The 141,582-nt window shown below is 36.8% G+C and overlaps 5 protein-coding genes and 1 long non-coding RNA gene across 6 annotated transcripts; 2 read left to right on the forward strand and 4 right to left on the reverse strand.

Moving 5' to 3' along the window:
• The first annotated feature begins 6,720 nt into the window (after window positions 1-6,720).
• Window positions 6,721-39,853, forward strand: LOC116162869. The gene is made up of 2 exons (XM_031476613.1): window positions 6,721-7,000; window positions 33,974-39,853. Exons 1-2 carry the CDS (start codon window positions 6,854-6,856, stop codon window positions 39,353-39,355), a joined length of 5,529 nt encoding a protein of 1,842 aa, XP_031332473.1. The 5' UTR covers window positions 6,721-6,853; the 3' UTR covers window positions 39,356-39,853.
• Window positions 39,854-45,854: 6,001 nt separating this feature from the next.
• Window positions 45,855-56,032, reverse strand: LOC116163427 (alanine--glyoxylate aminotransferase 2-like). Its single transcript, XM_031477335.1, has 7 exons — window positions 55,830-56,032; window positions 55,655-55,773; window positions 48,057-48,291; window positions 47,246-47,339; window positions 46,757-47,191; window positions 46,455-46,699; window positions 45,855-46,288 (listed from the first exon to the last, which is right to left on the reverse strand). The coding sequence occupies exons 1-7, from the start codon at window positions 55,880-55,882 to the stop codon at window positions 46,045-46,047; spliced, it is 1,425 nt and encodes a 474-aa protein (XP_031333195.1). The 5' UTR covers window positions 55,883-56,032; the 3' UTR covers window positions 45,855-46,044.
• A 10,919-nt stretch (window positions 56,033-66,951) lies between these two features.
• Window positions 66,952-70,122, reverse strand: LOC116165122 (kinesin-like protein subito). The gene is made up of 4 exons (XM_031479420.1): window positions 69,793-70,122; window positions 69,466-69,745; window positions 69,179-69,416; window positions 66,952-68,512 (listed from the first exon to the last, which is right to left on the reverse strand). The coding sequence occupies exons 1-4, from the start codon at window positions 69,955-69,957 to the stop codon at window positions 67,048-67,050; spliced, it is 2,148 nt and encodes a 715-aa protein (XP_031335280.1). The 5' UTR covers window positions 69,958-70,122; the 3' UTR covers window positions 66,952-67,047.
• Window positions 70,123-75,110: 4,988 nt separating this feature from the next.
• Window positions 75,111-86,775, forward strand: LOC116163934 (esterase FE4-like). Its single transcript, XM_031478062.1, has 10 exons — window positions 75,111-75,119; window positions 78,424-78,549; window positions 78,601-78,760; window positions 78,811-78,996; window positions 81,429-81,619; window positions 81,806-81,974; window positions 82,025-82,203; window positions 82,256-82,406; window positions 82,461-82,593; window positions 86,471-86,775. The coding sequence occupies exons 1-10, from the start codon at window positions 75,111-75,113 to the stop codon at window positions 86,619-86,621; spliced, it is 1,455 nt and encodes a 484-aa protein (XP_031333922.1). The 3' UTR covers window positions 86,622-86,775.
• A 10,008-nt stretch (window positions 86,776-96,783) lies between these two features.
• Window positions 96,784-107,621, reverse strand: LOC116162672 (electron transfer flavoprotein subunit alpha, mitochondrial-like). Its single transcript, XM_031476334.1, has 3 exons — window positions 107,032-107,621; window positions 99,136-99,288; window positions 96,784-97,576 (listed from the first exon to the last, which is right to left on the reverse strand). The coding sequence occupies exons 1-3, from the start codon at window positions 107,567-107,569 to the stop codon at window positions 97,071-97,073; spliced, it is 1,197 nt and encodes a 398-aa protein (XP_031332194.1). The 5' UTR covers window positions 107,570-107,621; the 3' UTR covers window positions 96,784-97,070.
• LOC116162673 lies at window positions 103,011-103,479 on the reverse strand. Its single transcript, XR_004143579.1, has 2 exons — window positions 103,177-103,479; window positions 103,011-103,126 (listed from the first exon to the last, which is right to left on the reverse strand). It is a non-coding gene; the product is annotated as an uncharacterized LOC116162673 (long non-coding RNA).
• Window positions 107,622-141,582: the final 33,961 nt, after the last annotated feature.

A 141,582-nucleotide genomic window follows, 5' to 3' on the forward strand; every position in this document is an offset into this window, starting at 1 on the left:
AGTTAAAAAATCACTATACCTACCACAGCCACAAGCCCAACGCACATCGAATGAAGCTAGAATATCTAAAAAAAACGTTTAGGAGTTTAAAAATGGTCGGTTTTATTTTTTATTTCGACTACCCACCGTATCTCCCCGAGCAAAAAATCCCACCTTTTCCAGGGAACACTTTCACTACCCTCCCCAAAGGCCATTTACTTCACCCCTTTTACCCTCTACCCCCAAGGGTCATTCCCTTAAACATTTTAAATGACAAGTGGTATCGCGTAGTAGTACAAAGATAAGACCTCGAGTATAGGTATAAACCATTTTGGAAGTAAATAAATTAATTTTCACTATCACAAGATTGTCACAGAGGTAGGTAACGTACAGCAAATTAAATTCTTTCTTTCCCATAGCAACAAATAAGTGATATTTTCGTTTGTTTTTGTTTTTTATCTGACCAAATTATAAGATAGGTTGATTAAATAAATTAAATAGGTATCTCTCCAACGCGATTAGCCACAAATACTGTGCAGGAAACGGTCCAGAATTGCCCGTTGAATGAGTTGAATTGCAACTCCACTCGTTTCTTGATCCTAATGTTCAAACGACTACCCATGGGCGGCTCCTTGAAGCTCCAATAGTTAACAGCCTCACAGGAGTACTATCGTTTTAGCCATGAGAAATTGCACATGAACATATCTTCCATCTTGTAGCCGCAAGAAACCACGGAAAACGTTGACTTACCCAGTGGCGTAGCTATCGGGGTAGTAGGGGTTGCAATTGCTACCCGGCGCCAAGTACCGAAAGGCGCCGCGGTTAGTCTCGTTTATTGGTTTATTTATTATATTACTTACATTTACATCGCGGTTGGGATTAATCAGAGTAGCAAAAATTCAACAAAAATAATCTTACAAGATTTAAATTTAATTATCTAACTGTGATACAGTAAACCTGTAAGCTTATGTATAAAAGAAAGACCTTTATTTAACATAAAGGCCTATTGTATCTCGAAACTTGACAATATCACATTTCAACTAAATATGAAGTCATAAGAGGTGCACGTGCAAGGATGCGATGCGAAGCATTGAACGTTATCATTATTGCCCTGCACCTGCATGTGTATGCGTACTCAAATAAATTGCTAAAATCTTTATTTTTTATTTTTGGAGAAAGGCGCATTAATTGTTTTGCTACCCGGCGCATCGTACTCTAGCGACGCCACTGGACTTACCCTGTACTTACCGTTGGCAACTCTGGGAACAAACTATGAACAGAGCCGCCTCCTTTCAGGTCGAAACGAGATGGACGTTTCGCGACACTGTTGAATTTGTATAGCAGTCGGCTCGATATGGATGGCACGAATGGTCTCCTACGTTGTGCAATCGGTGCTTGTACCAAAGAGTATTATTATAGTTACTCTTTGCTTGTACCTACGTGTGGGACGAATTAAATAAAAGACAGAATGCGTAAGAAATGACAAGAACAAATATAGTATATTAAGTATGGAGAAAGGTAAGGGATTTTTACCGTTCGAAGACAATTGTTTGGAGGAGGAGCGAAGCGACGACTCCAATTATTGTCTGAGAACGGTAACCCTTAACGTTCGACGTGCTTATAACATTTTTTGCGCGATCGAAATTAAAATTATCCAACCAATATAAATATGCACTAAGAAATGAACGAGCAGAATAAATCGAAATGATCAAAGTGGTATGGTGTACATCACTAGGCAACCAGTTTAAATGTCAAAATTGAAATTAATAATTCCATAAAAATGTGCATGTGTCTGATGTAGTTTACTAGCTTTGCACATCCTTTATGACTTTATGAGCGTCTTGCTATAGGAAACAACAGCACAAATTGTACGATTAATGTACCTAACAATAATTAAAGATTAAATGTAATGTAAGACTGTTGATTTTTTAAAAGGCGTCGGTAAGTATTTTTGCTGTTCTGTTTTTAGATCGGTAAGTAATTTTGGCGTCGTCGTAATCATAGCAACTGGTAAATTCTACGTACTGTCATGGAAACACCCATGGTAAATAGTCAGAAATGACCGATCGCGCAAAAAATATATTACGCACACAACAAGGCCATTCCAGGGATGCGTACAATACTATATTTATTCCAGGTTTGGTCATATAGTATTCTATTCTTACACTATGGTTTGGTCTATGGTCCAGGGAATAGAGGGTTTATTTGCAAAATAAGAAGTACCTAGTTCCAATTTCTTTGGCATGTCATAGACAGTCATCTGGTGGTTAAGAATCTAAGTTTTCGACCTCCCACCTCTTGTGCTTCCCCCGTACCACCCCCAAAACCACTGAAATTTGGTTGGTTTCTTGGTTTTTCAATCATATCTTTTTAATGGTTCACTTTAGGAAAAAATTAAATTATATTATATGTTATCAGAAATTTTAGACCATAAAATTCTATACAACTTTGATATACACTATTTTTTTGTGAAATGTTTATTAAAAAAGATATAGGGCTTCAAATTTGCTTATATGTTTTTAAGAATTCTGGGGTTTCTATGTGGATATTTTAACCAAATTGTCTACTTTATATCTATAATTATTTAAGAGTTTTATGAGAAAATATCTTGAATTTATCGTGGTATAAATCCCCCTACCCTGCACCCTTACCAAAGGGGATGCATAATCATTCAACTTTCAACCCTTGCTAGTAGGGATATTTGAATCACTGTATGAGATTGTAGCGCTTTCTAATATACGTTTGAAATAAAAAGAATTGTCTCACTTCAGTTCAGGTTCATCCCATCCTATAAGGAACGAATATTTCAACCCCCTTGTGGCCATTGATAAGTTAGTCAGGTTAGGTCGCTTAGGTTACATATATTTTCTTATTTCTAATCCTTTCGTTCTAGTTTATCCACTCCCTACTGAAATGAGTGGTTTAATCTGCTGTTGATAGCTCGATCACACTTAGATAATGACATTTCCGAATACAAATTTCAAATAAACAAGTTGGAAAATACTGAATGCGTCGAACTGTGGCTTAACTAGTTCGGAACTAGTTAAGCCACCTTACAGTTATAGGTATGTACTTAAAAAAACTTTGCGACCGACCGAACAGCCAACGTGAATATACGAGGGTTGTCCAGAAAGTAGCAGACGTTTTGAAATAAAAAAAACTTAAACTTGTAAAGAAAATCTATTATTGTATACACTTGGAGGCTATTTATCAACACAAGCGCTATTCAAATTGAGGCACTTATCATAGCGTGGCCCAAGTGTTTTGATTCCAAGTTTTATAAATCCGCCGGCTGCACCCTGCACTGGGTAACGCTGATATGAAGTTCGGCGTCCCTATCGAACCGCTGCGTTGCGAGCCAGGTCTTCATCGCTGGGAAGAGGTGGAAGTTTTGTTGTTCGACGACAACGCCCGCCCGTACACAGTCAACCGTACTAAACATCTCTTGGATGATTTTGGATGGGAGAAAGGATCACTCTCCATACAGCTCGGATCTCGCGCCAAGCGACTTTCACCTCTTCCCACCGATAAAGACCTCGCTCGCAACACAGCACATGGATAGTGATGCCGACCTTCAAGCCGGCGATAACCAGTGGTTAAAGTCTCAGGCGGCGGATTTGTAAAAGTTGGAATCAAAACACTTGCGCCACGCTATGATAAGTGCCTCAATTTGAATGGCGCTTGTGTTGATAAATAGCCCAAGAGTGTAGCCCTCAAATGTATACAATATAATTAAAACGTCTGCTACTTTCTGGACAACCCTCGTATACGCGCTACTTTTTTTCAAAAAGGCGCTAAAAACATTTACTTACACCTTCATGTTCATATAAAATAATGATTTGTAAATTATGTTCGAAAGCGATATAATATTAGATAGTTGAACAATCTCTACTATAGGGGGTTGAAATAATCATCCCTTTTTGTAGGGGATGGAATCGGTTAAAATGTAGTAAGCCCACTTTTCTTATTTGATAATTGTATTTGAAAGCTCCATAACAGTGATTCACATTCAAATACCTACTACGACCAAGGAGTTGAAGAGCTATCGTTCCCTTTGATAGGGGCGCAGGGTACGGAAATCAATAGCACCATACTTTATATAATCGAGGTATCTTTTCATAAGAATCTTATGATTATAGAGATAACATACAATTAAGTTAAAATATGTACATACATAGCAATTTCCGATCTTCAAAATGAAGACAACTTTGAAGATCTGTATCTTTTGAAATAAAAATTTACGAAAAAGAAGTATATACCTAACAAATTTGTGTAAAATTTCTGATAATAACATTTTTTTGTAAAGTGAACCTATAAAAAGATATGATTGAAAAACTAAACAACCAACCGAATTTCTTTGTTTATAACTTTTAGGGGTGGTACGGGGGAAGCACACGGGATGGGAAGTCGAAAACTTGGATTCTTAACCATCGGATATTCCTCCATGACATGCAAAACAAGTATAAATTGTGCACAACTCTTGTGCAAATAACGCGCATTTTTTTTACCGAAATAGCTTTTGTTTTGACATCACCAATGGATATTATATTTCTTGCAGACGTCTCAATCACCCTTTGTGAGTACCCTCTTCCGACAATCCGTTCTTGAGGGTGTATTCTTAAGGGAATATATCCTATCACGATAAGAGGTCGAGGAGGAGGGCTGTGGTTGGTAGTAATGAATTCCTTTCGTTGAGACCTTTCATTAGAGTACCATGAAGGATAAAACTAGTTCCACTCCTCCCCCCTCTTTCCACCTCCTCACCGTACTTTGATAAGAGGACAAAAAGAAGGGCAGTAGTTGGTAGAAAATGGTACCTTTCGTTGAGGCCTACAATGAGAGATAAAATTAATGTTCAACAAGTTTAGGAATATCATCTATTTCAAAACGAAAATTGGACGTCATTGGTTATGCTATTTAATGAAAATATTATTCTCTTGTCTACATCATGTTGTCCCTATCTATACTAAAGCATTGTCCAAAATAATCTACCTACTCAACTTCACCGTCATCTGCTCCTCCAAAAATAGCTGCTAATAAATTTTGCTTCATTATTCTACGCGAAACCAAAAGAACTGGGACCGGAACCGAAAATAATTCTACATATAAGTAGAATGAACGTGGAACCAATATTTCATACGGGTTCAGGGAATAGAACCGGTACCGAAACTGGAACCGAATACATTTAATTTATACACCCATCGCTTGGAACCAGAACCGTTATTGAACACGTTATGATAACCGGAACCGATACCGGTACCCTCGCCGGTACCATTATTATTTGTGCCAAAGAACCCGGTATTTTTCGGTTCTTTCTCCCTCTCCCTCTCGCTCACTCTCTCTCTCACTTCCTCTCCCTCCCCCCTCTCTCTTTCTCTCTCTATTATATTGTTCCTCTAAAATTTGGTTCTGGTAGTCGTTGTGTTCTAAAGATTTTTCTCAGAAAAATTATGTGTTATGTGTAACCGGTGTAACACATAAATCAGCATATCTCCCAACCGAGCTCCCAACTAATCAGTGTACGTCAAGATATTTGAGACGACTAACGCCGGGGTAAAGATCTAAAAATCGACTATCGAGGTAACCTCCAAACGGTATGTTTTGCTAGTAAACATTTTATGGCACAAACCACCACCTAATCTCAAGATTTGTACTAATCAAAGTGTGCAAAGTTGGCAGAACATCTAAAAATCGGGATAAAACGGTATATTTTTCTGGCGAACACGGCACAAACACAAACATAGCACTAACCAATCCACTTAGTGCCAATAAAAGTGTGCGCAGAATATGTACAAATTGGGGTAGGTATATAATTTCCAAACGGTATCTTTCGCTTACAAACGTTTTCACTCTTGGAGAACAGACCCCTACGACCCCACAGGCGGCAACGCCCTCTTTTAGTTTGCAAACGGAAGCATAGACTATAGAGAAAGCCGAACTCTGGAATTGATACTAAAAGTAAAAGATCATTTAGATAACGATAAGTATACTTTTGGAACACAATGGCGGGATTAAAAGATCAGGGCATAAGCAATGGTCTATGAATGATCAAATATAACTTCACTACCTACTAGGTGAAAATGATCTTAAAAAAGAGAGGCCGCATTATGTACTACTTTACGTACCTACCTATAAAAATCGAATATGTTCGTAAATGCAATGCCAGTACACGTCCTTGAACCCTTTCAATAATAATTTATGCACTTTATACAAAAGTTAAACTGATCTATCTATTTTAATTTTTAGCTTCAAATACTTACACTTAGTACCTAATTATTAGTTATTCTTTGCTCATATGTAAAATAAATAAATACTAAAATGCAAGTATCCATCCAACAAAACGAAATAGGTACCTATGGAGGGCCAAGTGGTTATAACACCTAATTAATGATAATAATAATACATGTTACTCATTTCTCTTGAAATTCAAACGTTTGGAAGACGATTTTTTTAAATATATCGTTGAATAAAGTCTTTATTCAATGAATATACCTCGGAATATACCTATACGGCCCTATACCTATCTATTTCTTTGCACAATAATTGGTTTTCAATTCGTGATACATACTACAATTTATAAATATCGCCGCTAAATTTAACTGCACTATTCACTGAATCAGACATTCGATAATAACATTACGATATCATTTAGCAAAAAAAAAACGTAGCGAGAAAACAACAACATATTCAAAATTTCCCGCTGAATGCAGTTTCAGTTTATCCAGTAGTGGGCAAGCTTTTGTTTAGTTCGGCAGTATCGGTAAGCGGCAAACGTAAGCTAAACGAGTGCAATGCAGTCTATCAAATGTAACGTCGGTCGTACTGAACTGCAAATATTTTTATTGTTATGACGAAAATAATTAACTAAAACAACATGTATCATAAACCGAGAATGTGTAGGACTTGTTTGCAAATGTCTAGAGGTGATTTTAAGTTTGTGAATCTTGACTGTGTGGATCCACTTTGGGAGTCCAATTCACCTAACCTTAAAGACCAACTAATATACGTTATTCCTGAAATGGTGAGTTAAAACAATAAAAATTAGATTGCATTAATGCATAAGCGTATCCATGAATTAATTCTTAACTTGTGTATTATTTGTGTAACGTTTGTTTTGTAGGGTTTTCGATACCGGGCTTGCTTTTTACTATGATGCCTCCTTTCGTGTGAAGCTTTACATTACAGTGTTCCTTTTAAAGGTTTTGGCTGTATTTTCTAGTATATCACTTTACGCTATTAGACCAGCTTTCGAGTGATTTTCTGTACGAAGCTGCTTGTGTCACAAGGCTTTAATTTGTGCGAAAGATTCAACTATCTAGGTATACCACTAGCAACATGTCAATAATTGGTTTGCTACATTTTGCATGTTCTTCATTTTTATTTTACCATGTTTCATTACTAGTGTATACAATCAAAAATTGGTTGTATTCAATTGATATGTTTTCTATTGCATTGCCATTGGCATTTGATATGTTGCATTTCATTGTTAATATTATCACATTGTAGGCAGGTATCAGAGATGGTATTGTTTTCAATATACTTATTCGCGATATATTTAACATAGTTGTCAACTGATAACAGCATTTTTTGCACTGATTGTACTTGGGGTAGAGTCGCATTAGGTCAAAAAAGGAACATTTTTGCTAACTGAAATATTAATAGTCATTTTTCGATTTAAACAATAACAAAATTTGTTAAATAGCTGCCGGAAGAAATTATTTGACAATATCCATACGTGGCGTTAATCAAATTTGTTACAATAGCATAGAAAACGCTAATCTGTTGTAAGAGTAAACAAGTCTAAATCATGTAATGGCGGATGGTTCGAGCAGTTCACTGCATGATATTTTTAGAACGTTACTTGACCTAGCTAGAACATTACTAATATCATTGAAATGATGGAAAAGCGATTTAAAGTAACTATATTTTGGAGAATTAACGTATCTACTCGATGGGTTCATTGTGTGAGGATTGTTCTATTTTGTGTCGTTGAACGGGGGCGGACGGCGTATTCTATCGTCAATAACGAAGCAAATACCTTAGTCGGCCATGTTGTTATACAAACATACAACACCGCGTTTTAACATTGCCTTTGTCCATGAAGTATTTTGATCATATCTACTCTATCATATAGTTTCGAATCATTTATTTTTATATTTACGTGAACTTTTTTTCATTTTCAACATAATTTCCGTGTACCAAACGATACCCGATTTAAAAATAATACCACCATCTTTTCTATAGTGTCAATACCAAATACTCATTTTGTTGTAATTTAATGTTTTGCTTTCGAAATTGAGAGTGTATTTGAACGACCCGACTCGTTGGTCTATATTTGAATGCGTTGTAGTTGCGTAATCCAAGACACCAAAATTGGTCATCTTATTTCAGATCTATATATTTTTACTTTCGGGCAAATCAAAAGTGATTCCTGCAAGGGCGTTGTACCCGAACAAAGATAAGTCTGCGCATCTAGTTGCCTACCTAATCACCTCATTGAAGTAAATTATTGTGAACATTTCCTATTTGAATCAATATTCTTTGTAACATAAAATGAACATAATTTAAGTTGCTCTTTTTGTTACTCATTTAGCAATAATTTTCGTATTGTTGCTCATGTTGCCTATGGGAATTTGTTATTCTCAGAAACTTTATAATACATCTGATTAATTTGTAATTATCTCTTGTACTAATGACACCGATTCAATATAAACACATTATACCTATTCTATTTGTCAGTGTGCATTACCTCCTCATTAACTGCTTATTTATTTTACCTATGAATTATACTGGAAACTACATTAATGTCATAAACTATTATTGTGTAATCTAACATAAATACGAACGGTAACGAACTTTCTATCACAAACGGTAGGTGAGGTATTTTCATACTTTTTGTGCTATCCGCCCTCGTTTTTCTTATTTTGTTTATCAAGTTTCCATCCGTTCGTACCGTAATTTTACCCGTTTAATAGAGTATGGACGATCGCAATCACAAAATATGCGTCCTTGAATTTTTAATTCATTTCTAATCGTACAAACGCAAATTCTCATCCTCAAATTTGGTTGCTTAAATGACGTAATGCAAGTCGAGTTCCAAAGCAATAATTATTTTAACATTTTTAGTTCAAAGAGCACCTACTTCTTCTTTTCAAATTAATTGAAGGAGTTGCCCTCTGTACTTCGATGCATTATGCGTATAGATATGAGTGAGTTGGCCTTGACCTTAATTAATATCTACGATGGCAGGATTTCTGCCAGTGCACTGGCGGTAAACGTGAATATATGAAAAATCGGCAATTGCGAATGACCACTATGTCTTCTTATCACGCTTTGTGCAGGTTTGCGTGGACATTATTTCTTCGAGAGCTTACGGTAGATCAGTTTAATAGCCTAAGTAGTTGATTCCATTACAGGACATTTAAAATTGGGCGCCATACTGCGTTTCGGTCGGAACACCTATTAGAAACTATCAGGTAATATCGCGGGTTTCTTTCGCTGTCTTTTGTCTAGCTAGCCAATTGGACTTTTTGCTCTTTTCCAATAAATATTAATAGATCTGGTCATCTGTGTTAAGGAATGTTCACATCTCAGTTTAATTCAGAACCTGCGCTATTGCTAAATATGAGCTATTTTATCGTATGTAATAAATACCGTTTGGATCTTCGAGGGTTAGATATCTAAGCCTCATAGAAAACTTTTCCGTCGGTCTGACCGTCCCGAGGCCTTAACTTATTCCTACAGGTTTTAAAGTATGTACGTAGTTAGTTCGTTCTTTTTGTAGTTGGTAGCATATAGCATAATCCTGGCAACTCCCGGCAAAGGCCAAAATACCACCGAATTTTTTTTAGGAAAAGACTATAGAGCTTGTTTGTGGAAAGATTTTGTGTAAATTTTAGCCATAGATGCTTCTATATTATATGGCCAAACATATCGCATACGTGAAAATCAAGTACGAATTCTAATTTTCTAATTTATGGAGATATTTCTGTAAAAAGATAGCACGCGTGTTGAAACTCAAAAACAGACATGTGCAGCGCCAACGTTCTTATTTATCAGGAAGTCTCATTTTGGACACTTTCATAGGGTAGGTATCTACCGTAATTGTTAGTCCTATAAAAAAAGTAATGCGTATAGGCGTCATCTGCGCCATGTGCTCTTTTTGCGGCAAAGTTAAAATCGAGGTTAAAATGGTAAATTCAAAATTTGATAATTTTCTCTTAAGAGATACGGGGGAAATTAAAAAAATTGTATAATGACTATATTTTCTTAGTTAAAAGAGATATAGAAAAATGTTTTATACAAAAGTTTCTTTATAATGGTTTTTGAATAATCTGCCGTCAAAATAAATATACGGGGCCTGGTAAAAGTGTTATCCAACCTAATCTAATTTTTTCTATGGAACACCTCGAGGAACACCTTGTATATTTTAATCTAAAAAATAGCATTAAATACTCCTTTCAAGAACCAGGGACGACATTTAAAAAGATTCAAATGATTTAGAAAAATGGAAAATGTTCAAAAACACTAAAAAGAATTTAAAAAAATCAAAAAACGGTTAAATAATTTTAAAAAAATACAAAATAAGTGTTTTTAAATTTTTAAAAAAATTTTAACATTTTTGACTTTGTTTGCACTGTTAGTGTATATTGCATATTTTTCAATTAAACTATATTAGTGTTGCATTAAAAAAAAGGTTAGGTCCGATAACTTTTTATCAGACTTACTTATTTTGAAAACGTCCAATTATTCAAAAATGATTTAAAAAAAACTTGTGTAATAAACATTTTTCTGGATCTCTTTAAGTAACTAAGAAAATATAGGATCATTCTGAAATAGCCAATTTTTTTATTTTCCCCCTCGGAAACGAGCGAATATTTTCAAATTTTGATTTTACCATTTTAAGTTGTCACCCAAAAACACCCATAACGCCTATATTACTTATTTTGATAGCACCAACAGATTGGGAAATTTCGAAAATGGAGCACCCTGTACATGGTTTTTTTTAACTTTTCCAGATGTTTTTCATATCGAGAATGATTTATTACCATACCGTGTGTTATACTGATGGTTTACATTCAGACGATTGAACATATCTAAATTGATGGTACCTATATCAAAAACCAAAAAATAAAATGACTTGCAGAGGTGATTTAAGGTAACTTGAAAATATTACGAATGGCTCTCTTTTGTAATTTAAAAACAGGAGCTGAAATTATGCCATATCGATTCAAAAAATACATCATTTTTACAACACACCTCAACGGATTAATTTTATCCGACCAGATCAGCATAGCTTATAAAACAAATTTTTGAATCGGCATTAGTTCTACTTTTATTCGAGGTTCATATATACAAAATTGCATTTAAATATCTGAACAAATAAAAAATTTGAAATTGCGCATGCGCAAAATAAATTTTTTGATTCGGAATTAGTTTTACTTTTATTCGAGGTGCGCCTAAATACAAAATTTCATGCTATTCGGTTCATAACGAATATGTTAAAAAAAATCGGATTGCGCATGCGTAAAACAAATTTTTTGATCGCCATCAGTTTTACTTTTATTGGAGGTGTCTACATACAAAATTCATTTAAATATCTGAACAAAAAAAAAGTCTACGTAACCGAAATAGCGACCTTCCTTATATCCTGAAGAACATGTGTATCAATTTTCAAACCGATCGGGCGTTTCTACACAACGTTATCGTGCACACGGACAGACAGACAGCAATATAATAGGTTATGCGAAATTATCACGCTGCTCGTTCGGGATCGGGTAGTCCGATGTTTCCCGATATGTTAAGCATGAATAATGATTACGTACGTGTAATTACGTCACTTATTCAATTATTCAATTGTAAGTCTATGCTATTTAAGTCTAACTTACTTGTTGTATTTTGTATTTGTCCATAATTGGTTTATACACTGTTGGGCAATAAAGTTATTATTATTAGGATTATCCCACAAATTTTAAAGAGCACACGGACAGATGCGTATTGTCGAGACCTTCCATATCATCTTTGTGAGTACCCTCTTCCGACACTTTTTGCGAGATATCCGGATAGAAGTTGTGACTCTATGTCCACCAGGCCTTGAATGTTCCCTTTGAGAGTAGGGCTGCGAGATACTAACATTTACTATTGATTATTTATAATAAAAAATTATCGATACTATCAATTATCGATATTGCTAATGATGGGCTGATGTTGACAATACCCATCGATTGCCACCATTACGGAAAACAAACCAGTTAATAAATTGACATTTTTACCCAATATGCATCGCCATCATTGGCTTACTAAGTACAAACCTAGAGGTACACGTTGTGAGGGGCAAGACACTCCTAAAAATGGCTACACTCGAGGTTACACTTATAAGTAATTCAAAAAACAATCCTCGAAAAAAATCCAACAAAAGATTTTTCTTGAATTTTTGATTAATTTAGAATAGGAAAATATAAAATACTTCCTTATATCTCAAGAACAGATTGTCGGAGAATGGTACTCACAAAGGGCGATTGGGACGTCTGGAAGGAAAATATCTATTGGTGGTGTCAAAACTTTACGAGCGAATATCTCGAAAACGCTTTGCCGAAGAAAAGTACCCACAAAGGCAAAATGAATTGTCTGGACGAGACGTATCTATTGGTAAGGCCCCCCCCCCCCCTATTAATCATCTAACTAGAAAGTAAACATCGATAAATACAGCATGCTACTACCTTATAAGTTACAATAATTTTTTTAAATTTTGGAATTTAAAATTTTTTTGGATCATTTTTTTTAAATATCGTCCCTTCCCTAGTGTGTTATATTTTTGAAAAGAGAATATAATATACTATTTTTTTAAATTAAAATATAAAGGGCGTTCCATTTAAAAAATGACGCTAGGTACGATAAGTTTTTTACTTGGCCCCCTTATACTCATTTTGAAAATTGCAGATTATTCAGTAATAAATATTTTTTTGTATTTAGTTCAAATAAAAAAAGTCCAACGAAATTTCCTGATTTCGTTTTTTATTTTTTTTCTGTTGTTATTTGAACAGATACAAAAAATTAAAAACTCTTTTTCATTGTCGTTTTTTGAGCTCTACAAGACACCGTTGAGAGATTTTCAATACAACGTTTCGTTTTGAAGAAATCATCTTAAACTTTATTTTTTATATGACCCGTAAGAAAAAGTATATACTGTATTGAGTAGCATTTTTTTGTTACGAATGCGATGTCCGGCACAAAAAAAGAAAAGTTGACAAATCTGTTGATTTCAACAGGATGGTGTACCCGCGCACAACATCCTAATCGTGATTCTTGTGACAATACCTATCGAGCAAATTTCCTAGAGAGTTTTCCCTAATTTAGCCATCGTACTATCTTCTATGGCTTCCGAGATCACCAAGATAGCCAGATGGACACAGTGTATAGTATCTCCAGTATTCTAATTGTGTAACCTACAAAATTGTTTTTTTCTACAACTGTCAAAAAAACCTGCCATTTTCCGACGAATTTCGAAACGCGATGTACTAGATTTTTAAACGGTTAATTAATAAGTAAGTCTTCGCTTCGCTTCGCACATTTGACTCATATTTTAACTCGGCTTCGCCTCGTCAAAATACCTTCAGTCTCAATGCGCGAAATTGAACTTCGCGCTCTTGTTATATAAATAACTATTTTTACAACTGTCAAAAAATCCTGTCTTTTTCTGACGAATTTCGAAACACAAAGTACTAGATTTTTAAGGGTTAATTAATAAGTAACGTTGCTCTTGACAACGTGCGCGAAACCGTCAACAGTGAAAAAAAGTATTTCGCGCACGTGACAAAGTTGAATTTAAACAGCAAATTTAATGAACAATCGGTTCAGTTGTAGAAAAAATATTGTATATAACGCTAGCGCGAAGTTATTTCGCGCATTTGACTGATATTTTAACTCGGCTTAGCCTCGTCAAAATACCTTCAGTCTCAATGCGCGAAATTGATCTTCGCGCTCTTGTTATATAAACAACTATTTTCTACTATGAGCATATTAATCGTTTAGGAGGTCTTTTTAAGTGCACCTTATTTTCGTTTAAATTTTTACAACTTTTTATCGGGAGAAAATAATGTGTGCTGATGTGTTTTTTCTGTTACATGGAATGTATGTAAATTTTCTCTGGCTACCAGAACATAATAGATGAAGAGGTTTTTCTACGCTCAAGAGAAATGTTCTAAGCTTATGTCAGGAGAATGGCAAATGTCAAGAGGTGTTTCTACTCCTAATACATTCATTGACGATCTATTAGAACCAGAGACTTGTTATAGCAAGTCGCTGATTAGAACAATGTTGTAAATAATAATCTCTGGAACAACGATAGAAAGGAAGTCGCTACTTTGGTTTGCACGGAAAACTAATTTTCTTTTTCTGCAGTAATTTTTAACTAAAGATAGGAAATGGCTTGCGTGATACACAAATTATTTTGAGTACGAAGTATCTGATGATGGTATTCTACTGAGGAGAAATGGTAGGTTTCGATGTATCCATCGGTAATGCTTATCGAATACTCGTCCAGTACCCAACCTTCTGATTCTGCCTGTTTTGCGACTTTCGTAAAGTGTTGACAAAAGGTTGTTATATTGCTAGTCAGATTTAGTACAAAACAGTTACATTTATGTATGTATTATGGTAGGCTCGATGGTAGGTATTACATTACAATAAATTATAAGAATTTAAACAAGAACATATGTGTTGAATCAGTCAAATAGTGACACACTTTGATTCTATTTCGTAATTAAAATAATGAAATTTGTCTTGGGTTCGATTAAAATTTTACTTGGTCAAGTCTAGTTTCATCTCAAGATTATCTCTGATTCTATTCGGCATTTACTTTGAAAGTTTGAAGACGTTACTCAGAAATTAAATGAATGGAAAGTTCTTTGGAAGTGACTGACACAGACAGAAAATGACTAACTTACACGTATCAAATTTCTTGCCGACCAATTCATAGTTACGTTCGAAAATTCAAACCTGCATAAAATAACAAACAAGTAAATATTCATTATATTGTGTTTGTTTTTAGTAATTGTAGAATTGCAGATGGTTCTAGAAAAGTCGAAATCTACCGTCAACTGAAGGCCGCATACCTTCGATCGGACGACGTGGGTTTGAACCCCGCCCAGGTACTTACCTACCCGTTTCTCGAAAGGTGTACAAAAACTGTCGCATTCGGGTAGCTAACGATATATCGAATTTTATGTTTTGAAACAATTAGTTATAAAACATTCGAGATCCTTCGTCGTTTACAATGTTTTAGTCTAAGTAGTGGTACATTGAAGTTGATATGATTAAATTGGCATGGCGTCATTCCCCGATTATTACAACGTTGCGATAATATTAAACCAAAAAAACTATCTATATTTTTTAAATAATACGAATTTGTTGTTTTTGGTAATGGATGTTGGCAAGAAGCGGAAAATTTGCACATTTGTTGGTGTCACGGGAAAACAATAGGTATACAAAATGAAACAGACCTATTACTGGTCTATACTTTTACTAGTAAAATGAAAGACTTTTACGTTGATTTTTAATTACTTGTGGTCCAAAATCAATATTGCACTGCACAACTAGGACGCCATTGCCGTATTAACCAACCAAGCATGCGTGTTACTATTTTTGAGGAGCAACTGTAGTTTTTTATTTTCATGCACGCAATTTTATTTTCATAGTTTAAATAGAAGTTTTGGTATTATTCATAACCAAAAATCGTTAAACATTTGTATATTTGCAGACTGTACTGTCTATTAATATTCGCCGTAGCGATTCGGTCAAAATTAAGATGTGCCAAATGGTAAAGGAAATATATTCAATGTATAAACTAAACAATAAAACTATAGAGAAATTATCCGTATACATAGAACAGAAATAATTTTATTGACACCATACACAACATCAAGGTCAACAAGTACGAATGTTGTAATTCCGTTTCATGGCTTTATGCTCAACTACTTACGGCGTTCGTGTAACGTGGCTAAGTGGGTGACTCATCATTTCTAATGCCAGCATATGTGAAATTCAAAAGTTATATAGGCATTGAATGTTTGTCTTTTTTTAAATTAGATTTGTGCTTCTTAGGGAATGTTTTTGGTTATCTTCGGAATATTGGTTATAATAAACAAAAATAGCGTTTCACGATTGCTATTTCTATCATAGCCGCTACGCATGCGAAAATAAAATTCAGGCTTCGGTCATAGTTGCTGTACCACCCTATCGATTTTGGAGGCAATAGCGAACTATACGATGTCATTTACAAAATATGTTGTTGCAATTATGTTAACAAGTTTCTTTTTTAAGATACATTTTTTGTAAATGAAATTAACTGTGTCGTTTCTATGTACTGCCATCACGATAATGGTGTCTGCTTTGTAATCGATGAAGGATCAACAACTGTGCACGGCGAGCTTTCCTTTATTCGATTTACAACGCTCAGCAATACAATTTTGGGGAATCTTGATGATTGCTTTTAGTTAGTTATGATCTGGATGTGTTATTTTTACATTGATTTTGAACGCCTCGGAACCATATCTCGAACCATATTGACCAGGAATGTTTGGCTTTTCAATTATATACCTACAACTGTTTTAAATATCAAATAGGTAATGTGTATTATGTAATATTTTAAAACGGTAAAGAATTCCAAAATAGTTTAACTGTGGATATGTTAGGCATGTTTATATATTATGTGGCTTCCAGTAAAACTCGGTTTAGGACAGTTGCGCTATCGAATTGCATGAAAGGGGGGAGGGGCAAAGCGGCCGTGTTACTGAACGCTTTAGACATATTTGGAACAGAACAAATTTTACAAAAATAGGTTACCTACTCTTCAACTAAATTTGTGTACGAGTATCGGCGAATATTAGATATTTTATACCATACACTTCTTCCACAGATTTATTTTGCATCGCATTCTTTGCGTTATTCGATTTGGTAAGTGGGATTACTAAAATATAATATGGCATAGTGTAAATTTAACACTGTGATATCGGTAAAAATATGTATTACATCGTAGATATTTCGTTTCATACTTCTTTTATTCCTGTATGCTTATGTGTTAATTGTTTTTATTATTCGTACAATTAAATGGCATAAAATGTTTTGTTTGATTGGCAATCTGACAGGTAAAGTAATACAATTTTTACATTCCTTATGCAATGTGTTGCAATTGCGGAATAGTGCTGTAATTTTAAATTAACTTCATCGTTTACCCAAAACCGTATTCCGTATTGTTAAATGTTTCGAAAGATTGATTGATTGATGAAAACTGTAATGGTAAGGATGCGTGATGGTTCTCCAGTTGTTCTGGAAGATCTGGATATCCGTTATCGTTCCGGGTGGCAAAATGAGAATTGCAAATTAATCAGCATACAAACGGTAAGTATTTTTGCAAAAATTTTAAATGGATACCCAAAAAGGCACTAATAAAATCAAGAAAAGGGAAAATGCTCCCATACTTTCTGTGTAAAACTGGGGGAGGAAGGTAAGGGTAATGGTTGAGTAACCACATCTTTTTTCGGTTCTATGTATGCCATTTTTTCGTTCTGTTACTGCTATAATTCAAAAATTTTGCGCTCATTAAATAAATCCGTTACTTTTTTTTTTAAATGGTGACGAAGACATAACCAAACGGCCCTTTTGGGGCAGTTTTATAAAAATTTAAAAAATGAATTTTGTAGCCACTTTGTCCTACCGTTTGCCGTTTCTACGGCTATCAGATCTTTATCTTAAGAGATATTGCCTTAGTTTTTTGCTATTTAGTTACCTATGGTGTCGAGGCTTGCACCAAGGAACGAAGTTTTTCTGCGATATGAAGCTTTTGTCGTTTATTGTACTTATTATATACGCTTGTTGCATCCTTGCTCAGTTTTAGCACTGATTTTGGATCAGAGAGACTTAAAATTTTGATCCAAACCCCAACTTGATTGAGGAAATTGTTAAATTAAATGTGATAGATCTGCAAAGCATTGACTCTGTTGTAAGCCGTGCTTATTATTTATTATCTGCACTTGTTTAAAAAAAAAGGATTGCGCATGCGCAGACCCAAATTTATTGTTTGGATAGATTTTTTTGAAATTTCAAGGGAAAATGCAAAGCAAATTGACATCACGTGCCAAAAAATCGATGTGCAGAACATAGGTAACTCTTACTTGTGAACCATCTTTTCTGAAATGTTAACCGACTTGCGTTACAAAATGGATTGCGCACGCGTAGATCCAATTTTCTTATTTAGGGACGGAAAAAAACGCACATCAAAAAATAGACTGTGAATCCGTGCCGACTAAAAGGCATAATAAAATTTTTACGCATGCGCAGATTACATTGGATGTCAGGGGAAGGGGCTTTCTTATAAAAGCCAATTATTAAGAAGTGTAGGTATGGGTCACCCACGTGGAGCACATATAGTTAGCTTCCTGGCTTTTGATGAAATGTCGACGTCATAAATCATTTAAAGTAACATTTAAAGAAGAATTTTTTCTCTATTAATTGGTTCAAATTCGTAGCTCACCATTGGAATCTCCGTAACGGTCAGAGATATATTGCAGATTAAATGGGGGCAACGTTATGACTAAAAAAACTATTGAAAAATCTTTGAAAATAACTGATATACCACTGAAAAAATAAAATGCTAAATTTAATTTTCTAGCTTAAACTTTTTTTTTCGGAGAGTTTGAATCTGTTAGAATTTTTACGGAATTAGAGGACAAAAACGAAATTCATTTGAATGCATCGCCATCATAGCTATGTTGATTAAGGTCGATCTAATTACCCGTGGATTATTCTTCTAAATTTATGTGAAAGTATAGAGCCTGATACTTCATTATTTTTCGTTTGTTGTTCTCTATTGTCATTCCGTAAAAGCGAGTTTTATGGAAATTCTGATAACAGATTCAGACCTACAAAACTACAGTTAAAAAACTCAAATATTTATGTGAGCGAAACGATTACTTTGATTCTGTTAACTTTCTTTCGCGCTGGGAGTTACTCCCATACATCCCCAGAAACTGTCTGAAAAATCTTGCAAGTACAAGGCATAAAGAATATTAGGCTGTCAAGAACGTTTTTTTTATATCCACCCTTTGCACCGTGATGTCATACAACTGTTTTTCAAATAGCAACGGATAATTTTTAAGAAATTATTCCAAATAGTCTAGGCGATAGAGGCAGTAAAATTGGCAAACTGGACATTTTGAGGTGGAATATGTTCAGTTAGGTGTCAGAAACAACATATTAAAAATCCCAGACCCTGTGCTAAAGGCTCCAGCCACCCCACCACCCCCCAAAAACAGTGTTTTTGGCTGATATCTCGCGATCTATGAGGTCTATATGAATTATTTTTCGTGAAATTTCATACAAGGTAGATACTCAGAAGTTAGCCTAGGTGTACCTCTTAGTCTAGGAAATTCATAAAATGTATCACTTTCAAAACTAGTTGTACAAATAACTATTTTACGTGAATAAATGGTACATAGAAATACTTTGTTTTACAATGAATAGTTCCTCACACATGAAAGTTGAAGGTGAAAGGTGACTTGACGCCAATTATTCTTCAGTTACCTACCTCGTATGAAACTGCACGAAGAGCATTTTCAGCTAAACATATTTCTTCTAGCCCTGAAGGTCGCGATGTATTTGCAAAAAACCGCAAAAAAAACACGAAAATTGGTGATTTTCTCTTCCTTTTATTAATTTCCTAGGCCAAGAGGTACACCTAGGCTAACTTCTGAGTATCTACCTTGTAAGAAATTTCATGAGGAGCATTTTCAGCTAAAAATATTTCATCTAGCCCTAAAGGTCGCGATATATTTGCAAGAAACCGCAAAAAACACGAAAATTGATGATTTTCGGCTCCTTTTATGAATTTCCTAGGCTAAGAGGTACACCTAGGCTAACTTTTCAGTATCTACCTTGTATGAAATTTCACAAGAAATATTTTCAGCAAAAAATATTTCATCTAGACCTCATAGATCGCGAGATATCATCCAAAAAAGGCGAAAACACGGTTTCTGGGGAGTGGTGGGGTGGCTGGAGCCTTTAGCACAGGGTCTGGGGGGTGGGATTTTTAATATGTTGTTTCTGACACCTAACTGAACGTATTCCACCATTTTTTTCTTTTCCACCCCAAAATGTCCAGTTAGATGTCTTTATCGCCTAGACTAAAAGACTAATTTAGGGCATTTTCCAACGAAGTTGAGTGCGCTATTGCAGCCACTTTCTCTGTCCGTCCGTCTGCCCGAGGCCTTAAGTCTCGCCTTAAGTACTCCTACAGTTTTCAAGATATTAAGTTCGTTCTTTTTGCATTCGGTAGCGTATATCTCTAGCACCTGAGCCAAGGATAATCTTGACAATTAAACTGCGCAATGTCAACTTCCTTGTATTTTGTTGAAATTTTAACCACAGATACATCTGGTGAAAGCAAATATATCGCATATTGTAAACATCAGATTAATGCGCAATATCAACTGTTATTTATCGTGATATCTTTTGGAAATTGTAATCACAGATGCTTCTGTTAAAGGCAAACATAACTGATATTGCAAAAATTAGATGTGCGCATGCGCAGTCAGTGCCAACTTCTTTATTTATCAAGATACTTCTTTGAAATTTTAAACATAGATGCTCCTAGTAAAGAAAAACATCACATGTAGTAAAAATCGAAAACTACAAATGTCATTAGGAAAAGCAAACTCGCACATAGTAAAAATCAAATCCACGCATGCGCAGACTGCAAACTGCCAACTTTTTTGTTTATGGAGATATATCTTTGAAAGTGTGAGAGGTCGAGGAGGAGGGCTATGGTTTGTAGAAATTAATTCCTTTCGTTGTGACCTTTCACTAGAGTACCATGGAGGATGAAACTAGTTACACTCCCCTCCCCCCTCCCGTCCACTCCGTACTTTGATCAGACAAGAAAGAAGGGCAGTAGTTGGTAGAAAACGGCTCCTTTCGTTGAGATCTTTAATTAGAATACAATGAGAGATAAAATTAATTTATAACCCACCCTCGCCCCCTCAGGCCCTGTTGCTCACTGATCTCCAAACAGCAAGCGATACGCCCGCCAAAATTTCTGCTATTTGGCCCATTAAGTTCATCGGGCAACATAATTTTTGAAATAAACTTATTTTACAACATTTCATTTAAACAGCGCATAATTGGCGCCTAATTACACTGATTTTTAAAAATGTCTAAAAACACTATTGGTAGACTTCTTTAATTTTTATTTGACATTCAAATTTTAGCGCAAAGTTGTGCTTTTTCAAAATTGAGCTCAGCGAAATTTTTACATTGTAGTTTTATCTCCGTTCTTGATGCACAAACGTGTTGGTCAACATATACTTCCAAACCATCACCAAAATGCATGAAATTTATTTGTTAGACATTGAGGTAATATGATTTGACATTTTCCCAACAAATTTGATGCGCAATAACATCGCTAATGGCAATGGCACCTTTTAAGAAAAACATACGTGCCTAGAACCGAAGGCTCTACGATATTTTGTTTTTGAGATCGATCTCGACTGATTTATAAAAGACTCCCGAATGATAAATGCGCTAATAAATATGAAAAAGAATTGATATATCAAAATGGTTAAACACGATCGAAGTTTCTTGGGAAAGTAAGCTGAAATGTAAAAACCGTTACCCAATATTTCTACTAATCTCCTTGTGGAGACTTCCAAATTCTGATCTCGTCGAAATGTGGTATGCACATATCTGAGTGTTTTTCAACATGAAAATAAAGAATTCAAAAGTAGTTTTGAAAATTCGAGAATGGTGGTACAAAAGAATGGTGATTATTTGATCTTCGCGACTTGATCATCAGAATTTTGACAACAAAAATGTCTAGTCTCTGCGTCCAACCAGATTGCATCCAATACGTGAATTTTATACATTTCAATACCATAACGTCTACTACCCTACTTTCCCGTCTACCAGTTGATACTCTAAATATAGCAAAATATTGTTGACTTAAAGACCAAATACTAAGATTATCTCGATGTCCATACATTTCCACATTAAAGCAAAATACAACATTTAGTTTTGCAAACATAACTCAAAATTAAGTCAGAAGCTGTTGGGGTAGATGGTATTTCTTTAAAAATGTTAAAATTAGTTCTGCCCGAGGTTCTGCCACTGTATAGATAATGTGGTAGATATAATGAATGACTCTCTAAACTTTGGAACCGTTCATATTTAGAACTGTATTCACTTCTACCTCCAGTACCGAGTCCAGTACAATCAGGATTTAGAAGAAAATATAGCACACAAACAGCACTCCTTAAAGTCACTAATGGCATTCACAGTGCAGCGGACCATTCATTATTAACATTCCTCATTCTTCTAGACCAGAGTAAGGCGTTTGATCTTGTTGATCATAAACTGTTATGTGCACAGCTAAAATACATCGGCTTTCGGTTTTGATCATGGCGCATTGAGGTGGATGCACAGTTACCTTGAAAATCGATCTCAAGCCGTTTGTATAAATAACTCATGATCACAAGTATGCAATCTTAATAAGGGAGTACCTCAGGGCAGTATATTAGGACCTATCCTATTTTCGACTCGCGAAAAAATTAATTATAAAGATTCTGTTTTCACGAGTTTTTAGTCTAAGTAGCCATGGACTATGATAAAAGAAAAACATAGTCCGTGACTACTTAGACTAAAAACTCGTGAAAACAGAATCTTTATAATTAATTTTTTCGCATACAACTACAAGAAGAGGTAGAATAATCGTTTCACATGATTTAGATGCAGAAGTTATATCTCTATGACTACGTTTATCTCGTGGTTTCCATCGGATGGAACCTCCATCCGATTGAGTAAAGTCAAACCTCATTTCAAGCTGAAGCGTTTTTGTCGCTGAACAATTTAAAGGATTAGACAAAGGTAGCAGCAGCCGCTTTCTTTTTTAAGTTCACGATTATACAAAGACAGACGATAATAACCTCACAATTCAAAGTAAATAATACGAACATAGGCACAGCTGATTTACTAATTCGTTTCAATCGTGTTTATGTCGTCAACATGTGGCACTTGCATCCACTTCAGTCAATTGAAGCCGACAAAAGTAGAGGATCGAGTTGTCTCGGCGCATCCGATCGAGAACTCAAGCGAACTGGTTTATATCTCGTACAATTCAAGTGGATGTATTCAATCGGATGCAGTCTCGATCCGATGGAAGCGCCGAGATAAACGTAGTCTATAACTTTTATTTGAAGTATTTTTGCGTAAAATAATTAGGAAACGTTTGCACAAAGAAAAAGTAATTTCCCATGTTAAACGCCTATGTTTTTCGATTTACACCCTGTACAATAGGCAATAGGAAGGTAAGTTTTTTGGTGTCAAATATGTGTTTGTCGAAAAGATGTTAAAAACGTTATGTGCATCGATTTCGCATTTGTTGTTACTATGTGGATATTGTGTTCACGATGAATACAGTAGAATCTTGATAATCCGACACATATGGGACCGTGCAACCGTCGGATTAGCAAATAATCCGGATTATCGAGAAATAGAGAAAAAACGGCAATTTTACAATGAATATATGGGCATAAGTAAATGCTTACAAATTATACAAAGAAATACAAACTATACACAAATACCTACATGATTTAACACACTAGGGAAAATAATCATTTTTGTTTCTTGACTAGATGCATTTTATCAAAAATGACATCTTGTAGTCGTCCCAGAGACGCCGGATTACCGAACGAACGGCCAGATTATCAAGATTGCACATATGACGTTCTATACAGGCTGTCGGACCACCTTCCCTTTATTCACCGTGATTCTGTCATAAGATGTCATACATTTTATATCACTTTCATTACGAATAAAAACGGTATTTAATTGACATTTGAAAAGTAGTTTTCCGATATGCACTCGGCACGAATGGGTGGCACTAGAAATGTTCGTTTCAATAGTGGAATCAAGCTTACATACTGCACTCTAGCTACATAGATCCTTACAAAGAACGTATTTCAAAAAACTGCAACTTTCTATGAAATCTCGAACGCAGTAATGCAAACACAAGTTTGATGTTCATGTTGATATAGTTTGGCACAGATATTATGGTAATCTGGCTGGGTACTTCAAGTTGGTATAAGGATGCGATAGGATCATCAAGTTGATTATGGGATTGTATTAATCCGGCTCTTTTAAATTCCCATATCTAATAGGTACTCACTTTCTTCATAAAAAGGTGATTGTGATTGAACACGCGTTTGCTAACTTCATGTGTAATTATGGCTTGTTTCATTCTTAGCAAGTTACTTGCCTTTATATGGAGACCATTAGACCAACAAAATAAAATGATATTGAATTTTGGTTGTTCATGTACGCGGTATTTTCGAGTAAGAAACAATGTTAGCAGCATGGCACACTTTGTTGTTTAATGTAGCAACAATCTTCTTTCTTTATATATAAAAACTCGTATAAAAATGAACTCCAATTTCTTCTGGTCACGCAATAAAAGTTTCCCGATTTCATTCAAGTTTTCTAATACTTGGTAGAATCTTCTTACGGAAAAAACAACTAAGGAAATTGCGCAGAAAATTGGAAAATTGCAGAAAACTTGAAGATGATTTAAACTGCGCGCGTTTGACAATTGGCAATTCGCGCACCGGAATTGATAACGGCCGAATCGGTCAGCATCTATCTATCCATTATCCATGAAAAATAAATATAATTCATTTCTTACAGCAATTCCATTCGATTGGAATGTTCTCCCAGTTTTCAGTTGCTTCAGTGAATTTTTTAAGACGTGTTTGTTCAAAAACTAAACAAAGATCGCAATTAGTTCAACTGAAACACGCCATTTAAAATAAGGTCCCTGGGCGACTTGATGACATTCAAATCCGTTGATTCCGTTACTAACGAAGATGATGTTGTCAACTATCCAAAGGAATTTTTAAAGAATTACTGGGATTACCACTATACAATCCGCAATTAAAAGATGGATCGGTATTCATTATACGAGTATGTTGCGGAAAATACACGAGCCACGTCTTAGTAATGGCACTCGACATGCGGTGAAGAAATTAATGAACTTCATCGAAGTCATAATTTCGTTCGAATAAGAAGTACAAAAGTGAAGACCTTTTGATTCCACGCATCGGTATGATTCCGAACGACAAGCCACTCGACTTTCAACGTTTACAATTTCCATTGCGATTTGCATTTGGCAATGTCGATAATTAAATAATAAGGGCAGTCGCAGTCTTTGTGAGGTCAATTTGGAACATCCATGTTTTACACATTTTTGAAATCATTTTTTTAATTATTTATTCCAAATCGAATTAAATATTCTAGCTAAGACAGGACAACGTCTGTCGGGTCAACTAGTAAATAAATAAAACTTACTAACGGTACAATTTTCCGTAATAATTTGCTCAAAATATTTATTATTTGGCAAAGAATAAGGCAAGTTTTAAATTTTTGTATTTTTGACACTTTAGAATTATAAATATATAGTTTTTTTACTGGAAGCTCTGCAGCTGATCAAAAGTTTCGAGTAGTACAGTACAGACTTCGCAACAAGTCGTTAACCTCAGAATAATACGTCACATTTTAAATTAAGTAAGTAGGAAATGCTCGATGTCACTCTCACTAGTAGCTTTTAGAGCAGTGGAGTTTTATACCCACAGGTACCTCAAATCCTTTGTTAGTATTGGAAATAGTTACCGTCATTTTTTCGATTTTGTGTATTGTTAACGAATTTCTTTTTTTCCCATAGCACACACAGCCTTCATGTCTTTCATCAGAACGTGACCATAGTTGTTTTATCTTTATGGTTTATTTTTAGAACTTTTAAAGAATGACAACGTGGAAGATCTGCTTAAAAGACGAAGATTGATTTTTTAAGATGTCATTCGATAGTCATTTTTCTCAGAAATGGAAACGGAAAACTGATTTCTCCCGTCTCCACCCCCAATATCGATCTTTGTTTTCTCCATAGAAATGGTTAATTATTTATAATATTTACAATCTCTGCACTTTTATTTTTTGTACTTATTGTATGTACTTACTTAATATTGTATTCTTCACATTTTTGTATGGTGTTTATATTGTTTGGCAAGTGCATTAAAATTAATTTATTAATGTATTGTGTTGAGTGTTGGTTAATTTCAATGTCTGTTGTATAAGTTCGTATTACTATGAAGTCAATGAAAGTTGGTGTAAGCCCAGCACTACAAAAAATGTGCATTTTTATCTATTTGTACATTGATAAATGGCGACGAGACTACTTAAAAATTTAAGAGAAGTGCTACTTAAATTACATTTAAATTAAACAAATTTCGCTCGCTTTAAAAAAAAGATGTGCTTGCGAAATATTAGTTCCCAATTTTTTGGAAACTTGACACTTTGTAAGGAAAGTAAATAGAAATAAATTATATTTATGATCATTGAGCAGTCGGTTGCACAAACATCTTTGTTTTGAATACCTTTCACATTACCAAACCGTTGTGTGAAGGTAATTCTTCACTCAACGCTCAAACGAAGTATAACTAAGCTCACTGTGCAGCAAATGCTTTAATACTCGGATCAAAAATAATCTCGTGTTATCACCGGATTTAGTTTTTTGTGCAAAAGTATCATGGTGTCCCAAATTCGAGGGTGACCATTGAGATGTCGGAAACCGTAAGAGATACGAAGTCGGTTAAATGAGGCCAAGTTCCGCTTTTTTAGGGCCGAATCGATGGCTAGTTAAAAAACAAGTTAAAAAGTAATCGTAAACGATTTACAAAAAGCGCATTTCCACTTGCATTCATTTCCCATTTGTAAGATGCAACTTCTGTTAAAATCGTAAAAATCCGGCCACAAATATGAAAGATAGCGTTGCGCATGTGCTATCCATTTTTGGCGTGCTACTTCAATTTCTGTTTATAAGAAGAATTTCATTTCAATGCTTTTCTAAATAAGAAAGTTGGAACTGCGCATGCGCAAATCTAAATTTTGAAACTAACGATAGATTTTCCTTTATTCCAAGCACCTATGTATCAAATTTCATTTAAATGCTTTCATAAGTAAAGAAGTTGGCACTGCGCAGCGCATGCGCAAACCAAACTTTGAAACTGGCGTTAGATTTTCCTTTATTCCAAGTATCTATACATATGTATCAAATTTCGTTTAAATCCTTCCATAAATAAAAAAGTTGGCACAGCGCATGCGCAAATCTAAATTTTGAAACTAACGTTAGATTTTCCTTTGTTTTAAGCGCCTATGTATCAAATTTCATTTAAATGCTTGCATAAACAAAAAAAAGTTGGCACTGCGCATGCGGAAAACCAAATTTTGAAACTGCCGTTAGATTTTCCTTTATTCCAAGCGCCTATGCATAAAATTTCGTTTAAAACTGACGTTTGATTTTCCTTTATTCCAAGTGCCCATATGTATCAAATTTCATTCAAATACTTTTATAAATAAAAAAGTTTGCAATTCGGTTTATAACTAACGGACAGAGCTGTCACAAATCGTTTAAAAAACGATTTAAATCAAAGATGCATTTCATTTTAACAAATGATTTCAATCAAAGATACTTTTGTCAATAAGAAAGTATTTAGATAATAAATCATTTTGAGATTTAAATATTTTTTGTGATTTAAATCTTTTTAGAAAGTATTTAAGATACTTTCAATGTATTTAATTCATTCAAAAAGGTTTAAATCTAATTTTGTTAATTTAAATCATGTAATGATGTAATGATTTAAATCTTTTCCGATGATTTAATCGTTTTGTGACAAAAGGTTTGTAAAGGATTTAAATTTAATAAAACTGATTGGTCTGATGATCTTGCTCGAAACCTTCAACATCATTCATCAATATACCTACCATTTCTACCGTATTTTATTGTTATTATTTATTAAATTAAAATAGGTATGTACCTATTTTTTTGCGAAAGCAATTTTAAAAAACCAAGACATCTTCAATCTCAGTATACTCGATTTTGTAATAAATACATATAAACGTCTACCGAAATCAAACCCGGGTTAATTAGCTTAGTCAGGTTGAAAAATCAAGAGATTTTGTTAGTATGTATTAATTAAATCGTCTGTAAAAGATTTAAATCACTCGGAAACGATTTAAATCTTTTCGAAAGTATTTAAATCTTTTTAAAAGATTTAAATCATATTTTTCAGTTCAAAATCAAAGATAGTTTTCATGAAGATTTAAATCTTATTAAAAGTGACAGCTCTGCTAACGGAGATGTCAAAGCGATCGGACATTTCTAAACAAAGTTATCGTTCACACGAACAGATAGAGAGACAGACAGACAAAGGAACAGACGGACAGACCAACAGACAGACGACAGACAGCAATACAAAATTTTAAACGATCTCCAGGATCGTTAATAAACGGCAAAAGTGTAAAATTATGGAACATGAAAAAAACGGTGTTTGGTTTTTTTACAATAACTTTTTTAGTAATAAACGCAGAAAAAATTCCTTCCTTGGTGCAAGCCTTGCCACCGCAACGAAGCAAATAGCGAACTAGTCGCGTTTCAACGAACGAGCGGGCGGACGGACAAAGTGGCCACAATAGGGCATTTTTTTGTGGAAATACTTTAAAAATAGTATACAGGGTGGTGACTTGCGTAACGCATCATAGGGATTTCAATGTAAAATTCATAATATGCGATTATTGGCTCCCCAAATTATTTTAGAGCAAAAATGTATTAAAGTTTTTTGTAGAAAAACATTTTTTACGCCAATCAACCGTATTAGTTTTCCATTTTTTTATATAAAGACGGAAAATTGGAAAAATAAAACCCGCATCTTTTTCAATCATCTGCGATGCCATGGAATTTTCTAAAACAAAAAGATATCCAGCGATTAATTAGCAGCAGTTCGAAATGGATTTTATGATCGATTTGGTTACTGTATTGCAGTTAATGGTGACTTATTGGAACATTTATTGTTAATTGTTATATTAGGAAACCGTTTTTAGTAATTTGGTCTTTCTTTATGTTGAATTCGCTGTTCTAAATATAATTCTTTTTGATAGAATTTGATTTGTTTTATAGCAGTCATTCCATGGCATGACGGATATTGGGGTAGTTTTTGTTTTAGAAAATTCCATGTGCTCCACAGATTATTGAAAAAGATAGGGGTTTTATTTTTCCAATTTTCGGTCTTTATTATGCAAAATATTGAAAACTAATACGGTTGATTGACATAAAAAATTTTTTTTTCTACAAAAAACCTTAATACATCTTTGCTCTAATATAATTTGGGGAGCCAAAAATGGCATGTTATGAATTTTACACTGAAATCCCTATGATGCGTGACGCAAGTCACCACCCTGTATGTACCACGATAGAGAAGTCTATTATTGCCTTCGCACCTTACATCCCTCGGCGCAAGCGCCTCGAGAATCTTGGTGCTCAGGTAATAATACTGGACTTCTCTACCTTAATATATAATGTACCTACTAATTTTCTCCTCCCATGCTTTAATTGATATATTAAACATTTGCTACCTGTACGTTAATTGAGTCATTTCGATACAAATTGTTCACGAGTTTACGACCAACAGAAATGCAGCATCACGGGAACACGACGCATAATTTATGAAAATCAAAGATACCATAACAATTACAGACAGATCTAAAATTTATTTGGTTTGACAAATGACAACTGCTGGGTATAGCGAATTCGTGGTTCGTTTTCGTATGAATTAATCATACGATTCCAATCTGCGGTCATTCTTGAATAAATTTGACAGTGACACTCCGCGCTTTGAGGTTGGTAACTTCACTACTTGCACACAATAAAAATCTCAAATTTTGAAGCCATCGTAGCACCTCTTTATAGATAAGCATGTAGTCGTATAAAAACTAGTGTATGAAATTCGTCATTAAATGCTCATTGTATAATATACTATTTTTATCCTCTTAACTTATTTGTAAAAATCCAATATAGCGTCTATAAGGAATAACAAGGTAGTAGCGTGTAGCTTTGGACAACAAACCTCTGTGAATGGCACCTATAACTGAAGCTTTTTACAGGGATCTAGTTTCATGATAATTTCTTATTTACTTCAGTATAAACGGTTACATTTGCTGTTATTTTTATTCTTATTTTTATTTTTATTCTTTATGAGCATAAACTGGCCTTTATCGTGGTATGGAAATTCTAGAAGGTGCTAACCGGAAGCGGCAATTTCCAACCCTTTGAGGCAGGAATAATACAGATGAAATTTGACATGTTCAGTTTTTCGATGATATCTCAGTTATTTTCAAGGATCTTTTACTCACCCTGTACAGAACAAAGTGTCGGAGGCTCGGTCAGAGGAAGATACTTACAAAGGGAAATTGGTTGATCTGGACCACCACACGCATCATCTACGATATCTCGAGAACTGAGTGTACTCGCAAAAGGGAAATTGCGTGATCTGTGCCATTGGCCTTAGTTGGTGTGCTCAAAACTTCAAATGCTAATTTATCTCGAGAACGGGGCACATTCTTTTGCGATGCACACAAAGAAAAAATGGTTGATCTGGTTGAGACGCATCAGTTGAGAGATTCAAAATGTCATCTTCTGATATCTCGAAAACTAGTGGGAAAAAGGGTACTTTCAAAGGGGAAACTGTTCATCTGGACTAGACACATCAGTAGGTAGAATTCAAACGTTAAATGCGAATATCTCGAGAATGCAATGTCGGAAAAAGAGACATATTAAGGAAGAGGGGAGGTATGTACGTACTGACAAAGGGCAAGTGGAACTTCTGCACAAGACATATGTCTCGGTGTAATCAAAACGAATATGTCAGAAGAGGGCACTTAGAAAGAGAAAATGGCACATCTGGCAAAGACAGGTCGTCTCACAAAATGTCACCTCGACTGCATTTTCCAAATCGACCCACTATTTGTGGTAGAGTGCGGTTTGCAACACATTGTTACACTGTGATTTTTTGTGTAAATGTGGCTTTATTGTTAACGGTAGCGTTTAATCACTAAGCAAGTGACAAAGTTTTCATTTGTTTTCAAAAATCTCTTCAAGGAGTCACAAAAAAATTAAACAAGTTAAAAAGTAATCGTAATTTACAAAAAGCGCATTTCGACTTGCTGAACTTCACATTTATAAAATGCAACTGTTAAAATCGTAAAAATCCGGCCACAAATATGAAAGATGGCGTTGCACATGTGCAATCCATTTTTGACGTGCTACTTCAATTTCTGTTTATAAGAAGAATTTCATTTCAATGCGTTTCTAAATAGGAAAGTACTGCGCATGCGCAAACCTAAATTTTGAAACTAACGTTAGATTTTCCCTTGTTCCATTTAAGTTTTATTAGTTTTATAAATAAAAAAGTTTGCAATTCGGTTTATAAATGGTCGAGATGCGAAAAAGGCACTGTCAATTTTGAATCGATTCGACTCAACTTTTGGCATTGCGTATTATATGGCTAAAGCTATGCAATACAATAACTTTTTAGCGCATTTTTTAAAAATTAAAAAAATGTGCTATTGTTTGCGTTTTGTCCGTCCGGACCCACTTCTGCCGTTTCGAACTACTAGGGGAATGGTCCTAGAGTCCTGCAATTTTTTATACTATACTATTATACTATACTATACCTTGAAGGTGTGCCAGACGGCCATCAAATTTCGCTGTCTAAAAGGCCCCCCCCCCCACGAATTATTTACTGAGATGCTATTTTTGAAAGTAAAACGTGCATAACTTTTACATACGACAACCATTTGGTCTCAGATTTTGTATACGCTTGCCTTTAGTGGTGCCAAGTTAAACTTTAGAAGGGGGGGGGGGAGTAAACACATGGTCTACCCTTCATGGTATTCAAATAAAAGGTCTTATAGAAATAAATTGGTTTGTACAAACTATAACTTTCCCGTGCGCCTCTTTTCCGAGATCAGTAAGCGACGGGCCCGAAGGGGGAGGGGGGGGGGGGTTAAAAATTAATTTGATCTCTCATTGTATTCTAATTGAAGGTCTCAACGAAAGTAACCGCTATCTTCTATCTTCTTTCTGTCCTCTTATCAAAGTAGGTACCTCAAGACCAGATTGTCTGAAGAGGGTACTCACAAAGGGCGATTGAGACGTCTGCAAGAAATATAACCATTGGTGATGTCAAAACAAAAGCTATTTCGGTAAAAAGAAATGCACTTTATCTGCACACGAGTTGTGCACAATTAATACTTTCTTCCTTCCAAGCGTGATATCGTTTGATTTATATTTATATTTTTCAAATTTTGTGCCGTTTTATATTTTTCCTGTGTGTGTCGATCTTCAAACACAGCGCCATCTACTACCTTCTTATATTGAATGCAGTTTAGTAGGCAAACAACGCATGGAGTAAAAACCAAACCAAACTTTCCTATTTATGGTTCAATTTCTTTGTAATTTTAACCCAAAATGTTTCTAGTAACGGTACACATATCAGCTACATATTGCAAACACCAGGTGTGCGCATGCGCAGGTCATGCTAACTTGTACAGATATTTTTTTGAAATTTTAACCACAAATGCTAGTCAATGCCAACATATCGCATAATGTAAAAATCGGACGTGCGCATGCGCAAACTGCGCAATGCCATCGTTTTTATTTACGGAGACATTTTTTTTTTAATTTTAACCTTGGAAGCTTCTAGCAAATAAAAACATAGCGCATATAGTTATGGCCTTTTGGAAAGTACTGATAAATGCATGGAAAATGCGCTGAACTTAATTGCCTTAGGGCAAAACCGTACTTTATTTTTTGCATTGTATTCAGGTATTCTTCATTTCTACGTGCCAGGATCAATAAGCCTTTTCACCATACACCTGCGAGTTTTTTGGCAATTTAGGTTTTAGCTCGGTGCGTAAAGTAAGCCTTCAGTTCAGGTATTAGTCAGAGCCTTTATAGTTTTGTATTGTTGTCCGTCCGTGTCCGTGAAAACGAATTGCAATAACTTTTTAAAAGTGGCCGATTGTGTTGAAATTTGGTGTGCGGATACATTCGGTAGGTCGCTATTGATTTTCAGGAAGCTGGCTCAACAGGAACAAAAGTTATACGACTTTGAGTGAATCAGGAATAAGAACAACTGTGGGCTAGAAATCAACATATTTCATTCCCTAGGTCATGTATCGAGTTCAGACTTTCGCTATGACTCTTAGATTTGTAACAATTCAATATAACACTTCTCTGTGGTCTATGTGTTACTATGTGATAAGATTAAGAGCAAAATGTACCCAAAGTTATTCTTTTCACATAAATTTGGAGCTTTCAAACACATCTTGATGCCGAAAGACTAAATTACATGCACATTTGATAACCGCGTATGTTTGATTCAAAGATATTAAATTCTTTTTCTGGGGCCACATGTATGTTTATCAAAACCGAGATCAAAACGTTTCAAAATCGTTATTCCTGCACCGACATCATTGGGAAAAGAATCAAGAGCCACAAATCAATGCCCAAGACATGAATTTGATGCATTTTTGTTGACTATATGTATTTTACAAGCTTCAAATAAATGGTTGTTAAAAAAGTGGTGGTCGAGTTGAGGATCCGTCAATATTTCCTTGTATCTGTTTATTAATTTTACCCTTGTTGTTACATATCGAAAATATCGCATTCAAGTCATCATCTTGATATCAACATATAAAGTAACCCCACTAATACTACCCAACTTTGATGTGCAAGAAGTACATCATAATAGCACGAACTGTATAAATACAACAAAAGAACAACTTCTATAAGACATGTACCTACACGTTTCCAATTCTCCTTGCCAAAGATTACTAAATATATTTATAAGGTTTTTCTGCTAAAGTATGCACCCCCTAAGAAATCACAGACTTAATCTTATTTTGATGTCTTACATTTCATCTTTTTATGTGGGAGAGGGGGCACCTCATTAATAAAGTTAAATGAAGCATGAGGTATAAAGTGCCCTAAATGTATTGTTCGTAATATGGAATAAATTCATTTGTAGAGATACATATTTATATACATTTTTGTTTACTGTTTCAGAAACTGGACACAACAGAAGCGTACATATGTACATCATGTTTTATCGCTCTCCGGACTGCTTACGAATTCAAGAGGATGTGTCAAGTCACGGAGCAAAAATTTCAAAGTTACAATTACAAATATCGGCGACCTTTTGGAGTTGGTCCAGGCAGTCCACAATTTCATGTATCACTTAGTGAAAATGGATCGACTACTCCTAATTTTCGTTGTCAAAATTTGAATTATCTCCAATCGGACACCAGCATTGATATTACCGAACATCATCTGTATGACGCCTCGAAGGTTCTACCACGTAAGCAACTGGCGTATTTAAATAATGTAACGCAAAAACTTCCTGAAATTGATGTGGAAGTAGTTGTGAATCAAACAAACAGTGAGAAACAAACAAATGCTGAAAAGAAGACGAGTTTAGAAAGACAAACAAGTGTGGAGAAACAGACCACCAAGGATTCCACAGACAGTAAAACAAACAGCGAATCCAAAGACAAGATACTTGCATCAGATAAGAAAGACGACAAAGCTGGCTTGAAAGAGGGAGCTGTGGTGAAAAGTGAAAAAAAGGATACAATAATTGAAAAACAAGAAGAAAATATTGCAATCAAAGATATCCCAAAAGAGGAAAAGTTGAATTCTAAACAAGAGAAGAATGAGAGTGCTCTTCCCCAAGACATAAAACTTGATCCAAAATCGGGAAATATTACTTTTCCAAACTTACCAGGAATCGAAATTGTTCCAAGAAAACTGGATTCGACGGCAATTAGAAAAAAATATAATATTGGAAGCCAAATATCAATTTTAAAAACCCCTAAATACGTTTCGGCCATAGAGACAGTTGTTAAAAGAGCTTGCGAAGAAATAAGCTATCTTAAAACGAACAATATTCTCCCAGAGGCACTAAATTGTTCGGTCCATTTGGAATATTTATCTTCGGCTGTTACAATGAACAATACTTCAGACAAACAAACAATTTATGAAATGAAAGCCATAGCCAATTTATATTATTCTGAGTCTGCTAATGAGATATTAACTTGCAAATCCTGTGACAAATTTTTCTCCACCACTTATTGGTTGAAAGTGCACGAGGAGGAGCATGAAAATGATGTCGATAAACAGTTTATGTGTGATAGATGTCCCGCCACTTTTATAGACGATGAGAGTTTGCAAGATCATATTAAACAACATTACGCCGAAAAGGAAGCTGTAAACTCAGTCCAGTCTGAAACATCAACTGATACAATCAGTAAAATAGCAGTTCCTTTGTTAGGCAATGATCAAATTTCTTTGACGCCAATTCCAAAAGAGAAGAGGATAGTTAAAGGAAATGTCGACCAAACTGAAAAGAATGAACTGTCACATTCTGCTAAAGTAGATACTTTTGAAGTTGAGAGCTGTGGGAAAATTGAATTAAGTAACGCTAAAGAGAACAACCAAGTGGATTCGCCTTCACCATTACCTAGTCCGGACCGTAGTTCTCCATTTGATGAGAAAGAAGAACTTCCTGTTGAAGAGGAGAAGAAGATTAAAGCTGAACTCGAACAACTGTCTACCAGCATTAGCAAATCTGAAAGCGAAGACTTAGAAACGTCGTTAGCTAAGATAAAACGAAGAAATAGAGTGAAACTGCTGAAACGTCAGTTCAAATCTCTATTCAAGAAGAAAATATGTCACTTAAACTATTTTCGATGTTTTATTTGTCTCAAACTGTTCAAAACAAAGTTTGTTTTAAATCAACATTGCAAATATGTTCACATTCCTAACACTTTAGATTCAAACTATTGGTCAAATGTTATAAAGGCTCAAAAGGCTAGTAGAAGTACCTCTGAAGATGTTAAGGAAGAAGTGGACAATGTTACTAATGATAACAGTCAAGTTGTTATACCGGAAACAAATCTCACACATGTCCGTACTGCCAAAAGCAATTTGAAGGTTACATATGCTTGTAATATTTGTGATAAACGTGTTGCAGAAAAACGATTTCTGGAATTGCATATGTACGTGCATACTCCCACTTTCGTATGCATGGATCCAAATATAGCTTATAACAAACACGGTGACGTCTTTAAATGTTACTTGTGTGAAAAGGCCTTCCCCAAAGAAAGATATTTGAAGCTGCATAATCTACAGGTTCATCTATCAAAAACAATAATCTGTAAAATTTGCAACCGCGAGTTTAAAAGCGATTTTTGGTATAGTCAACATAAGTGCGTAATACCAACTGAAGCACCTGAACCGGAGCCGCCTGTTGAAGATGAAAACAACCAATTTCCATGTACTGTTTGTAACAGAAAGTTTGCTCGCTTAAGGTTTATGAAATCCCATCGCCACCGGATGCATAAAGATGTAAATGAAGATGGAACTCCAAAAACAAAACGAGAAATATCTGCAAAAGCTAGTAACGTCTATGGTGATTCAGATGATAACGAAGATTCGAACTATGAAAGTGAAAACGAATTTGACACCACCGAAACTGAAACGAAAGAATCTGATAAATCGCTTCAAGGTGGAAGTTCTGTCGGTTTAGGTGATCGTACATTGAATCTCAACGAGTTGGGCTCGCGAAGAAGTTTGTCACGAGGAGTTCCCAAAATACAATGCGACTTTTGTGGTGATTACATAGAAGAGACGGTGTATGATAAGCATATCTTTGAACACAATAAATTACGTCTCGATAGAAGCCTGTCGAAAAGAAAATCTCTCGACTCTAGTTTTATCAGTACCCCTGAAAAGAAGCAGGAATTTATGAAATGCCCTGTCTGTTCGAAACCTTTCAAGAGAAAATATAATCTAAATGTTCACATATCAAAATATCACGAAGGAGTAGAAACCTTGGATGTTTCTGAATTGAACGAAACTGTAGAAGATGAGGAAAAGTATCTAAGCGACAGCGAAAATAGTCAAAAGGAACCTCCGGAAATTGTATACGGTCAGATTTCTTTAATAGACGGTATTGAGATATACGAATGTTGCGAACGCACCTTTAGATTAAAAGCGCATTTCTATCGTCATTTTAAAATTAAACACCCTAATTGTACCTTTAAACCTATTTATATTGACCAAAACCCCCTAATAGACACTAAAAGCATTCTTGAACCAATAATAACTATCGACGAAGGAACTGACAAAGAACTGAATGACAAATGTATTAACCTATCGGAAGCGGCAGAACAAAACTTGCATATCACAGAGGAAGATCATCTATTCAAAGATGATTGTACAAATGACCTCGCGCAAAAGGAGATGCGCAAAAGAGGTCGCCGTAGGAAGATAAATGCGCTAGCTGAGAACATTGCAGATGATGAAGAAACTGGTAACATAAATGAGTTTATGCCAATAGGTGAAGAGAGACCGTCTAAACGACAAAGGGTACAGCAAATTATAGCCGATGACAAATCTGTCAGAACTGCTACCTCGGATGAAAGTGAAGATATGGAAGCAACAGCACATCATCTTCGACAGCTAGACTTGCTACCAGTTGTAAGTAAAAACGCGTTTGGCAGATATGAGTGTCATATTTGTGAAAGGCGGTTTAAACAAAAATGCCAATTAAGAGATCACTTCAATGTCCACACTGGCGATAAACCGTACAAATGTGACTTTTGTAATCCGGTTCGTGGTTTCACTCAAACCTCTTCCTTATATGTACACATCAGGAGGGTTCATGCAGTTGTAATGAAGAACTGTATATGGGAGGTATACTCAAAGAATGGATCTTGTATAATATGTTCAGAAATATTCGACAAGCATTCACACATGTTCCAGCACTTGAAAGATCATTACTTAAAAAAAGAGTTTGAGTGTCAAGAATGCCATAAAAACTTCCACATGAGTTGTCATTATAAAGTGCACAACATTAATCCCGAAGATATGCAGCATCTTTTGGCAGACAACAGCTCAGAATTGGAAGAGGACGAGGAATCCGAACTCGAACAGGATTCGACCGTAGAAACACTAATGCTTCCAATAATTGATGACGAAAAAGTAGAATCCGATTCAGATTCTTCCAGTTTTGTGGTAGGTGGATGTGATGAAACTAAACCGTCAAAATGCACCAAGTGCAGTAAAGCCTTCCCCAATAAAGAACAGTTGAGATTTCACAAGAAAAGCTTAGCACATATACAGCAAATTGAAGCGATACGAAGTAAAGTAAGTGAAAACTCAACTGATGAAATGGAAGAGGATTCTTTAAAGACTGATAGTGAAGCGATGGCAGATATCGAAAATGGAGTAAAGGCAATCATTAAGAAGATTCGTACTTTCAAAAAACATCGTTGTAATCTCTGTGGTGCTTCATTTGGCAAAAGGATTCACCTTAAAAAGCATAAAAGGAAACACAAAATGCGAAGAGCTTATATGAAAGTGCACGAAGATAGTATCACTACGGACGTAGATGAAAATCCGAGCAATATTGAAATGCAAGACACTTCTAGTAACACAAATACACTGGATTCCAATGAAACTGAAAAAGTTCTCGAGATTACACCTTCTAGTTCAAATCCAATTGAAATGCAGGTACCAGCAGACACTGAAATAATTTCAATAACTACTACAAAATCCCTCGAAACAACTGCAGCATCACATCCACGTTGTGCCGGCGACGTTGATGATTTACCGCAATTATCAGATAAGAAGCAAGATGGTGAGTCTGCAACTGATGAATTTGGTTCGTTTGATGTCATTCTCAAAATTGCAGAAAGCACCTCCGAGTTAAATAAACAATTTTTATTTAAGCACACAAGTACTACTAACAAAGGTATTAATTTTGATGTACCCAATTCTACACTTAATTTACATGAAGATTTATCTTCACGAAATACTATTATTGAGTTACCTGACAGTACTATCACCTACATAAATCCTAACCAAAGTGATATTAGTTTGCTAACAACCGATCATCCTTTGACAGAGGAATGTAAAGACGACATGTCCGACTTGGATATTACCATTGAAGTTTCAAAATGTACTGAACTGCCACTTGGCCTAGACAACAAAGAACTGAAAAAGTCTTGCAGTCTTAATATTGACGATTTATTAGAAGATGAACTTTCCTCAACTAACATTGATAATAAGAACTTTTACTCAAGTTTAACTAACGATTTAGTAATATTACCCATTTCCGAAAATGTTCTCGCTAATACAAGCAAACCGATGGAATTAAGTAGTCCCCTGAACGATCTTAGTTTTCATATTGTTGAATCCCCGACAGAAGAGACGCGAAGTGCTCTAACACTCTTTGATTTAAAAACTTCAGACAGTGTACCCAAAGAACAGTGCAACCTACAAACTTCTATCTCGCAATTAGAAATACACGAAGTTGATAGTACCTTTATTATACAACCCCCTGCAAGTACAGTATCTGATAAATGTTTTGACTTAGGTGAATAATTAATGATCTGCAGTTAATTAAACTAAGAATAGTTAGTAGAATGTTATAATTCCGATATAAGTATGGTTTCGGAATGGCGCCATTTTTGCAAAAGAAAACTGTAAAATTTTTAATATAAATAATCTTAATATTCTAAGGTAGCAAATAATAGTATTGTCTTTAGGTAGATGTGCAATTAATATTAGTACTGATCACAAGTTTGCTTTCAAAAGCTTTTACTGATATAATTTGGTACCTACCTGTATTTTACTACGATTAGTACTTTTATTAAGTAATATTAATTGGAATCACTGTCACAGTTGTAATTATTAGGTATAAAACGCAAAGATCTATTTATCGTGATGTTATATTTTTCGTTTTATACTCTATGCTAAGTTGGTGTGGTGTCTAGTTGTAAATGACATCAATTCTGTGGAATGCATTAAATATATTTCACTGATTTTGTATTGATTATTATTATTATTACCATTTGCGTTATAGTAAATGTTGCAAAGCAGGCTAGTTGATTATTTGAAATTTTTATGAAGTATGTTGCACAATAATTATTTCATGTAGATATGTTGGTCATGTGTTTATAAAAAAGTATTCACAATAAAAACTAATGCCATTTATACATTGCCCTGCTGGGATTCATTGCATATCTCCACAGATTAATTTTGTTTATGGAGTTTTATTTGAAAAATTTATTGGATTTTTGAAAATTCAGACCTTGTCATGTTAACATTGTTACAGTTTCTCTGGTAAGTACAAGAAAATGTACCTGTACAGGTCTCTTGCTACTTATCCGAAATTTTACCACAATCACGTTCATCTGATAAAAGGCTGATTATTGGTTACATTGTTATAAAAAACTGGACCCAAGAAACCGTATATTGCTGATACGTGTAACAATTTACTAAAGAAATTGAATTAAACGGGGAATCGCATTTAATGCTAATCAACAGATTGTTCGATACATCCAAAAAATTTAAAAAACTAAATTTTTCAATTCCTGTATTCTTGACACTATTCCACAAGCAGTTAAAAAATAGAAACTAATTTGCACAATTTCTTTTGTTGAGGAAAGTGCAATAATTTATTTTAATTGGATTGCAAATTCCGGTCCCATAGGAGTGGTGCCAAGAATTGTATGTGGACAATGAAGCATAATGTACGTAAACTATGAATAAGCAGGACCAAGGATGATGAAATGCCTACTATAAGTAAAAAGTTTAGTTAACGTTTATTTAAAAAAAAACCTATTGGATCGATTTTGTTTAAATTGTCATTTATTTATGTGTAAGCAAAGAATACTTAATAATGTGTAAGTATACGTTCGAAAAAACACCTGAAGTGACTAAACTGTATACTTCGATAGTAGTAGTTCTATGTAAACTTGTGTTACATCGTATTTGTCGATCCAGTTGTTTATTATTATTCTGATGGCTTTCCTTTGCAAAGAAAAGACTTCCTTTAGATGATTCCATATGCTGTGTGTCTGTGGTAATGGCATATATGAGATTGAAACGGCCCAAAATAAGCACATATGTAGTCACATGTAACGCAACAAGAATAGTACATTATATATCAAGGTAGAGAAGTACAGTATTATTGCCTGAGCACCAAGATTACATCTCGAGGCGCTTGCGCCGAGGGGTGTAAGGTGCAAAGGCAAGTAATAGACTTCTCTACCGTGGTATATATACTATTTTTTTCACTACTAGCACTTGAAATCCTCTAAATTAACATATTATATTGATAAGAGAGTTAACCTTAAACCATATAGTACATGGACTGCTAATCTAATTGTAACGAAAATATGGTCAAGGACATCGCCTGGGTATGTGAGTTTCAGGGTAAACGAGTCTGTCCGAAGTTGTCCGATTAGATACGATTTGATACTGTCAACCTATAAATTCACAAACGTCAATTAATTAATCGCCTAGATAAGGCAAAAAATGCAAACCTATTCTTATTTGTGGACGTATAGAAGATAATCAAGAGTATTTAAAGCTTCCTGTACTACGCGGTTACCATAGAAGCTACTCTTTACGCGATCCGAGTGGTTTTCATACGACTTTAGTTTACCCTGAGATTCACATACCCACGACTACAGTGCCCTCTATCCGTGACCACCCATTTTGTATTGAAAGCATAGGGATAATAGCAGTCCATGTACTATATGGTCTAAGGTTGTACTATATGGTCTAAGGAGTTAACGGTTGGACAGAATTGTTTGTTTCTTAATTTAACATGTCAATCAAGTACGTGGAAGTACAAGTCAAACAGGCCGTATTTTGTTCTGTCATTGAGATATTTTCAAAGAGTAATTTCGTTCGAATTTTTTCAAAATGTGATAATTTTAGGTAAGTATGTAATTTCTCTGGAAATGGCGGATGGTGGCAATTATTCATTTTAGAGAACTTGTCTAAACGTTTATTGAGCGAAATTTCGGGTTGTGTTTTCTAAAAGTGACAGCGTGACAGTTCTCATTATTGACTACTAGTTAATAATGGCCACATTATTAACCACTTTGAACAAATGCCGAGAAAGCCTACTTTACAAGTGGAAAAAAGGTTAATAATCATGTCATCAGACGCTAGTAGTGAAAAATAGTACATTATATATCAAGGTAGAGAAGTACAGTATTATTGCCTGAGCACCAAGATTACATCTCGAGGCGCTTGCGCCGAAGGGTGTAAGGTGCGAAGGCAATAATAGACTTCTCTACCGTGGTATATATACTATTTTTTTCACTACTAGCACTTGAAGTCCTCTAAATTAACATATTATATTGATAAGAAGGTGAACGGTTGGACAGAATTTTGTTTATTAATTTAACATGTCAATCAAGTGTGTAGAAGTTCAAGTCAAACAGGCCGTATTTTGTTCTGTCATTGAGATATTTTCAAAGAGTAATTTCGTTCGAATTTTTTCAAAATGTGATAATTTTAGGTATGTAATTTCTCTGGAAATGGCGGATGGTGGCAATTATTCATTTTAGAGAACTTGTCCAAACGTTTATTGAGCGTTCTCTTGAGTTCTCATTATTGACTACTAGTTAATATGTCCTCATTATTAACCACTTTGAACAAATGCCGAGAAAGCCTACTTTACAAGTGGAAAAAAGGTTAATAATCATGTCATCAGACGCTAGTAGTGAAAAAAATTGTTTTGCAAAGAGATGTACATAAATCGTTGACCTGATTGATCCCATCTTTTAGAGCTGGGTCGACAATACTAAAAATGTAATCAACATTTTTAACTGTAGGTATCGTCATTTCTAATGTCCTCTCTTTATTCAAGCTCGAGAAGTTACACTCAAAAGTATTCTCTGGCTAACGTTTGAATGGACAGATGATGTTTGATTCAATTTTGCCTTTGTTGAGGATCATAGTATTTTCAGTGTGTAAGTACATATAAAATATACTGATGAACACTGTTATCAATGATAGGTAAATCGTTACGTATATTCTGAACAGTAGCAGTCCTAACACCGATCCCTGTGGTAGTGTACCTAGGCTTAATTAGTTGACTGTAATTTAATATTTTTTCATTAAAATGCCTGTGTAAGATCGCAGAATTAAGCAATCATGTATTGAGGATAGGGTTATTTAAAAAGAGCATAAATGCACTAGGTACAAGGAAAGAGTTGACAGAGTGAACTTAAGATCCAATTTATTTATTCAATAGGTAGATATTGCTTGCAAGTAAATACGTATTAAGCAGGCCTTCCACGTGCATTCATTTCATCGAACTTTGAATGAACGCCATGCCTTAGAACTTGGAACAGAATGTTGAAACACCACTTTCACGTTCGCACATGGTTCGTACAAACTGCGCACAAATACAGGCGCGGAATGATTAGTTTTGATTTACTTTTCAAACCCTAAGGATGTCGAACAGAAGAAAGAAACCTGAAGATGAGATTATTCGAAACACTTTCTTTTTCTGTGTACAAAAAAATTAAGGTAGGTTTTATAACAAAAAAACGGAGAAAAAAAAATGTTAAAAGTTCAAAAACTAAAATATTTTTTTTCGGCAAAACTACATTAATTCCAAATAGGAATTACATATTAAGCATATGTTGCCTTGTGACATTAAAATAAAATCTAAAATCAATAGACAAACGAGCAAAAATTAAAAAAAGAGATAGCACGCGTGCAGAGAAAGTTACTGAATTGTAGAAGCTTTTCTTACAAATCGAGTACACAAAAAAGATGCAAACGAGACGCGAATTTCACATATTTTTCCGTTTTAATATATGTACGTACGTAGGTACATTGGCAATTTTCCGAGATAAGGGATTTTGTGCAAATTTTGGATATGTATATTAGGCATACTGAAACGAAAAATAAGGAGCCAGATTTTTGAAAAAAAATTTTGGAGCGCCGCAGCGCCATCGAACTTTTTTTTCAAATAGCAACCTAAAATTTTTTTAAGTTATTCGAAAGACCTTATTTTTCTGTGTACAACCTATAAAAATTGTGCCAGGTTTGATTACAAAAAAAAACTGAAAAAAAATGTCAAAGTTAAAAAACTAAAATATTTTTTTTCGGCAAGACTAAATTAATTTTAATTAGGAATTACAATTATTAATGATATGTTGCCTGTGACATGAAATAAAATCTAACATCAATAGACAAACATGAGCAAAATGAAAAAAAAAGATACGCCACGCGGTCCACCTCCATCTCCATCCAAGTACTAACCGCGCCCTACTCGGACGAAAACTGGTGTTTTCGACGTGGTGCCACAGCTTACTACTAGTAAGCTGTGGTGGTGCTATGGCTGCTGTCGAAAACTAAAGTCTAAGGGAAACAATGTAGAATCTTTTTTTTTACAAAAAGAGCACACAAAGACATGCAAACGCCACACGAAGTTCGCGATTTTTTCCGTCAATGTATGTGACTATACGTGCCTGCGTGCGTGCGTTGGCAATTTTCCGAGATAATGGCTCGACTGGTTCAAATTTTGCATATGTAAATATCTGTGGATATGTATAACATTAGGCATAGGGAAACGAAAAATAACGGTCCGGATTTTTTCAAATAGTAACCCACTTATTAACGAGTCAAGTTTTGGAGTGGTTACCCATTCAAATACGAGTGAGCAACGTTGCTTAACTATAAATGTAGGCAATAAATGAATCATTAGGAATAAACACAAACAAAAGTAAAAAAAAGCGCTAGAAGTCGTCAGATAACAACATGGAGTATTTAGGAAAGAATGTATTATTAAAGTGTAGGGCAACTTAATTTTTTCAAATAGTAACTTGAATGTTCTTATTCTACATCGGAAAATAATAAACTTTCGTGGGAAACGTTTTTGTCTAAACTTATATTATTTTTTGAAGACACTTCTAAAAGCGCTATTTTCAGATTGTGCTAGGAAGCTGTTCTGTCAAAAATTTGGCAATTGGTTATTGAATGGATTCGAATGCTTACTGAGTTTAATAAAAACGTCGATTAAAAAAGATTCGCTCACAAACTCTTGCCACAAATTTCACGACATGTTGTGTCTGAGTTCAACTCTGCAAAATTCTAGCGGTCGGGTACGATTGTGCACGCGGAAACAACAATATTTGTTTTCGGTTCCTCATGTAGTACAATGCGTAAATCTATCTCACTTAAGTCTTAACCCAAGGAGCGACAACTACATCCACGCGCGCGCCGAGCATCGCTCCGCGCCAAGAATTCATAATTGGCAAAACCTAAGGCAAAACTCTTCGATTCGCACCAAGAACGATCCAAACTATGCGCGATGCCCACTTCCACGTTCGAGGAAATGAATGCACGCGGAAGGCCTGCAAAAGTGAGTACATAAAAGCACTGAAGAGTGTCCAACACTGCTTAAATATTAAATTTCAGTTGAACACAGTGGTTATTATGAAGTATCCTGCATGTTAACATCTACAGCCTGATTGTAGATATAACCTATGAAAAACATTCGTAGAAAGGTGGAACTATCAAATGTTGATGATGGATCAACATAAACACATGTGTTTGCATAGGTAAATTAAAAACGGAGTCAACATTTTGATCACTGAGTGTAGGTATGTGCGTTTCTTTGCAGCATTGTGTACGTTATGCGTCATTGACTAGGTTATTCAATGATGCGTTATAGTGTCACAAAATGATTTTTTCTAAACCTCTCGCCAGGAAAGATTGCCGTCATTGATGTCAGTCTTACTACGCGGCCAACCTAAAACTTAACGGCATAAAAAGTGTTCCCAACATAAAACATGTTAGTTCTAATGTTCCCTATAGTTTCTGATAATGATTTTTTTAATTAAATTAAAGCACCGAAATAGAAAAAATAGTATGAAAAACCCGTGTTACAATGCTTTATTGTAATACTCCTATCTTGCGGACACTCGTGGCTACGCTTCGCGTCGCCACTCGTGCCACAAGATAGTCATATTACAATAGGTCGCATTGTAACACTTGTCTTTCAATATACTATAGTATCATTAGCAAACATTACACAACAAACTATATTTTTATATTACACATTATATATAGTATAAAAGAATTATATTAAAAAATAGAATAAAATTTGTTTAACAACTTCAATAACCATAGAGAAGATAAAAATTATTGTTTTTACAACCACTTTTTAATACTTAATTAAAAAATATTCACTGTTTGTCTTAAAAATCACACACAATATGTGCATAGAAGTAAAAATTCATTACAAAAATAACAATTCAAATACACTTAACTTGTTCATTAACTTGTTTTTTAATGCTCAACGGTCCCTTTCCAGTTATTAAATCAGTACTTTTTTCTACACCACATAAATTTGGAATATCTTTCACTTCAAGTAGTACCCTATTCAGTAGTAGCATAACAGTGTCTACATTTTCTTTACTGAACACCATGGGTGGTTTAAACTTTATAACATTTTCCTCAGGTCCATCGGAGCTCAGCAATACACGTTCTTCTTTCATTCTGTTTAACACAAAGGACTGCATATAGAAGTGCTATCAAGTAAAAGCTTGATCTTAACGGAACAATAGAAAGGAGAAAATTAATGTGGCCCAAGAATTGTTATTATTTGAAATACAGCTGATTTAGTAGGAAATAGGTTTTCAAAAGTAGCATTGTTTTTACTCACCTACTTACAACATATGTTGCAATTTCCTTAGCTGGTAATCTTTGAATTTGATCCGTAACTAACTCAACACCAACAAACAATCCAGCTCCTCTAACATCACCTATTACTTTATGTTGCAACCTCAATTTTTCGCATGCGTTTTTTAAATATGTGCCAACTTCCAAAGCATTTTGCTTTAAATTTTCTTCCTCGATTACATCAAGAACTGCATTTGCTATGGCGCATGACACAGGATTCCCCCCGAACTGCAACATAAATGATAGAATAACATTTTCACACAATCTAAAAAGATGCGCACTTACTGTATTGAAATATCCCACTCCTGTCTTTTTAAAGCTCTCTGCAATCGCTCGTGTTGTAATGACTGCAGATACAGGATGCCCATTACCCATTGGTTTGCCTAACGTAACAATATCGGGTATTACGTCATCACCATGCGTTTGGAAGGCCCACCAATGATCACCAACTCGACCAAATCCAACCTGCACCTCATCAGCTATACAAATTCCACCAGCCGCACGCACATGTTGATAAACTTCTCTAAAGTAGTTTTTCGGCGGAATAATTTGGCCTCCACAACTTAAAAGGCTCTCAGCAATAAACGCACAAACCCCTTTACCTTTATCTTGGATATTTTTACATATATCTTTAACATCTTCTGCATACAAGTGTCCGATTTCGTCTTCGCCGTAAGTTGAATCGCGATATTTACCTCTATAACTATCAGGTAGTGGAGCCTTAAACAATGAAAAGATACATTCATTCTAACGTCATTCTCTCTAAACACTTACTATATGGACAAAGTCTTTTTTAGGTGGACCTCCCGGCATATTTAATTTATAAGGCGAGATGTCAATGGTGGAAGTTAAATGACCGTGGTATGCGCTAAAACAATAAATTGTTCATCTTTATCTTTCCCAAAAGTGCAGCATAACAAATTATAAGACTATTTATATTGCACCTTAAGGCCGTTAATGAAATGGTGGTAAATTAATTAACCAGTAGCAAATATAGTCCATGAATTTATGACAATACAACTTTTGTGAGTTCTATATAATTTAAAATTAATTAAAATGGATTTGTCAAATATGTGGATTGTAATAGTTGATCTCCTGATCGGGAAATAGCATTGTAGTCAAATTATAGTAATGGACTATTGCACATTTCAATTATAAAGTTTTGTTCCCAACACCCGTACTATTTGGTGCATTATATTTAAAAAAATGGCATATATGATTTAACGAATAGTATACCTAAGCTAAGACAAGTATGCGATACCTACTTATTAATTAAAAATAATTAACAGCCTTAGATGTTAGAATGAGTAAATGAAGGTGAAAGTATTTCAAGGTAGTAGGTACGTGTATATGCAGCTTTTCGATTCATCCTTGTACTAAAATGATGTTTCTGTGCAAGCAATAAATTTCCAAATTAGTTCATCCTCTTCAATCTTTTATATGCTGAAATGAAAGAGAGCAAAACAAAAGCATTAGAAATAGCTAGTGTGTTGTGGTATAGTATGAACAGTGCATCAAACATTGTGAATGAGAATATGAATGAAATCACAAACACAATTTGTAAAACAATAAGAAACCAACTTACCCATCGAGGGTAATAATATCTGTGTTTCCAGTATGTATCTGAGCAAGTCGTAGTGCCAAATCATTCGCTTCCGATCCAGAGTTCACGAAGAAGCATACAGATAAGTTACTTGGCATCGTGGCGATTAATCGCTTTGCGCATAGGACAATGTTGTCATGTAAAAAGCGGTTATTTGTGCTAATCAGAGCCATTTGTTCACAGCCTGCTTTTACCACAGTAGGATGGCAGTGTCCAACTGAAATTAGGTAGTTTGAGAGTATTAGTTCTTCATATTATACCTAATCGTGTTTAATAGTGCTTCAGTTCATTGCTACAATATCTTACTTATAAAAATAAAAATTAATAAACCAGGTTATGTATTAACCACGGCGAGAACCATGGTTAAGATTGCGGCAACAGTCACATCAATTAACGAAGATACTAAATATTCAATTAGTATCTTCGTTAATTGATGTGTTGCCGCGATCTTTACATAGGTAGGTACTATTAAATAATGTCCTAAATTCCGATGGTTTTTAAGTAACATCGTTGAGTGAAGGATTTAATTACTCAATGGTAACATCCATTTATGCACGGAAATTGTACCGGAATTTTTAAATTGATAAGAATGCGTAAGCTATAATGTAATTGTGAACGAAAGCGAATATACAGTGAATTTTTTTTAAATGCGAACATAGGAGTTTGTATGCAATGTAATTTCCCTATGTTCGATTTTTAAAAAACACATCAATCTATTGAGTAGTTCAAATGAGTAGTAGAGACAATTGACAGCTGTCGCATTTTTAAAAATGCCGCCGTCCAATTTAATTACGAAATCGGTTAGGTTATTGCTTAGAATGTCAAGAAGGACACTTCGAACATTTATTGTAATTGTTTTCGTTATTTATTTTCTTATTTTCTTTATTTATGTATTGAATAAATCAAATTAGTAGAATACCAGGTGCACATGACCTACAAATAATTGAAGGTTGGTTCACAATGAAGTGTGATGTCAGCGCGTGCCATGTGAAGGCAAGTTATCGTAAGTTAAAGAAAAATTTATCCTAAAGTTGCTATGGCCTCACATGGCTTAATTAAAAGAATCTTACCGAGTGCTCTTCATCATAAAGACTATGAGTTGCTGTTCATAGTCACACAAATTGCGCGTTTTGGGAATGTGAACCGCGCACATCTCATAAATTGATGTGTTTTTTTTAAATCGAACATATAGGGAAATTACATTGCATGCAAACTCCTATGTTCGCATTTAAAAAAAACTCACTGTATGTGTTTTTGTATTGCAAGGAAATAACTGTTTCAAGTTGGTATTTTATTATTTAACCGTGAGAAAGGTGAAAGGGGATTGGCGCAACATATAAAGTAAAAATCGCAGTTAGAAATGCAATTTTATGTCATAATGAAAATAGAATAGGATCATAAATACTGCTTTACGTATGTATATTCGGAATGAGGTAATTGGTGTCATTGTAATAAAATAACCGCAAGGAGAATTCGTTTAAAAACGTCTATTCCGTACCGAAGTCGATTTGACAAAAGCGGGTACAACTACAAGAGGTGAGCAGAACTTATACACGCTTCGTCGTAGTGAGATATGCGGAACTTAATTATAGTAGACACTAGAGAAGGGATACAACTACAGTCAATTCGGGCGAGAAGCTAAGCGATTCCACGCGCAGCCTTAAGACGCCGAACCTGCGCCAGTTGTCTTTCGGATTCGAACCGTGCATTTGGGAGCAAATCGTCTTCGGCGCGATACCTACAAGAACGAAAATTATACCGAGAACCAAGTATTTCATCTCCATAGAGCGGTAGCAATGCCCAGACGAAATTTTCAGACGCATTTTTGAGAAAAACGACGACCCGACGACTTCCACAAAGCGACGCCCGCCAAGAATCCAGGCCCTCCAACGAGAGACAGGGAAATCTAGAATTCTACAATCGGTCCGTGTAGTTTAACTACGTCCAAGTTTTGGGGACGAAAGGGCATCCAGAACTCCTAGTGGATAAACAATCAAGGTATTTATAATAAATTACCTGCGTCGTACGGTTAATCGCGATATTGAATATTTCCATTCGCCGCAGCTGGAAATTACGAAACCTTTCATTAACTATAATTCACTACTTTTCAAACGGTTTGGTTGAAATAGATTTCAAAAAATTACACCGTTTATTGGCGCACATATCTTCGTCTGGATAAAGTTGAGTGCATTCAAGGAAACGATGTGACCGAAATTAGTTTCATCAATATGTATATCATCTATTTATATTAATCAATTGCAATTATGGGAGAGATAACCTCCATATATTTGTTTCCATGGAAATTAACTGCCGGATAAGTTTATCTGAGACAAGAAAAACCGGTAAAGTGTACAAAAAACAAAAAGTGCTCGTTTGTTTTGTTTGTGTTTGCCGTGCTCTAGTAGCTATATCAACTTTAAAACCTGGCATCAGGGACCCGGGCCCAAATAAAATATCGGTTCCGGAACTGTTTATACAGGGTGAGTTTTTTAAGCATTAGGATCTCGGAAACCGTAAGACATAGAGATTTGGTGAAATGAGGAAAGAGTTGTAGTTTTACGAGCTTATTCAAGATATGCTTTTGTTTTTTTAAACAAATCCACAGTTTACTAGATATGAGCGAAAAACAGATTTAGTGATTTTTCATTTATAACTGTTGTAGAAATACAGAAATATGCAAAGAACAAAAATTGTAGATTTTTTTCCGCTTAATAAGATACATTTATTAATATTTATTCTTCTTTTATAATTTTCAAGTTATAACGCAAACTTACATTTTTTTTAATGGTAATCATAGTTGTCTGTGACATTTTTAAAAAGTGCATTTTTTTCTGTTTACAATGATATAAGGTTCATTGTACTTACTTTGACAAATAAACATGATACAGTACTGTTTGTATTATTAAGAGTAGTAAAAACAGATTTTGCCATGGGAAACATTTTTGTTCTCTTAATTACTGTCTATTATAATATTTAACTTGCAGTTAGTTGTGCGGTGGGGCACCGTTGTGTTGAAACCAGCGTAAATTACGTCGTGTTTCCAAATCTAACCCATCCTACATATATTGAAATTCAGTTGGTAGAAAATGAAGATAACATTGGCCTGTCCAATTTTCGTCGTAAATGAAAGGTACATATCTCACTAGATATTGTTTCCCATGGCCACCTGTGTTTACTTACCTCTCAATAATACGAAAATTACTGCAGGGCGTTTATTTATTAAAGTACATTTGGCAAGCCTTATATCGTTACCTATAAAGAGAAAAATTTGTCCTTTTTAAAAATGTCAAAGCCAACTATGACTACCATTTAAAAAAATTAAAGTTTGTATTATAACTCAAAAATTGTAAGATCTAAAAATAAATTAGTATGTTCATCATGTTAAGCATTAAAATGTCTAAAACTTTTATTCGTCTCATTTTGTTATATTTCTAATAATAACGATTCTACAACAGATGAAAAATCACTAAATCTGTTTTTCGCTCATATCTAGTGAACTGTGAATTTTTTTCAAATAACAAAAGCATATCTTAAATAAGCTCTTAAAACGACAACTCTTTCCTCATTTAACCGAATCCGTATGCCTTATGGTTTCCGAGATCCCAATGCTTAAAATGAAAAAAACTCACCCTGTATTTAGGGGTAGATTTTCGACTCAATGTGAAGTATGATTTTTACAAATATGAATGTGGTTAACCACAGGCTCAACCCCATTTATTAATATGTAATAAAAACGTAGGTTGTGATACATAAATGCGATCAGGAAAATGAATTTAAAAAATGGACGTTAAAATATACAAGATGTTCATTAAAAAAAATTCCAATTTTGGGTCAAATCTCAGAAACGGTGGTCCAAAATTGTTTTTTGACTACGCCACTGGACTTTATGTGAAAATATCTGAAATATACCGTGTTTACCTTTTTCCTATCTTACATGGTTAGTAAAATATGATAACGTCCCAAAAAGGAAAAACCGCATCTATCCTTAAAAACAGCTGAGATACACTGTAGTCTCAACCAAAATAAGACACACTGTACGTTGGCAATTTTCCGGCTCGATGGATTGTTCAAATTTTGGATATGTATATTAGGGATACGGAAAAGTTTGAAAAAAATTTTGGAGCGCAGTTTTCGAGTAATTACCCATTCAAATACGAGGAGTAACCGGGAGCAAAGTTGCTTCACTGTAGACAATAAATGAATTATTAGTAATAAACTCAAACACGCAACAACGTGGGGCCCGGCGGTATTTACGAAAGAACGTATCATAAAAAAATGATCGACGATCGCGAACTCATCAGAATTATTAATTTTATAAAGGGTAATTTCGTTTTTATTCGAGCATAACAAAGACATGGAATATACGATACTTTGAAGCAAGCATTTTTGCATAGAAGAGATATCAGTTTCAGAGGATGATCTATATTGGGGTTTAACTGCGTCTGTATAAGCGAGACGAAATGGGGTGTAGAAGCTGTGGTAGAAGTTTGCTACTACCAGTTTTGTAATCTTGTATTTGAATGTCACTTAATTTATATACAGGGTGTCCCATTTATCTTGAGATAGTCGATCATTGCGGAAGCTAGGGGAGATATAAAAAAATGGTTTATGTAAAATTTAATGATGCTATGAACATTTTCACATAACTGTCCCTTAAAGGGTCAAGTGTAGGGAAAATCATTTTTTTCAAATAGAAACCTATACTTTTTATTAAATGTTCTTATTCTATATCGGGATAAACTTTTGCGGGAACAGTTTTTTCCCTACACTTACCGTTTTTTTAAGAGACTCTTCCATTCCAAACGCGCGATTTTTGGTTTGAGCTAGGAAACTGTTCTATCAAGAATGTGACACATTTTTTTTATTTCGTTACGTGGGCTAGTGGTCCTGAATGCATTCCTGCCTTTTTAAATGCGTGTGAAAGCTTGCGGAGACAGCGAGTCATGATCAACGGAAATTACTCCATGTGGAGTAAATTTATAGGTGTCAAGCGATTTGATTGGATTAATTTTATTTGTGGAAAGGGTTTGGGTCCCGCTATAACCGTGAGAGAAGTTGGGTCAAGAATCTGTCATTTAGCGTAGGGTGGTCTATATTGGGAGTGACAGTCGAAGATTGGGGCGCTAATCGTTTTTTCGGAGAGAACTCGCGCTGAGACGATAACTAAGATTTAAATCTCGAGCGAATCAAATTTCCCGTGAGCAGTTAAAGGATAATTAGCGAATAAATCTGACGTGTAGTTACAAAAGCGTGAGATTTTAAAGCGCGATTTTTTGGTGACATTCATTGTCCAAGCAATAATTTACGGTTTAGAACCTATCACGATAAATACGAACAATAGTGTAAGTTTTAACTCACAAGGAATTTAAATCGCGTGACCTTTAAATAAAGTTGAATTGCTAAATACCCAATTTGTTACGAATACGGACAGCATAAATGTAAATGTGCGACATTAAAAAAGCTTGTTAGTCAGTTAGTCAACTTGAAGAATAAAGAACTATGCGGAATATTCGAGCAGCAAGCGTTACAAAATTAAACGATAAGAAAAATTGTGACATTTGACTATTCAGGTTGATTGGACATCGTAGGCCTCGATTGGACCAATTTTGGTTCACACAGTATTTCGTCGTCACTGACATTGAGTGACATTCCGTTTTTGACCGTCATATCAGTTGATTTGAATTTTTAGTGAGCGAAAATTTGGATTACCATTCAAACCGAATATTCACCATGCTAGTTCCGTGAGATATTGCAAATTTCCAAATCAAGCAGTCGATCGATAGGTATCCTGAGATAGAAGCAATCAACCAACTTCCCTATCATAGTGGCCACTTGGTCTTTTTTTTCTCTTTCAATCTCAGAAACCGCATTTAACGTAAAGAAATGTTATACATACCAATTTTTGCCATTGCACAAAAGTGTGTAGAATAAATCAAGCCACAGGGTGGAAATTTTGTCTCGAATCAATATTTTCAAAAGTACAATTTTTGCAAAGAAGTTTTTAATGGTATCCACAATTATAACAAGTTTGCAATGTCAAGATATTTTTTGAATTTTAACCAAAGATTCTTCAATTAAAGGCAAACATATCGCATACTTTAAACATCAGCAGATCGCGCAATCCTAAGTTTCTTTTTTATAACAATATTTATGCCATAACTTATTTTCCTTTGTACACATAAATAGTCCGTTGTATGGCCTATCCGGAAGTACTGATCAATTCATGGAAAATGCACCAAAAGTTACTCGCCTTAAGGCGAAAACCTTTTTTCATTTTTTGGATGTAGCAGCATAAAAACGTATTATATTAGCCTACATAATCAACTTTCAGAGGAAATCACAAATTAAGGAAAATAGTTACGTTGTTTAGCGCGTTTTCCATACATTGATCAATACTTCTCAAAAGGTGATAGCTATATATGTGCGGTATGTGTTTCGTTACTAGAAGCATGTATGGTTAAAATTTCAAAAACTATATCTCCATAAATAAGAGAGTTGGCATTGCGCAATCTGCACATGCGCACATCTGATCTTTGCTGTATGTGATAACTGATAAGTTTGCCTTTACTTAGAAGCATCTATGGTTAAAATTTCAACCAAACTATTAATAAATAAAAAAGTTGATATTGTGCAGTCTGCGCATGGACACATTAATTAATTAAGATTTTTCTTGGCTCAGATGCCAGAGCTATAAGCTACCGAATTCAAAAAGAACCAACCAATATTGACAACTGTAGGAGTAGTTGCGACCTCGGACAGACGGACGGAGAAAGTGACCATAATAACATCTTCCAACATGAGTTGGACAATGCCCTAAAAATATAATGTAATGGTTGGTATTAAAAACATATAATTTTGAATTTTTAGGTACAAGAAAAGTAGGGAAGGTCCATTCTCCCGAAAGCATTCTTTCATTAAGATTAAAATTGTTAGTACGAGCGAGTCCTAATTTTGTAACTACTCGTTACATTACAGGTGCACACTTTCTGCACACTATAATTATTATATTGTCCTCCCATTTAGCACTAAAGTAGCAAAATAATCAAAAAAAGGTTTATTGGATTACGTTGGGTTACCTACTCTACGCTTTGGTGTTTACCTACGTCCGATATTCGGTATAATCAATACATAAATTGAAAGTTTGTACCTACTAATGATTTTAGTATAAAAAAATGTAGGTGATTGAAACGTTTAGTAAACTTCGATCACGAAAGTGTCTATTCCAACTATTTGCCATACATGTTCATTCCTATACCTTCAATGTTATCAACATGCGAAAATTCAAGGTTGTTAATATACTACGTCAAAACGGATCCTGTAAAAGTAAATAATTTAATTAATCCCAAGGTACCGTTTTTATATTAAAATAGGAACAATAGCGACAAAGGTTGGAATTTTGTGTTTATACTTGCTGCGTTTGAATTTGAAAGTACTACTGTCTCAATGTTACCTAAAAATATAAACAAAACAAAAATAAATGCAGCTACCTACTCAATGTTCAATTTACCAATGTGATTTAATGACATGCTGTAAGTTGTTTTTTTTTAGCTAATAATTAATCAAAATTATGCGACACTTACCGTGAGCAACATTATTAATACAATCCAAATAAGCGTTTCCAAGTTCATCATACATATACTGTCCTTTACCCCGAACTATTTTCAGTGGGTCCTTTCGAAAAAATAGATCGCAAGAAGGCCTTAAATGAAAAGAAATAAGAAATTGAAAATACGACCGCGTGCTGTAAGTATTTACGAAAGATATTTTTCACGAAGGGCGATTGTTTCTGATTTTGGCAAAAGTTCCATATTTTGAATTGACTTGTAAATAAATATTTGAAAAATTCGTGCAACGGAGCACTAACGCTGGAAATAAACTTGGTGTATCACAACGGCGTCGACGAAGTCGATATGTATATATAGTACCCACTCTCCGTCATGCGCGTCTAACCAAATTGATTCGTGTGGATATATAAGGGACATTTGTCATTTCGTTTTGTTGCAATTTCAAATCGAATTACTTCAACAATTATTAAACTCATTGGGTTATTAGTTCATTATGCAATATTGTAAATTGACAGTCGCCGTATGTTTTAATCGCAGTCCGTTCACTTATTGCTACAATACTTAACAACAAATGAGCATCATGGACTTACGAAATTGACACGTGAACTTTATCACATATTTATTAATAGTTACTATCAGTTAAGTATTATCTCATCTGTGCTAATTGTCAGATAAAAATGTTCAAATACGAATTTGAACAAACGTTGTTAGATTCGTTTTGACATTTTGGTAAGCAGCTTAAACATAAATAGTAAATACCATATCCGGGAACTCTGAAATACTTATGGCAATTGTGCGGCATAGTTCTGATCAAGATATATGAAATATATCTTGGTTCTGATGATTATAGTATTGCTGTCGATGATAGATGACATAAATAGGTAATGGATTACTATATGTGCATTTAATGATTTTCTTTACATACATATACGAATTGATACCTAAATGCATACTTCAAAGATAAATAGAATAGCTTTTTTAATGGAGATGATAAATCAAAAATCGTAGCCCTATAAGAGCCCGATTAATACAAGTACGTAAATCGTTAGTGTAACGATAACTCCTTAGCAACGGATTTAAGAACACTAGTGCTGTAAACAATGTCTTAACCTAGGTCTTAACACTTCTTTTTTATTGGTCAACAGTTAAGTATAGAATATACTTAATTCATGGAACACAACTAGGTGCTAAATAACGGTGTAGTTTCTTGGGTTTTAGACTTGTCACCGATTGTCACATACCTATAATGCCACCCGAAGAAACAGTGCCAGAGAAAGACTGTGCAATGCTGACATACTTCAAGAAAACATCGGCGGTGTTTAGAAGATAAAGTCTCCTAGACACCTCTCAGCCACACAATACTCTTCCGCCCGCAGTATCTCTCACTCAAGTAAGTTCAGTCAGCTCTAAAATCGGCTAGTTGAGTAACTGAAGATCGGCGAAACGCATGACCGGTGTAGGTACAAGGAAGAAAGGATCTGATAAAGTGATAATGATTTTTCTAAATGCTTTGAATCGTGCATTTATGTTTTCTAAAAACAAAGAAGAGAGTGGAAGATGATATTTGGTCTCTGGTCTCTATATGTTTAAATTAATCCCAAATGCTCCATTCCATTCATCGTAATACCATTATATTTATAAATACAATGGTAATACTAAACATTCGACCACGACCGATCTTCGTTTTCGGAACCCTAACGTTAGAGTTTGGAGAACGAGGGGTGTTTCTGGAATGACAAGATTTTGATTTACCGATGATGACTATTATGTGTGGATCTTTTAAATTTGTTTGGTTGTGTTACGTGGGCGAGTGGTCCTTAAATGCGGTCCTTACTTTTTAAATGAGTTTGAAAACTTAAGGCGCCGATGAGTCGGGAGATAAGGAGTGGATTGCCTGAGGTTACAGAAAAAATTTTGTTTGTACCTACGGCAGTCGTGTCGTTATCTGGGTTGTTGCGGCATGTGAGATTCGCATAATAAACGGAAAATTACTCCACGTGGCGGAAAGTGGGAAATTGGTTGTTCTGAGATAACCTTCAGGAGATTCGCGTTGAGCCGTAACATAGAGTAAAGACGTAAGCAAAGTTAAGTCAACCACTTGCAAATTACTGTAGGGCGTCGGGTGTGCTATCTGTAATTTAGCGCTGGGTGACAGCGACGTCGGAAGTGAATAACGGTTGGGGAGGGAGGGGGGCAAAAATAAGCGACCGCGGAGTCTGAAAGGTCCCCCCATGCAAAACTGTGTACGAATTAATGCAAAGCAGTGGGTTTTTCAAGTAACCCTGAAACCTGTTTATTTGATCAATCAAATAATGTATTTTTGAAAGAAAAGTTTTGAAAATTTTTTTTAAAAGTGTCGTCTGTATGTATGTGCGTACGTTCGTACGTTGGCAATTTTCCGAGGTAACGGCTCAACGGATTTTGTTCAAATTTTGGATATGTATATTAAGCATACTGAAACGAAAAATAACGAGCCGGATTTTTGAAAACAAATTTTGGAGCGCTGGAACGGTATCGACTTTTTTTTCAAATAACAATCTAAAATTTTTTTGATGAAAAATGAATGAAAATTTTTAGCGCATTTTTGCAAATTTATTTGTAAAAAGTAGCTTTTAATCTCACTTTGACTGGCTGGCTGGCAGCAAGTGTGAGCGCGTAGAAGAACTCTTGTAGAAAGCCAATGGGTGTACGTGTATCTATAACACCGTGTAATTTGTCAACCTTAGGGACAGGGCTACATGACGTGGGGTTGGCGACATCTGGGCGTCATCCTCGAGCGTAGTTTTACTAACGTGAAGGTTTTTCAGTTTTTTCCTATCTTCTACTACAGTTTTTGTCCGATTCTTTTCAAATTGGTGTCGTCGGAAAGATGTTGTAAACGCACATAACTCCTGCGTGGCGGAATTTTGTTTTTTTGTCCTAGGGACGAAATTAACGACCTTTTTCATGGCGCGCGCGCGCGTCTTCGAGAAGTAGTAAACTTCGGGCGCCTTTTACCTTCCGTTGCGAAGTTTGTCACGCCGTTTAACGTTTCGTAAATCTCGAATCGCTGTCTCTCTTTCTCGTGTCGCCAATAGAAGCTCGAGCAATGAGAAGTGCGAAGTGCCCCAAAAATTAAGTACTATCTTGTGGAAGGCTTTTAGCGAAATCCACCAAAATGTGGGTGTAATATAAGTATGCACCGAAAAAGGAAAGCCTCCGACAAGATCTAACTGATGGTGGAGTGAACACTTTAAACGCGAATTGCGGGTGCACGCGGAAAGTGGGAAGCGGGTACCGACAAAGTGAATGTAGTAGCCTTCGACAAGATCTTTTATTGATGGTTGAGTCAAAAGTGGCTAATAGAATACTGATCTGCCACACAAAAATGCGCTGAAGTCCCTTCGATCTCACACGAGGACTTTGATAATTTTTTTTACATGCGGTCATGTAACACCCTGTATTTATTCTACACCATCAGCGTCTTCCGCATCAACTTGAAAACATAAAACTTCAGTCATTCCAATACTAAAATAAGAAGCAAAAAAATCTTGAGCAGCAGTGTTGGGGAAGCATTACTAACGGCAGAATATGAAAAAATTATCAAAGTCCTCGTGTGAGATCGAAGGGACTTCAGCGCATTTTCGAGTGGCAGATCAGTATTCTCTATTAGCCACTTTCGACTCAACCATCAATAACAGATCTTGTCGAAGGCTACTACATTCACTAACCGTTTCCCACTTTCCGCGTGCACCCGCAATTCGCTTTTAAAGTTAAAATCGGGTCGGGGGTACCACATTCCCTTTGACGGTAGCCACTTCCGACGTCCCGTTCACCCGCAATTCGCTTCTATTGGCGACACGAGAAAGAGAGACAGCGATTCGAGATTTACGAAACGTTAAACCGCGTGAGTTCGCAACGGAAGGTAAAAGGCGCCCGAAGTTGACTACTTCTCGAAGACGCGCGCGCGCGCTCCTCGCAAAAGGTCCTTAATTTCGCCCCTAGGACAAAAAACAAAATTCCGCCACGCAGGAGTTGTGCGTGTTTACAACATCTTTCCGACGACACCAATTTGAAAAGAATCGGACCAAAACTGTAGTAGAAGATAGGAAAAAACTGAAAAACCTTCATGTTAGTATACTACGCTCGAGGATGACGCTCAGATGTCGCCAACCCCACATCATGTAGCCATGTCCCTAAGGTAGACAAATTTCACGGCCTTGTAGATACACGTACACCCGTTGCCTTTCTACAAGAGTTCTTCTGCGCGCCCACATTTGCAGCCAGCCAGCCAGCCAGCCAAAGTGAGATTAAAAGCTACTTTTTACAAATAAATTTGCAAAAATGCGCTAAAAATTGCATAGGTGCCTAAAAAGAAAAGAGGAAAATGCTTGCCCGGATCTTGGATTATGTATCGTTTAAAAATCATCGAAACGTGTAGAAATATGTAACTATTCTTTAATTGTTTTAATTTAATTACCTCAAAGTAAGCCACGAGTCTTTCTTCAATTGTTATGGACTGAGCATGGCAAGAGATATTTAGTTTATCGCTAATTCTGCTTAAAATATAGTCAATGCTCATTCGCATGTACCAGTCCGTCGATAGATTTTTTGCTGCGAACTTTTTAAAATTGAACGCCTTTATATTGGTTTATATAATTTTATTTATTTACCGGGTCATAATAAATTTGGGCGGCCGCAGATTAAGTATGGCATCAGCTTTAACCGGTTTAAAAAATCAAAAAGAAATTAAGGCCTATACAATTTTTTCATGTGTGGACCTACATATAATATCTTGAGGCAAGTAAGTTTTCCAACGAATTTATCACGAGATAACGAAAATTTTCCAGCTTGGTTCAATTTATTCTGTAAATGTAAATTGTTAGTAAAATGGAATAGTAACCCTTTGTATTATTTGGTGGTCAAACAAACGTTAAGTTTAGTTGCCAAAGGCACTTCAATTAAATTAAGTACCTATCAATTTATCAGAAGTTTCGTAAATAATAAAAAACATCAATTATGCTAGGTAATGTCATTTTAATTACCTACAGTAGTTTTTCCTGCTCAGGAAAAGAAATCAAAAAGTACATCAAAGTCGACATAAAAATTGTGTTATTGATTTTATATACCGACCACATCAACATTAGATGTAGATACCTAAATAGAACAGTGTTTGCATTAACAGCCCGCAACAGGACCTTTAATTAAACAGCAATCGATACTGTAAGCAGGTAGGTACTTATAAACCTATAAACTCGCTTATAACGCAGATAAGAAATTGTTCATACTTCATAGTCACGCAACGGGCGCTCATTATCGATAATTTAGGTTTATGTACATATAAGTATTGAAATAAAATTTTACTGAATGTACATACCTATATAAGGTAGTCTGATTTCTCTAACTCATATAGTGATGTGGGAGGAAACGGAAATATTTTAATAGAAGCTAAAATCATTGAACTTATAGTTCAATGGCTAAAATAAGCACATAATGTTCAAATCCGATTTTCATTTGTTTCAGAGATAATTAATATTTTCTTTTTAAAAAGTTAATCAAGTTAAATTTGATAAAGCTGACAACTTGTCAGTGACAGTTATAGTTGTAGTTGTTTTACGAGATTATAAAAATGCTACTGGGCTTTTGTTAAGTTCAAGATCAATAATACATTTTTGTTTAATTTTATAAATTACTATTGTCCAAAATATCTCTGAAATAAATGAAAATCGGACCTGAACATATGAATTTATTTTACTTCCTAGACATGTTTGGTCTACAAACGATTTTGACCGTGCTTGCTGGAGGGGGAAGGGGGGGGGGAGTGGAACTAGTTTTATCGTTCATGGTACTCTAATGAAAGGTCTCAACGAAAGGAATTAATTTATACTAACCATCGTCTTCCTCCTCGATCCCTTGTCGTGATTGGTTATAATTCCTAGAGTGTATTGTCAAAGCAAAGTAGGTACTTACAAAGGGCGATTGGGACGTTTGGAAGAAATATAACCGTTGGGCATTTAAATAAAATTTGATACATAGCCACTTGGAATAAAACCAAATTTAACGCCAGTGTCAAAATTTGGTTTTGCGCATGCGCAGTGCCAACTATCTTATTTATGGAGAGATTTAAATGAAATTTGATACATGGCCACTTGGAATAAAAGCAAATGTAGCGCCATTTTCCAAATTTGGTTTTGTGTAGGATGTGCAATGCTTATCTATGGTAGAAATTTCGTAGGGGGAGAAAGCAGATATGCACAATGAGAACACGATGCTCATTATAGGTACCTACACTGCCTACACATATGAGCGTCCGAATTTAGTATTATTGGAAGAAATTTGCGAGATCAAGAAAACTCAAAAAATACGCTCTTCTAAAGCATAAATTGATTGGGGAAGACAACATCTTCTTTTATTAATATTTCAATCAATCAATAATTCTGGCGGCGCACTGGCGAGTAAAGAATTTGCGGTGTCAGACGAAGGTAGTAGGTAATACCATTGAAAATACCTATAGATGAACAAAGTAAAGATAAAAGTTATTTGCTAATTTCATCGAAAAATTCTCCCCCAGGAAATCATATGCGATTCTTCATAATCTTCTTTTACATATAGATTTATACAGTGATATTTATTAAGAAGTAGACCTGGAGATTTGCATGTGCCTATATTGTGATGGAACCGTATTAGCCCGCGCAAATTCGATTTAAATATACCCGAATCCGAACCTGGCGCGACGAAAAAGGTCAAGATTGCGCTTTGTTTCGTTTTCGTGGAACACGTGTTTTTTCTTCTCTGCTCTACATTGAAATGGGCCATAATTTACAATAAAAGTGTCAAATATTACGCTATGCGAGGAAACTTAATGATCCGTATCGACCCGTCTCGGGGCACGTTCAAATTTCGTCTAGGATTTGTTTAAACAAAAAAAGGGGGAGAATGCGGCAGAAGTATGTGTGCTTTTGTTGAGACCAGAAGTAAATCTTTACGTTGCGAATAGTGAGTGCAGCTTCGACAATTACAAAGGTGATGTACTCGTTTTATTTATCTCTACGTCTATTGCATCCCTCTAATAATGATATGATCGTGTTCGATTATTTGCCAATTTAACTTTATTCTCGTACAGCATTGATTATTGCCATTTATAACACATTCCAGATACAAATTGCAGTTTTAATTATACTGGACCTACTGGGTAATTACTGACCGATTTACGTGTTTTTGTTTATCTTTAGATACTGTATGTTCCTTAGGGGAGATACCCAATACGAATATGCAGAAATACCTTTTAATTTATAATTGAATTTATTGCAGCACATTTCGCTTTTGTTTACCTGATTATGCTACTGTGTATTTACAGGGTGCCTCATCTGGGGGCGAGTGACGTACGTTAGGTGGTTGATTGTTAGGTACATATTGCACTTGGCATTGTGAATTAATTATTTGATACCAATGTTTGCCACGACAGGTTCCTTTGTATTGTTGTAATGTGATAGTACATAAAATTATGCTCCTACTATTTATTTGAACCGGGTGATTATGATTATTAATATTTGGCAGGGTGACTTGTTTCGAATATGTACTGTGCTATATTTGATACCGATATATAGTCTCGATTTGACGTAGCAGAGGCTGGCTAAAGTTCAGAACTGACACACGCAGAGATATACAGGGTGGTGACTTGCGTAACGCATCATAGGGATTTCAATGTAAAATTCATAACATGCGATTATTGGCTCCCCAAATTATTTTAGAGCAAAAATGTATTAAGGTTTTTTGTAGAAAATTTTTGTTTACGTCAATCAACCGTATTAGTTTTCAATGTTTTTCACAATAAAGACGGAAAATTGGAAAAATAAAACCCCTATCTTTTTCAATAATCTGTGATGCCATGGAATTATATAATACAAAACTACGCCAATATCCATCATGCCATGGAATGTCTGCTATAAAACAAATCAAATTCTATCAAAAAGTATTATATTTAGAACAGCGAATTCAACATAAAGAAAGACCAAATTACTAAAAACGGTTTCCTAATATAATAATTTACAATAAATGTTCGAATAAGTCACCATTAACTGCAAGACAGTAACCAAGTCGATCATAAAATCCATTTCGAACTGCTGCTAATTGATAACTGGAATTAACTGTATATCTTTTCGTATTAGAAAATTCCATGGCATCGCAGATTATTGAAAAGGATGCGGGTTTTATTTTTCCAATTTTCCGTCTTTATTATGCAAAAAATTGAAAACTAATACGGTTGATTGACGTAAAAAATTTTTTTTTTCACTACTAGCGTCTGATGACATGATTATTAACCTTTTTTCCACTTGTAAAGTAGGCTTTCTCGGCATTTGTTCAAAGTGGTTAATAATGTGGACATTATTAACTATTAGTCAATAATGAGAACTGTCACGCTGTCACTTTTAGAAAACACATCCCGAAATTTCGCTCAATGAACGTTTAGACAAGTTCTCTAAAACGAATAATTGCCACCATTCGCAATTTCCAGAGAAATTACATACCTAAAATTATCACATTTTGAAAAAATTCGAACGAAATTACTCTTTGAAAAATCTCAATGACAGAACAAAATACGGCCTGTTTGACTTGTACTTGATTGAGAAACAAACAATTCTGTCCAACCGTTAACCCTCTATGTGTATGTGTATGTATATAATATGTTAATTTAGAGGATTTCAAGTGCTAGTAGTGAAAAAAATAGTATATATACCACGGTAGAGAAGTCTATTATTGCCTGAGCACCAAGATTACATCTCGAGGCGCGAGGTAATAGTGGACTTCTCTACCTTGATATAAGTATAATGTACTATTTCCCTACAAAAAACCTTAATGCATTTTTACTCTAAAATAATTTGGGGAGCCAATAATCGCATGTTATGAATTTTACATTGAAATCCTTATGATGCGTTAGGAAAGTCACCACTCTGTATACCTATATTTTATGTACTGTTTTTTTGTTGTGTCTTTGAAAAGAGCCATCTTGCCGATATTGCTAATCAATTCGTTTAGTCGATCCCTGTCATGTAGTGACCGAATATTGGTTTTGTGTCAGTTTTTGTTATGCCAGTGCAAATATGTCGACTGTCAACACCTAGGTACATAAATTGTGTAGGTATATTTTGTTTATAATTTGGTATGCGTGCGAGTTTGCCGTTGGTTACTCTGTTATTTATGTTATGTCATGATTTGTCTTTTGATCGGTTATTGTCAGTACTCATGGTAGAGAGCCTGGAGTTCGGTAATTTATAACCCGGCATTTTAAGACTAGTGGGTTGGACTGGCCCTAGAGATGTATGAATGAAAGAGTTGGGGTCCCGCTAGTCGTACATGGGGCTGGCGGCTAAGCCCGCCCTCACTTGCGCAGGGATTCATTAAAAGCGTGTGGCGTGTTCTCGTTGTGACCTTATGGTTGTGTTAAACAACTATATCCTTCCTATGTGAAAGGCTCTTCTGAGAGGCCAACTCCTAGCGATTTCATACAATGTTGACATGTCATGACCAGAGCAACTAATGACTACTCGGTGTGGGATTTGGACTGGCCATCCAATATCCAAACCTATTATATGAATTTATTGTAATGTTTTAATGATTGTTTTTGTTACGTGTGTGTAATATTTATTCTTTAGGAATTCCAGTGGAGTCTGGGATTCGACATTGTATTGTTGTACTTGACAACATGCATTCATGCCATTACAGATAACTAATTTTGCTATAAAGTTCAATATTAATTTGTTGGCTGGGTTTTTTCTTGGTCAGTTCTTTTTTTTCTCAGCCTATTTTCATATTTGTACTCGGTGAACTACCATTTTCTAAATTTAATCTTGCAATGCTAATTATTTGGATTAAATCTTCGTTTTGAAAGCATGTACTTGTTTTATTTGTATTCCTTACTTGATCCTCACTCCGACAAGCAGCACATTATCTTGTAGCGACTCTTAAAAACACAACGTAGTAAATGGTCCTATTATTCGGTTATTCAAGTTAGGTAGCTTTGTCTAGACGATCACGTGCCATGGGGTTCAGTTAGTTTGGGAGGGAAAGTTTTGAATTTAAATCTTGTGTAGCGCAGTCTCTCGGGACTGGCCTGGGTACATCACATAATCTATTGTTTTTCCCTATGTCTACTTTTAGACCGGGAGGCAGCGTACATAGTAACTAAACCATAAGCGACAAAAAATTCGACAATACAGGCTGAAAGTACATTGAAAACTAATAATAAAATCACTCGTCTGCCAGTCGTAAGTGGCAGCATTAACTTGGGGCGGCGCTGAATAGGTTACTTCTTTAGGTGATCAACTAAATTACCAAACTATAAGGGTCACGGAAAAGATTTGTATCAAGAAATCCCATTTTTCCAGTTTTCAAATATGCTATGGCAGACGATTTCAAGTGCAGCGTTGGTAGCGAAAGACGCCCTCCAATGTAGGGAAAAACACCCCTGAACTAAACCATGAGGACCCTATAAAAATTATACATAAAAAAATTCCTCTTTTTGTCACTACTTTAAATATATCCTAGTAGGCGATATTAAGTGTAGCTTTAATAGTGGCAGACGTCTCAGAAGTTAAAAAATTTAGGTATAGGAAATCCCAGCGAGTGCGAGCGTGTCAGAGATAAGTGCGCGAGAGCATAACCAACAGAGTCTTTTCTGTAAAATGTACAGGAGCACAAGATATTGCATCAAACTAAAAGAACAGCTCAAAAACATAAAACCATGTGCAGATATTATATTGACGACATACGATCTCAAGTGTATACGGCCATTCTTCAGACTATCCCTCAGCCGATAACTTTTTGTACTAATATTTTTAAAGTTATTCCTGACACATTGCAACAATTTTTTGAAACAGTACATTTTAAGCATTAACGTGACGACGTGAGCAAATATCAAAATATATGTACCTCTATGTCGCACGCTGAGATACGTGCAGCATGGCTACATTCTTTCTTGTTACCTATTTTGTATCTCACAAACTATCCAGAGGTCCAAATAAAATATCAAATGAAATGTACTTTTACACGAGCTTTTACACTACAATTTTGAATAGAACATATAATTTTACCTAAGCATTACCGAGGGCGAGTGATTTTAGAAAAAAACTGAAAGTCATATTTTTGTTGATTTTTAACGACAGAAATTTATTCCAACGTCAGTCGCATTGGCAAACCTGGTTTTTTCTCTCCCTTTAGTTGGAAAAACAAAATCTTATACCAGACCCGTTGTAACCATTTAGCATTTTTATGACTAATTTATGACCTGCCTTAATTTTGCTATAACATCACAGTGATTAAATATTCAACACCAGTGAAACATAGTAAGTATATTATAATTCAACAACACAATTACACATTTACATATTTTACAAATAAATAACTAAGAAAGTTTCAGAAAACCAAATATATCACACTTTTGCAGACCACAAGAATTCTAGATCATCTCCTAAAGCGCTGTCTTCCATACTTGTCTCTACTTGGTTATTTTGTTCATTGTAAAATTCATTTTCCTCCTCCAAAACGTCTTCATGTACAATATCCACAGGAATGGTTGATGAAGAACAGCTTGGAACATCGCTACCTTCGTTGGCAGCACTTTTCACTTTAAACTCTACATAAGCCTTAGTTTCTTTAATTTGCTCATTTATGTTAAGTAAATGCGACTTCAAAGCGGCAATTTCTACTTTCATTGACAAGGACTCAGTTTTATAATCAATTTTTTCTAATTCACTATTTTCTAATAATATCTCGTCTTTTTTAGCCTTTACTTCTTTTAACTCAGTTTGAAGATCCGCAATTTTTGACAGTAGTATTTCATCATATTCTTCCTCTTCGTCTTCATCTGAGGAACTATCTATTACAATAACTGACATGCGAGATCTTTTTTTTTCAATTTCAGCTTGTTCATCTTCCAAAATGTCATTTAGTAAATTCTTCAATTTATGATATCGTTCTTCTCCTATTTTATTCGTCTCTGCCAGCACTCTTTGATAATATAGTACGAAATTACTTTTTTCCTCCTTAAACCTTTCTTTTTGTTTGTGCCATTCATCAGTTAAAAGGGATATCTGATTTTCCAGTTCCACTCTAGTAGCGTTATCCTTAGGAAAACCACTATCTTGTTGCATAAATTGAGACAGCCTTTTATCGTCGGTTTTGATTTTTTGTGGTTCAACACAAATATTTTTAGCAATAGCTGCGAAATTTAAGGTATGCTGGGTTTCATCGAACATTTCGCGTGCCGGATTAATGTTGACCATCATTGAAACCGCTTCGTTACCCAACAATGCATGTTGAAATAGTTGCGTTAATTTTGATTCACGAAACGGTATCATTTTGTTATCTTTAGATTTTTGATTATCTCGTATTAATTTTAGACATCTTCCCAAAACCAAAAGGGATGTATTGATGCTGTTCGATTCTTTTAGTCTGTCTCCCGCGTTATTCGTCTTTTTGCTACGTTCAGAGCCTGCCAAATCACAAAAATTGAACACGCTCACATGGATTCCCTTCTTTATGTTAGATGCTTGAACCAACTGCAATGTAAATATGCAATGAGAACGGCTGGAATGCTCATTTAAGGCTGTCGCTGCATAGCTTAAATTATGAAGCCCATACTGCAATATTAAATAGGCCTCTAGTCCCGAAGACACACTAACCGCTGTAAGTCCTTTAATGAAAGTACTACCATTTCTGGTTCCTATTCGAAGCTTTTGTCTCTGTTGCCCTCTGCACGGCTCGGGTTTCAATAAATCGTAAATGTTTTCATTATAAATTTCCGCAAATGATACCCAAATGGTCATGAACACATCATTTTCTAAACTGTCGTCCACCATTCCAACCGGCTCTCCACTTAATCGTTCTTGCATCGCTCTGTAAAGGAACAAAACTGTACTATGTGCACACAAAAATTCTTTTAAATTACCATTTGTTATGTATGTACATGTATGTGATAGCAAAGGAAGATATGGAATGAAAAATGTAGTTAACTAAAACTCTTATTTTTATTATTATTATTATTTTAGTATTGCCATGAAGTCACAGCCGAGGTCACAGAACAGCAGTAATTTTTTTAGGTGGATAGAGTTCATATATGACTAATACCCGTGGAATATTACAACTTTCATGAGTGCAATACAATTCTTACAAAGGACGATCCGCATTATATCGTTTGAAGTAGAAATTGAATTGTTCCATCATTTCCCTGCGTGGTTTATTAGTATTTAGATCAGTTGTGACATTTAAATAAGTTTATTTTATAGCAGATGTTAAATTCCTATTTCCCTGTATGCTGAACTCACCCAATATTCAAGAGCTTCAATTACCCTGAGACGGGACATACCCACAACTCTGCTCTGTGCTCTTTTTGACCCGAGGTTTGACCGCCAATATTAACAGGAACCATAGGGTAAATTGCGGTCCATGTGCTGTATAGTTTAAGGTTTGAAATAAGATTTAAAATGCAATAGCAATATTCAATCAAATAATTATTCCAGTTATGAGTGGAACATTGCGTGTCTTGTACACATAAATACTTACTTGTAAGTTTGAACATGATGCAAATGGTCCATATTAATCTGATGTCCACTTAAAATCAAATTTCGGGTAGCTTTATCTTTTAAACAGGCGCTCTCGTTCATAGCAACAACTTCACCAGAAATGGTCGGTTTCATATGAGGCATTTCAGGTAACTTGGGCAATGTTCTAAAAAGGTACTCCAGTGAACGAGGAATAATTCCTGGATCATTGGTGGTTCCAACCATAGTGAAAGTCTTGCCTACAGAAAAACCTAACTTATCCAACAGATTGGTTACACTTGAATTTACCTGATCCAGAAGCACCGTATGACATTAGCGTACAATTAAAGCCATTTATAAACGACAATATTTTTTGCTTAACAATGCTGTTAAAGAGTTCTGTTTGGGTACATGTTGGCTCAATTATTTTTGAAAATTTAAAGGTTTTTGTTATGTTTTCACGAATATTTCTAATACATTGTGCTCCATCTGGGATGTTACAGAAAAGTGTACTGGAGTCTTTTACACCGTATAGGTCAGAGTTGTCTTTATTATTCTTAATTCTGAGATAAACCTGGTAATGGTGAACCTGCAAATAACTTTTAAGCATTATAAAAGTTGGTACAATAAACTTACATCTTCCTCTTCTTCTTCCTCAGTAGATTGAACACTGTTATCGACTGTAGCAAGTTGTGACACTAAATTTCTTCGAATATTTGCTACATTGTAATGTAATTGAATACTTGGATCTCTTGCTCTAATGTAGGATATGTTTTTTGTTATAATACTAAAACCCTCCATTTCAAGGTATTATCGTATATTTGGCGATAGTACAACACTAAGATATTTTAGGGAACACAGAACAAGAGCCTGGTACTGACTAAACACTGCACAATGTTCACGCAAAAGATGATTTGTATTTATTAACAATCGAATCTTCTAAACCAGTTTATCTTTTCTTGTAAACCGTTAACTATATTTGAAGTTTTTAGTTGGTAACAAAAACAGGCCGACAACAGTTACTGCCACAGAATATTTTTAATAATACAGGGTCACCATCAAATTTGTTTATCTATGCAATGAAGGAAAAATCTACGAGTAAAAATAAGAGGAGAGAATACAACGGTGGTGGGAAATAGCATAACACGCGACGGAAGTCGTCATCATATCACTTCCTGTGCGCTGGTCAGTTATGTCGACTTGACTTATCATAAAACAGAAGAGACTATGTCAATTTTGTTTTATTACACCATTGCCAATAATGGCGCGTTTCTCATCTTCTAACTTCCTTTTTCTCCATTTCCGTCTTGTCCCCTTTTAATGCAAGGTTCTCTCCTTTTATTGTTACTCGTAGGAAAAAATGAACATTGATCAAATGGCCAGCACCATCTCATTTGTTGGGGCGTGAAAAGTATTTACCACATTGACTATTGAAAATTTGAAAGTTCAATAAGGACAAGATCGCTCTTATAACATTTACCGCAAAAAATAAGGAATTCCTTCATAAAAGGATAGTGTTGCTTCAGAGAGGAATAGTGCAAGGGCTTAAACCGCTTTTGACATTTGATACTATTTGACAATTTGGTTCCGAGAAATTCAACAAGTTTAGGAATCATCGATTTATCTATTTAATGAAAATATTATTCTCTCGTCTACACATCATCTTGTCCCTATCTACTAAAGAATTGTCCAAAATTATGTACCTACCCAAGAATAACTTCTAATAGCTAAGTCTGCTCCATTATTCCACACGAAGTATAAATGTGTAATAAATTTAAAATTAAAGTTTTTGGGTCTGTGGCAAACGTCAACATATACCGTCCTATCGATTCCCGAAGTTAGTCGATATGCTCCGTGATGTGCATGTGATGAGACCGGCTGCCATGACGTCATGATCGTATACGATAGGGATAAGTTCAAGTTTAGCTGCATACCCGAATCGTGGACAATACTTTATGCGCTAACCAATCACAGACAAGAATTGAACTGTCATTTGTCAGTTTTGTATTTTGTTTTGTTTTTGGATTATGGATACTGTTATTAATAACCAGAAAATCCTCGAACAATTCCATGTTTTATTTCACAGAAAATATGTGAATGTATAGGTTAGGGCACTGAATAACCCCTGCAAGATTCGTCCTGTAGCTGCTACTGCGCATGACTTTCACGCAACGAGTGGTCTAGACCAGTCGTTGCGTTCGATTAACTTATGGCTCGATCAGTGTTGCCAACCTACCTAAAAGCAATTATGGTAAAACTTTCATGGAAAAATGGCACAATGATGTTGTATAATGGTATACCGTGTGCAACCTTATACAGGGTGCTAAAGTTAAGACGTTTTAGCTAAATGAAAAGTAACTTTAATACGGTGCTCTTATAAAGGGTTTTGTGTTCAAATTTTAGGCAACACATCATGCAATGGCTGTTTAACTATAATACAAAGTATGTCTTCTATGAACTTGAACCAAACCACAAAACACGTGTTTTGTCAAACAAACAGTAAACAACTGAAACAACTAAACTTGCTTTGGCGTCATTGAGTTAGAAAACTAATGGAGGGAATCAAATGCTTGGCCAGCATATATATAAGAGAAGACCACGGGAACCAAAAGTGGCCTCTAACTGTGATTAAAGTACCACACCACTTCCGTTATCATTAGCGTCTCACTTCAGTGGCGTAGAGATATAATTTTCTTTCCACTAATAGGAATAATAACAAAAAAAACGTATAGAAGGAGTAAAATACATGCTCGTGGTAAAGTAAACAAAATAGACAAGGATGGGAAAGTATGCAGATTTAATATAATCATTGATTACAAATCTAAATATACATCGATGTGTTCCATTCATTGAGATAGAAAACTAATGGAGGGAATATAATGGTAGAGGGGGTAAGAATTTTTGTAGACGGAAGTTGCCACAGATAGAGGCCACTCGCGTGGATAGGTTCCCGTGAAGGTACATTTTGGCCGACATTATTTGACATATGAAAACGCGGGTCCTGTCACTGTCAGTTTTCCACCAAATTCAAATTTTAATAAATTTACCATTTTTTTACCTAATAATTTCGGATCGGTTTGTGCTCTGGTTTATATAAATGACTAACTGCCTCATAGTGTTTTCATCACACGCAATTTTGTGAATTGAGAATGATTAGCTGCGTATCATGCAAAATTTCTCATAAAGGGAAGAAACAGGGCATTTCCTTTCATCGGTAAGACATGTCATTTATCATGTTGTAGGCGAGGTTGTAGGTAGGTACCTATAGTTTATGTTTCTTAGTTTTCCAAACGAACCAGTACTCAAGAACAGCTCTCGAAATTTACTTTTGTGCTCACAACGCTTCATTGACTGTGATTTCGACCAAAGGTTGCACCGGAAAATGTTCATCAAATATCTCGTCAAATATGCAGTAGGTATCTACTATCAAAACTTGTAATGAACCTGAGACCAACCAATCAATTGTAGCTATTGATCAACACAGTGAATTTAATGGGAGTTGTCAAGTTGTAGTGGCTATAGTAAACTGGCCTTAATTATACTAATGGAACACATCGATGTATATTTAGATTTCTAATCAATGATTATATTAAATCTGCATACTTTCCCATCCTTGTCTATTTTGTTTACTTTACCACGAGCATGTATTTTACTCCTTCTGTACGTTTTTTTTGTTATTATTCCTATTAGTGGAAAGAAAATTATATCTCTACGCCACTGAAGTGAGACGCTAATGATAACGGAAGTGGTGTGGTACTTTAATCACAGTTAGAGGCCACTTTTGGTTCCCGTGGTCTACGTCTGGCCAAGCATTTGATTCCCTCAATTCTAACTCAATGGTTATTACGTTCTTACGGCTACGGAACTATAAATCCGGCTTTATCAAGTTGTAGTGGCTATAGTAAACTGGCCTTAATTATACTACTGGAACACATCGATGTATATTTAGATTTGTAATCAATGAATTAAATCTGCATACTTTCCCATCCTTGTCTATTTTGTTTACTTTACCACGAGCATGTATTTTACTCCTTCTATACGTTTTTTTTGTTATTATTCCTATTAGTGCAAAGAAAATTATATGTCTACGCCACTGAAGTGAGACGCTAATGATAACGGAAGTGGTGTGGTACTTTAATCAAAGCCAGAGGTGACTTTTGGTTCCCGTGGTCTACGTCTGACCAAGCATTCGATTCCCTATATTAGTTTTCTAACTCAATGGTTAACGCCGAGGTGACGCTTCGCCGATTCTGGTGACGGTGTTACAGCACATTGCGCCGGTGCTTGCGTTCTCTCTTTTTGGAGTAACGGGTGAGGTGACATGAAGGTTCGGGTAAGCACAGCCGTCTATATCACAGAATAAGACCTTCACAGAACAGAAACATAAATGGCGCTAAATTTTCACTGATTACAGCGTTTCCCGTGGTTGTATGGAGAACTATTTATCGCAGACTCGAATATTTTTTTGCAAAACCTGTAATTTTGCTCGTTACAGGAAATATTTTTACCGTCGATTTTATACGTACACAGGTTTTACACATGTCAATTTTGACTTTTGAAAGATTTAAAATATGAACAAGTTACGTGACCGTAAAAAGTGTTGTGTGGCGGATTGTAACAATAAAATATCAAAAAGGCATCGTTTTCCACATTTTGAAACAGATTGTTTTGTGCTTGAAACGCGAAGAGGGTTGAAATGTGTTGTTATTTCTTTCCTATTTATGCAAGGTAAGTAACAGGTACAAATTGACGCAGAATTATTACCAACTGTACCTATAGGCGCAAAAGGGTGTAGACTTGAGTTTTATATTTATATAGATGTAGATACTTATATTGTAATTCGTTTTAGATAATTCAACAACTTCCACCCTCGCTTCTCAAGTAACCAGTAAGCACCAGGATCAAGTTAACATTTGTTGTCAAAAACTTGTGTGACTATTTGCTGAAACCGTTTTATCACTTCTTGGAACAAAAAATTTAGTTCTAAAGATATTTTTTAACAAAAATATGTAGTCCAAACAGCAATTAAAACCAAATATTTCGTAGGACAACTCGTTACGTAAGGATCTTTTTGCAAAGTGTTAACTTCTACAAAGCGTAAGTTGCACTTACTTCTGAGTTTTATATGTAATTTGTAATCATGTAATTTAAGATGTCTGTGTTAAAAATAATGTAATGTGATTGTATCTAAATACACTTGCTATTTAACAACTGTGTATTCTTTATCTATATTTGTGATTTAGATCGAATTGGGGAAATTACTTCATGGATTTAGAAGCTGGTCACCAGATGGCGCTACTCTGATTTTGATGCTTTAGTTCACAGTACACCCACCAGGGTCCGCCAAAATACCATACAAATTTGTAACATTGCTGTTTCTATTCTGAGAAGGCCGTATTCTGTGGTCTATATTTGCAAGCCATGCTGAGAAGTTTGGCAACGTTGTTCGAAAGTCATTTGGAGGGCCGATAAAAATGTCAATGGCGTCTTGTTGCTCTTGAAAAATGGCATTTTTCCTCTCTTCTGTGTTTCGCCTTGGTGGTTTTAATACCGAAGTGTTCAGTTAAAATTTCGTTGAATGTTTGAGTAAACTTTAACCGCTTCAACTGCTACTTTAACTTGTCTATTATTTTACCCATTCCTATTCGCCTTGTGTCGGGCCGGGCCTGAATACTGATATGCAATTATCGCCGAAAACGCGTAAAGTAATCCTTCTGGCATCTACCTAATTACAATTATCAACAGGCAAATTTTTCTTGACACAATATGAACCACTGGTTTGAAAATCTAGATACGTGCATCGGAATCAGCCAGAAAGATTAATTCTAACGAGTTTCTCGAACCTGCTGCATTTATTTTCTCATTATGTTTGAAGCAGACATAAAAATTGGATGTCTGAGAGGTTACGGTGAAATGTAATTTCGTTCTATACACTGCACTTTTATAAAAGCACCATGGAAAGTGTAAGTAAGATGAAGGGCTCTAGAAAATATACTTGAAAATAAATTGAATGGTACTTGATGTAGGCGAATAAAGTATTCTTTTCATTCTTTTTGTTCTATAAAAATGTTGAACTGGTAATTTATTGATATAATGTTGCAAAATAAATGTTTGGAAAGCGCTTTAATAAAATAGTAATTATTGTAAATACGACGAACCGTCTTAAGGGTTCTTCATATTGTTGTGTTTTCAAATAATGTGAAATGTTGTTTTGTGGTGTGTAGTATGAGGCAATGATAAAATCCTATAGATACCTATAAAATGTTTCTCTGGGCAAAATTCCAAAGAAATTCAGGAAAAACACATATGTATTCACATTTCACATTCATATCCATCAGATCTTCAGTTGCCTCGTTGTATAGGTTTTGTGAATTTTTGCGTAGAAATCAATTTCGCTGACGTAGAAATAATTTTCATATCTACTACAATTTTTAGCATATAACTCAAAAAGGTTGGAACAACTTCTAGATTGTTGAAAAGAGCGAAAAATAGTTTAATTAACCATGATGATATTAAATACGCCTTCCATTAAGCAAATGAAAATGTACTATTTCTCGAAAACTGTAGTAGCTATGAAAACTATACATACAGGCTGGTGACTTGCGTAGCGCATCATAGGGATTTCAATGTAAAATTCATAACATGCGATTATTTGCTCCCCAAATTATTTTAGAGCAAAAATGTATTAAGGTTTTTTGTAGAAAACAATTTTTTACGTCATTAAGGGTATTAGTTTTAAATTTTTTGCATAATAAAGACGGAAAATTGGAAAAATAAACCCGCATCTTTTTCAATAATCTGTGATGCCATGGAATTTTATAATACAAAAACTACGCCAATATCCGTCATGCCATGGAATGTCTGCTATAAAACAAATCAAATTCTATCAAAAAGTATTATAAAGGGTGATCAAATAAGAGCTTCCGAAAGTATTTTTGAAATAAAATGCATTAAATTCAATTTAATAACCAAAAATTCTATTTGATACGTAAGTTCGGTACATGACATTAATGTTTAAAAATAATTTGATTTAAATGCTGACCGTGACTGACTCGTAAATGGTCCATTCTATGGGTCCAGTTTTCAAGGGCTCTTTCTCGCATAGTTTGTGGTTTATCGGCATAAATAAGTGATTTGAGATAACCCCATAAAAAGTAATCTAACGGCGTTTGATCACATGATCTTGGTGGCCAATTCACTGCTCCATTTCTTGATATGATGTCTCATCAAAAGTTTCTTTCAATAAATCGATGGTTTCGTGTGCTGTGTGGCACGTCGCACAATCTTGTTGAAACCATAAGTCGGCTACATCAATATCTTGAATTTTTTGGCAACAATTTTTTCATTTTGCGTTCAGTTGGGCGATTATGAGCACCATAAAATGGTCGAAGAGCACGAAAAACATTTCTCACTGAACACTGATTTTGGAAATAAATTTCCACGATTTGTAATCGTTGTTCTGCTGTAAGTCTATTCATAGTGAAATGTCAACTAATAATGAACAAAAAACACACATGCACATGACAGCGATCTTGATTAAAGTGTTTTAAAATCCCTATTGGAAAAAGTACTTCGTATTTGATCACCCGTTATTTATAACAGCGAATTCAACATAAAGAAAGACCAAATTACTAAAAACGGTTTCCTAATATAACAATTTATAATAAATGCTCAAATGTCACCATTAACTGCAAGACAGTAACCAAGTCGATCATAAAATCTATTTCGAACTGCTGCTAATTGATAACTGAATATCTTTTTGTTTTAGAAAATTCCATGGCATCACAGATTATTGAAAAAGATGGGGGTTTTATTTTTCCGTCTTTATTATGCAAAAATGGAAAACTAATACGGTTGATTGACGTAAAAAATTGTTTTCTACAAAAAACCTTAATACATTTTTGCTCTAAAATAATTTGGGGAGCCAATAATCGCATGTTATGAATTTTACATTGAAATTCCTATGATGCGTTACGCAAGTCACCACCCTGTATACCTAGGTAGTGATTTTTATCTTGAGCAGCTTCATTAAGCAATCTTGGTTGCTTAATGAACCAGCTCAGGTTGCAGTTCTTGGCCAATTTGCCATTAATCTCTCAATGTTAACATTTAGTTTTTTTTGGTAATTATCAAATTTTTGTTAAATTGTCTTAATGAATATTGACTTTATTGGTACCACTGGAAAGTATTTTTCAGTAGCTTTCCAACGATGTGTCACAAGTATGGGGTTGCCATTTAGGATTTTTGAAGAGGGGGGGGGGCTGGGGGTTAAGTGGAGGGGGGTGCCACTCATAACGTCATTCTAGTTCCCCCTCGATACCCCCGAAACGGTTTTACGCGATTTTCAATATCTTCTTTAGTTTGGAAGATATGGCCGACTGCAAGTTTTAAAATTATCACCCTGTATATTAAGAAAATATGTTTCTGATCTAAAGACTTGTTGAGTATCGCTTTGCCTGCTCTGTCACTCAACCAATGATATTTTCAATACAAACTTAAGTGATCGCCGTACATTTAAGATTAAGTTGCACAGTTAATAAACAATAAGACAAATCATCTCCACTTGAATACAATAAATTAAAAAAATCATTTTACTAGAAATTGATTGCGAGTAATTTTTTTGATTACCTAGGAGTAACTTCCGTTTGCAATTTTTGAATTAGAAATTAGTGTTTAACAATTTGAAAAATGCCACTGCAATTCTTAGTTCTGCAACGAAAATGGTAAGAATGCCACGAAATTTGGGGACGTCCTTGTCATCAATGTTTCTAGTAACACAGAGCTGCGCTTCGGCCAAATAACAAACCTGTAGTAACAATTAATGATTCAATCTTCTAACAAGATTTTTAAAAATCTCACCAGCTGTAGCCACGCACAGTCTATACATATATCTTCTTGGAATCGAATGAGTAGAATTCAATACCATGATCTGATTGGCCGTCATACACATACACCAAGTTTTTAAGATACTTAAGATACAAAAAAATTTAGTGGCGTAAGATTGGGCGATTTCAGTGGCAACAGTACCTGATCGCTTCTTCTGGTCCATCTCATAGATTGTAGAAAGTAACGTTCCGGTGATCTATACCGGTACGGTTGACTGAGAAGAGCGCCGTCATGTTGAAACCAAAGGCGTGGCCTTTGGCGTAATTCTGGTGGGTAGATTGTACAAATCGTTCGCAAAACGCAAAACGCTGCTTGCAATAATTTTAAATATTGATGCTTTTGATAGTTTACTATTTACAATAATGCAGTTTTTTCTTTCAGCCTCCGCGGCCTGTTATTCCGTGGAATCTTACGTATGATGCAACTAAAGATGGATATGCCTGCCCTCAGCCAAGCAGTTGGCCAACATATGAAGATTGCCTATTCTTAAATGTTTACACCACAAAGGTTATGATTTGAAATATATGTGGTAGGATTTTGCTAACAGATTGTGTACAGCTTCCAAGACATGGCAGAAATCCAAAGCGTCCTGTACTCGTTTATTTTCACGCAGGCGGATTTTATAGTGTGGACGGAACAAGCAAATTCGCAGGTCCTGAATATCTTTTAGATCAAGAGCTAGTACTTGTTACGCTAAACTACAGGCTTGCATCCTTAGGTAAGGTATCGGACACGAATTTATTCACACCAAAGAAATGATTAATATAGGATTTTTGAGTACCGGCGATTCATTGGCTCCAGGTAACAATGGATTAAAAGATCAAGTCGCAGCCATGAGATGGATTCAAGTAAACATAGAATCTTTCGGAGGTGATCCCAACTCTGTGACAATAAGCGGTTATAGCGCAGGTGGAATGAGTGTAACTTTACATATGGTTTCCCCTATGTCAAAAGGTACGAGTAATTATTTTGCTAATTTTAATTGACTCAGGGCCAGTATTTTCATTTTCGGTTAGTCGAATCTTACGCTTATCGTTACTTACTGATATCCCGGATATAAGCGACTGTGTGAACAATCGTGCTCATAAAAATTAACCTGTGGTGGTTGGCCTAATCAGACGATGAATGTGCATTTAATACGAGGTGACACCGAAATTTTGCTAATCCGGTCCACAGTTTAAATTTTACACAGAGGCGAGTATGCCAGACTAGCCAGACGAGGCGAAGCCAAGTTAAAATATCATTTAAATGCGCGAAATAACTTCACGCTAGTATTATACCGGGTGGTGCACGGGAGCACGGTAAGTAGGAACATAGGGATTTAACATGGGAAATTAGTCTTATGCAATATGCTGCCCTCCTGTACATTTTACAGAAAAAACTGGTTTTCCATGTTTTATTAAGCTTTTGGTATACCCGCGAATTTAAATAGTATATTAAGATACAAGTGTATGATCAAGTCTTTAAAGCACGCGCACGAGTTTAAGGGCACGACGCAAAGCGGAGTGCCTTTAACGTTGCAAGTGCTTTAAAGATCAATTATACACGTGTATCTTATAGTATTTTTTATTATACCTGCAGTATAATTTAAAAATAGGAAACACAATGAAGTTATATTGACGTTATACTCGAATACATGTCTAATTAAGTGGGCTGGGTGTTCGTAATTTCACGATTGCCATGGAAATGTCACTTGACGTTTGCTTATAAAAATCATCGTCTTTGTGAATTAAACGATTTCCGTTGAAAAAGATAATACACCGTCCATTAAATCGATTGTTGTAAAATCTAAACAAACGTTGGTAGGTGTAAAATCCAACTCCAGCAAAGCCTATTATAAAGAATATGAAAAGTTGTTTCCATGGATGAATAGGAAGTTACTTACGAATACAGTCTTAAATGCATCCATAATGCTGGCATATATGAAGGAAATGTCAAAGGTATTTAAATCTTCTATATTTTGGTGCATTCATTCAAAACTTTAAAGCAATGCTGCGATTAAAAAGTGGAACAGATTTGAAAGCATACCCTAAATTACGCGCGTTTGTGAAAGCTTCAACCAAAGGATAGGTACAAAAGCCAAAGAAATGTTCTGCATTTACAGAAAGCGACCTAAGAGGATTTTTTATTTCATCCAGATGACAGTTTCAAAAGTCATACTTGAAGTATCGTTACTTAGCAACTTTAAAGCACGTGTGTTTTAAAGGCCCTTTTTCGCACGCATTTAAGTGTTTAAAACAGAGATTGTGATTCAGGTATAATAAAAACATTTTTTACGGTACAAAATTAAAATCAAAATTCTAATTCTAAACGGTCTACAACAAGTTTTGACTAACGCATACAATGAACTTTGGGCAAGAATCAAATGAAATTAATTGTACTTTGAACATGAAACTTCTCTGTTGGTCGTTAATAAAGGGTCCGAATTAACACACAACTTGCGTGAAATTATACATAGATACATTTAATTTGACAAACACACAAGATAATAAAAAGAACAACAACCAGCACTGTCCTGTTAAAATGGACTCTAATGTTCAGAAAATTTTGCGATGCATCCATTACTATGAAACCTATGACGATCGGGTTTTTGTCTAGTCAAAATTATGGTTTGGGCTGGATGTTGTCACTTCACTCTCCGAAACAAAGTGTACGTAAAAAAAACCGCTGAATCCTCTGGCACTCTGATTAATAAAAATGATTCATTTTGGTCACATAGAAGTATAAGAAAAGATAACGCTTTAAAGAATCAGTAGGTGCGACCCGATTTGCAAACTCATTTTTGGTTGTCTCGACCAGCGCCAACGTCAAAAGCTGATTTCTGGTGAACTATTCATCGGATTTGGACGTATTTTTTTTATGTACCTACGTTTTTCCGAGAGCTTTCCATTCGTCTATTTAATTATGGAGTTACATTTCTTGTTATATTTCGGAAATTATTCCATTTGTTAAAAAACTTTTCGGATTTTGAAAAAAAAATTTACAGTCCGTCGAATCAATGATCCAATTTTACATTGGATAAACGGCTTTACGGTTGCTTTGAAAAGACGATATTGGATATTGTAGGAAATATAATATCAGAGATTATTGGTACGGATATTTATTTTCGATATTCATCATAATTTTGGAGATAATTAGAGCTGACGATAAAACGAATATAAGGGCATCTATTGAATAGGCGTGACGAAATCTTTAGCACCGTAAGTATCTAAGTGGATTGATAAAGACACTAAACCTTCCCCATACTTCTTTTAATTATTTCATTTCAGGTATGGGGAAGGTTTAGTGTCTTTATCAATCCACTTAGTCAATATCACCCCGTTTTGAGTCGTTATAAGATGGATAGCTACCAATTAAGTATCTAACTCAGATTAATAATTTTTTAGGGCTATTCCATAAAGCTATAGCGATGAGTGGGTCGGCACTGGCACAATGGGCAATACCGGACCATCAATTCCATTTAGCCCAGAGACAAGCTCGGCTAGTAGGGTGTCCTGACGACACTTCCTTAAAAATTATTAATTGCCTAAAGACAAAGACAGCAAAAGAGTTAGGAGATTCTCTACCGGGATTTTCAGTAAGCGCAACAAAAATTCAATTTGAGGGATGGGACACAGAGCAGATGTAAACTAAGAATTCTTATGTTGCAAACTAAAAAAGACAGGATCGCTTGTAAACGAAAGTTGAAGTGCCCCAGCGTTTCTTATATCTGTTCTGTTTTCCTCCATTCACACACATTTTACATTTATCAATCGATTTATAGGAGTATAGGTCAGACCCCATCATTAAATGGAAACCTGTAATCGAAAAAGATTTCGGCCAAGAACGATTTCTAGTAGAAGATCCCGTTACTGCTGTGCAAAATGGAAGATTTAGACATGTGCCAATGATATTCAGTGTAACAAGAGAAGAGTTTTCATACCTGGCGTATAGTGAGTTAGCTGCCCAAGTGATAAAAAAAATTAACTCCTATTTCTTACAGCTATAGTGGGCAATGATACACTTCTGGAAGAAATGGATAGGGAATTTGAACGTGTAGCTCCAATTGCATTCTTATACGAAAGGGATACTGAACGTTCAAAAACCATCAGCGAAAATTTAAGAGAGTTCTATTTAGGGCGAGGAAGTTTGAGTACAGCGTCGAGAAATGGAATCGGAAAAGTATAAAGGCAATTATTCGGAAATTATAGGACTAACGAAGGGTTCATCGTAGTTGTATGCAGATGGAGTAATTGGATTTGGTAGTCAAAGAGGTGCAATGTTGTTCTCAGATAAAAATAATCAGTCCGTTTACTATTACCTGCTTGATTATCATGGGCGCTATAGCCATTTTTATATTCCTGGTTCTAACGACGTTACAATAGGTCAGACAAATTAAATTTTCCATTTCGTGTCTTATCTTTGATGTCGCATTTCAGGACCCGTACACCATGATGATTTAATTTATTTGTTTTATGTTTCGCCTTTGTTTCCTAAATTCAATGAAAGCTATCCGGAGTACCAAACTACAAAGACATTAACGAAACTATTTGCGAAATTTGCAGCTACTGGGTGAGTTGTTCGAAAATTGCGTGTTTCAATAAAAAAAAATCGGTATGACCAATCCGTTCTCTGTAGTTATTAATAGTTGATCATTTTGATGCACCGCCCTGTATTAAAATTTAATCCATTGCATAATTTATTTGACTAGCCGTCAAACACGTAATACAACTACTGCAAAGTTAGTGGTGTAATTTTTAGTCAGGTGTGCATATTTCGGACTAAGCTTAGATAACATTGTTGTGGTAATGGTCAGTTCAAATGCAACCGTCATTACTTAATTTACTTCATTAATTTCATTGACTATGTACATTCTACATTGTACAGGATGTCCCACGACAAATGCCGGCTACTATATTTCTAAAAGAAGGCTTTGGAATATTTTGATAATTTAATAATATGCCAATGTAAATAACTAATAAGAGGAATTCATCTAACAAGTTGGTGGTATTTCCGGTAATTCCCAAGGTTGATGTCAACTTTAGACGAATTACCCTATATATTATTGCATTTATTTCCTATACCTACATTTAGCCGTTTTTGACAAATTTTAATTTTTATGTCAGAAATTACGTTTGCTGTTCAAATCATAATTGCCAATTTTGTGTACATGAGAGATGTTTTTATTTAATTAGGGCTGGTTTCCGCTTAAGAGGAGTGTGTGGATATTTTGATTATAAATAAATACTTATTGGGCTTCAAGATCGAAAATTAAAAATTGAATTTAAAAAAATCGTTAAAACTAATGCCCAATTTCACAATTGATGATTAAGGCTAACCAGAGATTAAAAATATCAGAATGGTAAACTCCTAACATAATCATGAAAGATGGCTAACATTCTAATATTTTTAATCATTGAGGAACCTCAACCATCGTTTGTGAAACTGGGCATAAGTGTCTTTAAATGTAAACCCCTGTTTTTTAATCGTTTCTTATTAAATACAAAAAATAAGGCAAATAAGACAAAGCATAGCCAACTAACAAAAATTCTTAAAACTTTACAATAGAAAAAATCTTAAATAGCCAATATTTCGAATTTGACAATTTTTGGAATAGACTATACAAAGTTACTTATTTTTTGTACTTAATACAGTTACAAAAATATGGAGTTTCAGTTTTAACAATTTTTTAAATTCTTTTTTAATGTTAGTTTTTGAACACCGTGTATATATATATACAGGTTATTTGTGTGTAGAAGATATATAGGGTGTTCCATTGAAAAGTTGGTTTCCACTATAACGGGAAGTAGCACCAACTTGAAAACAATTTAGGTGAATTCCTCTTATCGATATTAGAATACTGTAATATTTTCAAAATATTCCGCCTTCTCCTTTTTGAGATCTTCACAGGCATCATTCGCCTTGGGGCACCCTGTATTTTAATGTAAAAATTCTGATGATAATTTTGTATCTATCACATCATAGTATCTTGGTTATATCAATGCATTGTGACCAACGACGAGCTCGGTGGATTATTAATAATCATGAGAAGTTAAGTCCAAAAGATTTCTGAAAAATTATACACGCAAGTTATTCGATGAGTTTTTTTTGTTAAATTATTTGAATTTAATACAACTTTCGGATATACCAGAAGCTAACTCACACTTCGCTATTTAAATGTCCTAAACTTGATTCACTTTTTCAATCTACGCAAAATGTTAACTTAATAGAAGTAACTATACTGCCACCATACGTTTAAACTGAATGGTGTACGAATTATTTGAATTTTTCAAAATTTTTGGAAAATATAATCTTCACCCCACATAAGCACACATAAAGCAAACAAGATAGGCGTATTAGTTTTAAATTTTATTAAATTTGTTATTCAAAAATATACAGTGAGTTTTTTTTAAATGCGAACATAGGAGTTTGCATGCAATGTAATTTCCCTATGTTCGATATAAAAAAAAACACATCAATCTATGAGTTGTGCGCGGTTCACATTCCCAAATCGCGCAACTTGTGTGACTATGAACAGCAACTCTATAGTCTTTATGATGAAGAGCACTCGGTAAGATTTTTTTTAAAGAAGCCATGTGAGGCCATAGCAACTTTAGGATACATGTTTCTTAAACTTACGATAACTTGACCTCACAGGCCACGCACTGACACCACAACTCATTGTGAACCAACCTTCAATTATTTGTAGTGCACCTGGTATTCTACTAATTTGATCTATTCAATAATACATAAATGAAGAAAATAAGAAAATAAATACCGAAAACAATTACAATAAATGTTCAAAGTGTCCTTCTTGACATTCTAAGCGATAACCTAACCGATTTCGTATTTAAATTTGACGGCGGTATTTTTAAAAATGTGATAGCTGCCAATGGTATCTACTACTCATTTGAACTACTCAATAGATTGATGTGTTTTTTTTTAAATCGAACATAGGGAAATTACATTGCATGCAAACTCCTATGTTCGAATTTGAAAAAAATTCACTGTATAGAGCTGCCCAACGTTCAAGTAAAATTTTGCAATTAAAAAAATGTCGAAAGGTATACTCATGTTTCGTAGTCTTGATTCAAATCTACGGTAAAAACAAGGCCCATTTGTAATTAAATCTAATTTAGTGCATCGTTTATGACATTTTGTGTTAGTAATGCAACTGACAAGTCAACTGACTGTCAGTACAAAAAATGTGCCAAATTCTCACAGAACCGTTTCCTAGCTCAAACCAAAAATAGCGCTTGTAGAAGAGTGTCTTAAAAAATAGTAAGTGTAGGGAAAACACGTTTCGCACGACAGTTTATTATTTTTATAAAAAGTATAGGTTTATGTGAAAATGTACATGGCATCATTATGAAGAAGATTATATAATTCATCTTTTTGGTATTCCAGTTAGTTTCGCAACAATCGAACTGTCTCAAGATAAATGGGACAGCCTGTATATAAATTTATTAAGTAACATTGAATGACATATAAGATTACGGAATTGATAATCGTAGCGCACAAAAGAAATGACCCGCCCTCGGTTACACCCCAAATCGCCACAATTAGCAGTTAAATTGTTATTTACTTTCGTTTGTTCGGAATTCCATTGTTATAAGTACTCGTTTACCCTTTATTAAATAATAATTCTAATTAGTTAGTGATAGTCGATAATTTTTTATGATACGTTGGCCCGTATGAATAAAAGTAAGCAAATGTTTATACTTGCAAAATTCAAAGTAAATACTCGTAACTGCCCCTTCATACTGGTCTGTTTATCATGGTTTAGCAGCGCTGCACTGTGTCCTGTCCTTCTGCTTAGAAGCGCTGCTAAGTCGCCTAGTGCGAAGGAGCACTTACGAGTATTTACTTTGAATTTTGCAAGTATAAGCATTTGCTTACTTTTATTCATACGGGCCGTTGTCTCGTAAACACCTCAGACTCCACGTTAGAGTTACGATTTTGTTTAGTTTTGTTTGTGTTTATTACTAAGAATTCATTTATTGTCACAGTCAAGCAACGTTTGCATGGGTAACCACTGGAAAATTTCGCTCGTCAATAGAAAATGTGATTTACCTACTATTTGAAAAACCAGTTGTATAACGTCACGGCGCTAAAAACTCATATATTATAAAAAAGTGTTTGCAGTTTTACATCCTTTATGCCTAATGTGCACTGCCAAAAAAGTGTATGCATTTTCGGCGCTCAAAAATCCGGAACGTCATTTTTCGTTCAGTATGTTTAATATACTCGTATATTATACATTTATGCATATCCAAAATTTCAACAAATTTCATCGAACCGTTACCTCGGAACATTGCCAACGCACGTACGTACATACATACAGACGTACGTACGTACATAATTAACTACTATTAAATGAATTGATTTGATTTCTGAATCGTAAACTATATTTTGACTACACTGTATATAACTCCACTTTTCACTTTAGGAAACCCACCAATGAAATGGATAATGTGCACTGGGACCCGTTTACATCAATGAATAAGCAGTACCTCAGGATTGGCGATACTCTGGAGATGAAACGTAATTTGTTCGAGGAACGTTACAAGAGATGGAAATCTTTGTTTCCTTTAAAATAGAACGAGAATGGCATTTTAAATGTGTTAAGAATGTACCAGAAAATTATTATTCAAGCTGAACGTTTTTAATATATTCCGCAAAGCTTTTATTGTAATGACACGTGTAATTATTTTTGGAACACCTGAGACGACATTAAAACATGCGTGTAATTTTCATTGTTTTTCTGTGTGATATATTTCGGTAATAGCCCACTTAGTATGCGAATCGCAAGTCACAAAGTAATTAAAAAAAATCTTTATAAGCATAAATTTGGTATATTTTTCCTGCCTGGAATTATAATCCGCAATTATTTTAAAAGAGGTGGGAGCAATTGGTTTTTTAGAATGAGTATTAGCTAAACGGTTTCCGTTAAATTTTGATTACGCAGATATTTATGGTATAAACATATTGGCATTTCAGAAACTCGACTAACCGTACTCATTTAACGGAAAGAAATTAAAAATTTATTCCAGCTTCACGCAGCAAACCTCTAGTGACTGCCTTTTAACGTTGTTTGCTGCTCCATTTAAACACGCGTCTTTCAAATAAAAAATGGCAATGCCTAAAAGGTTTGACGTAATTAGTTTTACGCCTTTATTTAAGGACGTACTGTCCTAATTTGTACGTTTCAAAGTTTGGACGCCTGAGTTGCCTTTTTGTAATGGAACGGGCGCATTTTGACCTCAACATTAAAACAAAATTTACAAATGAAAGCACTCGGAGGAATTAGAATTCCTCCATTTTTAGAAGAAATTTTCAGATTTATTGACTTTTGAGGACACGTACTCACATTAGCTTTAGAAAACGATGCCTTGACTTATCGTACATCTGAAGTACTTTGACGTTACTAACTTTTACGGATTTGTTTTGTGCAAGTATAAATTTGTGATGTTACAAAATGTTTGATACCCGAAATAGCGATTGTCGACTGCGCGTTTAAAGAGCTACTTTTATAAATAACCTTCGATATTGAGTCGGCTCCATCGTCATAGCAGGACATTAATTCATTTGACGGCTCGTGTTAAAAAGTGATATTAAAAATGAACTACAATTCTATACTGTTGTTCATACCCTCGTTCATACCATACGTTATCTATATGGTACCGCTGCATACGTTACCTATCAATTAAAAAATCATAATTTTACAGAAGGCCACAATTTTCAAGAGGTGTACCGTACTTCGTCTGAAATTTCGCTGCTGGTTAATCAATTCCATATGTCAATTTTACTGCATCGATTCCAGTTGTTGGAATATGTGCAGGTTGATTACGAATTTCATTTTATATCATGATCCGCTTCCCATATTTAATAAGAATGGCAGATGTAATTAGAATACACAATGGTTTGTTTCACTTTATCTACCCTTGCCGTTAAAGTGATCACTGTGTTTACCCTTACGGGAGCTCGTCTACGGTTGCGATGGGTTACACGTGATGACCACAGCGTACCCTAGATTCTGTGCATTACGCATGAGATGATTTTACTCTCGTCCAAAACACATAGTGCATGCCAAACGATAAGTAGCCACTGCACAAATCATAGATTTTAGTTTTTAGTTGATATTTTTAAGTTTGATATAGAATCTAATTTTGCTCGGCAATTTTTTTTTATGTAACCAAAATTGTATCTTATCTCTTTCTCAAATCTCCCATGTAAATAAATGTAGCAACCTTCATCTGGGACACCAGGGGAAATGGTAAACGATTAAATGGCAAAAAGTTGAGCTTTCCAAACCAAGGGAAATCTTAATTACCTTAAAGTGTTTATAATCCAAAATATCCGGTCGTAACTGCGATTTTTAACAAACAGAATGCACAAATAAACACAACCAACTGACGTTACTTTTGGAAGTTCACTTTTTTTATTGCACTTAAATCTCGATTTAGATGACACTGGGTTGGTTTGAATCACGGATGTAAAATTAGATCTTTGATAGTGGAAAAACATTCTTTAACTGGTACTGGGAAATGCTTCGCACAGAAGCGATAAACTTCTTTAAACCGAGTTGCACATTCACTTTTATCAGGACGACTTAAATCTCTTTAAACAGTCTCTATAACCTTCTTCCACAAAAATTTACCATTAAACAAGACTGACTATCTTTTCAAAAGCTTCGAAAACGGCAAAACAGACAAAGCAATAAGCGCATACGTTTCAACGTCCACAAAAAAGCAAAACAACGATTAAGGTCTATCGCCAGAGAAGTCACGATTAACGTCTTCCTCTGCTATTTAAAACAATTTCCCTTTCTTTTCAACTTTTCGAATCATCTCCATCTCATCAAATTATTACGTTGTCGAACAAACACACCTGTCTACTTGGGCGATAACACGTGCTCATTTTCAAATTAATTGGACCACGCAGCGATAACCGAACTTACATAGGAATAAACCTAATCTTGGAAACACGTAATTTAAATTTACAATTACAAATTACAAAACAATTATTTAAACACAATTAAACATAAAATAATTCTGCTACAAAATCAAACTAACCTCGAATTCAAATGGATCGGATTCTCAAATAGTAACCACATTTAACGTTACAGATAATTGAAATGCAACATAAAAGGTGACCCATCGTTATTATACGTGCTGAAGCCAAACAAAGCGTCTTCATGGGTCATGACGTAGTTTACACAACAGTATATTAGCAAATTAGAGAGCAAAAGTGTTTAGCTTTGTTTGCATTAAATTGATGTTCAAATGACCCATTTAAATCGTCATTATGGTACCTAATCATTAAACAGAACTATAAATTTAAAAAAAGAAACTTCTTTACAGACGCTACAGGTAGGTTTAAATTTAAATTTGTGCGTCTTATCTCGCACCTACTCAGAGAATCCTTACAACATAGGTAGAATAAAAATTCTCAAATTGTAATAAGACCATGTTTAAACTACTTTCAACGCATCAGAAATGGTGAAGAGTATTCATTGTTGGACCTTTGCTTTATCAAGTTAAATTGCGTTACTAGTGGTGAATAAGGTGCTGAAAAAATAATAATTTATGTTGAAGTAATAAATCTCAAAACTGTTTCAGACATTACTTCACATTAAGCGCCCTAAATCCTTCCGAGCATATCGCGAATGTAAGTATGTATAACCAGATTTTCGATAGGGGTGTGTCGTGCATCATATATTATCAAAACTTCGCACTCACGTCTATTTACAACTTGAGTAGCGTTCCCTTATAATGGAAGTAGTTTTCCTCGTAAAAGAAATTGATTTCCGTAGTTTATTGAGCTTTTTCTAGATAAATGAACCTCCACACATACTTAGGCGAACACGTGTAATATTCGGAGGTAGGATAAAGATAGATCAACATTTTTTCTCATTGTAACGATTGTTAGGCAGTGTTTTCGGGTAACGCGTTGGGGGTTTTATAGAATGTTACTATCACCGGAATTTTGGGTTTTACTGGTTCTTTCCATACCTCTTTGAACTTTATGCCCTCGTTCAGAGCTAACAAACGGGAATTTACAACTTCCTGCTTATTTTTTCTTTTCAATTTCTTTACTTGAGCTTTATTGCGGCTTGCGTATACTCTTTCGTGAGTATGCGTTTGTAAGAAAATGTCAGGTATTATTTGTGCTTTACTGGTTTAAGAGTCTGAGATTTTATTAGTGTGCATTTCCATGCTTGCAGTGGTGTAATGGCAGTTATTCGTAATAAATGATATTTTTGTATTGGTAATCAATATAATATCGTACAATACAAGGCAAGTTTACACTAAAAATTCGCAGATCTCGCAATTCGTGCAATTATCGGAAGGTGTTGATAACAAACATACTATTCCATAACATAATGAACAAGATTTATTATGACATTAAAAAATAAGAATGAATATGAAAATACCAATACCAAAATCCACAGATTTCGTACTTCATGCAAACATCAGCGGCATTGGAAATTAGTTATAAATAGTTATATTGTTAACTCCATCATATGTAAAACACAAATGTGTTATTCATTGGGTAAGTGGGTCGACCTGAAGAATAATGAATGTGTAAACAAATAGGTACAGCAACGAGCTCTTGAGAGTGCCTATGGAATGCGCACAACCAAATTTTGAACAGGGGTCATTCTATTCTATTCTATTCGCAGGGGAGCCCGACCGGGCAGCAAATTTCCGTTCCCTATACAAGATGGTGATCGGTTGCACGAACTCGTATAGGATATGGAAGTAGTGAATGTGTTTACATATCCTATCTGATTTCGTGATTTGCTAGCGGAATGTAGCATATTTGACAAACAGTGTCAAGTTATAAAAGAAGTGAAGTGAAGAAGACGCAAAGAAAAATGCAGAACTGCGAACGAAATTTAGACCCGAATTTTGCGAAGTAGGTGCAGTTAACTGGATCAAAGATTATTCAAAAGTTACAAAATCAAACTGGATTGTCCAACGGAATTACCAAGATCCAAAAAAATCGTAAAATATTTCATACTTTTCAATATTTTTTGTCTGTATCCAAAATGCCCTTTATTACTTGGTTCCAATGTTTTGAAAATGCAAATGAGGATAGTGCAATGTTCACAGTACACATAATTGATCACTATCACGAAATCGGATAGCATATGTAAATACATTCACTACTTCCATATCCTATACGAGTTTGTGCCACCGATCACCATCTTGTATAATAGGGAACGGAAATTTGCACTTAGGCACACCAGAGGCCCATTGTGCCTACCACCTTTCTTCGCAACTGGGTTCAGAGCCCGTTCCTCTCAATGAAGGATAGGACATTGTTTAGCCTAAGTTGCTTCACCCTCCCCGGTTCCAGGTATCTGTCTCCAAGAAGTTGATATATGTCTCTGATCAAAGCGTCACAGTGACAAACCACATGCTCGGTAGTTTCATCTGCCTCGCCGCCACAGAACCTGCGCGTGGACTTCTCCGCGAGGCCAATGTTATGCAGGTGATAGTTGATCATCCAGTGCCCCGTAAGGACACCGGTGATCTTCCTAATCTGGCTTCTCTATTCAGTTTTAGTAGCCTAGAAGACCCCGATTTGCCAAGGGGCCCTGTTAAAAAGGCCTTGGACTGTCGGAGTCCGGTTACTGCCATTGAGCCTGGAATTGACTTGACTGGTCAACCAGTATTTAATCCTGGCCTTGACAACGGAGGGAGAAATCCCTAGGGTAGGCTCGGACCCGACGAAGACCCCACCACTGCCTTTGTGAGTCAGCTCGTCCGCCCTTTCGTTGGCCCCTATTCCGCAGTGCGCTGGCACCCAAATCAAGCTTACCTTATTAGACTCACCCACGGTGGTATAGACTGGTGATACGGCGAGCGCGTGTCTGCAATTCTTTGATAAAAAAAATCGACGGACGTAGCATGTGGCATGAGAGTATTATCAACGGTTTTTAACAAATTAAACACATCAGAATTTGGATGATTTAATCCACCCCGTGATTTTAACATAGTAAAATGCGCGTCTGATGCATTTTATGAAGGTAACAATTCTAAATTCAACAAATGAAGGCAGTTTATAATTACTTGTAGGTGAGCGCGCGTTAGATTCAATAATACTGAATGGACGGAATGTGCTTTCTCGCTCTCGGGTGCTCCTTTTCTAATAGGTCGGTACTCGTGCGACAGATTTCCGTGTGCTCTTAATGCTTCGCCGGCTCACTAGTCTATACCACCGTGGACTCACCTAATCTATCTAGAGTTCGTCTGCAATCAACCGCCACCTGACTATCGCTGCATGTATATATGCGCTTATTACGGTAACCTCTATGGAGTTTTTCCTGTGCACAGGTCATGATGGCTAACATCTCTGCCTGAAACACGGTGCAATGCTGACCAAGGGAGATGCTGACGCTAGCTCTCGGTCGATCACCATATATACCCATGCCCGTTCCCCTTCCTGTTATTGACCCGTCTGTAAACCACACGAGCCGCTCAGGTTTGAGGAACGGGCAATCCGAGTTCAGCCACTGCTCCCTATCCGGGAGGCGTATTGGCATTCTGTACTATTATTCAGAGCAGCTCTGGTCTGATTCGCAGTATACTATGGCTTCACATTATGCGCAATTTGATAATACATTATATACTGCGATTCAGAGCACCACTTTATAACGCTTTGGTCTTAGCAAAATAGCCCGGATCACATCCCTTTTTGCGAGGAGGGGATCGGTTGTGAGGGTTTCCTCCCAGATCCGCCCGTGCCCAGGGCTGCCTCGATCCTCGTCCCAATCATTTAGCCGTATGGAAGCTATCCGAGCCTCTGCCTCCACAGATAAGTGTAAAGGCTCTAGTCCCAGAAGTGCCTCCATGGCCAAGGTTGGCGTGGTTTTTAGGGCTCCAGTGACTCCCAGACAGGCGAGTCGCTAGACCTTTCCTAGCTGCTTCCTGTAGGTTGCCCTGCTGATCCGCTCTCCTTCTATTCGTAAATGAAACAACCTCGGTCTTTTCCGGGTTAACGGGAAGACCATGGGTGCTGCACCACCTATCCACCTGTTGAAGTGCCCCCTGCATGAGCTCTTTCACGGTGTTTGGAAACCTCCCAGTTATGACCATCGCGAGATCGTCCGCGTATCCCTGTGTATACGCTCCCTCCTCGTTCAAGGTGCGGAGGAGCCCGTCTAGTACCAGGCACCACAGCAGTGGAGACAGCACTCCACCCTGCGGACATCCTCTAGTAACCGATGAGCTCCTCTCCGTCATTCCAATTGAGGATATAATGACTCTGCTTTCGAGCATGGCTCGGATCCATCTTACGATCGACCCATCAATACCAAAGTTCTCAGCAGCCTCACTAATCGAGTCGAACGTGGTGTTGTTAAACGCACCCTTGATATCTAAAAACGCTCCCAGAGCTATCCCCCCGTAAGGCATTCCCTTTTCCAGCCTGCACACCAGGCTGTGTAGAGCCGTCTCCGTGGACATACCAGCCCTGTAAGCATGTTGGAACGGATGTAGTGGTCTACTAACCAGTACGCCATTCCTAATGTATGCATCCACCAGCTTCTCCACCGTTTTTAGAAGAAACGATGATAGGCTGATGGGCCTATAGTCCTTCGCCACGTCATATTTAGCACGACCCGGCTTAGGTAGGTACACAACTCTTACCTTCCTCCAGCTTTCGGGGATATACCCTAAAGCCAGAGAGGCTCTGAAGAGATGCAACAAGTGTAAGAGCAGCGGATCCAGGCCCTTCTGTAGAAGAGCCGGGAATATCCCATCCGGTCCTGCACTCTTAAATGGGCTGAACGTGTTGACCGCCCATCTCAGAGATCCCTCGGTAACCACCCGGGAAGCTACCTTCCAGTTGATCGGCCTTACACCGACCCGAGTAGCTCCTTTTGGTGGGTCCGAAGTTAAGTAGTCCCCAGAGCCTGGAAAGTGTGTTTCCAGGAGACATGTGAGAGCCTCACCCGCGGTAGACGTATATCTGCCGCATGGAAGCCTCAGTGTCCCCACCTTTGGGCAAAGTGCCCCGGGTCCTTCAAAAGGATCTTACGAAGTTTTTGAACTTCAGGAAGACCTTCTATGTTACCACAGAAGGTCCTCCAAGATCCTCGTTTCGACCTCCGAATATGGTCCTTATACCTGCGCCGGGAGATCTTAAGATCTTCCCAGTCCGCAGGTAACTTAGTTCGCATGGCCCTATTAAAGAGCCTGCGAACCTCCTTACGAGCCTTTTCGAGGTCTGAGTTCCATCAAGGTGTTCTCTTCTTTCCTCGAAAGGTACGCAGTTTACAGCTATCCTCATAGGACGATGGTATGGCGTCGCTTACTAATGCGGCCGCCTCTTCCACCTGCCCTGCTTTCCGACAGAGCAAAGGTGGTCTATCCAACCGGTCCGACAGTTTTGCCACATAGCAGTGCCAGTCAGCGGATTGAGGGTTCCGAGACCTACAGGGCCCGCAGTGAAATGCCAGGTTCAGTTGGAAAAGAATGTGCCTGTGGTCCGAAAGCGACGGCTCATCAGACACTCTCCAATTCGTGATCATGTGAGCTATTGAAAAGGAGCCCAGCGTCAGACCAATGACCTCCTGCCTCCGTGCTGTGACAAAGTTAGGGGCTGCTCCCTGATTTAAAACATTCAAATCAGTTGTTTGCAAGTACTCCAGAAGGTGGTCGCTCCTCAAGTTCGTGTCCGTGCAGGGGTTAAATTTGATTTTATTCTATGTCTATGTATCAAATTTCATTTAAATGCTTTCATAAATAATAAAGTTGGCACTGCGCATGCGCAAAACCAAATTTTGATCCTGGTGTTAGATAGATTTTCTATTATTCCAAGAACCTACGTATCAAATTTACCAATTTAAATAATTGTTGCGTTACTTGTATTGATGGTGCACTTTGACGTCCTTCCGTCTGTCTGTCATACGTACTCCTTCTAAACCACTGAACCAATTTTGGCGATATAGGACTCATTTGAAAGGGCTCGGTCCAAGGATTCCGTGTATACCCATATTTTTAGGTTTGGGCATGCGCAGTGGCAAAAATTTGGTTTTACGCGTGCAATGCTAACTTTTTTATTTATGAAGATAATTAAATGAAACTTTATATGTAAACACTACGAATATAACTAAAATTAACGACGTTTTCAAAATGTTATGTTGCGCATGCGCAATGCCAACTTTCTTATTTATGAAGGCATTTAAATGAAATTTTATACATAGGCACTTGGAATACAAGCAAATCTGCCACCAGTTTTAAAATTTGGTTTTGCGCACGCGCAATGGCAACTTTCTTATTTATGAAAGCAGTTAAACGAAATATCATATGTAGGCACCTTGAATGAAACAAACTAATACCAGTTTCAAAATTACTGTTAACGCATGGTGTATGTTTTATTTATGAAGGTATTCAATCAAATTTCTAATGTAGACAATGCGCAATGCTATTTACGAAAGCATTTATAAAAAGTTCTATACCTATGTAGACACTTCGGATAAAAGTAAAACTAAAACCCATTTTAAAATTTGTATGTATTTGTATACGCTCCACTATTTTTCAATAAACTGTATAGACTTCGACGATAGGCGGCCCATTTGAAAGAGAATGGAGTAAGGATCTCATGCCTACCGGTATTTTTTCCTGGTCCTAGCATTTATATTATTAGGAGGAAAATACGCTCTCGCCATTTATGTTTGCATAATGACTTTTTAAACTTGTCTTGTAGATGGGTGTATTTTATCTAAGCTTAACATTTGTAAATTTTGGGGTATGGTTTTTGATAGCACTAAAAATAATGGGAACTAATAACAGTAGATCTCATTCTTCATTATACCTTAAGTTCTGAAGCTATATCAGTGCTTTTCCGGTCTCTTTCTGCATGCGTTATAGTCAAGTTGTTAGTGATGGGAATGGCATTGTTTATTATGTACCTACATGGTTTTTTGTGTTTTATCTATTAAGTGTAATGTCTGGTCTATTAAATAGCCTTGTCTGTGAGTAGTGTCCTATCCCAATATAATTTATGGGTGTGGTTTTCAAGTATTATTTGTGGTTTATTTATTTATTAGATTAGCAGCCAACAGCAATTACCAATAACAGGCTACATTTTAAGTACATACATCAAACTAAAAATCAAAATAATGTAAGTGCCAGTACAATTAACTTAAAATGAAAACAAATTGGTTTTGGGTAATAATATTAATAAAAAGAAGAAAGAAGTGTAAAAGTAACAGTCATTATAACAGTAACAATATAATAGTAAAAAGAATAACAGGTTTAATAAGAGTAAAATTAAATGTTAGTTCTGCCTACGGACTGGAGTAGCATAAGGTTACGATGTAACTAAAGGTAGAATTTTAATTTGTTTATAAAACGATTTTTGGGTTGAACGATGTTCAAGTCAACACGATTCACGTATTTACTCATGCGATACAATGGTGGTTGCAGAAGCACATTGGTTCTAGCTAACGATAGATAAAAGGTTTGGTGATTCCAGGTGTTGGTACGTGGTACTTTAAGCATTGCTTTGTTTGATACCTACCTTTATGTCATACTCATACTTCTAAGGCAATGCAAATTGCGTCCGTAGATTGCGTGTTAAAGGTATTTAATGGGCGAAAGTAGAGTTGTTATGGGAAATAATATCCGCAACGAAACAAAATGTTATTTGCCGAGAGCACTCCACCACGTACCTGGAAGCAAAATTGTTATATGGTTAATAGGTAAGTGTAACAAAGTTATGAATTAATTTATTGAAATTCCCGAAATATGTTTTTCTCCCTTTGGTGGTGTTTTAAAACGTCTAAATGAGACACACAATAATAATTTACGACCAGTATCTTGACACGCGTGACAATATATGAGTGGGTCGGAATCCTGGTCGGAATCGACGAATTTTTCTAATGCCTTTATTTTTACATTTCATTTGACGACTTTAATTATGATAATTCCAACCCACCAAGACTAGACTAATATAATTTGATTCATATCATGATTAAGAAAAACATAATTATGCAGAAAGAGGCTTCTTAATGTGATTGCAATGAATAATTTTCAATGGTGATTGTTAAACATAACCAATTGAGATTTTATAGTGGGAATTGCATCAAACAAATCCATGACAAGACCATAATCAGCAACTTTAAAAATTGGAGCGAAAGGGTCGTTGTTGATCGCGACAATAGTTTTACTATCCTTTATTGCCGCGATGTGATACGATTCACCAGATACTCCAATTCCTATGTATACGGCAGGAGCAACACGAATTCCGAATTGTCCTATCTGTATGTCCCTCGGCGCTAATCCCGCGTCTACCGCTGATTTTGTGGCCCCTATTGCCGCATTTAGAATATAACACAATTCATAAAGCTGTTTAAAATTTTCAGCAGTTCGGAGCCCTCTGCCTCCACAAATAACAACGGTTGCATTGTCGAGTGATGGGAGTTTCGATTTCACCCACTTGTTCTTGTGATATTTAGGAACGAGGTGATCACTCTTGCTGATTGGCGCAGGTTCGATTAGAACTTTATCCATTGGATCTTCAAGTAATGGCCCAGGTACTGTAAATAGGGTGTTTAGTGATAATATTCAATCAACATGGAGTACATAAAACGTGCAAAATAAATACATATTTTACAAACTGCCTATAGTAATTGTTTTTCCTTTGCGAATTTGAATATGAAGCCTGTGGGAGTGGCCTAGCGGAAAATTCAACTAAATTAACTGCTAGAAACAGAGACTTGTTATAACTAGACCGCGCGTAACGTACATTTTACTATAAACGCCTGTTGTCAAGATAGGATAGGCAACCAACTGTTCATCGCGGGGCAGACGTACGTTCTGCAGCTTGCTTTAGCATATGTTTATTCTAAATTTTATTTTAGTAGCAAAAAAAGATAACATATAACTGTTAACTGTTTTAATCGAATTTATTGGTATTTTATTTGTACTAAATTGGTATATAACTGCCTTACTCTGGTCCTAATTCGATTTATATGTGTATTTTGGTGGTGAACACGCATGGGAAAATATACTCTTAAAACTAAAGATGTAAGTAGTAAGATATGATTATTTAGCGGATTTTAATTCAATATATGCCTATCCAAAAACCCAAATGGGCTGTAACTGTTATTTATTTTTCTTAGACTGCTGATAACCATTTTGTTTACAACGCGGTGTGGTGTGGATTGAATGAAAAACCTGAACACATTTTCAGCAATTTGGCAAATTTTTAATTCATCGCTTGATACGTGCAACATTCCTCCACGATTTTTTTCTAGTTAAAAGCTTTGAATGACTCTCTGATGCGAATATCGCATCTGCACATATGGAACATTTAACAGACTTTTAGCTATTTTTCTTGTAACAAAACCTGAAATATACTTAGTACCAGTAAGTACTTAGTTACGTCTATACCTAATAGGCAAATAGGTACTGCCGTTATCTGGTAAAGGATGTCGAATAATAGTTCTACGTTATTTTAAGTGAATGGGAAAGTCGAAAACGCTCGGTATTGCGTTATTGTTTAACACCTTCGTAGGTACCTGTCTAAAATAGGCTTCATTCCCCGCAAATGCACTATGGTGGGAGTAAATTTTTCTCTTCGAATGGCTCTGATCCATTGGCCCTTTAAACTTTTATCCGTTGGAAATCTGCATATTATTTAAAATTCTATCTACAGAGTACATGTTGATACGCACGAGTTAACCTAAGTTTATTGGTTTATTCTCAACAGAAATTTATCTGTTCACTAATTCGAGCTAATCACGAGAATAATTAAAGAACGGAACATCTAAAATAACAGCTTATTTCATTATATTGCACATCATCTCTGCGATTTTTGCCCCGCGGTGCATTGTGTGTTGCATACTGTGTCGACAACACCTTAGATACGTTAAGCGCAGTCTAGTTATAGCAAGTCTCTGGCTAGAAAGCTATTTGGTTTGGATTGAAAAAAAATCAAGTTGCTAAGGAATTTGGTCATATAAGCGAATATCTCGTAAGATGGGTTTCAGAGTAGAGACAAACATGATAGACTGCAATCAATTTTAAACCTTAACCCTGCAACAGTTACAGGGTTAAAGAAATGCGTATTTATTTGCCTAACATCTTAATATACCTGAAAGTAATCCTCTTTGATAAATTGCTTCAGCTGCACGGTTTAATTTTAACAGCTCCAACTTTTCAAGCTTATTTGCTTTGTGAGTACAAAGCTTACCTACATGTAAACATCTTTCGAGACGAAGGAATATGTCAGAGAGTCTTCTGTAATCTATAACAATGAACAAAATTATTTGGGTATTGTGTTTATTGTCACATACATGGCGCTCCCGGTACAATGCATACATACATATTATTCTCATTTTAACTCACTCACTCATTTAACATTATTTACGGACTACCTATAGTCATTGGATTAAAAAAAGTCAATGCTATAGTTGAGAAATAGTACCTCACCCTAAGATAATGCACCTTATGAATGGAGTCTATACTTTGTTTCAAGGGTGCTGAACCTTTCGTCACACTATCTGACGTCATAGCAAAATTAAGGCAGGTCGTAAATTAGTAGTTGGTTTACATATTGTCACATTGACGTTTTAACTTATTTATTAAGGTGTCACTATCGTTCATTATTATCAGACCGTCCAAGTTGACAATCACTTGTAAGGCATCTGGTCCTGATAGGTTTTTTCCTGTCCCCAAGTTTTATAATGGCTATATGGTCATGTATTTTATGTAGAGGAACTCCGTTGGTATGAATTAAACTCGAGATGAAACTTTTTCCACCGTTTGTAATCACCTCATGTAACCGATTCTTTGCACCTACAGTCGAAATGGATACTGCCAGAGCATCAGAAACTCTTTGAGATGAAGTGTATGATGGTTACAGAAAACGCATAGGAACATTTGTAACTTAAAGTTTGTCTTTAGGCAGTTCGTAAATTAATATTTTGTTTACATAATGTTGATGTGAAATTAAGTATGCTACCAATGTGAAGAATACGCGTTTTTTTTTATCGCCCTTAAACAAAAGTTCATTAGCCAGCAGCTCATGTGTTTATTTGGACCTAGTCTAAACCTGTACACTTATTGAGAAATGATTTGAGGAACCGGAAAGGAGTGGAATAGGATGTACTCTTCACACCAAGGGGTCTCTCAGGGTGGCTAACGGACAGAACAGGTTAAGTTGCGCGAATTTTAATGATCCTTAACTAGCCATTTGCAGAAGTCGTATAGGCCATGGTTTGTCGGTAGGCCTTTCGCATTTATATATCTTACAAATTTGAGATAAAGCGTAGGCATTATACTCGTACCACAGGCTCATTGAAATAACAAGCATACATACAGTTTCTGTTCTTTTGCCACACACTCGAGATATTCGCATAAGGATCTTGAATATCTTCTGATCCGATTTATTTAAAAAAAACGCAATTGTGAGAGAAAACAGGTAGTGAAGATATTTATTCCTGAAAAAACTCAAATGTTCATATTCAAATCGTATGTACAAAAGAAAAAACGACACTACACCACAAGTATATATGTATAAACGGCCCAAAATAATATTCTTAAACACGCTCATTCTCTTCTGTCTCATGAATATAATCACCATAATAATCTTCGTCACTATCAGATTCGTCCAAGTTGATAATCACAGGTAAGATGTCTGATGTATCAATATGTTGTTCCCGTTCCCAGGCCTGGTTTATAATGCCTCTTGTATGATCAAAATATCTTTTCCATTTTTCCGGTGTAACCTAAACATTAAAGTTATTAAGTACTGTTTCACAAAACAGCATATAAAGAGGTTACTTTGTGCAGTGCCTCATTCCATAAAGACAAAACGGCACTGTGTGTGACAGGCTGAATTGAACCGATCCTTGCATCGTAATGCCGTTTGCATTCTGACCATACCATTTCGATTGGATTATACTCGCAGTCATATGGAGGAAGTCTCAAAACACTGGAAATCTAACGAAAATCGTTTGACGGATTGATATTATTGACAGATCAATAATTGGTTTATTTGTCACGACTTACGTTAATGACGTAATTTTTTTGTCTCAATCGATTTAAATGTAATGAAGAGAGAATCGCATTTATGACGTCAGGTTCAGCACCAGTGAAACAAAGTATATGCATGTGTAAACGTTTCCATTGAGGAGACCATTACCTATGTTGATTTCCAGGCAATGCACAAGTAATTATTCCGTAACATCATAACATGCCTAAACGGTCGCATTTGTGAACTTCGCTAATGGATGATTAATTGGCGTAGTGAATATTGGCATGCATTACAGAATCTAAAGACTGCTTTTTAATGGCACTACGACGGTAATTTAGTACATATTAAAATTTTCAAATGTATCAAATCGTACGACCTGCGCGTTGCGAACTCAATCCAAACACAGTAAACAATCTGTCAGAGCTCGAGAACCGGAAGTCATACGTGCTCTAGCAGCGAAGTCAGACATGTGAAGGAAAATCGAGCACATAAAACAGTAAAAAAAGTACTAGATTGGGAATATCATTAGACGCCACTGATTTTGTTAGACCACCACCGCCACCACGCTATCAAAGCGAGGCGCTTCGCCGTTTGTTTTGTAAATAGTTGAAGCGGAGGATTCTTTTTTCATCATTCGTTCTCTCTCTTATAATAAATATCAATCCGGTCATGAAATTGGATTTCAGTTCTTTTAAACACGAAAAGTCATAAAATTCAAAAATTACACCCAATCGTGTCCAAAACAAAAACTCTATGGTTACTATCATGGTACAATAAGACAAGGTATGCCTATAACTCTTAGACTATGAAAGAGAGGGGACCCGTAATAGAGAGCGCGCGCGTGAAGCAAATTGCGATCATACTGCCACCACCAGTGGCGCCCGCTCGGGTATTACAGTAGGAAATTACAATTTATTTATACTGCCATCATGGTACGATTAACCTGTGTGTACAGTTGTCGGACATAATACCTATTGGGTTCTTATTTGAATAGAGAGACAAAAGACGCGATAAACGTAAACATACGACTCGACTTTGATCGTTTCGGAAACTGGGTGCGCGATATAAACGCAATATTAATTATTATTGAAAGTATACTTACATAAGTATGTAGATATTACCACATACCTATACCTTTAGTAAAATTCTGCACACCCTGTTTTTGAAGCGATCAGAACTGAAAAAGGGTAAATTATAAAAGAGTATAATGTAGGTACGGTATATGTTCCTTATGCTCCAATAACACTTTGCAACACATTTCGCTTTTAATTAATGCACACATCTTTCTGGTGAGGAACCCTGCAACGTATTTAACAATTTGTTCAATATTGCAGAGTTCATGCTTTTTGAACAAACATTTATTGCATATCTTCCAGTTCTATTTCATTGTTCCAATTAATTGAAGCATTAATAATTTGTTCGTTGCTTCCTTGCGACGGACAAGTTATATAGAATAGGGATTGTATCCAGAGGAATACAACTCTCCACCCCACTATCTCACAACTCTGTTGTAATCAGCAAGCGTTTGTAGGTATATGCACTTTCAAACTGCCTTGAGGTGGGGTTGTTATTCTATCCATCCCTTGATCTTTTGGAAGAAGAAAATAATTCCAGATGGTCCTGGCTTATTTTAGGAACCTTCGCAAAAAATACATTGTCATTTCCCTATGGTGCATACTACCTGGGACACATTGAATCTTTTTCTTCCCGATATATCTGCTTGCTTGTGAAGTTAGTGCTTCTGACGTGAATCCTGGGGAACAATTGACTGATTTATACAATTTGCCGATGGTGCACACCAGTATCACACACTGTTCTAACATAATTTTCCCCTTTTGGAGACAGATCATTAGCTTATACACTGTTTGCGGCTAAGTGCGGAGAACCAGGTGATCATGCACCAACAAAGTAATTAATGAACTGTAATCTATCTTGATTGATACACTTCTTATCAGTTTGGTTGTTATCATGAAGGAAAATAAAGTACAACCTTAGTAAATAATTCTTATATTGAAAACTGTACAAATAAAATAAATGTACCTATATTCTTTTCCGAGTGAATCTTGAGGGCAAACGCAGCTGATGGTTTCAGAATGGGAAATTATTTCTAAACAAAATAGCAACCATAAAATAGAATAAATGAATTGGAATACTCACAATTATACGACAACAGGCTTTGGCAATAAAGCCCTAAGCAGTTTCTTGTACTTCAGTAATAAGCTGTTGATACTATAGCAAACCGTTGACGATGACGACGGTGATAATATTGAATTGAGATGTCTTCTCCCCTAACGGGTTTAATCATAACGATCTTCCTTCAGGATATCTTGTCTTTATCGAATGTGGCGGCGATCGATGTGTATTGTTTCGAACATCCATCGATGACCTCTCTCTTTTTAAGACCAAATCCTATTTGTCGTGCGCCCTGCGCAGACTACATGTAAGTACAAAGGCAACATACACTATAGTTAAACTACTCTATACAAAGTAATCAGTCGCCTAAGGGTTAGGCATCCAAACATGTACATATCTGTTACGTCATGTAACTAGATAGTCACGCCGCCACTGGTATCGCTTGCAGGTTATATCACTTGCTTACTGTAATCGAGAAATTATCAATGAAAAGAAGTATAAAGCAGTATTTTATTGATGCACAAAAATATAGGACAATTGTAAGGTTATGAAAATGAAGACCTTAGAAGTGTTTTATTAACTACCATGAAGATTTAATTAAATTTAGCCAAACCAAACAACGTGCCGTTTTTTATCTTGCCTATGAAACGATATTCCTGCTGGATAACGACCACTGCAACTTTTACAGTTGTACGCAGAACAATTCACCACGTTTATATCACACAGTTTTGTACACACAAACTTTATCAATAATGAAGAAATGTCAATAAATTCACACTGCCACCACGCTTTGACTGCCACCGAAAATATGGCGGTCGCCTCGAAATTCGCGTCAAATTCACGCATGCAGTGGATGCGGTATTACGGGTCCCCTCTCTTTCCTTGTCTAAGCTATAACTAAACGCAGCTGACGTTTTTATCTCCATGGCGTCACAAGAATCACCGCCAAATTTGAAAATGACATACGCTTCATACTTGAATTAGAAGTGCCATTGCAATTACTCAATTTGTGTGTAATAATGATGGATAAATAACTTAGGTGGCAATCCTCGGAAGTGTCATTTGTAATAGATGTGTTCCAAAGTGTTTCTTAATATTGGCTACGCAGTACGCGCATTTTGTATTCATGTGTGCACAAGTGCATAATTATACTGTAGGCACATTTGATGTCTTGTTTTACATCTCTGTAAGTTTTCTGCTTCAACAAAAAGTGGATTTTGAAACTGGATTTATAATTGATTGTAAAATCCCACAATGCACATTGTATAAACCTGGAATTCTTGTGTGTATTAGCATATGCTTTTTTAAACTGCATTTATAGTTGCATAGTCACACTGGACACACTTTAAGTCCTTGGAACTTTTGTGCATTAAGAGATGCTTTTTGAAACTCGATTTATAATTGTAATTATAGTTGCAACATATTGCACTGGACACATTTTAAATCCTTGGAAATCTTGTGTGACAACAGATCAAGATGAACTCTTTATTGCTGGTTGAGTAATCATACTGAATGCATCTCGGAATGCATTTAGAAATAAATATCAGGCAACAGAGAAGCTAAACGTAACACATACTTATTTCAGAAATTTAATCAGCCTTTTAAGTTTTATTTATTGCCGCTAAAGGTCTCGTACTTATTTGAAAAGGCTAATATAATTTTTACTTTTTTTACTTTACATATTTTATTGTAACTTTAAATATTTGTATTGATAACATGCAATAATTGATACTTTCTAAGTTTAATGTGAGAAACTTGACGCAGTTGACATGGATTGAACAAATCTTATCACATCCGTAAAGGGGATACACTTTTATTAAGCTGGTAGGGCTACACAAACCCCATTACTTTATTGAACGGTAGAGCCCAGTTATCCCAATGACGTCACGCATAAGCATACCTTGTCTTATTGTACCATGGTTACTATATACATTGAATTTCTGGTAGGAAAATTTCTGCCCGGATACTGACGAGGGTTGTATAAATTTCACAGAGGTCGGTCCTAGGGCCTACTCTGTGGAATGCGATGTACGACGGGGTGCTGAGGCTTTGGTATCCTGCAAGGGTTGAGGTCATCGGCTTTGTCGACAATCTCACAGTTACAGTGCGCAATCGAAACGTAAGGTTAAGCCGCAATGGACGACGTTTTGATGATCGCCGGCATTGGAATGGAGTAGGACCTGGTGCACGGTACCTACGTTAGAATATGAAAGTCGAGGTGGAAAGTAACACTAGAAGAAAATGTGCACAAGTAACTAAGGTTAACAACGGGTGCGCTAACACTGACTCACCAACACCACTCAACCTGAAGTAATGCATACGCGGTTTGGGGTGGGGATGGAAGTTTTGGTTAACAGGAGAAAGGTTTTAGTGGGTGGAAGTCCCACACTACCCCCGCTATAGAGCGAAGCAAGGGTATCCGTACGGATTTCAATATCAAAATATCATCTATGTATATATGTTTTCAAAACTGGTCACAATCATGACCCAATATTTGGGTTAAATTACACCGATCAACAAAAAAATAATTTTTTTGCGCATGGGATTTACATAATACATTTTGACTATAATAAGCAAACATAAATAAAAAGTGCGATTGGGCATCGAAAATATTGGCTTTTACAAAAGTTGTAGCGATTTGATTGAAAGCTTTCATGGGCGAATTAAAGCTGGAATCTTTGTTTTCCCTCAAATAAAAAGAAATATGGAGTGTGATATTTTCCCGCGGATACTTAGCAAAGAGGAGAAAAAATCCTGGAACAGTTTTAAGGCAGTAGCCCATGACTTCCCGTTCAGTGTTTCCTGGGAAACCATAAGGTGAACATTATGACAAGCTGACCGGATTTGGTTTTGCATTATCAAGTATAGAGTGTCTGTAAAGATGCACAGGTTACATTTAGATCAATTTAAGGATAATATGGGAGCTTATTCGGTATTCGGAAGAACAAGGGGAACATTTTCAAGACATAATTATAATTGAATTAAATGAACGCGCGTGCATCTGCATGCGTAAATGGAAGACAGACACAGACGCAGAAACTTGTCTTAAACAAATGCGATCTAAGTCACCTTGTATTAAAATTGTGCAAAAAATAACAAATAACTTTAAACACACAACATTTATTTCAATAAATGCTCGAATTGCCTTCCGTCTGCTTCCATGCCATAATAAAGATTTGCTTCAAAACGCCGCCGTACATGTTGCAAGATTTCAGGGGTAATCGCTCGAAATTGTTAAGTTATACCATAGTGTATTCTATTCTTACACTATGGTTATACGTGCTCGCAACACTTGTAATGTTCCGGGCGGAGTAGCATAAACTTTATTCGTTAAATATACCCACAAGAAGTAATCTGAAGGACTTAAATCAGAGGAAAGAAAACCATTTCAAATGCGAATATCTCCGAAACGAATCAATAGAATTTAACAAGCAAAGCAGATTAGTAATCACGATTAAATTGGCTTTCAAATAATGTGCCATTTGCCATAGGATTCCATTTAAACTTTTAGGGGCTAAGCTCCCTACGTAGAGCGGTGAAGACTTGGGCTCGTGATTTGTATTCCAAAAGTTGTCCCCTTCGAATACAAAATTGACGTGTACGAGGATTTTTCGAAATTTCTAAATTTAATACTCTAAAAGCCCTCTGTATACTTCTCGTTGGGCCACTCTGTATATACATGTTTAATAATAATGTGTAGTTTTAAACGGCCCTACAAATCAGCGCAAAATGATATATTGTCGAATTTGTGGAACATGTCACAATATTTCAAGCAAGTCATAATCATCTGGCAAAGAAATTCTGGAGTCAGTCTACAGTTTATACAAACTCAAAAGTAGCAAGCCAAGCAATTTTGTGAACGATAGAAGAATTACTTACTCGTTAATTTACTAGTGCTCTTTCCTTTCACTGTGATGATTTTAATAGAGTCCATCAATTGTAAGGTCATAAAAGCATTTCCTGCATAAATCGGTCTAACAAAAGTGTCTCGATCTTTTACATCAACAATGTCAGTAATAGCAGGCACGTCTAATTTCACTGCAACCCTCGGTAAAACCGAATTGCCTAGTTTTGAAGAATTTGCAAATATGTGCGTCATATGGAATTTTTCTTGTGTGGCCAGTATCGTTTCGGTTAGATTCTCTTCAGGAAAACCGTCATGCGTTACGTTTTCTGCTGTGAGTACTCGCGCAACTTCTTGACGAGTGGATAGATATTTGGCAACAGGAAATGTATTGGTTCCTGGTAAAAGTACAACTAGATGGTTGTCGACCTTTGTAGCAGCTTCAATCGTGTTTATAGTCGTTGGTTTCAATTCTCTTGTGTTGTGTTCAGCTACCACAAGGACACATGTTTGTCGTACGGGTTTAGTAGCCGCGGTCACAACAGATAAGAGTTTTGAACACTGACACCACATCTTTGAAACGTTAAAACGAAATTTCTGTCAAATATGGCAATTTTGACACACACTAAACTTCCTTTATCAAAGACGTCAGCTAAAAACGTTGAGCTACGATGATCTAGTCTAGAAGGAATTACTAAATGTAGAGAGTTCGTATCAAATACTGTCATTTAAGTTTTGCGGTCATTAAAGGTGTCAATAAAATCTCATACTATACGCACAGAGTTGTCTTATATACAACTCTGTGACTATACGGTTTTCTTGATTATTTTGGTGGTGGTGTTTTGAAGGTGTATTTGCAGGTAGTAACCTTTTTATTCTTTCTTGTACTAGCTATTTAATCATTGAATTTCTTACCACAATTTGATATTATTTACATTTTGCTGATTTTGCATAAACTACGATATCTAAATCATGGCGTCCTCCATGTCTTTGTTTCGAGTACCGGTAGATGAATCGTGTTTGTTATACTGTACAGATGATTATGCCAGTATTTTGTTTAATTAAGTATTTATTTCTGTATTCACGAGGAGTTGATTATCAGTGCGATGTTGCTTTGTTCGATTGACCCGTAACTATTCCGTGAGGAAAGCACCCAGTACAGTTTGATTGTTCGTTATATGTGTTACTTTCTGATCCGCGGCGCGCTGCAGTTCTTGTGCGTTAGCTATACGAAGGGGGGCTCTTTTAGTTGATGTTTCGATGTTTGTATGTGCGAGTGGGTCATTCTGTTTCCGTGGAGTAGGTACCTAATACAGTTCGACCTTTCGCTGTATCTGTTGCCTACTCGTCTCGTGCAGATTGTAGTTCTTAACATCTTAGCAATACGAGTAGGGACCCTCTCATTAACATTTCCACTATTTAAAATATGTTCTGCTTGAGCGATAATCGATTTTCACATGAATACTTGCTATTGGCCAATGCCATTCTCACATGCACTTTTCGTGTTAAATTAAATTATGTTAACTGAAGGATGCAGTAGAGCCACACCATTTACATGTTTCCTATGTACATGAAATTTGTTTATTTGACGAGTTGTGTTATCTCTATTGATCGTACAGGTATTTTGATGTGTTTTTGTACTGAATTGATTTATTTTCAAACGTCGTTTAACTGTAGTTATAGCGACAGTTTTATGAAGGTTTAAGTGTCACTTTTTTGACACCTATTTTGAGCGGCGTATAAGTGTTATACTCCGGCGGCGTGTAACATTTATACGCCACTCTAGTGAAAACAAAATACACACTTAGCATTTACGTCCACGAACTTTATATTTCTATTTATCAAATCAAACAAAACTATACCTTTTCTGCAGAAAATTCTACTTGACGTTAAAATTAAACGTGCAATTATTTCAAGTGGCATTTTGTAACATTGGGCTTGTATTGGGTTCTGAAATCTTCCCGAAATCTTTATGAATTTTCACTGTATCATGCAAAAGGATCTTGGTGACAATGTCTTCTTTATTCTATAACGATTCTTCGATAGGTACCCTGCAGCAACTGCATCAGATTTCCACCCTCCATGTTTGTGTTAAACAGGTAATATCACCTCTGCAATCTGCCAACACAGTTGAAGAAGTCCTCCTCAAGAAATGACCAGTACATTCCTTCCCATTTGGTATCTTGAAGTATATAGGACCATCTCGGTACCGTAGATCGTAGATAACTGCTTTACAAAAATCGAAAATTGTCAAGAGTACTTTAGTGAAATTGTCATTTTGAGTTATACTGTAGTCATGGATACAAAGCAATGTTATGCTGATATTATTTGCGGTACCTATTGCGTGCATCTTTACCCATTTCCTACATTATATGTAAATGACGTTTGAAAATAAAATATAGTATTTCATTCGAAGTATAAGTTACTTTATGTGATTCGTATGAATTTAACTCGCCTCGCTACGCTCGGCGTTTAAACTTTCATACTCAGTCACATAAAGTGTAACTTATACTCCTAATAAAATAAATATCTATTATCATGTTTTCCACTGCATTTATGATGTCTTGTGTATTTTGTTTTTATGAACTTGTTTAATTGCATTTGATTTGATTATCTGATTTTTATCATACCATTTGAGATGTTTTATTTATGTGTATTTTCTCTTGCATTTTATTGCTGTAGGTGATTTATTTCATGTATTTGTGTGGCCTGTGCCAGGGTTTTACTCCCGTAGAAGGTTTCCCTGGCATGGTCTTGTGTGTGCGTTAATATATTTATTTGATCTTGTCATTTCTTGCGCACAAAAGTTCTGTCTTTTATTTAATTCCCTTCCCGATTATGTCTCACGTCCCAACACATAAAAGAACCCGTAGGAGTCCATTCGTGCCACCCAAATTCAAAAGTGCTGCGAAACTACTTTCGTTTCGACTTGAAAGGTAGGTGCTTGTAGTTTTTGCCAGAGTTGCCAACCGTAAGTATAGGGTAAGTCAACGTTTTCCGTGTCTGCTTGATAGACCCCCCTAGGAACATTACAGTGTTACGCCCACCATTACTAATATAATCACCCGCCAAAACAGAGACGCGCCAAACCTTACAGGCACCCGTTTACGAATAACCCGCAGCAGCCGCGAGAGTACGGAGCGCGCGATCTACCCCAAGATGTTGATGCCCGCGCACCCACTACTTTAACCCCGCGCTAGAGGACGACACCTGAAAACCTACCACTTGCAAATACGCACGACTAGTATAAGAAACTTCGCCACCCTTCCATTGGCATCTTCTCTCGCAAGATCGCATCTGAGCATAAACGTTCAGAACAACTTTACCACCGCTTTCCCCTTGCTTTTTCTTGTAAGAACAAGGGCGATCGTGGAATTAAATACAAGTGCGCTGTTACCAGTGTGTGACGTGTACATAGACATTTATTCTTAGCTCACGAACCCCATATACTTTTGTTTTGTTGTACATATGTGTATATAGTTTTATGTTCTAGCTCTTAATAAAGTGCGAGTTCTGTAACGTGTACATATTATTACTCAATACGAGACCAACAAGTGGCGCCCAACCAGTGGTGCTAAGAAAAGTCAAAACGCCTCCCACAACAAGAAGCAATGCCAAGAAAATGTCAGACTCCAACAGCACACCTTTCATCATGACCAGCGACATGTTAAAGGAGCTGATCCAATCCCTCGACTCCACCAGGACGACCTACAGCGGATCCTTTGCCAAGTGCACCGCCAGATTCGACGGGAAAGGTGACGCCGAAGCATTCGTGTACAGCATCACCACCTACAAGAGTTGCACGGCCATCTCCGAGGAAAATGCGCTGACAGGTATGTCAATGTTATTAGAAGGAGATGCAGCTACTTGGTGGCAAGGGGTGAAGCGGACAGTCAGCAAATGGGACGACGCCACCGCCCTTCTGCTCAAAACGTTCGGTCCAACCAAACCACCACACCGGCTCTTCCGAGACCTCTTCGACGGCGAACAAGGACCAAACGACCCCACCGAACTCTTCATAGCGAAGAAGAGGGCCATCCTGTCACACATTGAGGAGGAAATCAGCGAATCCATACAACTACACATGGTGTACGGTCTGCTACACCGCAGGATCCGGAAGAAGATCCCAAGATCAACATTCACCACCTTCGAAGAACTCCAGCGCGAGCTGAGGAAGGTAGAAGAGGTCGATCCACCACCCACCAAGAACGAGACCCAATCCCAGGGAACGACGAAGAAGGCGCGATGTGCTTACTGCAAGCACGTGGGACATACACGGGAAGACTGCCGAAAGAGGAAGCGAGCAGAAGAAGCTGCACCATCCGCACCAACCCCCTCGTCAGCTCCAGTCTCCACACCACCCACCACCAGGTCGTCCGCCTCCACCCTCGCATGCTTTGGATGCGGAAAACCCGGAGTAATACGCAGCCAATGCCCGAACTGCCAAGAACGCACAGGCATTGCGCCAGTGGATTTCTTTCTAACGGACACAAGCAACCCCTCACCGCCGCGTGTGCGCCCCATTGTAAGCATTACCATCGCGGGTGCAACTGGAAGTGCGTACATTGACACAGGTGCGCGACAATGTATCGCGGGGGCGGGACACACTTTATATAGTACCCTCTGTGCCGCGAATTGTGATTTTGTGCCACGTGACGTGAACTTAGTGTTGGCTGACGGCAAACCAAGACCCACCACCGTCTTAACCACCACAGTGCCAGTTACCCTAGTGGACCGGGTGATACACACCGAATTCCTAGTCCTCCCAGGAGCCCGAAATCGCACCCTCCTCGGGGTAGATTTCATAGAAGATGCGAGAATACTTCTAAACCTACCAGAAAGACACTGGACATTCATCGGCGACCCGCGCCAACATCCTTTTCAACCGGAGCCGGCTGCCCACTTCTTTTCGGCTTTCGCGCCTACACCGTACAGCACACCAACTATTCCAACCCAGGTACCGGAGAGCAGCCACCCAACAGACCCAAGACGACGGGCCTACCGAAACATCCACCTGTTTGGAAGGAGTCCAAACCGCCCTAGCCGCCCGGAGACACCCCACAACTGGGAAGACTCCATAAGCGCCGAACTATACAGCATATTCGCAGATACGCTACCCGTGCAGCCTGCCACGCCATTACAACCTCTCCCGCCGCCGACGATCTTTCCCCATTCACCCAAGAAGAGAGCCAGACGCACCGTCTCCCTCTACATGGTAGAGGCAGAAGGCATTCACCTACGGGCCGACGAGGCCACCCACCTCTCGAGGAACGAGCAAGACCAACTCAACGTCATGCTCCAGAGAAACGAGGATGTCTTCTCTGCAGGGGGAGCCCCGACACCATTGGCCCTCCACACGATTAACACGAAGCCCTGCCAACCGGTAGCATCGCCGCCATACCGAATAAACGCCGCCAAGCAACAAATCCTGCAGGCCGAGTTGTCGCACATGCTCGACAACGACATAATAGAAGAGTGCGAGTCCGCATGGGCCTCGCCAGTGGTGCTGGTGCCCAAACCAGACGGGTCCACTCGTCTATGCATTGACTATCGAAAGCTAAATGCTGTCACAATCCCCGACAATTATCCTCTGCCACGCATGGACGACCTGCTCCACGCCGCCCGCGCACCCCTGATGTCCACCATCGATCTGCAGGCCGGCTATTGGCAAGTCGCCGTCGACCCTGTTGATAGGGACAAAACTGCTTTCATATCCCCATTGGGCCTACACCGCTTTAAAAGGATGGCATTCGGACTCCGTAACGCCCCCGCCACCTTCCAAGATCGCGTGAAAGCCCAGCTGGTCGGCATAACGCTATTCGCATACCTGGACGACATAATCGTCCTGTCCAAGGATTTCCCAACTCATCTCCACGACCTCGACGCCACCCTCACTCGCCTACGGCAGTGCAATCTGAAGGCCCGGCGAAAGAAGTGTCACTTCGCGAGAAAACAAATCCGATATCTTGGACACTTGATCACACCCGAGGGCATCAGCACGGACCCAACCAAGACGGCTGCCATCGCTGAACTCCCGGAACCAAGAAATATAAAGCACCTCATGTCATTTATACAGACCTGCTCCTGGTACAGACGCTTTGTACCAGGCTTCGCGCAACACACAAAACCGCTGACGGCACTGTTAAAAAAGAACGCGACGTGGACATGGGGACCGGAACAAGAAGCTGCCTTTAAAACGCTCAAGGCGCTCCTAACCAGCTCACCCATACTACGACAGGCTGACCCTCAACTTCCTTTCGTAATCAAGGCAGACGCCAGCCAGTACGCCATCGGGGCGCTCCTGGCCCAAGGCGAAAAGGAAGATGAACGACCGGTCGAGTATGCAAGCCGCCTACTCACCCCCGCCGAACGCAACTATTCCACCACGGACAGAGAGGCCCTAGCTGTGGTATGGGCACTGGCAAAATTTCGAGGATATGTGGAAGGCAGCCATATAACCCTCTACACCGACCACCAACCTCTCAAGTGGCTACTGACCCTCAAATCTCCGACGGGAAGACTAGCGCGATGGGCCCTGACCTTACAGGCCTATGCATAACCTACCGTTATATCCCGGGAAGACACAATGTGGTCGCGGACGCATTATCAAGGCCGCCCTGCACCACCGACACGCAAGAAAACTGCGCGATTTGTACCATCACCATCGATTTTCCTACTCGATCCGCAAGTGACATCCGCCAAGGTCAACTATCGGACCCGGAAGTAAAGAAAATTATAGACCACTTTGAAACTCCGACTTCCGATAACCAGGATTACCACCACTGGACCGCCAAAGGGTATCTCATCTCACAGGGCATCCTTTAGCGGTATACTCATGAGCACGATGAAGAAGAACCTCAACTAGTAGTACCGCTACAGGAACGAGACCAAATTCTCGAGAAATACCATGACGCCCCGAGCGCCGGACATTACGGAGCGGAGCGCACCTTACGAAAAATCGCTAGCCGTTACTACTGGACAGGGATGCGCAAGTACATCACTGACTACATTAAAGATTGCGCCGATTGTCAACGGTATAAGGCTTCAAACCAAAAGCCCGCAGGACTCCTTCAGACCCCTGCACCAACAAGGAGGTTCGAAGTAATAGTAATCGATCTCTTCGGACCTCTCCCCGAGGCACCCACCAAGGAGAAATGGATCCTAATCATTGAAGACATTGCGTCAAGATGGGTAGAATTATTCGCCCTCACTCAAGCTACCAGCCTAGCCTGTGCCCGGGTCCTCGTCTCGGAAATATTCCTCCGTTACGGAACACCCCGCCGAATCCGAAGCGACAATGGATCCCAATTCGTGAGCAACACGATGCAACATGTGACCCATTGTTTAGGGATCACTCAGTCTCTCACTCCGGTTTATCACCCCCAATCTAACCCCCTGGAAAGGAAAAACCGGGATTTGAAGGCCCAATTAGCCATACTGGTGAAAGGAGACCACGCAGACTGGCCAAGCAAGTTAGCTCCCATAAGATTCGCCATGAACACAACAGTATGCGAGTCAACAGGCTTCACACCCGCATACCTAACAATGGGACGCGAACTCCGAACTCCAGACGATTGCACCAGAGACCAGCGTGCCATTATATTATCAGATAACTTCGTTCCAGAAGTAACGCCCTACCTCCTGAAACTACGGATACCCTTCGCGAGGCCAGATTAACTCAGGAGACCGCCCAGGAAAAGGGGAAAACAACGGCCGACTCCCACAAGCGAGAAGGACCACGATACTCGCCCGGAGACATGGTCTGGGTCAACACACACCCACTCAGCAACCAAAAGAAAGGGATAAGCGCCAAATTCGCCCCTAGAAGAGAAGGTCCATACAGGATTCTTCAGCCTCTATCTCCAACCACGTACGAGGTTGAAAACCCAGACGCACCAGGAACCCCCCTGGGATCATACCACACGTCAGCTTTCACCCCGTACCACGGAGTAGCAGACCATGCTTCTGCCCCAGTATTACCCATATGGAAGAGGGGCCGTCCAAGGAAGACATATAATATAATCACCCGCCAAAACAGAGACGCGCCAAACCTTACAGGCACCCGTTTACGAATAACCCGCAGCAGCCGCGAGAGTACGGAGCGCGCGATCTACCCCAAGATGTTGATGCCCGCGCACCCACTACTTTAACCCCGCGCTAGAGGACGACACCTGAAAACCTACCACTTGCAAATACGCACGACTAGTATAAGAAACTTCGCCACCCTTCCATTGGCATCTTCTCTCGCAAGATCGCATCTGAGCATAAACGTTCAGAACAACTTTACCACCGCTTTCCCCTTGCTTTTTCTTGTAAGAACAAGGGCGATCGTGGAATTAAATACAAGTGCGCTGTTACCAGTGTGTGAAGTGTACATAGACATTTATTCTTAGCTCACGAACCCCATATACTTTTGTTTTGTTGTACATATGTGTATATAGTTTTATGTTCTAGCTCTTAATAAAGTGCGAGTTCTGTAACGTGTACATATTATTACCCAATACGAGACCAACAACAGTACTATTATTAACTAGTACTCAATAATGGAAACTGTCACGCTGTCACTTAAATCACAACCCGAAATTTCGCTCAATAAACGTTTAGACAAGTTCTCTAAAATCAATAATTGCCACCATCCGTTATTTCCAGAGAAATTACATACTTAAAATGATTACATTTTGAACAAATTCGAACGAAATTACTCTTTGAAAATATCTCAATGACAGAACAAAATACGGCCTGATTGACTTTTACTTCCTCGCACTTGATTGACTTTGATGACATTAATAAACAAAAAATTCTGTCCAACCGTTCACTTTTTTTTATCATACAATTTGAGATGTTTTATTTATGTGTATTTTCTCTTGCATTTTATTGCTGTAGGTGATTTATTTCATGTATTTGTGTGGCCTATACCAGGGTTTTGGTCCCGTAGAAGGTTTCCCTGGCATGGTCTTGTGTGTGCGTAATATATTTGTTCTTGTCATTTCTTACGCACAGTTCTGTCTTTTATTTAATTCTTTTCCCGATTATGTCTCACGTCCCAACACATAAAAGAACTGATTACACGACGTAGGAGTCATTCGTGACATCCATATCGAGCAGACTGCCATCCAAATTCAAAAGTGCCGCAAAACTACTTCGTTTCGACTTGAAAGGTAGGTGGCTCTGCTTGCAGATTTGTTTGTTTGCCAGAGTTGCCAACGGTAAGTATAGGGTAAGTCAACGTTTACAGTGTCGGCTCGATATATAATACCCATAGGAACATTACAACTTGAGGATTGAGTTGAGGGAAAATGCAGACCTATTAAGAAAAATATTGATGCGTAATAATTTAACATACCTCGTACTGTTTATATGCAAATTTTTCAGGCGTCTTGTATGCCAGATGATCAACATAATAAATAACTACTGCGAAGCGAATAATTAAAAAGTCTTCACGGTGTATTCCACTGGTTTTAAATAACTTACCTAAATTAATTTTCATGCTGAAGATGCAAGGACGTAATTTGTCAAGTTTCCACCGTAACCTAATACATTTAAAAATTATCCTCAAAATAAATGAATATAAATACAATGCTAAGCCCATTATAATTAATGTTATTATATTAAGATATTTCATCTTACAAATTTTACATCCATCATCATTCCCTTCGGGATTAAAAATTTCTAAATTCAACCATTTATCTTTTCATTAGACATTTAAATGAGTTGAATTTCCTTATTTATTATAAAAATTTGCTCGTCGAGATTAATTAATTTAAATGTAGATGTGCTAAAGCATTCTGCAGCTCAAACTGGCAATCAGAGAATGTTATGATTAACTTCAAATTATTATTAGAAATTTTGGCTCGTTATTGTCTTGTTTTCTGAAAATATTTCGCAGTTATAGGCGAACGAAACCTTTACGGAAATTTGATAAAAATAAAAATAAAGGTAAAATAATAACCTACCTACATAGCTTACGACACACGCAATATTTGTGTTTAAGTATCGTATGTCACCTTCCCTTCGTCTGATGTTAATTGTTAGCGTTAAGATTCTTCCGCACTACATGGCAAACTAGGCGAATATTTTGACGGTGCCGATACGCTCCGTGCATGGCACGCGACGGTCCCGAACTGGTGCGCGCAGGCGCAGAAATTATGAACATACGGAAGTACATATGACATTTTTTGACCAGTATTCTCCCTCGACTTTTCGTTTCGCACCCTCTTCCTGACGCGTTTGTTTACAAGTACAACCGAGCCAACGGGAACCGTACGGATACGACACGCGGATGCTCCGGCCACTATAACTGTTACGCACGGGTATGATGCGGTGTTGATACGGGCTAGTGGGCATAGTAGTCCGTATCGTATATTTTCCGTGCCTGATACCTTCATAGTACGGTCATGACACGGTACGGTGTAGTGGGCAGATGTTCGTGTAGTTTGCCAGGTAATGTGGGGCCGGCTTACGTTGTATTTTGAAATTGTTTAAAATTTAATGTTTCTTTTATGGTGAATAAACTAATTCATATTTGTGAAAAATTACATTTCAGGTACCATCCAAGATAAATATTTCACAAAAAATGCAGCATGTTGATGATTTATTGTCTTGAGTATTAAGGTTGCTTTACACGACGCTATAGTAACTCGTACGAGTTCCTAAAATCGAGTACTTGCACCAGTAAATAGGACTGCTTTCTATTCACTCGAGTCGCATTGGCACTCTACTCGAGTACTAGAAACGCAATTTACACGATACGAGTAGTACTCAGTTTTAGCAACTCGTACTAGCGTCGTGTAAAGCAGCGTTTAGGAAGTGTAGCGAATATTTTAGAAATCCCGATAGACATCGAGGCGTCATGAAAGATTATAGTCATCGGCCATAAAGAACGAAGGCGGATGTGACGTTTCCCATAAATATGACGTATTTGTTTGAGAACATACTGAAGCTTCGAGAACATTTTAAGAACATTCTAGAAAGAACGTTGTTTCCTATATAAGCAAATCGAATATTGTGATTCGAATTCAGTTCCAACTTCGATGCACTTGAGTTATATAATTGTAAGAAATCCAATTATGATAGTTTTGTATAATCATTTTAGGTACCAAAGATCATACTACCTACACTAGATAGACAACGCTGTATAAATGTGATGAAGTTCTCCATTTTTCTGGTTCCGTTGAGATTTTTTGAAGTATTTGAAGTATTAAAAAGAACCACGAATGTTTTTATTGTTTTTCTATAAAGCGATCGATTTCGGGTTATGAGTTACCATAGCCTGATGATGGGTAACTCATAACTCGAAATCGAAATCTTAATAGTAGTTTACAAAAAACCGTTAAGTAATCCCTCAAATTTACAATGAGGCAGAAAGACAGACAGGGTCGTAGCCAGAGGGGGGCAAGAGCGGGCTCAGTTCGCTGTTGGAACTCGCTTTGCTCGCTCTTGAAAATTGCTTAATATGACGCAATATAGCATGCTCATAAATGATCACATATAAAGAAAGGTGCATTCGGAATTATGTCAAATGTCCAATTTTAATTGGACTATATTCACGATTGTGTATAAATTATTTTCTCTGTACAGGGTGGCCAAATTTGGTTGTTTGTATGGGTAACTCGAAAACGATAAATTGACATTTCAGTCTCGATGTATATACAGGGTCATTCTTGACGAGTGTCAGTTAGAAAGATATGGAAAACCTTTGAAAGTGAAGATAAACTGATAAGTTCTTTAAGGGTTTTGGCACATGATGAATTGAACTAAAATATTTTCAAAATGGCGCCACTTCCGGAAATACCGGAACCGGAACTTTTTAAATAGGGACCCCTTATTTTTTCTACCTTTTCGGATTCTACGTCGAATTTGGAGTACAACGATACCCCATAGTTGCTTTGCTCCAAGGGCTTCGCCGATATTCAAGTTTTTGTGTCTAAAATTGAATTTGCAGGGGTAACTTTAAAAATTTATTATTCGAAAACGGTGGGAGATATTGCAAAACAGTTTTCAACGCTTTATTAAGGAAAGATCGAATTTTCTTATGGTATGCGTAACAGTCTAAAAAAGTGAGACTACGTCACTTTTTCAAAGCTCTCATCTTTTAAACTTTTAAATATCCGTAACTCCATTTTTTCAAATCTCGATGTTGAAAACCAAATTAGCCTACAGTTTTTGTAGTTTTTGAGTTATAGGCGAAAGGTGCATTTCCCCTTTTTAAGTAAAATGCTTATTGATTAAATTATCGGAAATGTGTTTATTACAAATGATTGTGGCATAATCTACAGTTTTCAAAAAATAAGTATACGGACTCAATTAAAAATGATGTTTTTTAAATGAAACACCTTATATATTTTAATCCAAACAGCCAGCATATTAAATTCTCTTTTGAAAACTATAGCACACCAAGGATGACATTAAAAAAAAGATTCAAATGATTCAAAAAATTGAAAAGATTCAAAAAGATTTACAAAAAAATTGTAATTGTATGAATTGAGTGCGAGAGCACCTTGACCAAATTGAGAGCGTTACAAGGAGACGAGCTGCTACGCGTAATCCTTATGGATGACGTCACTCTGCCGGAGTGTTGCAAGAACGTTGTGACGGCTTGCATGAATGAAAGTCTCCGGCAAAACTGCTTGGTAGTGGTGGAACCCAATTATACCATACTAGGCAAAGTATAATCGAAACATCCAGCAACCCACGGACCTCATCTGTGGTGCTAGTGAAGAGGAAAGATGGCAGCACGAGGTGTGCAAATTATAGGTAATTTCACCGAATAGATGGCACGCCAGATCAGCTAACGGGTGCTAAATGGTTTTCCACCTTACATAATATGAAAAGCGGCTACTGGAATGTTGGCCTAGATCCTGAACATCGCGAGAAGCCAGCCTTTAACATATGGTCGGGTTTATGGCTATTTACGGTCATATAGCCTTATTGGTTTGTGTAACGCTCCCGTGATGTTTGAGAAATTAATGGAATTGGTCTTGGGAGGTTTATCCTGATGAAAAACCCGCCCTGTGTATTTGGACGACGTAATTGTGATTGGCCGAGCGTTCGAAGAACACCTTAAGAATCTCGAAGACGTGTTCAAATCAAACCAAATAAAATATTTTATTGTCAAAGCACCAAATGTGGCTTTGACATGTCAATAATGTACAATGTAAATAGCGTAAATATAGAAAAGCAAAATTCGAGATATAAACTACAAATTTTCAATAAATATAAATATGGACGTACACATTACACATTAAAATTTTGATTTAGATAAAATAATAATAATAATTTAGCTTACGCTTACACTTATCATATATGTGACACAAGGGTGTAATAAAAAACAAACGACATATGATGGGACGAACATACAAAACTGATAAGCATCAAGGCACGAGTTACCATTTAGTGGAATAAATAAAGTGTATATAAAATAAAATCGAAAAATAAAATAAATTGACAGGTTTCATATAAGACTAGATATATCATCACAGTTGAATTCTTCAATAGCGTAATATGCTTTTCTAATAGTATTTCTTTTAATTTCTTCCATCGACAAGAACCCTCAGGTGCAAACCGAATTACTTTAGCTCGGACCCAAACTTCCGATACTTTATCTCGAGCACAAACCTCGACCCCCTTGACGTTAGCACAGGCGCAAACCCCGCTACCACAGTTCAGAACCACTCAATTCTAGTGACTTTTGTAGGGGGATTTTTCATCTAGTGAGATTTAGAATCGGCCGTACACTACCATCGACAACACAACCCTCAGGCACAAACCGACTTACTTTAGCTCTGACTTTGAGAACGCGTTAGCTTAGACCCACTTTAGTTCAGGACACAACCCGCGTTCAACTCTTAGCTCGGACACAAACCTCCGATATTTTAGCTCAGACGCAAACCTCGATCCCTTGACCTTAGCACTGACGCAAACCTCGCCAGCAGAGTTACAAACCTAGTTACTTTTCTAGTGACTTTTTGATTTAGAATCGACCCCTATATCACTAGCAGAGTTTCAAACCTCTCTAGTGACGCAGAGTTTCAAACCTTGTTACTTTTCTAGTGACTGTTAGCAGAGTTTCAAACCTCTCGTGACCTTCTAGTGACTTTGAGCAGAGTTTCAAACCTAGTTACTTTTCTAGTGACTTTTTCACATCTAGTGACTTTTCTAGTGACTTTTTGAGTTAGAATCGGCCTTATATCACTACTGTTGTAGTCTAGTCAACTCTTTAATTTGCGTTGCAAGATGATTGAAGAGTTTTTGGGAGACGTACACTAGTCCATTTTGCGTCTTGGCTAAACGGCAATAGTTTGGCCTTATGTTAGTTCGGGATCTTGTGAAATGATGATGTATATCACTTTGTAATTTAAATTGATGAAGATTATCTTTCGCATACATAATACTATCTAACAAATATTGTGATGGTAAGGTTAATATTTTTAGGTCATTCGGCAATCATCCCTATAACCAAGACCATTTATTATTCGTACTGCACGTCGTTTCAGACCAAAAACTCTTCGCGCTGCAGGACAATTTCCCCAGACTAAGATACCATAACTTAATATGCAATGTATTAGCGAATAATAAGCTCTCACTAAAACGTTCCTTGAGAAATTATCGGATAAACGACGTAACACAAATATGTTTTTGCTAATTTTGTTACAAATAAAATCGACATGTACTCCAAAGTTTAAGACAGGATTAATATGTACACCTAAAAATTTTTCAGAAGCATTGTTTTGAAATGCATGATGTCTTAGAGTTAGCATCAGGTTTTCCGATTTGGTTTCATTAAGCTTTAATTGGTTTGGTATAAACCATTCTAACGCCAGAGTTTCACTGTGAACAGACAAAATGTCATTTAACCCTTTGCGTTTTATAGCGAGCGTTGTGTCGTCCGCAAATAAAATACAATCCGCATAGATGTTTATGTAATTAGGGAAGTCATTAAAATAAATCAAAAACAAAAGTGGTCCGAGAATGGACCCCTGGTTTATGAGATTGCGCTGAGGTTGCAACGATTTCCAAAAAGAACTAAAATATCTTGGCCATGTGGTTTCGGAGAATGGAGTAACAATGGATTCCGACAACGTTTCATGTAGTGGAAGAATGACCACAGCCAAAAGATGGACATGAAATACGGATGTTCTTTGGTATATTACCGGTGATTTGTTCATGGATTTGCTGATATTGCAAAGACGCTGACCAAGTTGACAGAGGAACGCACAGATGTCAAATGGGATGATGAATGTAAGCGGGCTTTTGAAGATCTCAGACAAGGTTTAGACACGGCTCCGGTGCTCAGCTATCCCAGAAGAGAAGGGGACTTCGTGTTAAATACGGACGCTAGCAATGTTGGAATAGTTGCTCTACTATTTCAAATACAGGACAGGCACGAGAGAGTCATCGGATATTCCAGTAACGTCTTCTTGCTTGTCTGCCTGCCTGACGGCTGGCTATCTGCCCGTCTGCTCGCCTGTGCGTGTGTCGGTCTGTGGGTTTTGAAACCTTTTTTTAATAAGACGATTAGTACTGCCAGTTACACGAGTTAAGTTTCTTAGAATTGATTATCTAATAGTTCGTTTAACACACAATCAGTAAATTGATCAATTTTTCAAAATCATTCAACATAATTATCTACAGTGAGTTTTTTTTAAATGCGAACATAGGAGTTTGCATGCAATGTAATTTCCCTATGTTCGATTTAAAAAAAAACACATCAATGTATGAGGTGTGCGCGGTTCACATTCTCAAATCGCGCAACTTGTGTGACTATGAACAGCAACTCTATAGTCTTTATGATGAAGAGCACTCGGTAAGATGTTTTTAAAGAAGCCATGTGAGGCCATACCAACTTTAGGATACATTTTTCTTAAACTTACGATTGACCTCACATGCCACGCACTGACACCACAACTCATTGTGAACCAACCTTCAATTATTTGTAGGTCATGTGCACCTGGTATTCTACTAATTTGATCTATTCAATACATAAATGAAGAAAATAAGAAAATAAATACCGAAAACAATTACAATAAATGTTCGAAGTGTCCTCCTTGACATTCTAAGCAATAACCTAACCGATTTCGTAATTAAATTTGACGGCGGTATTTTTAAAAATGTGACAGCTGTCAATTGTATCTACTACTCATTTGAACTACTCAATAGATTGATGTGTTTTTTTTTAAATCGAACATAGGGAAATTACATTGCATGCAAACTCCTATACCCCGTTTTTTAACTAGGAAGACGGATTTAAAAACCTGATTTACACTGAAAATGTCACTAGAATCTAGTAACAAAAATAATAGACTCATTTTATACAGACATGTATTGTGTGTTGCGTGATGTGTTTTTCTTTCACATTTGGATAGATTTCATTATTTATGCTTTTGGGTTATTATTTGATAGGAACTACTTTATATTATGCATACATCACACTTTTAAAAGCGAATTATAATAAATAGGTAATACATTGATAATAGGTAATAATGCTGCATACATTTTTTGACCTTTGAAACATTGTTTTGAATTGTAGTTTTAAATGTTTTATCACTTGTAATACTACACAATCCACATTACAATTTACAACAAATGTTAAGTTATTGAACAAATTCAGAGCAATAGAATTATATTCATATTATTAAACAGCACAGTTCACTGTTTTATGTATAAGCGACACTGTCTTCCGAAAGTTCACTAAAACTGTCACTATCCTCCGATCCGAGTGAAATAATTTATTAATGGTTCTATAAGTGTATCCATTAGGCCATCCAATCTACACATCTTATTTTCTTCCTTAATAACGTGTTGCACACACTTCCGCCAATCGTCAGAGCTCACATTTGCAACAGCCTTATGACCACCGGAACCGAGACCGGAACGTTTCAAAGGGGTAACAGTCCCAGTACTTCGATCTTCTTTAATTATCCGGTATACTGTTGATCGTGCCACTCCTAATATGTGTCATACTTTAATAACTAAATATATACCTACATCATTATTTACGTTACCTGTGATAGATGTAATCTTCAACACAAGCGTAGCAAAATTCATATCCGGAGTATCAGATAACATTTGTTTATAAGTGTTTATAATAAACTGGTTTTCGGAGACTGATAAAATGACCTAAGTTTAAGCGACAACGTTTTTTCAAAGGAGACAAGCTTGCTTTACTGGTACTTGGAGTTGAATCCATCACCAATGCCAGTACACTTAGGACGCGAAATATCAACTTTAGTTCTTAAAAGAACTGTTTTACTTTGTTAAAATTTATGCAAAACGACTCGGAACACACGAAAACTCAAAAATAAGTACAACAGCACAGACAACATATACTATATATATGTATATGTTGTCTGTGACAACAGTTAAGGATGAGAATCGCGATTAAATTTGACAGTTAAATCATGTCAATAGTAATTTTACCTGGGTGTAAAACGGGCGCAGCGCGAGCCAATAGAAACTAAGATTTTTTGCGGGAACTTTTAAATCCGTCTTCCTAGTTAAAAAACAGAGTATATGTTCGCATTTTAAAAAAATTCACTGTATATATTTTGACACATACACTATTGTCGTTGCTATAAAAATAAACGCCGCCGTTAGAATTATGGGAAACTTTTTACATAATTTGCAAATACCATCAGAAAAATTAGTTTGGAAACTCAGTTTATAGTCTGATTAAACTTTGCGGCGTATACGTCCTTCAGCCAAATTGACATAAACCCTTTTAGTTACTTTGTTCAAACTTTTGAAAGATTAAGTTCATGCATCTTTGTATCGTATTGAAAATTGAGAAATACGAAAAGTTTGTAACGAATAATGTCAGTTGGTTGGTAGGAAGTGACAAATTTATTGTCTTTTAGTTGCTGTTTTATGTGTAGGTATTGGATGAAAAAGTCTATGTAGTAATAGTAACGTCACTAACTTTAATTAATTACCTAGACCTAACCGTAGAGTATCTTGGCGCACAAAAGATTAGGATATTCTGTTTGCGATATGCGAATATGGAGAGATAAATCTTTTAAACACATTAGATAATGCGGCATCAAATCAATTGTATATAAGCTGTGCTTAGTTGGGGTGTGTATCTGGAAACTCGTATCAAATAACTCAGGGGAACAATACAAAGATGAGAATTCGACAACATTCCATTGTCTGTGCTTTTAGGTACCTACCAACAAATAATTTCGAGTATCACGTTAATTTCAACAGCATAATGCGAGCATATCGTATAATAACGTTTTAATTACTAGCTTCCCGGTGAGATTTCAATAACTTTCCAAAAGCAAAAATGCGACAAAGTTCAAAATTCCATCAACAAAAAACGTCGACCGCGACAGTGCCAATTTGCCCGCTTTAAATCACTTGGAATAGGCTCCACAATATATAAAAGCTATTTTGAAACTCGACAATTAGGTGGGCGAGTTTTAAATCATAACAGTCAAAACCTGAGTTTAATTCACCCAATCGGAAAAAAATTAAGTTTAATAGTATAGTGTGTAGGGGTTTCTAAAAATTACTTACACTTTATAGCAAACACCCTGTATGATATAAAACAAGGGGTGTGTTTGCTATGTTCAGCACTGGAAGGTCCGCAGATTTATCATCTCGGTTAAATGGGAAAACGTGTCTATGTTGGGGCAGAATTGTCATTTTGTTTGAATAGCCCATAACTTCATCATTAAGGACCATATTGTACAATTTACAGTTATTGGTACTTTCAAGGCAAGCAAAAAATATCATGAAGAATAAATTTTTTTCAAAAATCAATATTTAAAAAAAAATTCCCTCTTGTATACCCCATCGCTTTACACACTGTATATTTTAGTCGTAATATCACATTACATGTTTGCGACACGTCCAATTACAGCAAAGTAAACAGTACATGTACATGTTTAAGCGGTGTGATAAAATTACGCGGGTGCAAAAAGCGGCAGCGTTGAGCAAGCACTCACCTTTGTTTTAATGGATCTCAGCAATGCAGTGGCGTCTCGGTAGCGGTAGTTGGTCTGTGGTAGCAAAGATGCGAGAGGAGGCACATTAACATAAACTTAACTTAAACGTCAAAAACATAATAATAATAATAATGTCCCACTATGTCGACCGAACGACGCAAGCACCCTCCCTGGCCGCGAGTATCAAGCTCAACGTGTTCAGACAACATTCAAACTAAATACTTAATATTCAAACAAATTGAAGTAAATTTCCTCGCTGTTTCTAATAATTAAACAGAAATAAATAAAAATATTGATTGGCATAACAACAAAATCAAATATATTGGGAAGACCAAACAATACAATAATAAAAAAAAGTAAAAACAGACAGAGAAATTCATACAAAACTAACAATTGTAACGTGGTCAAGGGCACAGAGTGAAGGGGGTATGAAATAAACCTGAAACAAAAGGACTAATAAAGACTAAATTAAGAGGAGCATAAAATATTGTTTAATCTTGCCTGGGGGTCAATTTTTGAGCGCTCGCAAATGGGAAACGTATACGGAACAATACGAATAGTAGTTTGTTTCAAATTTTGACAGCACGTTTCTTTGCGCGCTCTTAAAATATCCTTCGCTTTTTTTGCGAGCGGTAGATAGCTGGCGTAATTTGATATTCGAATGCGTTTTGCTTTGAATATAAAGTATAGTGACCAGTTGATCGTCAATTTTAAAAATTTTATCGAAAATAGAAGAATTGATAAACGTTTTGGCCATTCAAGATTTTAGATTTTTTACGTAATTTGGTTTTCCGGGAACTATAGGGTGCATAGACTGCACGCATGTGCCCATTTTTCCTCCGAAAATTGAGGATCCGGAGCATCCTGAATATTTATATATAAACCGAAATGGTTACCACTCTATTAATGTGCAGTCGGTAAGTTTAAAGAATGGAAGATGAGTGGATAACGTTACAAAAATGTTGTTAGATATGTGACAGCAGCCTCAACATTCTAAATGTGAAAGCAAGGTATCCGGGAAGTAGGTACTAACGATGCATATAGATATACCTATATCAGAAAAAACTCGTTGTTGATCCATTCTCTAAATGGGGTGATGAACCATATAGGAAATAGACGACTCAATTCCTCAAAGGGGAAGGTTTTGAGGAATTGAGTTTTCCTATTTATGGAATCAATCAAATGTCCATGGTCTTATGCAGCAATTACATCGATTAGTATTGGGTGTGTGACACATTTATTAATAAATGTAGTTCCTTACACTAATACTTATTCTTTACAGGAGATTCGGGATATCCCCTTCGCTCTTGGTTGTTAACACATTTTAATAATGTGGAACCAAACACTCCAGAAAGCCGTTACAATAATCTCCACAAAACAACAAAGGCAACAATAGAGATGTAATGGTTTGTTAAAGAAGCAATTTCGTTTTTTATTAAAGCATCGATTTCTTCATTATACCTGTACTCCAGTCGACGCGCCGCTTCGCTCTAGTGAGCGGTACCCTTTATTTTTCACATATTCCACCAGCATAGTTTTTTGCTTTTCGGAATCATTTGCACCTCTCTTTTTTAAACTGTCCATTATAATAACGAGGTACAATTATATACACCTCTTTAACCATAGAACAGATGGAATGAGAATAAATACGAAATTAGATTTAATTTTGCGAAATGTCAATTTTAATTCAGGTGTTGTCAAATCTATCAATCGCATCTTTACGATGATCGTAAGTAAAGTTGCGAATAATAGAAACTGTCACTCAAAAATTGATTGTTTTCTTGACATTCGTAACTACGTACACGCAGGGCCGCCGATAAGGGGGGTCAGCCGGGGCATTTGCCCCGGGGCCCGGTCATATTCCGGGGGCCCGGCCAAAAGAGATTTTGAAACATGATTTTTAATTGTATTTTTTAACAGAAATCTGCATATGACGCATATCTCTATATGAGAGAGTAGAATATAAAAAAAATGCACAGCAGATTTAAAAAACCATACCATATTGAGCAAAATTTCCTAATTACGGCACAGTGGCAGAAGGCTCGCTAGGTAAAAAACCGTTTGAGATCGACTATGGGTCAAGATCGTTAGATCAATCTCGATACATTAGCTCTTGAAGCTCAACTTGCTAGAGAAATTAATTTTGAGCGAGTGATATTCACTTTTGCTAATAAGAAAATCCGCAGAGTTAAATTGTAATTTGGTTATTTGAATTCTAACAATTCATAATAAATTATGAAAATTACTGTGTCTGTATGAAAATTATTCAAATGTTCTCCTTTCAAATCTAAGTATATAGTTTAAGATAAGGGTGATGGACAACAAAAATTTCAATTATAAGGGCCCGGTCAAAAAATATTCCCGGGGCCCGTCGAGGCTAACGGCGCCCCTGCGTACACGTAACTTTGCGTATTCGCAAAAAAACGATCGCATCTCAAAAATTGACCCCCTGGGGGAAAATAATATATAAAATAAAATTGTGACTCAGATAATAAAGGCAAACTGTATGGCTTGTATTTTTTTGGGGGGGGGGGGGGAAGAAACTAGAGGAGGAAAAAGGGATGAGGTCTAGGTAAGAGTAATCAATTATTAAGTAAATGGGTAACAATCAACGATTAAAAATGTTAAGTGTCAGACTGCTTACTTCAACTGATTTGCGAGATCTCACAATTACAAGCGGCAGTAATAATGATTAATGGTAAGATGTTACCTTTCCTTTTTCTCGTATTTTTTTTGCATGTACGTACGGGGAATTATTGGGGTGATACAAGGGGGGGAAATACAAACAATTTGTTTAGTTACGGTATGTATAAGTACTTGCTGTCTATTAATTCCTGGGTCCTCAGGCGATGTTAAGGGTAACGTAGGGGTATTTAGAGAATGAGGGAAAAATAGGGTGGAGAGGAGTGGAGGAACGAAATTCAAACGGTAGGGGAAGTACAGAATAGCAAAAGAAACGATTAGATAGGGAGACGAAAACGATGGCACAAACGGTGTGTTCTGATGTTTGGAGCCGGCTGATGGTGGTCGTCCAGAGATTACTTATGTTGAAAATCCTCAGAGTTACAGACACCGGTACAGTAAATAAAAAGGCCCTAAAAAGGGGACGAGAAATAACAATACGAAACACGACAAACAAAAAAATACTTACAAGATGTTGTAGGTCTTAAATAAGAGTCAATCGGTGTACGACGAATACAGGAGTTTAATTACAATTCTACAAAAATATACAGGATGTACGACAAAATAATCCCGAGGGGGTACTTACGAAAAATGAAAGAGAAGCGCACACCGAAAGATTGTTGTTATAATCGTGGAACAATTAAACTGCGTGTAATTGAGTTACCTACAAATCCCCAAAATATGGGCGGCTCGCAACGATAAATTCCTTGGAGCTTTTGGCGAACTCAAAAAGAGGCTGAATCCCAAATAGGCTTGGATCGAAAATCACACAATTTTTCGGCACCTCATGCACGCACGACAGAACAACGATAATTATTGGAATGGCCCCCGGAAAATAAAAAAAGAAGACGAGCACGCAATCAAGGACGAAATTTGGGGAAAAATCAAAAAGTAACGGACACTAAGCGGAAATAACAAAAAGGCGGGAAAATAAACGTAAGGCTGGAAAATTAATACAACAAACAAACGATAGAGGGCGCTACAAAGAAACCCAAAGAAGCGGCATAAAACGTAGAAAGCAGGGTGAAAATTAAATGAGCATAAAACCATAGGGGACAGATTAAAGAAGCAAAAGAAATAGGAAGAGGGTAAAAACCGAACAATGGATATAAGGAAAATAAAGGCGAATTTCAAATATTTATAATCAAAAAAGAAATAAAGGAATCCTAGCGAATGATACGCCACTGGTATAAAAACCACCAACAAAACCCAAAAGAAAATCCATACTTATAAAACTAAATATTAACCCTAACCTAAAATAACCACAAAAGAAAACAAAATAAAACTGGAATCTGGAAGGGTTTTGAAGGCGACAAAACTAAGTGACAAATAAAGGACAAACAGGAACGTAACACAATACTAAAAATAAAAATACGACAAGTTAAAATCACAAATTAAAAACAATAGGTGTACTTCGAGGTCCCTACGGAGTAAAAATAATACGTTAAAAAATGATTTTTAGCGCATTTTTGCAAATTTATTTGTAAAAAGTAGCTTTTAATCTCACTTTGACTGGCTGGCTGGCTGGTTGGCTGGCTGGCTGCAAATGTGGGCGCGTAGAAGAACTCTTGTAGAAAGGCAACGGGTGTACGTGTATCTACAAGGCCGTGAAATTTGTCAACCTTAGGGACATGGCTACATGATGTGAGGTTTGCGACATCTGGGCGTCATCCTCGAGCGTAGTATACTAACGTGAAGGTTTTTCAGTTTTTTCCTATCTTCTATTACAGTTTTGGTTCGATTCTTTTCAAATTGGTGTCGTCGGAAAGATGTTGTAAACGCGCACAACTCCTGCGTGGCGGAATTTTGTTTTTTGTCCTAGGGGCGAAATTAACGACCTTTTGCGAGGCGCGCGCGCGCTCGTCTTCGAGAAGTAGTCAACTTCGGGCGCCTTTTACCTTCCGTTGCGAACTCACGCGGTTTAACGTTTCGTAAATGTCGAATCGCTGTTTCTCTTTCTCGTGTCGCCAATAGAACCGAGTTGCGGGTGGGTGAACGGGACGTCGGAAGTGGTTACCGTCAAAGGGAATGTGGTAGCCCCCGACACGATTTTAACTTTAAAAGCGACGCGGAAAGTGGGAAACGGTTAGTAAATGTAGTAGCCTTCGACAAAATCTGTTATTGATGGTTGAGTCGAAAGTGGCTTATAGAATACTGATCTGCCACACAAAAATGCGCTGAAGTCCTTTCGATCTCACACGAGGACTTTGATAATTTTTTATCAAATTTTTAACACTTTGGCGCAAAGGCTTGACGAAATTTTGTTGCTGGCAGAGAATGTCAATACACGCGTTTTGTCCTTATTCAGCATTAAGTTGTTATTTGCTAACCAATTAGTCGCTTGTTACAACGTGATTTTGGCTATAGTGCATAATGATTTAAACGTTTTATCTTTAACAATTATGGAGGTATCTTCAGCATAGGCTATACAAGAACAAACGTGCACAAATTGAAAAAAATCATTTACGTAAATAATAAAAAATAAAGGTACTAAAATAGAGCCTTGTGAAACACCATGCTTCGTAGAAAGTAACCCTGAATACTTTCCATTAACAACAACACATTGCTTACGATTGTAGAGATAAGACGAGAAGAATGTAGCAGGCAGGCGAACTCTAGATAGATTAAGTGAATCTAATAGGGTAAGCTTGATCTGGGTGCCAGCGCACTGCGGAATAGGGGGCAACGAAAGGGCGGACGAATTGGTTCGTGAAGGCAGCGGTGGGGTTTTCGTCGGGCCCGAGCCTACCGTAGGGATTGCTCCCTCCGTTGTCAGGTCCAGGATTAAAGCCTGGTTGACCAGTCAATTCCAGGCTCAGTGGCAAGAAGTAACCGGACTCCGACAGTCCAAGGCCTTGGCAAATCGGGGTCTTCTAAGCTTCTAAAACTGAATAGAAGCCAGCTTAGGAAGATCACTGGTGTCCTTACGGGACACTGGATGGTCAACTATCTGCATCTGCATAACATTGAGCTCGCGGAGGTGCTCACGTGTAGGTTCTGTGGCGAGGCAGATGAAACTGTCGAGCATGTGGTCTCTCACTGTGACGCTTTGATCAGGGACAGACATCAACTCCTTGGAGACAGCTATCTGGAACCGGGGAGGGTGCAACTTAGGCCCAACAGGGTCCTATCCTTCATCGAGAGGAACGGGCTCTGAATTCAGTTGCGAAGAAAGTGGGTAGGCACAATGGGCCTCTGGTGTGCCTAAGTGCTGCCCGGTCGGGTTCCCCTACGAATAGAATAGAACTACAGTTATTTAAACGAAAATTTTCTGAATATTTTTAGCGCATTTCCACAAAAATAAAAAAAAATGCGTTATTGTGGCCACTTTGTCCGTCCGTCCGTCCGTCCGCTCGTTTTGCGACGCTACTAGTTCTTTATCTTAAGAGCTATTGTTCTATTTTTTTCGCTATTTGGTTCGTTATGGTGTCGAGTCTTGTACCAAGGAAGGGATTTTTTCTGTACCGCTTACAAAAAAAGTTATTGTAAAAAAAAACAAAAAACCGTTTTTTTACATGTTCTATAATTTTACACTTTTGCCGTTTATTAACGATCCTAGAGATCGTTTATAATTTTGCATTGCTATCTGTCGTCTGCATGCTGGTCTGTCCGTCCGTTCCTTTGTCTCTGTCCATCTATTTGTCCGTGTGAACGATAACTTTGTTTAGAAATGTTCGATCGCTTTTAAATCTCCGTTAGTTATGAACTGAATTGCATGAAATTCAATATGGGCATAGCTTTAGCCATATAATACGCAATGCCAAAAGTTGAATCGAATCGATTCAAAATTCACAGTGCCCTTTTCGCATCTCGGCCATTTATAAACCGAATTGCAAACTTTTTTACTTATAAAAGTATTTGAATGAAATTTGATACATAGGCACTTGGAATAAAGGAAAATCAAACGCCATTTTCAAAATTTGGTTTTGCGCATGCGCAGTGCCAACTTTTTTATTTATGGAAGAATTTAAACGAAATTTGATACATAAGCACTTGGGATAAAGGAAAATCAAACGCCAATTTCAAAATTTGGTTTTGCGCATGCGCAGTGCCAACTTTTTTATTTATGGAAGAATTTAAACGAAATTTGATACATAAGCACTTCGAATAAAGGGAAATCAAACGCCAATTTCAAAATTTGGTTTTGCGCATGCGCAGTGCCAACTTTTTTATTTATGGAAGAATTTAAACGAAATTTGATACATAGGCACTTGGTATAAAGGAAAAATGGCTGCAACCCCGTTTTTCCTGTGTATCCCAGCCCGAGAACTCTTCGTTCTGGGGAAGAGTCTCTCCATTGCTTCCTGGAAGCGTTCTTCTGTCCACCCCACATTTGTCTCTGTTGTTTTGATCTTTCTAGTTACGATCCTGTAACCCCTCCCCCAGATGTCGTTATCAACCTACTCACACAGCCACCTCCACGACAGTCTTTCTGTTCCTCTATCCTCTCCGTCCACAAGTAAACCCCTCATTTTTTAGCGTTAGCTCTCTTTGGCATCGTTTAGAAGCGTACCTATGTCATCCACGTTCTCCAGAGTTTCCGGCTGGGTTTCCGCTTATTATTTCTTGCAACCTTTCAGTGTCTATTCGGCGCAGCGAATTTCTTCCAGAGTTTCCCGACTCAGGAGTTCATCCTTGGGGTCCCACAGCACGTAATTGAGGTCGCTTAATGTTTCCTGTTGTAGGACTTGACACTTACTTGCCCGGAGCTGGTCCGAAAAGAAGCTGACGTCTATTAGGATGGCACATGCGTACGGCAGTAGACGAGACGGCCACTCGGCGGAGATCGGCAGCGAATCACGGTAGAGAATCCTGATTGAAACCGCGCACAATTTGATTTATTAGGGCAGTCGTCAGCTATGTGACCCGGTCTCACGCAGTTGAAGCATAATGCCGATCGGTCTGGGCCTGCCAGAGCCCCCTCAAAGGTTCAAAATCCTCTCTTGCATCGAGTACCCGGATGCGGGATGTTGTCAACCCGATCTTAACAGTGCTTTCTTGTGCCAGCGCTGCCCACTTTTACTTCGACTTTACCCTCTATTATCCTTCCAAGTATTCTTAAGTCTTGGGTTCGGCTCTCGGCTGGCCAGCCTTAGCGCTCTTTCTCGATAACGCCGTCGAAGCCATTTATATCCTACAATCTTCAACGTAAATTGGTTTTTTTTTCAGTTTATTAGTTTAATCCGTTGTTTCAGTAACTTCGATCCCTCCGCAGTCTCCTCGATCCCCACAGTCTCGTCTATTTCGTCGCTTTTCCAGTCTATCCGGGCCTTTCTGTTTCTTTGTATATTGCGGTTCCTCCAGATTCCCACTCCAGATCCGTCTGATTCGCTATTTGGTAAGGTTAATTGTGTTATTGTTTTTTTTCTGTTTTGTTTGACTGTTTCGAATCGGTTTAAGATCTTTCAGTATTTTAAATGAGCAATGAAACATTTTTAGACCTTTTTGACTTATTTTTAAAGATTCCTCTGCAAATTCAATGGAAAACATTTTTAGGTAACAAGAGTCCCTCAAAATCGTTCAGAATTGACTCAAAAACCTATTCAGAATCTTTAAGAAGCAAGAGGGATCTTTTAAAAAACCTGAATCAAGCGTGAACAGCATGTGGAAAGTAAAGAATCTCCTACGGTGTAACAGTTTTATTTTTGCAAGTGCATTTATGTTTGAGAACCACTGTATTTTGCAAATTGTACAGTATTTTATTCGTGGTTTGAATTATAAGTATTGTTTCTGGCGATTCAGATGTTTCTTGATCTGTCCCATAATTAGAAATTGTTTTCTTTTGGGCATTAGACTATTATTATGGTCGATATTTCTTGTCAGAACTCAGGTCTAGCTTGGTTAACTAATCGCACGGATCCATTATTATTATTATCTACCATTTTTTTCTCATATGGAGGCTATCAATTGGTTCTAGTTGATGCATACGATTACGTTTTTATGTGACGTGAATTAAGATGGCATTGATTTCTCTCAAAACCCGCACCATAAACGGCCAAATGATGTGTAAAAGTAAAAAGGCGTGAGACAAAACAACGGAAACTGTTGACAGTTCAATTTATTCCAAATGTGAATGGCGCAATCCTAAAAATAATACTCGAGATAACAGAGGTGATTAGGCAAATGGCGGCCATTTACGTATTAACATATCCAAATTTATATCCCCCAAACTGAGAGATAAATGCTTAATTCGATCACAAAACCACCTCGAGAAACACACCACGACTGGTTAATCGCCAGAAATAATGTTTAAATACTTTAATTTTAACGTACCAACCCAAACGCACCGCAAGAATCAATGAAGAGGTGATATGTGCAATGTAGTGATGCCCGAACGCCTGAAACTTTCACCTTGGCAAAGCACGCACATGATTTTTTCACTGCTCGAATCTTAATCTGATCCATACGGGGGATGCGCGAGTAATCCACAACCAATTTTTCTGTACTTTTTGTTAGTTGCACGATCTACACACCGCTTGCTCTGGTAACCCGGACCTGAATGACTTAAAAAAATCCCCGGAATAACCCCTACCTAGATTCTTGATTAATTAACAACTTCTTCAAAATGACTTTTAGTAGATAAGCAAATCATTCTTTGTGAAAAGCCAAGCAGATTATCGATGCTTCGGCGTCAGAGGTGACAGGCAAGCTATGAAAAACCTGCACAGTCGAAGAAGTCATGGAGTTGCAAAGTGCAAGTCGTGTCGGACACGTTATCTTCAATAAAATTCACATTTGTAATTCAAAAGTATGCCCGGAGTGACAAACCCATTACTCGCAACGATTACGTACCTCCAGAGAGACGTCGTCCAGGTGCTTCAAATTTTGAATACAACTTGTAAAAGGTTTGTATGCTAAGTGCATCTCGGTATTTAAGACCGTTGCCGCGCCGAAAATGGAATCATTTCAATTTGCGTTTCCTCTCTCCCACCATTCTCGCTTGTTTTCCACGGCAGTTCTTGTCAACATACGTTTAGATTAATGCCTACGATAGCATTGAAAATTTTCCGGGTTAACTTCACTTCTAGTCCCCTTATTTTCTACTCGTTACATCGGATACACCTGAAAGATAAGCCGTTATACCTATCATAAATTTTACGCTTAACTTGATCTCCGTTTCGAATCGCGTTCCCGTTAATAAGGTTTACGGCTGGGTATCACTAGGTTTTTCTCTACATAAATTTTCACGAGGATTGCTTCTTATTGTGCTATAGAATTTATCATCCCTTCGGATGTGATCATTCATATCTCATTGTACGGCTTCGGGATGAAACATAGAAAGAATACAAATACATTCTGTGCGTATTAACCGAATTTGTTTGCGGGCTACTCCCTTAAATTGTTTTGGATTTGAGTTTCACGGTCTATTGGTTTCACATTTTCTACTACATAAGACTTGAAGTACGGATTTGAGCACCTTACACGTAACGAATGCCTAGTCGCTGGAAAAGGTTCGGATTTTTATCTTCCGGTCTTTCGTTATGCAGTTATTAGGGATCCAAAGAGTCTTTCTAATGTAAAGATGAAAATTCCTAACAATAGTACAAACTCTTTGGTTTCATCCCTTATTTCTGGCCAAGGGCCAGTTTGGGGAACTGTCTCGGAAGCCAAGGATACTCAAATGGAAAAGCGTGAAACATGGATCTTACGCTTTCGCACACCAGACCTTTAATCCGGCTCATATTCAGTAGCATTGATCCTTGCACTCGTACAAATCGATTGGGGAAGATTTAACACCGCTATCTCTTTTCGTTCTCAAGTTAGACGAGGAACAGACGAACAAAATCGTCACATAAGGAGAACTTGAAACTAAACCGACCTAAAATGCAGGCGAGTAAAGCGAAAAATACCAAAAGATCCTTCTAAATCATGAAAATTAAAACTTCTTTAATTAAATACCAGACTCCCTGACGTCCTAAAAATGTGGGACTGATCTCGAAACTTCATGTTAATTAAGCGCGCTTCATTTGACAATAGGCACACAATTAAATCAGTGCAGGTTTTTCTGCAACACATCTCATTAGCTACCGGTATTTATACTCAATTAATTGGCCGGATCAAAATTCCAAAATTCGGTAGTCCTGCTATTGCATTTACTTTTACCGTCGCCTAGTAAAGAACTACACAGATCCAGAGGCTACATGTTTTCGTAACGAAATGCCCTAAATTTATATCGTGTTTGGATACCGTCCGTTCATGTACCGGGTGGTCTTCAATGCTGGTAGATCCTACAGCCGAAAATCGGTGCTTCGTTACAATATCGCAACCATACGAATAACCCGAAAAGGTCTAGAAATTGAAAAATTGGTAAGGTGAATAGTTGAAGGAAAAAGAACAATTAAAAATTGGAAACTTCTTGAAGATCCGCAGGAACGGAAAAATTCGAAAACTTGGAAAAGTCCGAGGCATCTTAAAAATCTCCTGAATTTAAGGGATCCTAAAGGATACTCAGAAAGGGGGTTCTTTTTAGCGCGACTCTATGAACAATTAAAAGAATTTTAAGGATACTCGAAGAACCGGAAAATACTGAAAAAGGATCTCAAGAATTCAGACTCCAAAAAATCTGAGGGTCGGCCGAGGTATTCAGTGTAATAGAATGTCTGAATTTGAGAAAAAAAAATAAAAATATTGAGTATGGAGTATTCTTTAAGTAACCTAAGCACCCGACTAAGGTCCCGAAGGATATGAAAAGTTGGACGAATCCATACAATAGGAGCGAGGACCTCGAAAAATGCGAGCTAGGGAATCAAATTTGATGGATCTAGAAATTTGAGGAATATAAAAAATGTCGGAGGAATGGGAAGAGCATGACCAGTTCAAAAAACCCGAAGGACCAAAAAAATGCAAACGGAAACAACAAAAAAATCGTAGAAATCATAGGCACTCAAAAACCTTCGTAACATCAGAGAGTTCCCTGCATTTTCAGGAATTCAAGGATCCGGAGAAATAAAAAAATTCCGAAGGAAACGCGGAATACAAAACCTGAATGTGAATCCTAAGGATTCAAGAAATTTTCAAATTCGAGATGGTATGAGGAGGACTGCAACCCACGGATATAATTGTCGTTGCGGACCCCAGGGATACGGGAATTTATTTATTTATTTATTTATTTATTGTCCCTCTTGTTCTAGGTCCTCAACAGGCTTACGCCCAATTACAGAATGACCCGCATAATGCTTTTTAGAGGTGCCCCTGCAGTAGGTCTTAAGTTGTTCTATACTACTCCGGTATTTACCTTACGAATTAGGAAAACTGCAGGAAAACCTAATTCGGAATAGCCGGCAGAATGCTCGAAACTGGTCTAAGTTAATATCCATCTCTGCCACAGATGAAAAATTCACCTCAACCCAAGTTCGAACACCTGACGTCCGGATTTATAGTCCAACGCTCTACCACTGAACCATAAAACCGGTAAATACCAATACCATACCGGTGAATTCCAAAAGAGGCAAAAGATCGGGGATCGTGAAGTGTCGGTAGGCGATGAATCCAAGGAAATGGAAAAATTCGAATAAGTAGACGAGTGTGGATCAGGATCAAATTTGACCAAAACAATTCAAAGAACAAGAAGAATTGAAATCAACAGAGGCATCTGATGAATGATGAAACCTAACAATAAGTGGTCGAAGAATTTGATGAACCTTCAGCGTGATTCAGTGGAATCCAAAGAGATTCGGACAATGATCTGAAGAATCTGTAAAACCTGAAGAATTGGAATCAAACGAGAAATTGGTAAAAGCTGAAGAACTCAGGATAATCTTAGAAATCCGACTAATCTTAAGGATTGCAAGAACTGTATCCTTTGTAAGGAGAGGAGCCACAGTTGGAAAAACTAGCAGGAATGATGAAGGAACGATCAGTCTTGAGAGAATACGACAAGGACGATAAAGGGAAATTTACGTAGATGACCGAATTGAAGGACTGGAACAGATGCAGCGAATTGGCCAAAATTAGTGGCATGAACTGAAATCGAGGGAACCTCGAGCAGAGTGCGCGTGACCCAGAGGCGGTGGTGGTGTGAGGTGATCGGAAGCAACGAACGTGAGAAAATAGATGTAAGAAGAAAGCCGTAGGATTTAGAGCACAGAAACGAACAGGGACAGAGACAGAAAAGTGAGAATTAATTTTATTTTAATTGGTTGACTGACTATCACAAAGACTCCTCAATGGAGGAGAGGGGGAGAAGCAATGATCAAACAGAGCATGAACAAGTAGTGGTAAAAGGGAGAGGGTTGATCGCGAGGGGTGGCAGAAACAGAGTTAGATGAGCAGAAAAACAAGGAAAACAAGTATAAAGGAAACAGCGATTTGGGCGACTGGACGTAACGGTAGATCTAAATTTAAATCTTTTCGAAATTTCTGTACTTACATAAGCGAGAACTCGGGGGAATGAGAGATTGCCCTTTTGTGCATCTTTAGCGCATTGTTTTCTTAATGGGTTCCGGATGTCTGGGTACGAAATGTCGGGGTTTTGGATCATAGTCAGTTACCTTAAGTAGAGCTATTTGCTTTCTAATTCAGCGTGGTTACAGTATCGTGAAAACTGCAGAGTAACACATTGTGGTTGTATTTCATAATCATTTATTGCTTTAGCTCTGGTTTGATTCGTAAGGTGGGAATTAAGCACACGAATTAGCGATTAAAGATGGCCGTTTACGTTAAAAATTCACCAATTTGTTGAAATAGAATTTGGCTGACTTTCTGTCCATAAATACAGTGATTAACCGACTGAAAAAAAAACTGTAATCGCGACTCATTTATATTATTATTACTTCGGCGTAAAAATTAGAACTGTACTAAAACGCAATTCGTTCACTTATATAACCTTCTCCAAAAATCTCGAGCGCTTCCCAAGGCATGTGACTATTCTAGAACGTTCTAGATCAAACGCGTCATATTTCTCGGAAAGATTACGTCACATCCACCGAAATTTCGGGAAATAAGGTTGATCTGCTGAATGGAATAAGGAATGCAAAACTGAGTAGGGAATATAACGGTATATGAGTGGGAGAACGATGGAAGCTGGAGGAACAAATTGCTGAATCTACAGAAATTCGAATCCTCGCGTTATTTCAGTAACATAAAGTTGAATGTGAGGATAGATGAGACTTTCAATTTAAGAAAACCTACGAAAACTTGGAGTGTTAATTGCAAATCCCTTCCTGCGAGCGGCCGTGACGCATGTATAAGCTTTCCGACCTGAAGTCAGCCCCATAAATCCGTTCCACGGGATTACGTCTAACTTCTGGTAAGTAATAAAATATTCGCGGCCGTGATTTACTCCTACCATGTCCTTCATAAATTGTAATTATTCGTGCCGGATTACGGCGTCGCACCAGGGACGTGATTGAGCAAAATTTCGGCGACACTTTGTGTAACAAACCACCCTCCACGCGAACGCTATGAGTACAAACTCAAACAGATCTTCGACCGTCTTCGTCCTTAAATGTTTGTCGAGTAACGAGATAATGATAAATATGATCCCATCCAGTCGCGAATTTACAACCGAATTAATTAATGCTAATGAATTACAGAGTTTGCTTGCACTGTAAATTAGTGAATAATGACGATTCCGAAAATTCCTCATTCACGAACGTTTATAAATGTGAGCAAATAAGGAGGTAACGAGCATCCGTCTTTCCCATAAACGAGAGGCTTGGAGGGAAGATATTTAACTTCCGTCTTAAAAGTTTGTTAAAGTAAATAATGGTGGAGGAGAACGGGCAATTTAATGGGCGATGCGCTCCAGCTTTATATGAATCTAGCAATTAAATAAACTGAGGGTGGATTGTTAGCGTCTGTTTACGTGAGTATTGTGTTTTGTTCCCGTTCCCCGTGTTTTACCATCTTTTCATTCGCCTGGCCGCGCAATTTTGGGCGAATCAAATTCGGGTGAGATACACTTTAATCTGTTTTTATTTTAGCCAACAGGAGACGTAAATTTGGATCGTTTGTCATGTCACTAGCAGGGTGTATCTCAAGTGCTGGCGCTTCCTTTCATTCCCGATAGCTTGGGAGTACATATTTGCCCAACTTACGGTGTGTATATTTTCATATCCTCTTTGTGATCCATTTCGGCCTTCTCCCTTTTCAAGTGTGACTTTGGCATGGTATAGTTCTCAAATTTGTACAAAGAAGGATTTGGTATTTAATCCACCCTCATCTTGGGGATTTAAAGTAAAAACTGAGACACAGATATTTAATTCAGCTATAGAAGAATGGGAATTATCCATTGACATAATTATTTTACCGTACCTATCGTTCGTTAATCATCCACTACGACTAATTAACAGAAGACGTCAAAAGGTCAGAATTATAATAACAACGAGCAGGTGGTCGACAACCGACCGTAGTGAAGAAGTGGAAGCCTTGCTAGCAGATGCGATTACCGACGTCTGAACGAATACAAAAAACTCTCCGAGACCTGAGGACGGCCAGAGTTTTTCCACCCTGGGTTTTAAATCATCTTCAAATAATTAATCTATTTTCAGACAAGATGCACCTTGACATCAGAAAAGTTGCAGCGGTATAGATCCAGTAAGCAAATCTCTTCAACGTATACATGGAAAACTCGAAGAATCCGACAAATTCAAAAATCTCATAGAATTCATGATCCAAATTGTCCGGACCATCCTTGAATCCAAGAGGCCACCCAAGATCTTAATGATATGGAAATTTTCACTGCTAAGAAAACTCAAAGTAATGCCAATAAAACGAATCCGAACGACTGGAAATGGATAAGAGCACTTCTTAGAATCGGTATTATCCAAAGTATTAAAAAAATCGTGTATGAACAGTGAGGAGAATGTGTAGGGTCGTCATATTAGAAGGACGAGAAACCTACGGAATCCTAACAGTAAGAAACATAACGAAAATCTAGAAGTCTCATTTCGGAGAATTATGGCAGAATTGCTTCGACTACGGTGAAATACATTTGAAAGACCTGGAGTTCAAAGAATT

This window comes from Photinus pyralis, unplaced genomic scaffold (assembly GCF_008802855.1).
Source record: "Photinus pyralis isolate 1611_PpyrPB1 unplaced genomic scaffold, Ppyr1.3 Ppyr1.4_LG2, whole genome shotgun sequence".
NCBI lineage: Eukaryota > Metazoa > Arthropoda > Insecta > Coleoptera > Lampyridae > Photinus > Photinus pyralis.

What these genes read in the sequence shown, in the direction of transcription:
- LOC116162869 (XM_031476613.1), top strand. Translation starts at nt 6,854, where the DNA reads ATGTATCATAAACCGAGAATGTGTAGGACTTGTTTGCAAATGTCTAGA. An exon ending in TATACGTTATTCCTGAAATG is followed by an intron (nt 7,001 to 33,973) that starts GTGAGTTAAAAC and finishes TTACTGTTTCAG; the next exon opens with AAACTGGACACAACAGAAGC.
- LOC116163427 (XM_031477335.1), bottom strand. Translation starts at nt 55,882, where the DNA reads ATGGAACTTTTGCCAAAATCAGAAACAATCGCCCTTCGTGAAAAATAT. An exon ending in GAGTGGGATATTTCAATACA is followed by an intron (nt 46,700 to 46,756) that starts GTAAGTGCGCAT and finishes TTTATGTTGCAG; the next exon opens with TTCGGGGGGAATCCTGTGTC. An exon ending in GCAACATATGTTGTAAGTAG is followed by an intron (nt 46,289 to 46,454) that starts GTGAGTAAAAAC and finishes TGTGTTAAACAG; the next exon opens with AATGAAAGAAGAACGTGTAT.
- LOC116165122 (XM_031479420.1), bottom strand. Translation starts at nt 69,957, where the DNA reads ATGGAGGGTTTTAGTATTATAACAAAAAACATATCCTACATTAGAGCA. An exon ending in AGGAAGAAGAAGAGGAAGAT is followed by an intron (nt 69,746 to 69,792) that starts GTAAGTTTATTG and finishes AGTTATTTGCAG; the next exon opens with GTTCACCATTACCAGGTTTA. An exon ending in CATCATGTTCAAACTTACAA is followed by an intron (nt 68,513 to 69,178) that starts GTAAGTATTTAT and finishes GTTCCTTTACAG; the next exon opens with AGCGATGCAAGAACGATTAA.
- LOC116163934 (XM_031478062.1), top strand. An exon ending in GGTTTCCCCTATGTCAAAAG is followed by an intron (nt 78,997 to 81,428) that starts GTACGAGTAATT and finishes ATAATTTTTTAG; the next exon opens with GGCTATTCCATAAAGCTATA. An exon ending in ATTCTCTACCGGGATTTTCA is followed by an intron (nt 81,620 to 81,805) that starts GTAAGCGCAACA and finishes ATCGATTTATAG; the next exon opens with GAGTATAGGTCAGACCCCAT.
- LOC116162672 (XM_031476334.1), bottom strand. Translation starts at nt 107,569, where the DNA reads ATGTGGTGTCAGTGTTCAAAACTCTTATCTGTTGTGACCGCGGCTACT. An exon ending in GAGCACTAGTAAATTAACGA is followed by an intron (nt 99,289 to 107,031) that starts GTAAGTAATTCT and finishes TCATTGTTATAG; the next exon opens with ATTACAGAAGACTCTCTGAC. An exon ending in TCAAAGAGGATTACTTTCAG is followed by an intron (nt 97,577 to 99,135) that starts GTATATTAAGAT and finishes CCCTATTTACAG; the next exon opens with TACCTGGGCCATTACTTGAA.